This window comes from Podarcis gaigeae, assembly GCF_964106915.1.
Source record: "Podarcis gaigeae genome assembly, chromosome: 2".
Taxonomy (NCBI): Eukaryota; Metazoa; Chordata; class Lepidosauria; order Squamata; family Lacertidae; genus Podarcis; species Podarcis gaigeae.
In genome coordinates this window covers 52,093,859-52,238,037 of record NC_139679.1, presented here as the reverse complement: position 1 = coordinate 52,238,037, position 144,179 = coordinate 52,093,859, and the positions used below count along the sequence as shown (strand labels likewise).

The 144,179-nt window shown below is 43.2% G+C and overlaps 1 protein-coding gene and 1 long non-coding RNA gene across 4 annotated transcripts; one reads left to right on the top strand and one right to left on the bottom strand.

Moving 5' to 3' along the window:
* The first annotated feature begins 72,992 nt into the window (after nt 1-72,992).
* Nucleotides 72,993-131,799, top strand: ADRB2 (adrenoceptor beta 2). 3 transcript variants are annotated; one of them, XM_083726139.1, is made up of 2 exons: nt 72,993-74,627; nt 79,145-81,828. In XM_083726139.1, exons 1-2 carry the CDS (start codon nt 73,421-73,423, stop codon nt 79,345-79,347), a joined length of 1,410 nt encoding a protein of 469 aa, XP_083582265.1. In that variant the 5' UTR covers nt 72,993-73,420; the 3' UTR covers nt 79,348-81,828. The 3 variants fall into 3 exon arrangements, with proteins under 3 accessions (XP_083582265.1, XP_083582266.1, XP_083582267.1); XM_083726140.1 differs by lacking the exon at nt 79,145-81,828 and adding an exon at nt 112,123-112,199 and having other exon boundaries at nt 73,004-74,627; XM_083726141.1 differs by lacking the exon at nt 79,145-81,828 and adding an exon at nt 129,892-131,799 and having other exon boundaries at nt 73,010-74,627.
* On the bottom strand, nt 106,487-116,121 carry LOC310838609. The gene is made up of 3 exons (XR_014561079.1): nt 116,012-116,121; nt 115,328-115,574; nt 106,487-108,478 (listed from the first exon to the last, which is right to left on the bottom strand). It is a non-coding gene; the product is annotated as an uncharacterized lncRNA (long non-coding RNA).
* Nucleotides 131,800-144,179: the final 12,380 nt, after the last annotated feature.

Sequence of the window (144,179 nt, the reverse complement as noted above, 5' to 3'; positions counted from 1 at the left end):
CAGGTCTTGTTTTTGCTGACTGTATAGAGCTTCTCCATCTTTGGCTGCAGAGAATATAATCAATCTGATTTCGATGTTGCCCATCTGGTGATGTCCATGTGTAGAGTCGTCTCTAGTGTTTTTGGAAAAGCGTGTTTGTGATGACCAGCTTGTTCTCTTGACAGAACTCTATTAGCCTTTGCCCTGCTTTGTTTTGATCTCCAAGGCCAAACTTGCCAGTTGTTCCTTTTATCTCTTGATTCCCTACTTTAGCATTCCAATCCCCTATAATGAGAAGAACATCCTTCTTTGGTGTCACTTCTATAAGGTCTTGTAAGTCTTCATAGAAATGGTCAATTTAAGTTTCTTCAGCACCAGTAGTTGGTGCATAAACTTGGATTACTGTGATGTTAAAAGGTCTGCCTTGGATTCGTATCGAGATCATTCTATCATTTTTGAGATTGCATCCCAGTACAGCTTTCGCCACTCTTTTGTTGACTATGAGGGCCACTCCATTTCTTTTATGGGTTTCTTGCCCACAGTAGTAGATATCCGAACTGAATTCACCCATTCCCGTCCATTTTAGTTCACTGATGCCTAGGATGTCAATATTTATTCTTGCCATCTCATTTTTGACCACATCCAACTTACCCAGGTTCATGGTTCTTACATTCCAGGTTCCTATGCAATATTTTTCTTTACAGCATTGGACTTTCCTTTCGCTTCCATGCATATCCGCAACTGAGCGTCCTTTCGGCTTTGGCCCAGCCGCTTCATCAGCTCTGGATCTACTTGTACTTGTCCTCCGCTCTTCCCCAGTAGCATGTTGGACACCTTCCGACCTGAGGGGCTCATCTTCCAGTGTCATAACTTTTATATGCTTGTTGTCTTTGTCCATGGAGTTTTCTTGGCAGGGATACTGGAGTGGCTTGCCGGTTCCTCCTCCAGGTGGATCACGTTTGGTCAAAACTCTTCACTATGACCTGTTCATCTTGGGTGCCCTGCTCGGCATAGTTCATAGCTTCTCTGAGTTATTCAAGCCCCTTCGCCATGGCAAGGCAGTGATCCATGAAGGGGAGATACATATTAGGTCCATAAATTACCATATAGCACATATTCAACACAAAAACCAGCAACAATTTGTTGTTGACAAAGGACAGCTGGACATATAAAGGGCCCCATTACCTTCAGTAGCTTAGGGCCTCATCAAACCTAAATCCCGCCCTGAGATAATATATGAGCTGGTCTTGAAATTCAAGTCAGCTTTTTAAATATCTCTGTTTTAAAAACAAAATTAAATTGTTATTATTAATTCATTGAGTTACAAAGCCATAACATGCAAATAAATAATGCAACCAACATTAAAAAACCGTGTTTGTGTATGAGCAATAGACAAACTACCCCCCAAACTGCTCATTCATCAGGACATATGTTGCCCACTTCACTTACAAGATGAGCACTGTAAGAATAAGCCAAAAATCATACCTCAGTATAATCCAGTGCCTGTTGCATGCGGGTAGGTATATATATATAGTCCAATGGCCCTTTTAAAGATGGAAAGCAACTTCTAGAAGCCATTGAAGTTATTCTGATTCCTGCTGCTTCTAGCTTTCAGAGAAGACCCATTGCAAAGTTTCCTCACACAGTGAGTATCCTCCCACAAACCATAGGATACTACCCGGCCAATTTCCAATGCCTTGCTGCAAATTATCCCTCTTAGAGGGTGCATGTTTCAAATGCACATTTGTTTCTGTTTTCTGAGCAGGATCAGAGCAAAGCTTATAAATGAATCTTTATTGCAATTCACACCAAAAATGGATCTCTGTCAACATAAAGAATGTGACAGAGCAGGAAGGAGAATTTATGTGCTAAACTATGGATTCAGTCCAAGTATTTCCTCACACACTGTATCCCGGCGAATAGCTCCCTTGCTTCATATCATCAGTGAGAGGGAAAATGGTGTCTTTACATTGTTGCCTGGAAAAACAATTATGGTTATTAATTGCACTAAATGGGAAGGTGGGGTAAGAACTGGAAGTTAAGCACCTTTCTTTTTTCATAAACAGGAAGACTCAGCCTTTCCCGCCATTCTCCATGATTTGGGGATGGAAGCACCATGTGGAACTCTAGGTCTTCAAAAACAGAAGCCTCATGGGAAAACAAAGCAAGTTGACAAGCATAAAGGAAAAAGATCACTGATAATCCTAGGACAGTCAGGATCTTAATTCCATAATGTTGCAATTGTGTCATGCAAAACTTCAGTGGTTCCATTCAGCACTTTGGAATTTTCCTTGAACTCTTTATAACCTAGTGGCCTATGTTGAGACATGCATAAATATCCAGCTCCCTATTCTATTAGTAAATCACAAAGATCGCATACGTACAATCCCCCAAGTTCTTATGGGAGCATTCTGTCACACACAATTCCACAGCAACATATTGATGGAGAGCCTGACATAAAAAGATGTCAGAGATGTAGCATGGGCTGTTAACATACTCAAGAACCTTGCTGAAATTATACCAAGAAAGGAAGAGGGGAGGGTGTGACTACGAAACGGGACGTTGGTTCATGCTTCTATGTCTTTTTTTAATGCTTCAGGGAAACCAGGAACTGGAGCCAAAGCTCAAACATAAGGTATTTGGGGTTATTACTGCCAGGGCTTTCCATGAGCAAAGATGTGACGTTAGTTTTGCTCATAAAATTGTGTAGTCTGCATCACCTAGACAAGCCTGTTCCAGAACTTCAGTTCACTCTAACATTTTGAGACTTTAGCACCTATGTGTGTAATGGAACTAGCTGTTATAAAATAATTAAGTACCATCCTTAGAAAAATAAAGGTTATATGTGTTTGATCTTTTTCATAGTCTTTCATTTTAACTAAATGCAATTATGTTAATTTATAATATTCTAAGAAAAGATGTTGCCCTTTTATTATTAAATGTGATTTAATTTTGCCACTCAGCCTAACCCTTCTGAATCTCAAAATCATTTCTCAAACCGCATACATTTATGCTTTTATAAAAAAAATCCAGAATTAACCCCCTTCACAATGACTCAGTTTTTGCCTTTAGAATATCTCAGACTTAAAACACAGCAAAGTTGTTCATTTCTCCATTCAGATGAAAGCTGATTTGGGATGAAACACATCAAAATGCAGTATTTCATAAGAAATGACAAGATTTATACAATATAGATATGGATTAAGTACCTTTGAGGCTGATTCAGATGGGACAAAAGGTATAGAAGTCCCACAGCCCAGCATTCTGTTCCAGTTATGGCGTGACAATGGACATGCTTTGGTCAAGAACTCTGGTCTATATAAAGAACCTGAGTGCAATTGTGCCTCCTCACTTTGGATTCCTACTCACTGGTTCTCAGAGGCATACAATGAAGAAAGTGGAGGTACAACATAACCATTGTGAGTTGCAGCCATTGGTGGCCTTGTTTATTCAACAGGGTTTACCATATTTTTCCTTGTATAAGACTAGGTTTCCCCCCTAAAAAATAATGTCCAAAATTTGGGGGCGTCTTATACATGGCTAGATCTCCCCCCATTTTCTTAAATTGGAGTCCTCCCAAATAGGGGGCATTTTATATATAGGGGCTGCTTTTAGATGGAAAAATACGGTATATAGTACTTAATCATTAAAGCTTCTAAGACTTCTAAGCAGTTTACATAAAATATTAAAAATACATTTAAAAGCCATCTAAGTTAGTGGTCCTCACTGCATCTTGTGGTAGGGAATTTATATAACTAGGTACTGTGTGAAGAAGTACTGATCCCTGAGAGTCCTGAATCTCCCAGCATTCAGTTTCCTTGAATAAATAGGTAAATAGGTGTTCTCACATTTGAATTTCTCTGCAGGCAACCATGCCCAACACACAGTTGTTGCAGAAAGAAGATCAGATGCACCTTAGCAACAAAAGGAACTAGGGTGGACTGAGTAAATGAAAAATGGATAAAAAAACTTATATGCAGAAATGGTGAAACTTACTGGAAGAATAAGAAATCAAGACAACATACTTTTTATAAAACAATGGAAATGGTTTACTGAATATTTACAGATAAATTGTAAACAGATAAAAACATTAGCAGGATTATTGTAATAACCTACAGATTTATAAGAGTATATATTTACAGTAGATAATTAAATGAGCAAGTTAAATGAATTTGGATATGCAGAAGATATTATAAAATGAATTTAAGGAACTGCAGAAAGAGGGTGAAGGAAGTCAAATTTTGAAATGTTAAATTGATTGTAAAACTAATGAAAATGTATAAATTTGAAAAGTATAAATGGACTGAGTTATGTTTTTTTCTCCTGATTTCCAATTTATTATTCTGCTGGCTTGTGGACATTGATGGGCAATGGCTAAGGCAAGATTCTGTTTATGTGTGGGGTTTGCCAAGCCTGAAACTGCTTGTCTTGTCCAGATTCTATATGCCACCATAAGCCTGGCATGCTGCCATATGTGTTTCTTTTAATCAAGCTTCTATTAAACTTTTGCTGAAAGGGATTTCTCTCCCCAATGGAATAGCTGCCAGGCTTCTCCACCCCTTTGCCTTTTGAGCACTGGCACAAAAGCCAGCTGCCAGACAGAAACGGGACAGAAAGAGCCCTGGCACCCGGTAAACTGGCTGAATGGATGTTGTTTGTGCTTCCCTGGGAAGAAAAAGAGATCCGTTACTTTCCTGGGAGAGATGCCACTTGAGAGACAAGAGATTTTAAGCAATTAAACTGGGCATATAGCATTTCTCTGCCAGAGTTCATGTATTACCCTGAGCAGTTATAACATGGAAACCTGGAATTTCATACGTATCTAAAAAAACCAACCTGCTTTCTTTCTGGAATGATCTAGCAAATCTTTGGATACGGGTTCAATTGAGAGATTGGGTCTAACCCTTCGGTTTCAAATTTCGCCTCTGAGTGATGTGGCAACCTAACAGGGCAGGAATTTGAAGTGAATTCATCGCTTATGTGCAGAATCACACATTTTTAGTCTAGATTAATAGCTGCTTCTCTCTCTATGCTATATTAAAACCATTGCTATACAAACCCCACCCATGAATCCCTAACCATAGAATGGTTAGGTGGGCTCTTTAGCTGGGCCCAAAGTTAACATTTCTCCATGTGGTGAATATGTCTATATGAATGACAGATATAGGAAAGCCTGTCTCAAGGATGCTTATGGAAGAAGCACGGGTAGGAAGATGAATAAGGCCATTCTTGCCTCTGTGCCCAGCAACCATGACAGGAGTAGCCCTCTAGTGCAAACTGGTAATGAAAAGTGCTTGGGGAAGTGTGAGGGATGGAGGGAGAAGTTTCTGCAGGTAGTTTAATCTGCAATGTGAGAAGATTACCTTTCCATCTAATGGTAGCCCAATGGAGTCAATGGACTCTATCCTGGTCCCAGTTAATGACCAGTCCACCCATAAGCTACTGTCATCTTTCTGCTGGCTTGAATAGATGCACTAAACTCACTACCCACTCATTTGGAGATGGTGCAAGAGAGTGTTCAGTTGTTGTTTCTTCTCTCCCCCCCCCCCCCGCTGTTTGAATAAAATATCATCTTGGAAACTGACATGTTGTCCCGTTGTGGAGAAACTGGCACAATCACAGTGGTTTTAACCAAGTTTCAGCTGCATACTACTTGGACTATGAAAATAGGACTGTGCTGATGACACTTCAGACACCACTCCTTTGATAAAGCAAGGAGAATGCTACTACACTGTCTCTGTATCAGGATAGATGAAGATAACTACATGTGGTTTTTTTTTTATTCCAGCACATGATCCCTCTATATTCAATTTGAACTGCTACAGTCCAGGAACAGATTGTAAAAGTGAAGAAATGCAATGAATTGTGGGAAAATGACAGAAGTAACTATGGTGCTCTCCTCTCAGAGGCATCCCCAGTTACTGCCTTGTATTTGTGCTGTTACCACACTTCCTTCTTTACATTTCTATAGAACTGCACACATAAACCCTAAAGTTCTCTCTCATCCAGAGTCCCTGGATGCCACAAAGGAATTAAGATTCCCATAAGGAGGAATAAATAAGGAGAGAATAACCAGAAAATAGGGCACCCAAATACACTGTGGCAAAGGCACATAGGTAAAAAACGGATAATGATTGGGTTAGCACAATATTTCAAAGAGTGACAATCCAGACAGAAAAGTTTTTTTAAGGGAACTCACCATATGTCCTGATTTTCACAGACATTTAAGCCTACTAGAGGTGAGCGTTTTGGAAGATTGGGCTAGAGTAGAGTCTTGGAATTGTAGAGTTGGAAGGGATCCTGAGGAGCATCTAGTCCAACCCCCTGAAATGCTGGAATCTCAACACACAGTCCCCCATCCAATGTGAAACCATACCGGGCCCTGCTTTGCAAACGCACTAATAATTTTATTGCTACACCGCTAGGATGTGAGGAGCGCTGTGGAAGACCTGATACAGAGTTACAACCATCACTAAATAAGGAAAAGGGAGGAAAGATGTAAAGTAGACAGAAGATGAGATAGGTTAAGGAATGGATCCATAACCAGTGATACCTGACCCAATGTGACACAGCTTTTTTGCAAGTTAGGCAGACAAGAAGAGAAACAAGCAAAGAAGAGGGTGAGGAGAACACAGCTATTACTCACACTCACTTCATCTTGGAAGAGGTATGTTTTCCCTCAAAGGTTCACTGTAAAACAGGCACAGCTAAGCTGCTCGGCCCTTCTGAAGCCTGGTATGGTATGGAACTCTCTGGAATGAAAGGCGTGGGGGGGTATACAGGCAGGCAAAGCCATGGGTTCTCTTGGAGCCCTCATAAAACAGGTACTAAAATAGAATAAGATAGGAAAGAAAACGCCACCAAAGCTAGATGGAAACTCTTCTTAAAGGCTCAATTTCCCAAGGGAGGGGTTTCATGAAAGAAAAAAGGAAAAGGAAAGATATATATGGTGCTAGCGGAAATTGTCTACTCAGACCTGTCCCGCTTCTGGCCTCTCAATCGCTTTATCAATGGCTGCTAGTCATGACTGCTATGTGCCCTCTCCAGGATTATTCTCATGCCCAGCCTATGGGCTTCTAGAGGCATCTGGTTGGTCACTGCAAGGACCAGGATGCTGGACTAGATATGCATTTGGTCTAATCTAGCAGTGCATCACAAGAGTGATAATCTATGTTGGAAATGTAAAGAAAAAGAAGGTACCTTTTATCATTTGTGGTGGACCTGCCCCAAGGTGAAAGACTTCTGGGAGAAGATTTATAACGAATTGAAAAAAATGTTGAAATATACATTTATTAAGAAACCAGAGGCCTTTCTTCTTGGAATAATAGGTTTGGAATTGCCCAAGAAAGATGTTAGATTGTTTTTGTATGCCACAACTGCTGCTAGGATTTTGTTGGCTAAAAACTGGAAAACACAAGAACAAAAACACAAAAACAAAACAAAAACAAAAACAAAAACAAAAACACAACAGTGGAGGGATGACAGATGAAGATGATGGACTTTTGGGAGCTAGCCGACCTGACCGGAAGAGTCCGCGACCAGAAGGAGGAGGAGTACCAGGAGGAATGGATGAAATTTAAAGACTATTTAGCTAAATATGCTAAGATAACCTAAATAGATATACTTGCAAGTACCAGATTGGCTTAGGATTTAAATATCTGATGTTATAGAATAATACGTCTAAAGCTAAGAAAGAAAGAAAAGAAAAGATGTTAATTGACTAAGTAAATTTTATGAGAAATTAGTTTTTGAAAACTGTTACAATGATATACATTGAAACTCAGCCAGGGGGATTCGAGGAAGTCACCTAACAATGTTAACAAAAGTGGAACTATTATAGTTAGGATTTATGTTTGTTTGTTTATGTTTGTTATAAATTTGGAAAATCAATAATTTTTAATAATAATAATAATAATAATAATAATAATAATAATCCAGCAGTACATTTTTTTAAAGCAGATGCTTGCTTTGACCCAGCTTTTGGAGGCGCATCTCCTAAGATATGATTTCTTCTAATATCAGTAAAATAGCCACTGGCATGCATTAGATCCAGGTCGACTGCATATTGTCCCCCAACATCTGCCTGCCAGCCCCCATGTAGCAAATTGGCAGGGCTTGCATTGTGCAAGAGGGCTTTTGCATGTGTCCCCGCTGCACACACTGGAGATTGGCTCAGGGTGGGGTGGGCAAACCAAGGAGCAGCCGACATGGGAGGGAAGAACAAATATTCCATCTAGCAAGCCGAAACGCTGATACCAACAGAATGTTGGAAATGGTGTGATGTTGAATTCCACCCTTTGTGTCTGCCTCCCCTATTTCCTAACTGGGGGAGCTTCCATTTGAGGCCGATGTGACCAGCCTTGTCCTCCAGATGTTTGGGTCTACAATCTCATCTGCCCCAGCCATCAACTACCCTCTCCTTTTTTTTTTCTTGAGAAGTGCTGGCATGTTGAATTGAAGGATGGTATTGTTGGAATTCTGCCTGGGTCAGAGGAATGTGCCACAGCGTAGGCACCGGCAGATATTCCTTGTCGACCTCCCCGCTGCTACTCCCGGCAGATAAGCAGGCGAGGTCTCGGCGATTCTTCCCAGATGTGTGAGAAGAACACACCGTTCCTTCTCTCTCCCCTTTGGTGTCCCCCAGGGAGGGGAAAGAAGCAGACAGAAGTCTATTTACATCTTTTATTTCTGTCTCTTACATCAGTACAGAGAAAACATGTCTGCACTCAACAGCAGTGAGAATAAAACTCCTCCCAAGTACTTCCAGTACGGGTCACATGACACACACACTGAGCTAACATCCGGTGCTCAGTACAGAATGGACTGCCCCTTTGTTCCCATGGCAACAGTCACAAACATCCTGTTTGGCTTTCCAGCCACAAGCAGCTGACTGAGCTGCTACAGCCTTTGCTTGCTGCTGCATTGGTGCTTTATGGTAACAGGTATTTGGTTTTCCCCCCTATATTTGTTCTCTATGTGAACTATGTCTGGGAGACACCAACTAACTTCTCTGGAGGAAATGAGATTGGAAACACTGGTTTGAAGTGATCTGAAAACAATTACTTGATTCAGGTTGATGCCTCTTATCTTGTACAACACTGATAAAATCATACAACAACACCTATTTTCGTGTCTCCCCCTGGAGTACAGTGACTGCCTCTTTGGTTATATAACTTTGCACTTTTTTTCTTGGCTGGGCTAATTTAAGAATCCAAGTCCAGCATAGAAATTGTACACACTTTCTCTGATAGATAAATGTCACGCCTGCAGGAAGCAATTCCAATGCTATTTATAGGTTAAGTCCAGAAAGTGTGGACATCAAGAGGCTTGTAAAAGACAAACAACAAGTCTTTCTGATCTTTGGAGAAAGGACAACACACAAGAGATAGTATGTTAGGATGTTGATTTTAGAGGGTGCAGGTGGGAAACTCTTCCTTGCATAATTTTGTCAACTTCCTTTGCTGTCAGAAGTAAGGAAGTGAAAGAGTTTACAGCTTTCTAAAAACCAAAGAGTGAAAAAAGAGGAAGGGGAAGTCCACAGAATGGCTGGGAGCTGGTGTGAGCAAGGTAGTTTTGCTTGTGTTCACAATATTTTAAACCATAATTAGATAAATGATCTCATGCATCTGATACAGAACTTGGACCCTCTGCTTTTAAAGTCAATATCTATTTTTACATGGATTAAAGGCCCACACAATCATGCAGGTGTTGGGGAAAGATTTACACCACTCATAGGCAGGGATGCTGTGAGTGATTTCCAATAGGTTTCCCTACCAATTGTGTAAATGCTTTTCCAAACAGCATTTACAGTTCCAAATGAAGTGCTAGATAGAAAAGAATTGCAATTTTGCAGACGAAAAACACTGCTATTTCAGTGCTGTGGTGGAAATGTAATTTCCCTCCATTATTTATTTTATCTAAAGGAGAGATGTTCGGATCCCCTAGAATGGATCTCGGCTAAGCCTCATGTAATTGGAAGATTAAGTCCCAAACAGGCAGGCATCTTTCAAGGGACAGGAAAGACATAATAAATGGCAGCTGTTACAAGCATCTTAAGTCCATAGCAGAAGAATGGATGAGTCTCCAGAGACTTTCAGCCGGGATATAAAGGCAAAAACTCAATATACCCACAACATCATTTGAAAAGGCCAGTAACGTAGTCTAGATGGCTTATAATTTAAGAGGATAGAAAGGAAGAGGGACATAAGTAAAAGTAGGCACTAGCTCTTAAATGCTGCTGCTGCTTTCTCCACTCTGCATCTCTCCCCCCCCCCCATATTGATTTGAGTCTTCCTGTGCTCAGGTTTTTGTAGCCAAAGCCACAGGGCCTTGCAAAAGAGGCTGGGCCCCTAAATAACTCAGAGAAACTATGAGCTATGCCGTGCAGGGCCACACAAGATGGACAAGTCATAGTGGAGAGTTTTGACCAAACATGATCCACCTGGAGCAGGAACCGGCAAGCCACTTCAGTACCCCTGCCAAGAAAACTCCATGGACAAAGACAACAGGCATATAAAAGTTATGACACTGGAAGATGAGCCCCTCAGGTCAGAAGGCATCCAACATGCTACCGGGGAAGAGCGGAGGATAAGTACAACTAGATTCAGAGCTGATGAAGCAGCTGGGCCAAAACCGAAAGGTTGCTCAATTGCGGATATACCTGGAAAGATTTCTGAATGTTGGAGAGGGAGCAAAACCAGGGGGCAGAATGAAATGGACTGTCGAGAACCCTAATCATTGTTATACACATCACCAGGTAAATTGTCTGAGTGAAGGACAGTTCTTGGAAGGAAGAAATCACATGGCAGCTGGTTCTAGTTGAGTAGATCTGCTGTCTTTTGTACATTTCTAACTACATAGTCCTTCCTTGTACCCTTCCATCCTTGTTATAAGCCTGCTGTTCCTCCTTTATCTCCTTCATTTCCAGAAGAAGAAAAATCTTCGTGAAACATACTGTTGAGAAATCTTAGACCCCTGAGACAGATAAGGAGGCTCAAGCATGAAATAGTAACACAGCAGACAGCAAGCAAAGGCAGAGCAAAATGAAAGTGTGTATTGTTCGACTGACCTCCAAAATATTGGTTTTGGCGGAATCTGGGTGGCTGTTCCAGTTGAGCAAAGAAAAGCTTATACGGGACAAAGGTCTGGGAGACTACTAATCTTGACCTGGCTTTTTGACTTTGATGTTCAATTGGTGCTTTGTACACTGAGTGTGTGCAAGAGAGAGAAAACGGGATTCTCTTTCCTTCCAACCAGGGAGGATGGCAGAGGCTTTGCATGAATGTGCTCCAAATGTAGACTTTTGCAAATGAGGATTTTGGCAGTCCACACTCCAGGACCTGGCATATCTCCATGGAAAACCTTGCTGCACACAACGAGGGATGAGTGAATCTGTCAGTTTCGGTTTCTCTCATCTTTCTCCAGTCTTTAGTTCAGTTTTTCTGTCTTAAACTCAGTCTGCCACATTTCCACACCAGCTTGCAACTATTATTATTTTTACAAAACCCTCATGAAAATTCACCAACGTTTTAGTGTCAATTTCTTCTAATATGCACAGTTCTTCTATGCAATTTTGTATAATATATGCTTTCACTTTGCAGAGCAGTTTTCCCCAATAGAATGGACCTTAGCATGTTATTTTCACTAATGTATGCATTCTAATGTACACTTTACCCTAGAATACAGTGGTACCTCTGGTTAAGAACTTAATTCATTCTGGAGGTCCGTTCTTAACCTGAAACTGTTCTTAATCTGAAGCACCACTTTAGCTAATGGGGCCTCCTCCCACTGCTGCACGATTTCTGTTCTCATCCTGAAGCAAAGTTCTTAACCCGAGGTACTATTTCTGGGTGAGCGGAGTCTGTAACCTGGAGTGTCTGTAACCTGGAGCATCTGTAACTCGAGCTACCACTGTATGCATTTTTGTACACGTTACTTGGCTGGAGAACTGAACTGCCACATTTGGAGAAGTGCGAAAGGATGTCTGTGTTTCCATTTGTGTGTGGATTTGGAAAGTGTGAATTCAGTAGGTTTGCCTTGGAATGCAAACTGAGTCAGATTCCTTCTCCATCTCTGCACACAACTGACTGATCTTGGAGGTTTCCCAGATGACAAAAAGAACCATAGAACTGTAGAGCTGGAAGGGACCACACGGGTCATCTAGTCCAACCTCCTGCAATGCAGGAATCTTTTTGCCCAACGTTGCATTTGAACCCACAACCCTGAGATCAAGAGTCTCAAGCTCTATCAAGCAGGATAAACCACAGAATAAATCATAGGACAGGTTATTAGTAAAACATATATAGAAAGTAGAAAATGTTACAGAACCTGTGCCAAACTGGCCAAGGAGAAGATTTTCAGGAAAACTCTGGACAAGAACTAACATTAGCATTAACGTGGGATGCCGGAGTGAATTTGCTTTTTCACCCTTTGTTCCAGACTGCTGATGGGGATATCTCAGCTACGTGCCAAGATATGTAAGATTCAGATGTGTGAATAACTCACAATTCCCTCTTTCCCTTGAGTCATTCACACATTTTCTTTTGCCTTTACTTTCCAACATGCAAAGCAATTCTAAATATCCACTTGAACATGGGCTGACATAATCACCAGCCCTTGCACAGAAAAGTCCTTGATTCAGCTCTTATCGCACCATCTAATACGTATTTGTTTTTCCTGATCTGTGGCTTGATATTCTAATTCCCCTTGGCTGCTGGTGCTGCTTTATCTTTTAATAAGCAGAAATATTCTCTCTTGTGAGTGGGTGAGAAGAGCCTGAAGTGGTGCTAGCTAGTCATCCATCTCTGGCTTTTATGTCGGGCCAATTCTGCTGATACCGGGAGGAAGCCGAGTACTTCTGACACCACCACAAAGACTTACAAGATGATCTCATCTTCTAAGAGGTTCTGTATGTAATAATAAATACATGTTTATTTCCAAAACATGATGTGCCCATAGGCACTCCTTGCTTATAAATCTCCTTGCTGTGAGTAATCTGCTCTCACACTGCTTTTGAGAGGGAAATGTCATAACAGAATCTCCCATCTGGTAAGAGAGTCAATTTCCCCACTCCTAGTCAGCCAAAAGGCAAAAGAGATTAGATTGCAAGTTTACGCCAGTCAGGTGCTTCAAATGGTTGGATATTCAAATTGAGTAGCAAATTTGAATTGGAAATTGAGAGAAAGTTTTAATTGTTAAACCCATTCTTGTAATTTCTCTCCTGCTTCCTCAGTTGTGAATCCCAAGTGTCATGTCTGCCCATCCCCTTTGCATTTGGTTTGTTGCTTCCCCCTGACTCCTCCTCTGAAGCACTGAGGTGCCACCAGGGTGGGACTTATAGGGCAGAAGTCCAGGGTTCCACTCAGTAGTGCTGAAGGGCCATTGCTCAGTAGCAGAACATCTGCTTTGCATGCAGAAGGTTCCAGTTTCCAGCACCTATGGTTAGAGTGGAGGGTTGCAGTCATGTACTGGTTGGTTCTTTTTTCCTTGTGGTGTCCTTGCATAAACTCGGTTCATTTTGATTCACAACTCATAAAATGTGCGTCACTGCAGCCCGCTCTTGCATCTTGAGAAAATGATGTCATTGACTTTGATTTGCCCAGCTGCATTACAAGAACTCCCGGCACAATGGACTTCTGCTACTGGTTCTGCCACTATTAGTCATGGCCCACCAACACCAAGTACCCACTTGCATGCCCCGCCTAGGGTTTTGTAGTTTGTCTTGCAGTGTCTTTGTTCTCATCTTTGCACAATACCAACAGAGCAATTTCTGCTCCTGTCCCTTTTAAATTACACACACATTTTTTTAAAAAAAGTTTTCTCAATTTGGTCTCCAGATTAAACAATAAAATGGCAGGGAGGATCGGAGAGTAAAGATAGCTGAATTTTTCTGTGATATTTACTTAGTGGAAGTAAAAAAGCAACAAAGCAGCAAGGGTGGAATCCTAACCTGATTTACATCGGAGTAAGCACCATTGATTCAAATGGGACTTATTGTTGAGTAGATATGGTTAAGCTGGTTTGGTGTTACTATTCCAAATAGAAACAGAGGAAAGCATTGACAATGGAGTCTTCTGGCTTGTCTCTCATGGAAAACCTGGATCGCATACTAGGTGGAATAAATAAACAGATCCATTGTTTATTCTTGGTGCATAAAATGGAAATGAAGAAATATTTATTGCTACTCCACCGTAAATCATTTAAGACACTGTGCCTTTGTTTAGGCAGCACAGAAGCCTCATTTAGTGACATTCATTCTTTAAATCTTCATATAGAATTCTTAATCACTGCTTTCTTCATCAGATACAATGACTTAGAGCAAATAATCTGTTTCATGAAATATTTGTGTTGAAGTCTCAGTTTACAACTAGCACATCTACAGCAGACCTGCCCAATTTGTGACTGGCCAAGTTGAGCACACCACTTGAGGCATGTATTGTGGTTCACCAAGGACTTGATAAAGTACCTGGTACTCCTGTCTGCCTGGAACTGCAAAAACAAGTGGATCAGCAAGCAGGGGTGTTTTTAGGTACCCAAAAGACATACAAATGTACAATGGCATATGCTTATTTATATGTACAAATGCACATTTAGGTCTCTGAGCAAATTAAGATGGTGGCTGGTTGTGGTTTCTTTTTTGAAAAGTTTAAAAATAGAGGGCAAGTTGCAGGAGATCCCAGGGCCCAGCACCAAAGGTCTGCAGTTCATGCCCCTGGACCACTCTCATAACATTGCCCCTGTTGTCAAGCACTTGGTTGATGGACTGTCTGTGGCTTGATGTGGCAGGTCACTTGTTGAGGAGTCCTGATCCACTAGAAGGGAATTCATTTGCTCAGGGTGCTCTGAACCTTCTGATCAGGTGTGCACACTCTTCATTTAAACTGTAGATAATCACCCAAAGATACAATTCCCTGCACCCTTAATAAACTGGAGTTCCCAGGATTCCTTGGGGGAAGCCTTGTGTTTAAATGTGCTTTAAATGAGCGGTGGTGTGTGTGCATGACCTAAATCTGGTCTTAATTTAATCTTTAAGGCATGTAAATGCACAGCTGCTTGTGCAACTGCAAACTAGAAGTGCAAACAAACTGTTGTTTGTTTTGTACTGCATTCACAGAGCTTCATAGATCACAGCTTTTATCCCTTGTCTTTTATGGGTCTAACTCTCTTTGTTTATCCTGATGTCCACCCTTTCCATGCAAGTGGATTAATTAAGCTTTACATATCTGGTTAAACTTCATGTTTACATTTTTTTATTCTGAAGCAGAGCAACCAGTATTGGGAAACAGGGGACTAAGTACAAATTAAAGGCGATGTGTAGGTGTTGCTGACCACCATCGTACGCCTCATGCCAAGTAAGCTTTGATAAAAGAAGTGTGTGGTGTGACACATTGTCACATCCACATCTTGACTCCCTGCAGGTGACAGCAAACGAGTTGGAGTGAAAACATGGGAATGATGAGCAAGATGGCTGACGTCTCTACCAAACATTAATCAGAAGAAATACAGTAGAGGAGGGGCCTGGTCTGGAATGTATCCCCCCTTACCTTTATTTAGTTGCCAGACTAAACAGGTCTGACACACTCCTGCATGAGCATCAAAGGCAAAAAGCAGCAGCTTGCTTTTTCTTAAATATTTGAATATGTCTAAATGAATCTGCAGTTATGTTTCACTAAGTAAATTTGGCGTTTGTGTTTATGTCTGCCTTGGAGCTATGTATGTGATTACCAGCAAATGCCTTACACCCTTCTGTAATAACTGTGATGTGACAGTGACACTCTGTTTTTGTTTGTATAAGTTATCCTTTAGTGTTGTGGGTTGATATTTTTGTTCATTGGCTCACTTTATCTAGAGCAGAGCTTTCCAGACTTTTCATGTTGGTGACACACTTTTTAGACATGCGTCATTTTGTGACACAGTAATTCAGTTTTATTAGCAAACTAGAGGTTAAACTAACCCCTTTCCAGCCCCAGGAGGAGTGCAGGGAGTGTTTGCGCAACACACGTACACACCGCAGCCAACATATTAATATATCACAACACACACTTTGGAAAGCTCTGATCTAGAGGATGAAGGTTTTCCATGTTATATAACAGAAGTAGAGACTAATGAAATAATCATGATCCCCCCAATCCCATAATGAACTGTGAGTGGGCTTGTCAGCTACAGAACAGGCAGAAGGCTCACCTGTTGGTTTTCCATCTGTGAAGCAGCTGTTAAAGGCAAAAGAGCTGTTCCTGAAAAGAAAGGCGGGCAGAGGGAAAGAAGAAACAAACTCTAATAATGAGTCAGGGCAAAACACGGAAATTCTTTTGTAGACTTATATTTAAAAGGTTAACGGTTAACTTTAAAAGTCTTCAGACACCATCTGGCAAGAGCCTAGTTTGCTAGCTATGTGTCTTGATGGTGTTTACATTCAGCAGCATTGTGAACCCTCTTGAATTAGGGAAGGAAACCACAGAGAGAAAATTATGACATTTCCCAGGAGCAGTAACCTGAGTATTCAAAACCTGAGAAATTGCCTTGAGCCAGTCAAATGTTGTGTTATGTGACCTACCCTTTTGAACTCTCTCCCATGACATATCAGTCACATGCCACCTCTAGTTTGGTTTCATCACCAACTGAAGACCTTCTTTCTTCAACAATGCTGAACAGATGCCGGTTTGACAACAGCCACATTCACAGCTGCTCCCAGAGGTGCTAAAAACTATAGCAAGCTGTCTCCCTAGCTCAGGCATGACCAAACTTGGCCCTCCAGCTGTTTTGGGACTACAACTCCCATCATCCCTAGCTAACAGGACCAGTGGTCAGGGATGATGGGAATTGTAGTCCGAAAAACAGCTGGAGGTCCAAGTTTGGCCATGCCTGCCCTAGCTGGTTTGGGGGTTGCCCCAGGTTCTGATCCAGGTCAAATCAATGTGCCCCTGCCTCCCTTGTTCTCTTAGATTCAGGCAGGTGGCTAGGGCAGCTCTGAAGCGCCATTGTGCAAACGTGTGTGTGTGCAACAGTAGAGACCTGGCTTGAAAGCTTAAAGCCCACCACTGCTACACAGGAAAGATTGAAGAAAAGGAAATACGAATTGCCCACACCCTCTAGTATGACCAATCGTGGCTAGGAGCGGCTAAGAGCTAGGTCTAAAAAACAGTGTAGACTCACACATGCTGGCCAGCTTCCATTTTGACTTGAAATATTCATTTTTGGCTTCTCAGAAGTATGTAAAGACAAGCAAAAGCTGTTGGGGGGGCGGGGGAGAGGAGCACCAACCTGCAATGGCACCCACCAGAGAGCCCTCCAGCTAAAGAAAAGCTCTATCTCTGACTTGGGAATTATGGAGAATTAGCCCAGCATTCAAATAGCATAGATTTCCCATGTGCACCAGGCTCCCTCTCTTAGCGCGTTGCTTTATCCCATGACTAAAGTCCGTGTTTTCCATTGTAAAGCAGAAGAGGGCTGCGGAAGAGTTTGCCAAAGTGCAAAGGCCTCCATAAATGTCAGACTGCTGTGCTTGCTGGTCCTTGAACTCTTGCACTGTTGGAAATCTCTGAACTGTCCCATCTTGATAGCTAAAGTCAAAGCACTTGGAAATGCAAAGAATACAGTGAATTAGCAAGAAAATGGGGTGGGGTAGGGTAGGTTGTTGTTGTCATCATCATAGGGTAGGGTAGTTAAATGACCTTTTCAACCAGTTGGCTTTTTTGACATCATAATCTGGAAAGGAAATAGAAAGACGACAGGTTAGAAAAGTTATGCAGTATGCACAAGCTTTTGCCAACCTTGTGCCTTCCATGTGTTTTAGACTACAACTCCTATCAGTCCCAGGGCAGCAGTGCTGACTGGGGCTAATAGGAGTTGTAGTTCAAAACATTTGGAAGGCACCAAGTTTGCAATGGCTGGAAAAGATATGCTTTTGTAATATACTGAGCCCGGGATCGTAACGGAATTTCCATTGAAAACCTGTCTATTTGCAGATCTTGTTTTACTCAGTGATAAATGGGCACCAATCACAATTTTATCCATTTGCAAACTTGTTCTTCTAAATTGGATATCTCCCAATGTTTGTATCTTTTATTTGGAAAACAAAGACATTGGGGCATCAATCTCCCACAGAAGCACTTAAGATGGTTTAACAGCTGCTATCTGTTTTAATGGGAGATATTTCAGCATGTGCCTCTCTCTCTCTCTCTCTCTCTCTCTCTCTCTCTCTCTCTCTGTGTGTGTACTTTGCCTCCGCAGCTCTGTTCTTCTCTGCTATACTTCTGGGTAGATAAATTGTCAAATTCATTTATGAAATGATTTGACTTGGACCCACCTTCACAAAATACCGGATGAGTAGCAGTCGGCTCTTGGTCGTGTTTTAGACTTGTGTGGACATTCTCCTCCGTGACACAACATTCCATGTCAAGTTAACAAGAAACAATGCTGTGAACCATATGAGGCTTGCTATATAAGGTTTGCTCAGCTGTTCCACAGCATTTATTTTGTTTGAGTTGAGTGAGCAGCAAAGTCTAACATCTAGCCTGCCCTTGATTTGTGTTTCCTTTCCACCCAAAACTTCTTCTGTGTTCAGTTACACTTTCTATGCTATGTGGTGTGAAGCCCAGCACTTTACAAGCATTCTCTAATTGAAAATGAGAATCTCAGCAATGCAGTCTATATATGTTTACTCGGAAGTAAGTTACACTGTGTTCAGTGGGGTGAGTTGATCCCAGGTGAGTGTGTTTAAGATTCCCAGAGGCTCTACCAGGCTTTTTTGGGGGGTGGGGGTCACGGTGGAACAGGTGCCTTTCAGCATGCACACACCCAACCATTCTGCATTTTTCTTTTCTTTTTTTAAAAAAACAACTTTGAAATAGAAAGGAGCTCACATCCCTCACAGTGGTGTGAGCCTCTCTGGGCTCTACCCACTCCCTCTACTGGTGCCTACACATCCTAGGTCTTCAGAGTGATGCAACACAATACATGGTTATGTTGCTCCAGAGCCGCTCCAAAAAGCATGGCAAGAAAGCCTCAGCCACCTCATACACAGGGCCAGATTTAGATAAAGAGAGGCCCTAGGCTATTCCACTTGTGAGGCGCCTCCCCATTCCCCACCCTCACGAATAGAAGAATATGGAAGAGTGTTATAAACAAAATTGAGGGAAGCCAAGGATGATGACAGGAATTTAAAAATCTGCAGTTCACAATTTCTCCTCTAAAGGACATAAGATGTTAAATACATTGTGATTTTTAAAAAATGCATAAAATTAACACTCAAAAACTTTTGCAATAACTGAAATTGGAAACATTTTGTAGAATAAGCATTATTTCTTAGGAAAATGAAGCTGTAACGCTGGGCAGGCTGGTCTTCCTGTTATATACCTGCTGGGATTGACAAGGCATATGACCCTCACCTGAATCTCATAGCTCTCCTGACAGGTGATTTGGTCTGCAGCCACAGTGTGGAAATAAAGGAGGAGATTGCCCACCAGATACCAGGCACTCTATTATTCAAATTAGTCCCCAGTGTTTTTCTTACAATCTCCTTTTAGAAGGGTTACTTTTAATAAAGCCTAACATATTTTACTGTCCCCTCAGAAAAAGAGGCTACATGAGTCCCCCCCTCCCCCATGCTACATTGTATTTGCGGTGGTCAGTGCAATAACCTCAACTGCTGGCTGAAGTGAAGCAGTGTGTAAGAGGCATGATCTTTGCAGCCCCTTGACCTGCATACTTGGTGGAGGCCAACCTGACCAACCCCTAGGTATGTCCCTGGTCTCTATTTCCTTTCAACAAAGCAGTCAGTTGATTAAGCTTTCAGTCCTCAGCTTAATTTTTCTCATCAAAATCCAGAGTGAAGTGCTTAAATTTATTTATTTGAAGGTGTGTGTGTGTGTGTGTGTGAGAGAGAGAGAGAGAGAGAGAGAGAGAGGGAGAGAGGGAGAGAGAGAGAAATATATACTGTCTTTCATAAACATTTATTTCAGGGAAGTTTACAGTGCAGTATGAAATCCAAAGTGAACACTAAATTATGTGATAAAACTACCTTACAAAAAACTGTTTGCAAAAATGCATAGATCACACAAAATAATATGCAAAAAAAAAAGTGCATTAGATGAAATTGCACAAAAAGGTGCTTGAATTTGCATGCGGTCATCTTTTAAAAAGTAAAGCAAATTTCAAACAGATGTGGAAATGGGGCATTAATTTCACTGGTACAAGTGTTTTTGAGTACACCTTCCCCTTACTTCCTTTTAAAAATGTATTTTGGTTGGAGGACTGTATCACAACACTGAAGATAGCTGTGTTTCAATCACTATTTGTGTAAATTTAGTGGGTTCACATATGAATGAAACAAATCTCTCTCCCATCCCTTATAACAGAACCCTCCTGACCTCTGACGGCTGGGATACTCTTGGAGATCAATGCAGCTGCATAAAATATCCCCAAAAGAAGCTTCAGTGAAGCAGAGCCACAATAAAAAAAACCATGATATGGCTGAGAAGTCAGCTGGAGAGTATATAGAGTATATAGTTATCTATACAGAATAAATCTGTTTATTCTGCATAGTGTTTTAGGTTGAGCCAGAACGTCTTTTTGCCTTTTATCTTTATTGCTGAGGGGATTCTGTTTACATCATTAGACAAGCAAATTTAACAGGGCTTGGTCTCTACATATCAGGCTGAAAGACAGTCGGGGACATTCTAATGTTTGCTGTATGCGGTGTGGTCAGGGTTCAGCCCTGTCCAGACTTTGAACCTGAGACCTCTTGAGAAGAGGATTGAGGAGAACTGAACCCTCCAGCAGATCTCCACGTCACCACTGCCTTTAATGAGCTAATGGATCCAGATATCTTTGCTTCAAGACTCGAGGTCCTCAAATCAGCTGCCTAGGTTCCTGGCTGGCTCTCAGACACCCTCTTCTTCTCCCAAAGCACCACAACAACAAAGGAGACAGCAAGCCAGACAGATGTTTGAGAGAGCCACTTCCAAACTAGAGAGGAGGTGGGGTTGCGGGCTTCATGCCCCCTCCATCTGCGCAGGGTCTGGCTTTCAGCAGCATGATTGAGGGAAACCCTGACCGCGTCATCCCCAATCGGCTGGCCTAGGGGGTGTGGCCTGGGCTATTTAACACTGGCGTGGCTGGGGATCTTCCTCTTTTGCCGCCTCAGCTTCTCCGGTTTCCCACCCTCCCACCCTTTAAGGTTTTCTTTTGACCTTGCTATGGACTTTGGTTGGTCGCCATTAAGGGGCCTGGTAGGAATTTTTTCCACTTGGCAAATTGGCACCAGCCACTTGGTTTTTCGCCTACCTCGTAGCAAATCGCCACAACTTCCTCGGCATTGGCGGTTAGGCATTGGTATGGGTATTGTTATGTAGATGGAAGGGAGGGAAGAAGCGCCATCACCTCCCCCAAATATTGAAGGGTAGTCCGATAAAGGATTCCGGGGGGTGTGGCCCTGTCCGAAGCCTATGGAGGTGAGGGCCTAAGGCACACCCCTGAGCGGTGACCCCGGGGGAGTTCCTAGTTGATGTGCATCAGCAGGACTCCCCCTACTGGTGGTTAACCCTTCCCAGACTTCAAGCAAACAGGCTGACCTGGATAGTTGGTTAGGACCAATGCCTAAGCCAATACTGCTCATCACCTGTAACCAATAAAGTTGTGGCCAATTTTTGCCCATTAACCTAAATAATTGTGTCATGTGTCTTTATTTCCACCGGGGGGAGGCAGGAACTTGCCATGCAACTGCTGCCAAAGTGCCCAGCTGCCTACTCAGGAGGAGGGAGAATGCACAGAAGAACCTGCCTGGATTAATGCCTAGCTGAGAACCAAGAGGGATTGGTGCTTCCAGCTCCCATATAAGTTCTCAAACTCAGCTGCTTCCTTGCTGGAGCAACAATGAGCTCCAGCCTTCCTGATCTGGGAAAATTGACAAATCCACCCAACATTAAACTGTAGACTTTTCCTTATGAATGCCACTAGTCTCAAGAGTGGACTTTGGTAATATGGCACTCTGAGTGAGGCAAAGTTTGGTTCTTATTTTCACAATAATTCATTTTAGTAGAGTTGCTTTTTTATGGATCTTCTCAGTAGGTGCCTGTATGTTGATGATGTTTTGTGACTCCTTGGATTTAAGATCTCCATCTCAGCCAGATTCATGAGTCATCTATGCAGTTCCTTGTCTTGCAACTCAAGCATTTCTCCAGTCAGCCAAGAACATGGGGAGTCTAATGTAGACGGTCATTTTGTGGGCTACAGTACTTTCACTGTACCTCTCCTCCTCATCGCATCCCTTCCTGAGTCACCTCTTCCCAAATGTAAAACTTTATTAAAAAGTTATTTGTGTTATTTTAAAATAGCTCCAAAATGGTCTAGGAGCAGAATATCTTGACAAGCACCTACTCCATAGAGGCCTTCCCAGCAATTTCATCCTATTTTATGAATCGCCCTAGGAGAGTGATGTGGCCACCCTTAGAAGAGCTGTTTGTGCCATGCGACCTGTCCTTCAGCTGTGCTATCCTATTACCTGTGTTGAATATTCAACTGCCAGACCATTTGGCTTCTGTACAGTGGTACCTCAGGTTAAGTACTTAATTCGTTCCGGAGGTCCGTTCTTAACCTGAAACTGTTCTTAACCTGAAGCACCACTTTAGCTAATGGGGCCTCCTGCTGCTGCCACGCCGCCGGAGCCTGATTTCTGTTCTTATCCTGAAGCAAAGTTCTTAACCTGAAGCACTATTTCTGGGTTAGCGGAGTGTGTAACCTGAAGCGTATGTAACCTGAAGTGTATGTAACCTGAGATACCACTGTATATGGAAAGGTTGGGCACTATCTTGTCTTTTGCCTCAGGCAGCAAACATATGAGGCAGGACATATGGTAGAGCATATGCCTTGCATGCAGAAGCTATATGCCAGGTTCAGTCCCCAGCATCTCCAGGTAAAGTTGGGAATGAATCGGGTTTAAAACCCTGAAGAGCCACCAATAGTCAATATAGACAATATGGAGCTAGATGGTCCAATGGTCTGGCACAGTATATAGCATCCTCCATATTCCTTTCCATGTCTCAGGCACATCCTGAGTCTTATTCTGGAGGTCCTGCTTTGGGTCTGTCCATTCTCCTGTCAGAAATATAGTGGGTGCATATAGAAGATGGGACCTTTTCAGCTGTAGTCCCCAAGTCTCCCAAGGTCTACCTGGATCTATCACAATTTACTTTTAGGCAGGCATCAAATCTATGTTTCTTTGCCTTGGAGTCTTGGTTTTTTGAAAGAAAGGAGGGATAAAAATATGGATGTTGAATTATTATTTTTTAATAAATTAAAAGCCCCCTTTTGGAAAAGTCACTCAGATATTTTACTCCATGGGCGCAAGATAAATGAGCAGCCATCGTCTCAATTTCAGCCAATGAAGAAATGAAGACTTTGTATTATAATATGCTTAATCCCTAGAAATAAACTTTGCCTAGATATTGGTTTTTAATTATGCATCAGCATGCAACTATCTACATTTTGCCTTTACATGGAAAAATAATTTCTTCTTGGCTACACACAAGCTTCCTTATCTTAACACTCATATTGAGAATCTTTCTCTGGTTTATGTCCAATGTTGAGAGTATCATTCTTGCATAAACACACTCTCTAAAGAATTAGAAATAGTGTTTTGAGGATTTAGAAAAAAATATATTTCTTTTTCCTTTGAATGTATGCTCTCTACAGTGTGACTTACCATTTTAGTGTACATTTGATCTTCCCCAGCACTGGTTTGAAAATATATGTCATGTTTAAAGAAGTTGGCAGTGTACTTGTGTGACAGAACTTCCAGGACTGTGAATTCTCATAGGATATCCTACTTTATCAATATTGTTCTTCCCTAATAGCTGGTGTCAGAGTTCTCTTGCTGATAAAATGTTCTGCATTTGGGAACGAGCTTAAAAGTGGTTGCATAAATGCAGTCACTTGGAAATTTTATTTTTCTCTGCTGGAGGAAGAGGGGAATTTTGGAAGGAATGGGCATATTTTAAAGGTCTAACAGCCTGTATTTCTTTTTTTAAAAAAATAATTTTTATTCATTTTTCAAACACATAATAAAAGCAAACAAAACACAAGACAAAAACATACAAAACATTTAAACATGTATAATTTCATAATCTTATATTCATAGACCTTCTTTCCTCCGACTTCCCCATACCTCCCTTTCGCTGCATCCTTATTTTGGAATTCTTTAGCAACCCTTTAGTCAGTTTATCTATTAGTTCCCTTTCATTACGTTTCCATAAACTTGTTAGTTACAGCTGTAATTCTCTACTTCTTACCCCTTGACATCTTAACATTCCTCAATTTTACAACAATTTTTAAGATATATTTTGAATTTCTTCCAGTCCTCTTCCACTGTTTCTTTCCCCTGGTCGCGGATTCTGCCGGTCATCTCTGCCAGTCCCATAAAGTCCATCACCTTTGTCTGCCATTCTTCCAGAGTAGGTAGTTCTTGCATCTTCCAATACTTTGCCAGAAGAATTCTTGCTGCTGTGGTAGCGTACATAAAAAAGGTCCTATCCTTCTTTGGCACCAATTGGCCAACCATGCCCAGGAGAAAAGCCTCAGGTTTCTTAGGAAAGGTCCACTTAAGGACTTTCTTAATTTCATTATAGATCATTTCCCAAAAGGCTTTAACCCTCGGGCAGGTCCACCAAAGGTGATAAAAAGTACCTTCAGTCTCATTGCATTAACAGCCTGTATTTCCATGCTTTACTTTGATGCCTAATTTGTGCTGGGGCTTTCTCCCCAAAGAGTACTTGCCTCAAACCTGGATCTTGACATCCAGGAAATTCTTCATTTATATTTATATATATATTCCTTTCTACAGACAAGATGAACATGCAAACTGTGGGAATTTCACTTCCTTATGACATTTTGCTGAATGAGAAATACTTTTCTCACTAGAAGGGCATTTGGCTGACGGTAGGGATAGGAAACCTGTAGCCCTCTAAAGATTTATGGACTCCAACTCCCATCATGCCCGACTACTGACTGTGCTGGTTGGGACTGATGGGAGTAGAAGTCCAACAACATCTGGAGGGGCCCAGGTTAACCCTGCTTAACAGGCTTCTGATATTGCTTTATTCTTCTGGGATGAGGTGTTAATTGATGCTATTGTGAGTGTTTTTCTACAGCTATTTTTATAGGTTATGTTTTATCTCACTTTTTAATGCTATTTAGCACTGTAATAAAATGTTTAATGTTTTTATTGTTTTAGTAATGGGTTGGAAGGTGACACTCCTTACTTTGCTCAGGCAACATTAGACAAGTGTATTTGAGGGGATCCTGACCAACAGTTTGTCATAAGAAACACTTGATTTACAGTTGACAAACAGGAGCAAACTAGCTCACACAGATATGGCTATACAGTGGTATCTCGGGTTACATTCGCTTCAGGTTACATATGCTTCAGGTTACAGACTCCGCTAACCCAGAAATAGTACCTCGGGTTAAGAACTTTTCTTCAGGATGAGAACAGTAATTGTGCTCTGGCTGCACGGTGGCAGCGGGAGACCCCATTAGCTAAAGTGGTGCTTCAGGTTAAGAACAGTTTCAGGTTAAGAACAGACCTCCAGAACAAATGAAGTACTTAACCCTAGGTACCACTGTATTATATTCACATGCGCGTATATGCATATATGGAGGACTTCTGAGCACATATCCCCTCTAGTCATTGGTTTCCTTAATGGAAAGTGAATACATGCTAGACAACCATAGACATATGGTTGAACATGTCGTTCATAAATGGCAGGTGTGGACTCGGGATAGGTTATCTTCAAGCCCTGCATGTTCTAGTTTGGGCTGAGAGAAAACAATCCACAGGTTTACTATTTTTTCCCCAGCTGGTTATTTTCTTTCTCCCCACTCTCCATCACTGTCTGCCAGAATTTCACAATGTGTTGTAGACTTATCACAGGGTAAGTGATCCTAAATATTATGGGGAAGAGCTGATAGACCTGTCACATAGATGTCATTTTGAATGGCATGCATACTTTGTCACTTTGGTCTTTCTTCAGCATGCTCACAGTTCTTTAAAGCCATGCCTGCCTCGCTGATATTTACCAAAGGAAAGTCACTTCTCAACCAATCTGGTTTCCACAAAAATTTCTTTGTCAGTTAATTGAGCAATATGTGTTTTTAGCAAGGTGGAGGTCAAGGAGTTTTGAAAACAGAATTGTTGGACTAGAGGGGACACTCATTCAGCTCAATTTTTCCAGGCTCACTTTGGACCAGCTGCAGAAAACCAAAACAGAGAGTAGGGGGATGAGAGCAAAGGCTGGGGGAGGGGGAAACAGGCTTGTTTTTGTCTTATTCTAGAATGTAGCACTTAGCATTCTGAGCCACGTTCTTCTAATTTCAGCCTAAATGTATTAATAGCTAATTCAGAGCCATTGGTGTTACTCACAGCCCCCCCCCCTCTCTCTGCAAATAATTATTGCCTTCTTTGTATTGTTACTTCTTTTGATACATTTGTAGAGCCTAACTAGAAAAGGGTGTGATTGTGTGATAGAGTGTTGCCTCTTCCTTCCTCTGTGGGATATCAGTAGTCTAATCTTGTACAAGGAGCACAGGGTGATGTTCAGGAACCAACTTTATTATGAAAGTCACAAAGAATATTTTGAGTATTGAGTTCTCTTATAAGAGAGACCTATGAAAAAGCTGCTAAAGGATACTATAAATAAAGATCCAGTGGAAGTGCAGCAAGACAATCAACATGGCAGACTGGCTTGAGCGTTGAGCTCGGACTTCAAAAAACCAGATTCAAACCCTTCCTAGGCTGTGAAGGTCAGGTGTAAACTTCAGAAAGTTAGTGAAACTCTCCCAGCATAACTACTTCCTAACATTCTTGTGAGGCTAAATCTCTGCTCCAAATGTCTTCAGAGAAATGATAGGGTTCCGTTCTAGGTCAAAAAAGCTACTCCCCAAGGTCCCAAGACACTGCAGCAGTTATGCTGAGAGATAGTGATGTGCTGAAATTTGAGCTTCATAGCTGAGCAAGGATTTGAATCTGGGTACTTTAAGTCCTAGCTCAACAGTCTGGCCCAGGGACAGGGAACAATTTGCAGACCAAGGACTACATTGCTTTCTGGGCAACCTTCCTAAGGTCATGTGCCAGTGGTAGGCGGGGCCAGATGCAAACGTGGGTAGAGCAATGGATGCAAATGTTTGTCACTGTACACTAGGCTAGTTTCTACACTCACACACTCACTCCGTTCTAACTTCCACCTAAGCAAACAAGAGACATTATCAGAGTTCAAAGATACATTCCAGCTAGGCAAAAGCTCTGAGAGGTTAGCAGCCAAGCCTAACAAATGCATATTCTTGCTAGTTAGCATGACAAGGGGCTAATTCCATGGAGCAAGGTTTCCTGAACTTGGGTGTCCAGCTGTTTTTGAGCTACAACTCCCATCATCCTTGGCCATCCTTGGCTAGCTAGGAATGATGGGAGCTGTAGTCCAAAAAAGCATTTGGACACCCAAATTTGGCTAGCCCTGCCATAAAGCTGTTTTGCAGATAGGCAGATACTCAGACCATAGAAATAGAATTGACAGAGAGAGCTCTGTGTGATGTCATTTCCCCTCCTCTTCTGGAGAGGAAGGAGCAAATAGTATTTCCCTTCGCACCCCTCTCTCTCATCCTTTGGCAAGTGCTGGATGCAGACATATCTCTGCATGCTCCAGTTTTAGGCACATGCCCGAAGCTGGTTATACTGCATAGTTTTTACTGCTGCCACCAATGCATGATTATATAAGTAAATCTTATTTTTACTTACTTTACAAGTTCTTGCCTGATTCTTTGTTAAACAGGGTAAGAAGGGACAAGGTAGCTTACTTCAAAGCTGGACTTACTCAAAACTATGTTTCACAGCCTAATTACTATGCTGCCAAGGATGGGATTTTGAAATACTGTTCAACCCATAGATGTGGGCACCTAGAGGAATAAATGACAATTTATATATCCTCTCCTACCCATTAAAACCCATCCCACAAAAACAACTGGGATACAAAGCAGGAGCATTGGGGTGTGTGCCTTGGGGGAGTGGGGTGTGGGGCCTGGAGAGATCTCTAAGGGTCAAAGAGAAAGACCTGGAAGGATGCATTTGGCAACTGGGCCTGAAGTTCCCCACCTCAACTTTAGCTAGTACACAGCATTCCTTATCTTGCTGCCCTTCCAACAGATAATTATTTGCATTTATAGTATAGTATTGTGACCAAGATGTAGAAGACTAGGCCAGTGTTTCCCAACCTTTTTTGGGCAAAGGCACACTTGTTTCATGAAAAAAATCTCGAGGCACACCACCATTAGAAAATGTTTAAAAAATTAACTCTGTGCCTATATTGACTATATATAAAGTAACTCTCTTTAATAGGCATCAAATAAACACAAAGAAAGTACCGGTATTTTATAATTACTTTATTATGAAATAGTAAGTACCGTATTTTTAGGACGCTCCGTCCCATAGGACGCACCTACTTTTTTTTGGGGGGGGGAAATAAAGGAATTTTTTTTTTCCTTTATTTCCCCCCCCAAAACCAGGTCGGGGAACAGTGGGATGGCGGTGCTGCGCCTCCCCGCTGTCCCCCGAGCTTGTGGGGCTGGCCCATGTCTGCCTGGCGCGAGGGGCGCTCTGCTTCAGGGCGCCCCGCGCATCGGGCGGCAGGCTACAGTCCGCAGCATGGGGAACCCTCTGTTTCAGGGCGCCCCACGCGCCCCCACGGGTGCGCAAGGCTTGCCAACACGAGCGCGGAGCACGGGGCGTCCTCCGAAGGGCGCCCCGTGCTCTGCGCCGCCCGCAAGCCTTGCGCTCCTGGGGGGAGATCCCCCGGGTGCGCAAGGCTGGTCAACACCAGCGCGGAGCACGGGGCGTCCTCCGAAGGAACGCCGCCATCCCGCTGTCCCCCGACTTGGTTAGAAGGCTGGCGGGGGGGGGGGGGGAAGCCTGCTTTTCCCGTCGCCAGCCCCGCAAACTCGGGCGACAGCGGGAGAGGCGTAGCGCGCCCTTCCCGCTGTCCCCCGACTTGGCTAGAAGGCTGGCGGGGGGAGAAGCCTGCTCCTCCCCGTCGCCAGCCCCGCAAACTCGGGAGACAGCGGGAGAGGCGTAGCGCGCCCACCCGCTGTCTCCCGACATGGTTTGGAGGCTGGCGGAGGGCTTCCTCCTCCCCCAGCCCCGCAAGCTCCCAGAGCTCTGGGTCCCGTTCTGGGGGAGGGGGAAGCTCCGCGTCTCCAGCCGGGAGACGGTCGCGCTTTAGCCCCGTGCGTGCTCTCCCAGCTGGAGAGGTGACGCGCGCCTATGGAGGCTCCTGCCATAGGCGCGCGTCACCTCTCCAGCGGGGAGAGGGTCGCGGGGGGCTGCTTTAGCCCGGTGCGTGCTCTCCCAGCTGGAGAGGTGACGCGCGCCTATGGAGGCTCCTGCCATAGGCGCGCGTCACCTCTCCAGCGGGGAGAGGGTCGCGGGGGGCTGCTTTAGCCCCGTGCGTACTCTCCCAGCTGGAGAGGTGACGCGCGCCTATGGAGGCTCCTGCCATAGGCGCGCGTCACCTCTCCAGCGGGGAGAGGGTCGCGGGGGGCTGCTTTAGCCCCGTGCGTGCTCTCCCAGCTGGAGAGGTGACGCGCGCCTATGGAGGCTCCTGCCATAAGCGCGTGTCACCTCTCCAGCGGGGAGAGGGTCGCGGGGGGCTGCTTTAGCCCCCTGCGTGCTAAAGCAGCCCCCCGCGACCCTCTCCCCGCTGGAGAGGTGACGCGCGCCTATGGCAGGAGCCTCCATAGGCGCGCGTCACCTCTCCAGCTGGGAGAGCAGGCACGGGGCTAAAGCAGCCCGACTCGCCCGCCTCCCTCCCACGGCACACCCGGCAACTTCTCGCGGCACACTAGTGTGCCGCGGAACACCGGTTGGGAAACACTGGACTAGGCAGACAGGAGCCACCATATTGTTCTCAGTAAATACCAAAATATATACATAGGCCTTCTCTTCCCAGCATTCGTGGGTGCACACGCCACAGTAAATGTGGGTATTTTGCTGACACCAATGCTTCAGGAAATGCAAAGTTGATGACAAGGAAGGTGCCTGAGGTACCACAAGATCAGGGCCATGCATTTTTATGCGACACAAAATAGAAACACAGTTAATGATAAGTCATCCATGAAATGATTGCTAGAGTCATTTAAATTAAAGAGGAGGATAGGATGAGTATACGCCAGGTGAATTAATTTGTTGGTTCAGCTCTCTCACTAAGGCTGGTCAAAGCAAAGTTTGCAAATTGCTCAGCATTTTTGCAAAGTACAGCAGAGTTCAGCTGCCAGCAGGGCTTAAGGATCTGAGAAGGAAGAAGGCCCAAACTTTATGTGAGTTTTATCTTCACAGCAGCGTCATGTGAGAGTGATCTTCAAAGCAGTCCATTCCCAGAGAAGCATCAGTGACTCTTTCTTATTAAAAGTCTGCATCAGAGTCAATCTGCAACTGACCAGATAAGGAGAGAAGGAAAACCAAGAGCAAGCTGCATATATATTATTACCTATACTATTAGGAGCAGGATATATTAATTCTAACAGTACTGCGCTGTTAAAAAATGTACTAGGTTTTCAGCTTTCAGTTTGTTCGTTCCTCTGTCTCAGTGAATAAATCTGTGAAAGACAGGTGTAGAGGCATCTTTGATCATAAACCTCATCTCAGACTTAAAACACTAGTGGAGGCAAGCATCAGCAGGTGTGATTTTATTCTAAATTCAACATGTAAAATTGATTTTACTTTCACAGATTTGATGCAAATGGATACCTGGCTTGTTTTCTTTTGATTGGGCCTGAGTTTGTGCAATGTTAACAGTAGAGTATTTGGCTTATCTTGATATAAATGGTGCAAATACATTTTGTATTGATTCAGCCCTCTAATTTCTTTCCCATAGTTTGTGGTTAATAGATAATTAGCTGGAGGCAGCAAGAATCCAAAAGGCTTGGGTTATTTCCCTGCTTCTTGTTGACACGGCTCCCATTGAGTTTCACCTGATATTTGTAATTTTATTGATATATTAAAGACAACAAAACTGTTAGCAGAGCCATCTCATCATGATTTACAAAACTTTAGGCTCTGTGCCACTGATGTCAAACAAGGACCGAGGGCTCTATTATATATACACACCAAGATAAAGCAGGAGAACTCTTAATGGGATTACGGCGATGTAAATACAATAAGACTCCGGTTATGTAATGCATGTAGCCACCCACCCATTCCTTCCACCATTAGTTTTGTAAACACAGTCAACATTCCTAAGATATAGAAATAAGTCCTCATCTGAATCTCAACAAATACACCTTATATTGTATTGCCTGAGAGAAGCCAGGTTCTGACCCTGGCAAGCTTCCAAGGGAAGTGAGAGGGAGCCAAGGGTGGAGGCCCTTTGCTCAGCTAGCCTTGTTGCCAGCCCTGCACAGTTCACAGAAGTAGTGCAAGGGAAATGCTATGAGACATGACAGCATCAATAGCATTCTCCAAAGAGAAGTACACAGCAGCGTATGCATGATGGGTGGCTGGGAGTTGCTCTTAGCATGCCCCATTGCATATGACATTGGCAGACTCATGGGCTTAAAATCCAAAACATGTGCAAAGTAGGGCATGTGTGTGAGCAGGGATGCTGGTTCCTGACACCGCCCCTCTGCCCCACAACTACTTCTCTTTTTGCTATAGATTCATTTCTGGTATTGGAGCCAATATGTTATCGAAGCTGACTATTCAATTTGGTCCGGACAACTGGCGATGACTAGAATAAGAGATTTATCTTGTCCCTCCTTGCTGCTTTCTGCACGCAATCACATGTGCACACTCATGATCATAGCCTCAGAAGCTCTAATCTTTATCATTCTCTACTAGGCTATTTGTCAGATCTGTCCAGTCACTATCTCAGCCGCTTTTCAAGTTTTGAAAGATCAGCCTCGTTCAGACAACAAAAGGAATAATGTAAAGGCATGGAAAGAGAACAATGACATGGTGGTGGCAGGCCCCACCTCTGACCTCAGCACATTCTGCTAGAGATAATAATAGAGCCTACACATGAACATTATCTACGTAAAGCATCACCCATCAATTGCTTCAGATGTCTTGTAAAAACATTTTTTTTGCCCAGGCTTTCACTGACCTGTAAGACTTGTCCCTGTTATTGCTAAAGTTCTGTTTTTATAATACTGTTTGTGAAGGGTAGCTTCTGATCTCATAAGAGGAAGGGTCTCATCAGGAGTCTTTGAAAGCTGGGACACTGAAGGCACTTGGCATCCAAAAGACAGAGGGGGGAAAGTCACTGTTTTGTCACTGTATCTCAATTTTTATGATACTGTTTCATTATTTTTATTTTATATACCTGAAATGTTTTACAATAAATGCACAAAGTGTATTCCAACCTCCTGCTGAATGCATGACGACTGGGAATAGGGCTGTATGCACATTGCACAATACCATCCCCACCCCACAGGCACTGAATGTGTGAAGAGGACTAGAAGAAGTGTAGCCAAGCTCATTTGGAAAGGTCAAAATCCCTATTCAAATTCTGGGTTGCCTTCAAATAACTTTTGCCCAGAACAGAGCCATTGAAATGAATAGACCTAAATTAGTAATGGCCATTAATTTCAATGAGTTTATTCTGAGTAAAAATCTGTTGACTACCACTCCTTCTAAACAACAACATCAAGAACATGAATGCATCTCCCTGGTATGCACTAAGTATGCCGGACACCCTGTGGAAAGAAAGGAGAATAAGGGTAAACAGCCCAAAGCGGAGTCAGCTCCAACTTATTGCCAGCAGTAGAAAGATGGCTTTTAAAGAGAGAGCTGAGGGTGAAATGTGGTGAAAATGACTAATCCTTCTGCAAATTCTAATTTAAAGACATCCATATGCAGAGCATCTCTTAGGGCACACTTGGATCTGTACAGGTTGAGCCTCTAACCTCTGAGACAGGGTGACCCTTGCTCTGCAATGGACAGAACATTGCAGCACAATTCCATGCATGCTTACTTGGGGGGCCAGCGGAACTAAGTCCCCCTGTGTTCAGTGGGGCTCATTCACTCTTTAGTAAGGGAGTTTAGGACTGCAGTATTGGACTCAGGTTCTGATCTCTGCTCCCTGGGTGATCTTGGGCCAGTTACTATCTCTCAGCTGAACTGACCTCACAGAGTTGTTGTGAGAATAAATAAGGGAGTAATGTGCACACCCCAAGATCTTTTCCTTAGAGAATTAATATATAAATTACAGACCTCAACATGTAGAGCTGGTATATGCTGGAATTCAATCCTCAGCATCTTTAGGTAGGATTGGGAAAGGATTATCTGAAATCCTGGAGAACTGCTACCAGTTGGTGTACCAAGCAAGTGATATTCACCTAGATGGAGCAGTGGTCTGCTTTGCTATTGGGCAGCTTTCTAGACTCCTAATAAAGAAACAACTTCACAATCAAGCCCATCTTGAAAATATAGACTGGTCTGTCCCTTGACACCTTATTTCATTCCAGATCTGATTTCATAAGAGGCTGTTGCTGTTTTATCATGTCCTCTCCCACCACTGCTGAGATGGTTTTTTCCCTTTTCTCCCTGTCGCTGGGAACTCTTGTAAATCTCTAGGGTGGGTCCCATGCGGACATCTGGTGCAATCAGAAACACAAGGGAGTGGCCCAGATGATTTGCTGCAACAGATCAAAGTGGCATGGATCTTGATCTAGCATCATGCTTCTAGTGGTGTTTTGTAGCTGCTGCCTCAGGGCAAGGTTGAGCCCTTCTCAGTGTCAGGAACACGCCCTGTATAATTAAGGGAAAGCCTCTGGCAATCAACACTGGCATACTCAAGGTAGGCGATCTCGTGGTGCCCATGCTGTCGAGATGGATCAGAGCTTGGGTTAGCCAGCATATGAAGAAGAAAACGTTTTGTGGGAATCTTGACTGTTGGATTCCTGATGTGTACCTTAATTCTGATTCTGAGTTGCTGGTCAGAAAATGCTGAAAGGACCTACTTGTATGATTCTACCATCTTCTAGTTATACAATGTATTTTGTTCTCAGGTGATTGAATGTTCTGGTTGTTCTGGTTGCACACAAAAGCTCATAACAATAATAAACTTAGCTGGTCTCTAAGGTGCTACTGGAAGGAATGTTTTTATTTTGCTTTGACTGGTTGTGATCTGCCTGTCTCAGGAGACAATGGAAGAGTGCACCTTCAGGTGTGAAGTCAAAGCATTGAAGAGTTGTGGTGCCTGCTGTGGCTGTAGAGAATGATATGGGAGAGATATGTTTTGTTGCAGCCAGATATATTTATTTTAACAGAAACCTGTGGTAAATATTTGGTTGGTTATTTCCAATTAATATCTGAAATTCAACCTTCTGCTGGTCTGTTTCCCTAACCAATTGACAACATACAACCTTGCCCATTCCTTGGTCCTATGTGGCATTTCCTCTCATCTCCTTGTTTATAGTTCTCCAGGACTTGGTCCATACCGTCCAACATTTTTCTGATGAAAATAGAGATGTTTGATTCCATAATGAAAATTTCACTAGTTATACCCTATGCATCTTACTGGGTTGCCCCAGCCACTCTGGGCAGCTTCCAATATATATAAAAACATAAGAACATATTAAACATTTTTAAAAAATCCCTATCAGGATTGCCTTCAGACTACTCGGGGGTCAGATAACGCCATACTCTCCAATATTTACCCAATGAAAATAGGGACATCCTAAGGAAAAGAGGGACATTCTGGGATCAAATCAGAAACCAGAACAGCTTCTCTAAATCAGGGACATCCCTGGAAAATAGGGACACTTGGAGGGTGTGTTGGCCTATCTGCCTCCCAAGCTTCCAGTCTCATTGGCCCTCTTAAAGCATACAAATTTTCTTGTGGGAAGAGTGCTGTTGTGTTGATATTTTTCTTGTAGGTTCCCATATGTATCTGGTTGGCCACTGCAAGAACAGGAAGCTGGACTAACTATATGTGCCTTTGGTTTATCTACCAAGACCCTGCCCTGCTAATGTTTTAACCTATCCCCTCCTTCTCTGGTCTCTTGGCTCCTCAGTCCTCCACTGTCATCCATGCCTTCACAATTCCTCTGCCACATGTAGCTCCATCTAGGCCATGTGAGTTGTTTCTCTATAATGCCTCTACCTAGAGGCTGTATTGGTCATGGAATATAGAGGGATTTGTAGCAGGACTTGAAGGAAAGAGGCATGGAATGCTGGGAAGAAACAGCTAATAGTGGCTGGAGAAATTGAAAAGCAACAATGATGATGATGATGTTGCATGCCACTCCCATCTCCAAGTGGCACAAGGTTCCAGATGCTTATCCAGGGTTCAATTTCCTTGGAATGAGGGACAGTGGAGACTGTGGTGTCTTTATAACATATGGTTTATTTACACATACATACAACCTGAGCCTACGGGAGGGGCCCACAGGATTAACACTCCAGAAGGTTTGGCTTCTACCATAGTCACAGCCTTGGATTCAAGCAAAAACCAAGTGTGGCTCTTACTGTCTGGCTTCTAGCCCAGCTGATACACATTCCACTGCCCCAGCCTTTGTTTTTCTCACAACCAGCCAGGTGAGGAAGCAGGCACACCCATTTGCCCTCTGGAACAGAGCAACCACCTTTGTTATATTAATAACCATACTTGGGAGGTAAACTACAACCGTTGCCAACTCTTACTGGATACAGGACCCCAGGAACTGGAAGGGTCTCAAACATCATGCAGACTAACCCGGCCCCCTGCAGCTCACAACACTAGTAATATTACTACTGTTACTACTAATAATAATAATGCAGAAGTTGGCAAATGAGGTGATGGAATGCTGAAGTGGAAGTAGACTCACTATAGCAAGGCTTGCGGATAGCTTCCTGAAGCCTGGAAAGTGAGAGGGGCCGGTGCGCACCGACCCCTCTCACTCTCCAGGCTTCAGCGAAAGCCTGCATTCGCCCCATAGGACGCACACACATTTCCCCTTCATTTTTGGAGGGGAAAAAGTGCGTCCTATAGGGCGAAAAATACGGTACTTCTTTTTACATGGAGGAAGATTCAAGTGTGGGTTTTTCCACCTGCAACCTACAATCTATTGTAGGTTAGTTCTGTTGCAGGTGTAAATCACTTTGTAAAAGAAAACGGAGTACAGAATGAACTGAAACACTTTTATCTGTCCATTACAAATAGTTGATGGGTCATTTAGAATACCCCCCCCCCTTTTGGTAAAGATTTGCTGTTTGATCCTGGCACCAACTTCATAGTTCTCAGGGAACAGTAGAGGAAGCACCACACTTCCATTGAAAGATGTGATGGACCAGATTAATTGGATTGGCAGTAGATACACATAAACTATTTAAACTGGGATTAGCTGATAGCAAATTGTTTGTTTAATTACATATTTAACCTGAATGATTTTTCATGGCTTTTGTTTGAGATTGGATATAGTTAGTGTTTAAACCTTCCCCACAGCAAGGGGTGTGATTCATCTCCTCCTCCTCCTCCTCCTCCTCCTCCTCCTCCTCCTCCTCCTCCTCCTTATATTTAATTTAACCGAGAAATTTGAAGCTACTACAGCTCCTTCAACCAACCAGGACAACCTCCATCCATGACAGCAGCTCTACAATTTGTCAGCATTCCATCACTTATCCCTAGACCGTTCATGAATATTCTGTGATAATTGGTGTGAGGATTCTGTTAGTGACCTTTTGAACTATTTCATATGCAAGGTTTTCAATAGATGTGTCTGTTTTGCTGCTGGTAAAATCCCAAGGCACCCGCACATCACATCTGTCACTTTTGTGTTCAGTCCATGACTATGCAGATGCATCTGTCCTACTTATCTTCTCGACTATCCTATATCCCCTTTAAAAATGTAGCAATTCCAGACTCACTCCTGGGCATGGTGAATTTTGTCTGGACAAATGTGACTTTGAAAAGAAGAACAATACATAGTGAGAGTCTTTTAGTGGGACTTCTAAAATGTACAGTGCAGCTACCGAGGCCATAATTTGAAAAGAAAAAACTGAGTACAGGGGAAAGAGGAGCTCCTTATCTCTTATTCCTCATGCTGCTTTTTGCTGCTGAAAATTGCCCACACGTACTGCTTTTCTCCCCGTTTGGATAAAGGCAGGAGTAATCATTTCATTCTCTTGGTGGAGGTAACCATAAAAGCAGCTGTTTGGGTGCAATTTTCAATGGAAAAATAGCCCATGAGGAAAGGGATAAGTAGCCCCTTTCTCCCCAGACTGGTCTTCCACCTCAAGGTCTCCCCTCGAAAAGAACTGCAGAGCTATATATGTGTTGTTCCTCCTTTGTAAGAAATGCATGCTACCAATAAACAGTGACAAGATTCAAACCTTCAGGACAATAAAATTGCACATTATCACAAAATAACACATGTACTGGCTTACATTCTGTCAGACTTCTTTTCCACTTAGTTTTCACTTGGAAACAGATGCTTAAATGGAATTCCTAGGAAACCCTGGACACTCAGGAAACCTCATTCCTGGAAATCAGATTTGGAGAATTATTGGCATGTTCCTTGCTACCTTGCTGATTACCACCATGGCTTTCTATTTCTGTCTTAATTGCTGCCCCTCTTCCCTTTCCATTTCCCTGCTTTGGGTGTGAAAGCAAGAGTTCATTTTTAATTTGATGTCATCTCTGAATGCTGCAGCAGCAGGAAATGTGAGATACAATAGATGATCAGCAGTCAATCAAACCGGGTATCACATGCAGTCAAAAGTATAACGTTGAAAACTAGGCTTTTTCTGGAGAAGAGTTGGGTTTTATGATTTGACTGCACATTAAGTTGGTATAGAAAGTGGAGACAGTGCTTAACTTCTAAAAAAAACATGGGTGCTGGTCTCAGGCCTATGTAACAGTCATCAGGCCATATGCCATATAAAGGTTAGACTTCCATACTTAATTATAAGAGTTAATGTGTATGTGGACATCTAAGCAGTCATGAGGAAAATAAGTTCTCTAAATTTGCAGAGGCACTTCTCCTCATGTATTCCAGGACTCAGTGCTGGTTTCTGAAAAACGTATTCTATGGTATTATCTCTTGTGACAATGAAGTTCTGGACAGGATACCCTTTTCTCTGTGGTTTGGGCTGGAATGCTTACATTTTTTAAAAAACAAACAAACAAGTCTCTCTCCAAGGCCTTTGCTTCCTGAGAAACAGAGGCCTTAGGGGAGCATGTGGCTTGAAGGACAGAGGGCTACAGTAGGCAATAAGTCAATGGCCTACTGAGTCTTCAAGCCTTTCTCCTCAGCTAAGATATAGCAAGAGCTCTGAAGGAGCAGAAGCCTGGATTGGAGCTTGGTATTCCAACTTTGCTGGATGGCCTCCAGATGGGTGAGTGAAAGGGCCTTGGGCTCTTGGAAATGTAATGGATGTGTAAATTTGGGTTCTTTGAGGAGTCTAACCACCTGACTCAGGGTACAGTCAGATATTCCTCTGGGTGGCTTGCAAAGTGAATAGCCCTCTAGCTGGCTTGGGGTCTGTGGGAACCTGTGACAGTCCTGCTTACCCACAGCAGAGCTCTACTGTCCAAGTTATCTGGTTTCTGGGGCAACACAGATTCACAGACTGTTGACATTTCTATAATCCATCCTTCCTTGAGGAGAGCCATACCTTACTGAATACTTAGCAGAAAGTGAACAGTTCCTTTTACTGCTGTCTCGCCGGAGTCTGCCTGCCTGTCCACCTGCCTGATGCATTACTCTAGAGCCTCCTTCCATGTTCTTCCCACATGAAATTGTGTTGGGTGTGTCAAAATTACATAATGGAAGGAAAAGCTGTAGGAGGCGGATCATCTTGCAAAGCTCTTACATCCCCTCCCTTTCCCACCACATCTCTAATCATGATCTGTCATCAGCATTATACTTTTGTCCAGACTAGACAGAGTGAGGAATGCAGCCAAGCTCCCTTAATTCAATGGAAGCCCTGGGGTTGACCAATCTCCTGCTGAGTGCCAATAGTAATCAGCAGATTAGTTGGCAAGGGAGATGCCTTCTTGCAGCAGGTACAGCCAACCTTCCTTTTATCAAGCTGTGTTGATGTAGGTGAGCCCAACTATTCTTTCTATCATATAATTTACTTTTTATTTAAGTATTTACATAATGCATAGCTAAGCAGTCGGCCTCTGAAACCTTCATTTGTTAAGACTGAAGCCAGATCTAAACACTAGCTGTATTGTTGTTGTATAAATATTTCAATAAAAGTAGGTCAAGAAAAGGGGAAGTGAATGTTTTATAAAATGTGCAGAGCGTGCCTGCTCTGCTTGGGGAGATAATTCTCTCAAGTCACCCTGCAACAAATTATACTACTTAACCAGGCAGCCTACCTAAGGATATTGAAGGAGAAAGCACAATTGAAAACAATGTAGATAAGTAAACTTTGATCAGAGGGAGGATGATAGTTTAAGGAGCACATGCAAAAGTGTTAAAGAGTTACAAACTTTCTGGTGAAGACTGTGACTAGGCACAAACTATCTATGAAGACTCTTATATTTGTCCCTTCCTCTACAGTCGTACCTTGGATCCCGAACGCCTTGTGAGTCGAACATTTTGGCTCCCAAACACCACAAACCCAGAAGTGAGTGTTCCAGTTTGCAAATTTTCTTTGGAAACCGAACATCCAGTCCGGCCTCCGATTGGCTGCAGGAGCTTCCTGCAGCCAATCAGAAGCCACACCTTGTTTTCTGAATGTTGTGGAAGTCGAACACTTCCGGAACGGATTCTGTTCGACTTCCAAGGTACGACTGTACTCCCACCACTGTATTTATCAGTGTTTTCACTTAAAATTGGTGACAACTAATAGACAACATCTCACCTGGAGCAGATTAATGACCCATTTGGCCTTGCCTTCTTTTTAGGACAAAAGTTTGCATTGTGTATTAAATATTGTTGAGGAAATGCAAGTGGTTTGAGCTAGGAGAGAAAATATTATTTGGGGCAGTAATGTGCAGGAAGCAGCAGCTCTGGACTTGAGCAGTGAAGAGAAACACATAGCCAATGAGACAATGTTAGGCTTGTCTTGCAAGACTGATATCGGACAAATCAAAATGATTGTGGGAGAAGGACAGGAAAAGAAGTTTTAACTTCCTTTTCATCCTCCCACTTCACTCATCCTGTTGTTGTTGTTGTTTAGTCGTTTAGTCGTGTCCGACTCTTCGTGACCCCATGGACCAGAGAACGCCAGGCACCTCTGTCCTCCACTGCCTCCCGCAGTTTGGTCAAACTCATGCTGGTAACCTCGAAAACACTATCCAACCATCTCGTCCTCTGCCGTCCCCTTCTCCTTGTGCCCTCCATCTTTCCCAACATCAGGGTCTTCTCCAGGGAGTCTTCTCTTCTCATGAGGTGGCCAAAGTACTGGAGCCTCAGCTTCACAATCTGTCCTTCCAGTGAGCACTCAGGGTTGATTTCCTTCAGTATGGAGAGGTTTGATCTTCTTGCAGTCCATGGGACTCTCAAGAGTCTCCTCCAGCACCATAATTCAAAAGCATCAATTCTTCGGCGATCAGCCTTCTTTATGGTCCAGCTCTCACTTCCATACATCACTACTGGGAAAACCATAGCTTTAACTATACGAACCTTTGTTGGCAAGGTGATGTCTCTACTTCTCAAGATGCTGTCTAGGCCTGTCATTGCCCTTCTCCCAAGAAGCAGGCGTCTTTTAATTTCGTGGCTGCTGTCACCATCTGCAGTGATCATTGAGCCCAAGAAAGTAAAATCTCTCACTACCTCCATTCCTTCCCCTTCTATTTGCCAGGAGGTGATGGGACCAGTGGCCATGATCTTCGTTTTTTTGATGTTGAGCTTCAGACCATATTTTGCGCTCTCCTCTTTCACCCTCATTAAAAGGTTCTTTAATTCCTCCTCACTTTCTGCCATCAAGGTTGTGTCATCTGCATATCTGAGGTTGTTGATATTTCTTCCGGCAATCTTAATTCCGGCTAGGGATTCATCCAGCCCAGCCTTTCGCATGATGAATTCTGCATATAAGTTAAATAAGCAGGGAGACAAAATACAGCCTTGTCGTACTCCTTTCCCAATTTTGAACCAATCAGTTGTTCCATATCCAGTTCTAACTGTAGCTTCTTGTCCCACATAGAGATTTCTCAGGAGACAGATGAGGTGATCTGGCACTCCCATTTCTTTAAGAACTTGCCATAGTTTGCCGTGGTCGACACAGTCAAAGGCTTTTGCATAGTCAATGAAGCAGAAGTAGATGTCTTTCTGGAACTCTCTAGCTTTCTCCATAATCCAGCGCATGTTTGCAATTTGGTCTCTGGTTCCTCTGCCTCTTCTAAATCCAGCTTGCACTTCTGGGAGTTCTCGGTCCACATACTGCTTGAGCCTTCCTTGTAGAATTTTAAGCATAACCTTACTGGCGTGTGAAATGAGTGCAATTGTGCGGTAGTTGGAGCATTCTTTGGCACTGCCCTTCTTTGGGATTGGGATGTAGACTGATCTTCTCCAATCTTCTGGCCACTGCTGAGTTTTCCAAACTTGTTGGCATATTGAGTGTAGCACCTTAACAGCATCATCTTTTAAAATTTTAAATAGTTCAGCTGGAATACCATCACTTCCACTGGCCTTGTTATTTGCAGTGCTTTCTAAGGCCCATTTGACTTCACTCTCCAGGATGTCTGGCTCAAGGTCAGCAACCACACTACCTGGGGTGTACGAGACATCCATATCTTTCTGGTATAATTCCTCTGTGTATTCTTGCCACCTCTTCTTGATGTCTTCTGCTTCTGTTAGGTCCTTTCCACTTTTGTCCTTTATTGTGGAAATCTTTGTACGAAATGTTCCTTTCATATCTCCAATTTTCTTGAACAGATCTCTGGTTCTTCCCATTCTATTGCTTTCCTCTATTTCTTTGCATTGCTCGTTTAAGAAGGTCTTCTTGTCTCTCCTTGCTATTCTTTGGAAATCTGCATTCAATTTCCTGTATCTTTCACCATCTCCCTCGCATTTTGCTTGCCTTCTCTCCCCCGCTATTTGTAAGGCCTCATTGGACAGCCACTTTGCTTTCTTGCATTTCCTTTTCATTGGGATGATTTTCGTTGCTGCCTCCTGTATAATGTTACGAGCCTCCATCCATAGTTCTTCAGGCACTCTGTCCACCAAATCTAAATCCTTAAACCTGTTCCTCACTTCCACTGTGTATTCATAAGGGATTTGACTTAGATTGTATCTTACCGGCCCAGTGGTTTTTCCTACTTTCTTCATTTTAAGCTTGAATTTTGCTATAAGAAGCTGATGATCTGAGCCACAGTCAGCTCCAGGTCTTGTTTTTGCTGACTGTATAGAGCTTCTCCATCTTTGGCTGCAGAGAATATAATCAATCTGATTTCGATGCTGCCCATCTGGTGATGTCCATGTGTAGAGTCGTCTCTTGTGTTGCTGGAAAAGCGTGTTTGTGATGACCAGCTTGTTCTCTTGACAGAACTCTATTAGCCTTTGCCCTGCTTCGTTTTGATCTCCAAGGCCAAACTTGCCAGTTGTTCCTTTTATCTCTTGACTCCCTACTTTAGCATTCCAATCCCCTATAATGAGAAGAACATCCTTCTTTGGTGTCACTTCTATAAGGTCTTGTAAGTCTTCATAGAATTGGTCAATTTCAGTTTCTTCAGCACAAGTAGTTGGTGCATAAACTTGGATTACTGTAATGTTAAAAGGTCTGCCTTGGATTCGTATCGAGATCATTCTATCATTTTTGAGATTGCATCCCAGTACAGCTTTCACCACTCTTTTGTTGACTATGAGGGCCACTCCATTTCTTTTACGGGTTTCTTGCCCACAGTAGTAGATATGATGGTCATCCGAACTGAATTCACCCATTCCCGTCCATTTTAGTTCACTGATGCCCAGGATGTCAATATTTATTCTTGCCATCTCACTTTTGACCACATCCAACTTACCCAGGTTCATGGTTCTTACATTCCAGGTTCCTATGCAATATTTTTCTTTACAGCATTGGACTTTCCTTTCGCTTCCAGGCATATCCGCAACTGAGCGTCCTTTCGGCTTTGGCCCAGCCGCTTCATCAGCTCTGGATCTACTTGTACTTGCCCTCCGCTCTTCCCCAGTAGCATGTTGGACGCCTTCCGACCTGAGGGGCTCATCTTCCAGCGTCATATCTTTTATATGCCTGTTGTCTTTGTCCATGGAGTTTTCTTGGCAGGGATACTGGAGTGGCTTGCCGGTTCCTCCTCCAGGTGGATCACGTTTGGTCAAAACTCTCCACTATGACCTGTTCATCTTGGGTGCCCTGCTCGGCATAGTTCATAGCTTCTCTGAGTTCTTCAAGCCCCTTCGCCACGGCAAGGCAGTGATCCATGAAGGGGTCACTCATCCTACCTGGCCTTTATTAGTTGCTTTGGAAAGTAGGTTTCAGAACTGCTGTATTCCAATCTTTCACACCCACCACAATGCATTGTAAAAAATTGAATGAAGGAAGAGTTTCATATGATTTTGACTAATGGAAGAGGAGCCCTGGCTATTTTGAGATTGAACAGCTCAGCCAGAAATGCATCCAAACAGCCATGGTAACTGTCATAGGAACTGACATGTAAACAAAGAGAGATTCTGGCATTTAACCTATATTTATAGAATAATAGAACTGTAGGTATATCAAGGGCCATCAAGCCCGAGGTGCTGGAATCCACTTGGTGGTGATTTATTCACATAAGAGGTGTGCATATAGAGTCTGTGAAAAATCATAACTCATGTTGATGTTGCTGTAGATCAGTGGATGTCAGAGTTGTAAGCAGAATTGGGCTTGACATTTAATTACCAGAGGTAAGTGTTTTTGAGCTCTTTAATCATTCATTTGCGCAAGCCACTGACTCTTTAAAAGAAGTTTTATCAGCTCATATCCTTAAGACTCCTGAATGTAATTTGGTACAAATTTAGTATTCACAAATTTAAGAAACCAGGCAGACAGTTTTGTATACTAGGTGGGCAGGAGCTAGAAAATATTTTCATCCTACATACTTCTATACTTTAATCCAGACCCACAGTCTTCCTTGTTTTTCCAGTTTAGGGCCTTGGCACAGAACTGACAACATACTTCATGCTTATAAGCACCAACCTCTGGCATTCCACTCTTGGGAACCCCACCCACATGTGCACTCACACAGACACTCAGGCAAAGACCTGCCATGCTCAACTCTGTTTTAAATCATCAGCATTTCTTGCAAATGCCAAACTCTTGTCTTGCTTGGGATGAGCTTGTCAGTTACAACAAATATATGCAAAGCAGGTGAATATTATCCCATGTGCCCAAATTATAATCAGGTTGCTATTTGGTATATTGCAAAACAGATGAAGTAATATGGGATGAGTAACCCCTAAGTAAGTATCAGTCCTGAGTAACTCCTAAGTAAGTATCAGTACATTAGAGTATTGGCAGAACTCATGATCAGACTAAGAAACTGCACAACCTTCTTCCAAAATGCCTCTTTTTCAAAGTCCCTTGTACAGGATCACTGTCATGTTTCTAAGGATGCAATTTTATACCCACTTTCCTTGTTATTGAGTAGACACTTCTAGAACTGAACTGTAACCTTGTTCTGCTGCCATTAAATCCCATTTAAATAAATCACAATACACCTGCCTGCAGTTTCCAGTCCAGAATTTATATCCAGGATGGGGAACTTGTGACTCCTATCTGTTTCAGCCAGAAAGGCCAATGGTCAAGGATAGGAGGAGTTGTAGTCCAACGATTCAGCAGCAACAAAAATGTGAGCTGCAATCAGTGGATTTGCCAAAGATTCCTTTGCATCAACGTCATCATCAGCCTATCAATGTACATTGCACTAGAGTTTTGTAGATAAGAGAGAAGCTCCTGCCCCTAAGGAGTGCATAATCTAAATAAGACAGCAAGGAAGGTGACAGAGGAGAGGAAGACCAGGGTAGCAAGGGATGAAGGTGTACAACTGCAGTCTCATTTAAACTAGGCTACAGATGGGGATTAAGAGATGAAACCCAAAATCTTGCCAAAAACATGGGTTTTGACAAGGGATTTGAAGGAAGAGAGATGGTGCCAGGTCCAGGGAGGAAGTTCTTGGCATAGGAGGCAGTTGGCAGAAAGGATGAATGGTTAAGGAACATGAGCCTTTCAGACAGCTGAGAGTTGTAGAAGTGGAGAAGTTAAAAGTTGGCAGGGATACTAGTCATATATTGGGAAATAGTAGCAGACTGGGTTAAATTGTGCTTGTCATGGAAGGGGACAGAAAACCAGGGTCCAGATTTGACAAAGGTGCTACAAAATAACATACGAAGAGCCCTGATGGATTAGGCCAAGGATGTATCTAAGTCAGCATCCCATTTCCCAGAGCGGTCAACCAGAGAGAAGCCCCCAAGCAGGATATGAATGCAATAGCCATCTCTCATCATGGTTGTTTCCCAGTAACTGGAATGGTGCCTCTGATCTTGCAGGTAGCATATACATATAATGACAAGTAAACACTGATGACTCCACGTTTCATTGGTATCTAGGTAATAGCCAAACATACACATGAGGAGAACTTGGATCTACAGTAGCATTGCTATTGGTGTGTGGTTAGTTCCACAATCAGAAATTAAGCCACCCATCCTCAATATTTCACTTCACCTCTGAGCTCCAGAGACAACTTCTTGCAATTTTGAAAATACGTAATCAAATGGATCTACAGTTTCTAACAAGGTGTTGCTTTCCACCAAAGGGTTTCATGAAATATTGTATGAAAACAGCTTGTTTTCCCCCTGAAAGCCAGAACCTGGGAAAGAACCAATTCACAGAATACATATTTATGAGCACATGATATCTATCACATGTTCTTATTTTAATACTAGGCATGAGCCAGGAAGCCAGAACACACTGAACATTATTATTGCTATTGTTTTTATAGGGAATACTTTGCCTTTTGTTCTCTACATATCAGCTTCTACCTGGCTTGGAGGTTTCAGTGAAGCAATAAGGGAAGTGGCTCATCTATAAGGTAGTCTTCCCCACCCTGTTGCCTTCAAGATGTCCATAGAATCAGAGAATTGTTTAGAAGTTTAGAAGGGACCCTGAGGGTAATCTAGTCTAGCCCCCTGCAATGCAGAAATCTCAACTACATCATATTTGACATATTACCATGCAACCTTTGCTTAAAAACCTCTAAGGAAGAAGAGTCTACCACCTCTAGAGCGAGATTGTTCCACTGTCGAACAGCTCTTACTGTCACAAAGATCTTCCTGATGTTTATTCAGAATTTCCTCCTCCCTCCAGAGCAGGAGAAAACAAGCTTGCTCCATCTTCTATGTGGCAGCCCTTTAGATATTTGAAGATGGCTCTCATATCTCCTCTCTGTCTCCTCTTTTCCAGGCTAAACATAACCAACTCCCTCAACCATTCCTCATAAAGGGTCTGGAAACCAAGCCCTATCAGCTTGGTCGTCCTCCTCTGCACATGTTCCAGCTTGTTAATATCCTTCTTAAATTCATCCACAGCCAGTATGGTCAATGATCAGAGTAATGGTGGGAGTTATAGTATGACAACTGGAGGACAATTGTCATACTATAACCAATATGACAATTGGTTGGGGAAGACTACCGTAAGTACTTAAAATTGAAGAATGGAAACCATGTGGAGAGTGGGGACCAATGATGAGGTGAAATTATAAACTGAAGCATTCCAACAGGCACTCCAGATTGAATAAGAGCACCCAAGTGTTCCACAGTATACTGCAGCTGAGAGAGTGTTAGACTTGTGCCAGAAACACCTGGGTTCAAACTTCCATTGGATGCTCTGCCATGGATGTGCTGGTGATCCTGGCCAAGCCACTGTTGCTCAACCTAACCTCTCTTAGTGGGCTTTTGTAAAGGGTAACAAAGAGAGAGCAAACCATGTACACTTTCTGGAACTCCTTGGAAAAATAGGAGAATATTAAAGTGTCTGAAAGTGAAATGTGTGGCTCTCATTATAGGGCACTCACCTGGATTCCAAGTTGTGAAAAAACACAAGAGGGACTCGGTGCAGTAATTGCTGAAGACTGCAAAGCAGGATCCAAAGAAAAGAAGGAACAGAACTTCCAAAAATAGCAAGCAGGATTACTGGGTTTTGAAAGGTTTTGAACTAGTTCATTGGGAGGGAACGTTTTAGCAAGAATAACATCAACTCATAAACATATCAGATGGCTTTGTAAAAACACACACCAGTTCCTGATATAATCTGGCGCGGGCTATTGCCACCACAATTATAGGACGACACAGTACTTAAGACATATTCTAATGTTGATGGTTGCCACATTGAACAGGAAATCCCAGGCCGGTTGTCATTGTTTAAGGAGTTGTGCACAACCAGTTGTTTTGATGTGATACAATAGGTTTGGGCAGATAAGGGCACTGGGTCCAGTGGCATGGGGCCTTTCGCTCTCAGCAGTCAGCTGTTATATAAAGCAGGTTGCTAAAGGAAATGTCTGGTTTGATTCTTCTTGGGCTCTTTATCCCTTAACAAAACAGTGTTTTGCTAGAGCAGGGGTGGTTAACCACCATTTTGAGGTAGGGGTGGGGGCTGACCTGCAGCCCTAAGCAATTTTTCTGCCTTTGCAAGATCCCAGCAATTTTGTTGGCGGGGCAAAAATAACAGAAAAAATGAAGTAGACACAGCATTGAAGGGGCAGAGCAGAGCTCAGTAGTCTGGCAATCAGATTGATCATAGGGTAAGTGGTGAGGGAGTGATAATCCCCCCATCTCAGCTGATTTACATGGATCAGCTGACGGGGGTGGGCACTGTGTGCCTGTCTGTCTCCATGCAAGAATGTGCATGCAAGAGTGTGGAGAGGACACACCCACTGCTGTCAGCCCCCAGAGAGTTATCCAAAGATGAATATAACCCTCAGGCTAAGCATGGTTAGCTATTCCTGTGCTAGAAAATGCTATAGGCTACGTTGGAGTCATTCTGACCAGGGTGAAAGTGGAGCATTGGTTTTCCACTGGTAGACTGTGTTGGTAACTTCCGCTAGTGAAACCATTATCAGTTTTCGTTACAGAATTTTTATGAGACTCAGAAGGGAGAGAAGGAAAAAACAGGAGGCAAGTGGACATACAGGGTAAAAAAAAAAAAAGGTCCTCAAATTTGGGCTGAAGAGGACTATCCGTTGGTACAAAGTCTGAAACAGTTGGAAAGCACATAGTAGGGTGGTTCTTGGCATCATACTTTCACAGTGGCAGAGGCAACATCCTCAGGGTGAACAATGGCTCACTACAGAGGCAGTATTGTTCCATATGGTTGCAGTAGCTATACTGAAACATGCTTGCAAGTTTGGGCCATGTTCTCAACCACCCCTCTGCTATGACATGAATGTGAGTTGGAGTGTTAATCCGTGCCCCTTTCTTTCCCCATTCTCAAGGCAATCCTGAAGATGTGGCCAGGCAGGCAAAAATAAATAAACGTGTGCTTGGTTTTATTTTCTTCTATGTGTTATATTTTATGCATTTGGGAGATGTTTTCTGCACAGGCATGAATGTTGGCAGCCATCCACCACTATTATGTAAGCTACCCTGAGCTCCTGCATAACCTGAACTCGCTCAAAGTGCTGCAGTGCCCTGCCTCAGTAGCCAGGTGGGCACTCTTCCTTTCCCTAGTTCCATTTTTTAAAGGGTGGAGGTTGTTATTGGGACCAGTGAGAAATGGATATAAAGGAAAGGGAAGAGTTACAGCTGATTTTTAGAGAGGCGATACAGCCCAAAGAGAAGGAAATGGTTAGAGATATTTATCTAGGGCACAACTGGTCAGGGTAATTATTGAATGGCTCTCTGACAGGCCATCTAAACCTAGGGAAATGTTATCACTCTTCTATTGTATTTTTTTAAAAAATGATGGATTTTCTGTACTTTTAGGGTAGGGACAGATGCTGAACGTGGGGGAAGATGTTTTGATCACAATATTGCACCTCATAGAAAGCTAGTGAACAAAGGGTGGCTATATCACAATATATAACCAGTGTGGGAATTGCACTTTCAGGGAAAAATATATCCATAAAAAATAACAGCTGATTGGGATAATGGTGGTTGAGTTAAAAAATGTTACCATGAGGTGATTTTCCCCTTTAGTTTTACATACCGTATTAACATGGTTTTGTGAAAAGATCCCCCATGTAGTAAAACTGAAAAGTTTCCAAAAATGTTAGCAGTCTAGTAATTTATAGGACAAGAAAATTGGGGATCTGGGAATATTTTTGGAAGACAACTGTACCTTGTAAAAATGAAGGGGGAAAGATCATTTGGGGCAACGTTTTCAAAAATAATTGTGCAAATTGGCCATAAATGGAAAACAATCGGAGGCTGTTTTAAGAATCTCCAGTTTCCGGTCATTAGCAATGGAAAAATGCAAAATAAGACCAGATCACACCCAGTAGCTTGATCTCGCAATCAAAGAAAACAATATATCGTATTCCCATTCTACATGTCACAAATTTCTCTGTCTCCATTTCATCTACCCTCAGTGCTTTGGAGCAACCTCACAGAACAGAAAAAAACTCTATCTGACTAATAGCGACCACATAAGCTATTTTTGGTTTGATAGAAGATTTAATAAGAAAGCTCTCTGAGAATTAATTTTCTTTCAAAGAAGAATAGAGCACATAACGTTCCTTTTCCTATAACTCAATTAAACAAGTTGCTTTCCTAATATTAGGAAGGCCTCTTTCCCCACAGCTGTTTGACATCAGTGATTTGGCTTAGCACATTCTCAGGGCCAATCAATATCCAGCCATTTTGTCACCAGGGGCAAAATAAATTCACTTCCACTGAAGGGAAATGGGAGAGGAAAGGAATGTAGGCAACAGGCTGTGTAGGCAAACTGCAGGAATGGGCAGTGTTCTGTTCTGTTCTAGGCTTCTTTGTTTCTTAAAATTATACATGATAGGACATATCTGGGTTTAAACAAAAGGATGTGCTGGCATCAGACATACGTGTAGTTTGAGCCTAGGAATGTGTTGGTTTTTGCCTCCTTCAAATAAGGATCTCAGAGTGGTTTGTGAAGTGGATGAAACCATACCAGGATTTTACAGATGGGCAGTAGCAGACAGCGAGGTGGGGTGCCTGTGCTTACCTGACCTCCCAAGCAATGGAGTCGCTACTGAGTACTGGGATGGAGAGTGGGAGAGGTAAGGCAATGGGAAGGTCAGTGTTATGTAGATGCTTTGGCAGAAGGACCATTTTGGCTTTACCATCTTGTTACACCGTGCCAATCCCCTTGCCCCTCCCATTCTCTCTCCTGGTAATTAGCAGCAACCCCATGGCTGCGAGGTCAGACAAATACTGCTGCCTCATCTCTCCATTTGCTACTAAAGATGGAGTCAATGATGCATGCAGAAAAATTACTCTATTGAGGGTGACAAACTTACCGGATATTTCCATTGCTCTCTTTGCTTCTTAGCCCCAAAGGCAGTTGACCTTAAGTCATTCCCATGCTTGGTGTTGATTTTTCCTGTGATGCAGGAATCAGAGGTGTTGCTTTCAGGGGTTGAATTATGCTATGAGCATAATTCTTTGAAAAGAAACCTTTCCAAAGACCTAGTTTACTGAAATAGAGGTAAGGTAAAGGTAAAGGTACCCCTGCCTGTACGGGCCAGTCTTGACAGACTCTGGGGTTGTGCGCCCATCTCACTCAAGAGGCCAGGGGCCAGCGCTGTCCGGAGACACTTCCGGGTCACGTGGCCAGCGTGACATCGCTGCTCTGGCGAGCCAGAGCTGCACACGGAAACGCCGTTTACCTTCCCGCTAGTAAGCGGTCCCTATTTATCTACTTGCACCCGGGGGTGCTTTCAAACTGCTAGGTTGGCAGGCGCTGGGACCGCAACGGGAGCGCACCCCGCCACGGGGATTCAAACCGCCGACCTTTCGATTGGCAAGCCCTAGGCGCTGAGGCTTTTACCCACAGCGCCACCCGCGTCCCTCTGAAATAGAGGAGAAAAGGCCAATTATACAGTGGTATCTCAGGTTAAGAACTTAATTTGTTCTGGAGGTCTGTTCTTAACCTGAAACTGTTCTTAACCTGAAGCACCACTTTAGCTAATGGGGCCTCCCGCTCCCGCTGCCTTGCCACTGCTGTGCAATTTCTGTTCTTATCCTAAGCAAAGTTCTTAACCCGAGGCAACCTGAAGCATCTGTAACCGAAAGTGTCTGTAACCCGAGGTACCACTGTACAAGCCTTTGCTCAAGAAAAACAGAGGACATGTTGCATTAAAAATCATTGAGTGCTTCCAGGATAGCATCCTATTGAAATGTTGCTTTTTTTATGATGAGCCAGATGTGGCATTGTTACTGGAGGGTCACACTGCATGTAGACAAGAGCTTTATCTTCATTGCAGTCTCACAAGTTCTGTCCCTAAGATAAAGGGTAAAGTGGGCACAAAGTTTTATGTTTAGACTAGCCCCCATATAGCAAGATCTTAAGAATGTTTACCCAGAAGTAAAGAAAGTCTGCTTAGAGTTGCAGTCTTCCATCATAAAAGTGTTCTCATTTGAATTGATTTAAAGTTGCTCTTGGTTTGCCACAACATTGTCAAAACTGCTTTTTAGTTAATCATTTCCCAGCGTTAGATAGGTGGAACTATGCTAAGAGGAGGAGGAGCAGCTGGTGGCTTTCTTTCTTTAAATTGGAAGGACTATAGGGTAGTTATTCCAGTTCAAGCACATTTGCAAATTGCCATAAGTAATTGCCTTTCTTATTAAAATTGCTGCTGTATTTGAGCAATAGGTCTTAATCCCCATTGCCCCCCCGTACTTCTGATTTCACCTTCTTCAGTAAAGTAGCTAATTACACTTATTGGGCTGGCTATTAACCAGGAGGGACATTTAATCATGCACCATCTTGCATCTGCTCCCCTGAGTCCAGAGTTTCTATTTGCTCCTGCTTCCAGTGAACTATCAGGATACCAGAACATTTACTGAATGCTGGGAGTGAATGGAGAAGGGGGGGGGGTATTTTGCAAATGGTGACCAACTAGCAAGAGTGGGGAGAGGGAGAGAGAGTTGGTAAGGTGGAGAGCAGAAAAAGGCTGTAGCATCTTTCACCTGGAAGTTACCTTTTTCTTTTGTTCTTGGGAACAATCAGGCATTTGTGGGAGCTTTTTAGGTAAAGGCTGTGGGTTAAAGCCTCAGTGGCTAGGACTTGCCGATCGAAAGGTCGGCGGTTCGAATCCCTGCGGCAGGGTGCGCTCCCGTTGCTCGGTCCCAGCGCCTGCCAACCTAGCAGTTCGAAAGCACCCCCGGGTGCAAGTAGATAAATAGGGACCGCTTACCAGCGGGAAGGTAAACGGCGTTTCCGTGTGCGGCTCTGGCTCACCAGAGCAGCGATGTCACGCTGGCCACGTGACCCGGAAGTGTCTCCGGACAGCGCTGGCCCCTGGCCTCTTGAGTGAGATGGGCGCACAACCCCAGAGTCTGTCAAGGCTGGCCCGTACGGGCAGGGGTACCTTTACCTTTACCTTTAAAGGGATCCCTGACTGTTAGGTCCAGTTGTGGACGACTCTGGGGTTGCGGCGCTCATCTCGCTTTACTGGCTGAGGGAGCCGGCGTACAGCTTCCAGGTCATGTGGCCAGCATGACTAAGCCGCTTCTGGTGAACCAAAGCAGTGCACGGAAATGCCGTTTACCTTCCCGCCAGAGCGGCACCTATTTATCTACTTGCACTTTGACGTGCTTTTGAATTGCTAGATTGGCAGGAGCAGGACCAAGCAACAGGAGCTCACCCCGTCGTGGGGATTCGAACCGCCGACCTTCCGATCGGCAAGCCCTCGGTTCTGTGGTTTAGACCACAGCGCCACCCGCTTTTTAGAATACACTTAATTCAATCCTAATTAGAAGCAGGTCTGCTCTCTCCAGTGCATAATGGACCCAATGTCTGATGGCTTCCACTGTAGAAGTTCCTTGAGTGAAAGTTCCTAGCAGGGAAGCTTCATGCTAGGCATTTACTCTGGAATTGCCTTTCTTCATTCGCTCACTTTTTTATAGGGCTTCATCAGATTGCAAGCATCCTTTCCCACCCACTTGTAATTTATCTTTCTTCAGTCCATAAAAATAAAAATCCAGCTCTCATGAAAACAGCAGACCCCCCCCCCCGCCACAATCCCACAGGTTTAAAGCACTGTGTAGCACTACATTTATTTGCAGAAATCTGCAACTAGCATAATGTGTTGCCAACATCTGGAAAACCATAGGAGCAATCTCCAGGAGAGATTTACAGTGCAGCAATAAACATGTCTACTTTGACTGCAATTCTAGAGACACTTACCTGGAAGTAAACCCCACTGAACTCAGTCGGGATTATTTCTGAATAGACATTTATTGTCTTGCACTGTAAACCTTTAATATATAGATATATGTACATCTGCCCTTGATAACATCTGACATTGCTCTTGCTGGTTTTAGGGCTGGCCAGCCTATGATTCAGCACCATTCTGATTACATTATGAGCAAGTCTGAGATATAATCATATTGAAAGGATAACATATATTTGACTTGGAACAAGATAATGAGCTGGCAAAAATATCCCAGGGTTTCTCCATGATTGTGCATGTTCCCCTTAATGAGCAATTTGCCTCCAGAGGACTGGAGGGCAAGTGTTTGAGCAAATATATGTTTGACAACAGCAGTTTGGCAGTTTAGAATTTGGAAAGCCCTTAGGCCTGTTTGGGCATTCAAAAAAACCATGATGGCATAAAAGGTGGAGGCATCACAGGAGCACACATTCCCAGGTCCAACCCAAACAGTCCCTGTCTGTTCCACCCCTGACTTTGCTGTGTTGTGCAGGAAAGCATGTAGGAGCATGATTGTGCAGGGTTGTATTACAGGGTTCCTGATCACGGAGAGGCTTCTAACCAACATTCAGTTAAACAAACTTACAAGCCCCCTTTACACCTTTCTCATCAATGAGAGTGATGGAGCAGGTAGTCAGTCAGCGGCCCAGCCCTATCATTAGGTAGAGTGAAGCAGCCACTTTACTGCAGTAGATACTGAAAGGTGGCAACGAGCTGTTGGAGGACAGAGGTGTTTGTTTCATGTGGCCTGGCCTTTTCTGAAACTCTTAAGTTAGCCTGCTTCCTTCAGGAGCAAAAGGAAATGCTCTCCTGTCACAAGGATGGAAGTAAGAGTCAATTGCCAATCCAGCCAGCTTCTGGCACTATTTTGCTTTATGTCTTGGCTCAGCTGTGCAGATGGGGACATTGGATGGTGGGGTTGCATATGCCCCATGTCCCCTGCATATTTCATTGCCTCACACATTCTTTGAATGCCTGAACAAGGAGAGGGAGAGGGAGGGTGGGACGGAGGGTGCACTGGGAATTGGCTGGAAGTGAAGCATCTTGAGGTGTTGGGTGTCTCTTCCCATCTCTCTGGATATATGTGGGGCAACAGAGCTTCTGCCTTTCAGGAAAGTTGGTTTGCTCCCTTTACATATTCGTAAAGAATATAAACGGATGTTGGTGGTGCTGTGGGTTAAACCACAGAGCCTAGGGCTTGCCGATCAGAAGGTCGGCAGTTTGAATCCCTGTGATGGGGTGAGCTCCCATTGCTTGGTCCCTGCTCCTGTCAATCTAGCAGTTCAAAAGCACGTCAAAGTGCAAGTAGATAAATAGGTACCGCTCCAGCAGGAAGGTAAACGGCATTTCCGTGCGCTACTCTGGTTCGCCAGAAGCGGCTTAGTCGCGCTGGCCACATGACCTGGAAGCTGTACACTGGCTCCCTCGGCCAGTAAAGTGAGATGAGCGCCGCAACCCCAGAGTCGGCCACGACTGGACCTAATGGTCAGGGGCCCCTTTACCTTTACCTTTAAAGAATATAAATAATACAAAGACAGCACCAGTACTACCTCATCTATAGATGGGATTTCCTGAAAATCTTAGCATTGAGCTTATCTACACATTTATTTTCCTAATTCCTATCTCACTCTGTGATCTCAATGAGACGTGAGTTGTTGTTTTTTACCAGTTTCAATAAAAAACACGAACAAACAACACATATTCCTGAATTCGAGGGGTTGGACAAGATGATCTGCAATTCTACAATTCTATGATTCATTGTTCTTTCACATGCATGTACATTCTGGTTTCCTAAAGTAATCAGCACATAAGAAGATACAATAAATTGCATGTAACTCTCTTTCTCTGTGTGTATTTATATGTGCTTGGGTGCACACTGTTAAAACTGTGCTGCAGAAATATAACACTACATGGGTCTTAGAGGGTACTACATTGACTTCCTCTAATGCAAAGGGAAGTTACAACCCTGAACTCATTCCTTTAAGATTTCTGTGGAACTCTGCAGCTTAATTCTGAAGTTAGTAGGTTCTTGCTTGTAGCCTAAGAAGCAAAGCAAGCGAACAAACAAACAAACCCTCCCTCAAATATAAAATAATAATAGAAAGTTATCTTAAATCAAATAACCTCCCTAATCTTTTAAATCTGTAAATAATATTTTGAGCTGCCTTTGTTTTATCTGTTTGGCTCCTGTTTCTCCCATCATTTTCTAGCCTCTGTCAATCACATGCATAGATTTATGTAGGGAAATACAACATTTGGCTAAAAGTTGATAAGTTTCTAATATGTAGCAGTTATATTCAGCACTAGAACTAGAGGTTATATAAGGAGAATCAGCTACTGCGGGATGATTTATTTTATATTTTTTGTACTTGATTATGTTTTTACATTGTCCTGGAAAATAACGAATATCAGAGATTCCTAAGTCCCCAAGCCAACTGATACTATATCATATAGACAGTTAAGTGGCGGGGCTGGGGACCATTGGGCAGGGAGTCAGTATATAAAATACTGCTTGCAGTGTTGCCTATCCACTGGAGGCCAGAATCCAGAAATTGCATGCTGGATTCTCCCAGGATTCTTTGGGGGACGTTATGTGCTTAAAATGTTAAAAAAATTGATTCAGGATTTGTTATCATAAGCGGAGCTAGATTTAATCAGAGATAAACTGCACTTTAGAGATGTTTACTGATTGGTGGAGTAGCATGGGGGCTGCCACAGGGGCATTTGCCCTGGGTGCAAAGTTGTTAGGAGCGCAAAATTTCAGCACTAGGCACTGCCTCAGTACAGCTGTCTGCTTCTATTGCTGGGCCCTGTTGAAAGTGGCTTCTCCATGTGAAACAGGAAGTGACCTCTGCATCATCTCTGCGCTTGTGGTACATATGCATACTCCATCCATTTCCCTTCCTCCCACCCCACTTCTGTGCAGCCCCGGGCACTGGCAACCCATGCTACGGCACTGTTACTGAGGACTAGTATGATACAGAAAAGCTATTTGGAGATGCGTGAGATTTTACCCCCCCCCCCAAGTCATAGTTGTGTCTCTAGTGAGTCAGACCCAATAACATTTAATAATGTAGATCTCATCTAGCTACTGTTACAATTACACCTGCCCAATAACTGTTGCTGCTGGAAAAAACAATTCGGTGTGCTTTGACTGAATTCATTGTCAACTGAATCCATTACCTTTCATTACCTAGTTCATTTGCAGTTTTTGGCACCCTATTCATTAGAAGGCTTCCATTCAAAGCTTCCAAGTAAACAGATGTCCTTTGCTATAATGTAGAGCTAAGATGATTTCTCACGTTTCATTCCTTTATTGTTCCCCTTCTTCATTCTCTCCTGAGTTCTACTCCTCCTGAACTTTGGTTTAACTAGCAGAATTTCAAAGCTTTCAGTTCCATCAGCTCATTTACCTCTTCCTCTGTATTAGAGGTGGAAAACTAATGAAACTCTTGATGTTGGTGGACTACAAATCCTATCGTCCTTGACTACTAGCCCTGGTGGCTGAGGCTCTAGAGAGCTGGCATACAACAACATCCCAGAAACCACAGGTTTCCCCACCCCTGTTCTACATTGATGGTTGTTGTTAGCATCTGTCTGTCTTGGGAGGCAATGGAGGAGTGCACCTTTACAGGGGAGGTCAAACTCTTGGAAGGTTGCAGTACCTGCTGTGGCTGTAGAGACCAATGTAGGAGAGATATGTTTTGTTGCAGCTGGGGCAGGATCTAGAATACATCTAGTTGTGAGTGGCAGGATCTAGAATACATCTAGATCAGGTGTGGAGAGCCAGAGGTTGCTGAACTGGAACTCCCAATAGTCCCATCAAGCATGGCCCAATGGCCAGGGATTATGGGAGTTGTAGTTTGGCCACAGCTGGATTGCCAAAGGCTCCCCACACCTAATCTAGATGCAAAGCAGCATATTGAGCATGGCTATGAACAATTCTGCATTCAGATAAGCTACTTCTTTGCATTCTAAATGGTTGTGTGTGTAGCCTTGGTAACTCAGAACCACAAAACTGAGGACTTCTTCCTAATTATTCCTAGTTTCTTCCTGATTTGGGTCAAGTTTAACTCAACAATCTAGCACTCCTGTGCTCTGCTGAAGTCAATATCTAGGACAAGATGCAAAGCAACTCTGTAAATAAAATGGCATGTTTGGAAACTTCCAGAAGTCTGTTTTCTCCAGTGATGGCTGTGCTTTTGTGGCTAACCAGCTGACAGGCTGGATACCCACTAGCCATCAACTAGGATGACCCCCCCCCCCATGATCCCATCTGTTCAAATACATCAGTGATGCAAGACTAGCAACAGTAGCTACAGACAGGTATGTATTCTAAATTACATTCTCTTTTGTTTCTAGCTTTTCAAGAGATGATAACTGAGGAAGCCTGCACCTGTTTACAGAGTTTAGGAACTCCCATTACCCTTCCCTTGGCCTGTGCATTCACACTCTCTAGCAATTAGCAGAGAAACTTCTTGCATCATGTGAGCAGACTGTATGCTTCTTAACTGAGAAGATCTATTTTAGCATATCCTGTTTCCTACCAATGACCAACAATTTGCTGCGAGGGTATGCGTTGTATTCAGTGCAATGTCCCAGGATTGATTTTTTGCTCTTTCCCATGCATATTTTCTTTCTTCTTCCAGACGTATTTTCAGTAAAGACTTTTGGAAATAAATAAATTTACAGATTAGCTTGAACACACCTATATGCTCCCAGTGAATCTGCTGCAATATGCCTTGAAAAAAATGTTCCAGATTGGCTGTACGGTGGAATCTCGATTTATGTACAGCTCTACTTACATACGATTCCAGTTATGACCTTCAGTAAGTGCTTCAACTTATGAACTTTCCTCTAGATATGAACAGAGGCCTTTCTGGCAGCCTGGAGCTCACCCGGCCAGCTGCAGAGCAGCGCTGAGGACTCTGCTGCCAGGGAGAGGGCCCCCATCCCACCCCTGAAGCTGTGGAAGAGGTGCCGCCTACTAGAGGCACAGCAGGGTGCACTGCAGCCCCAAACCCTGCCTGACAAGAAAAAAAGTGACCCTGGTGGAAGTGAATCAGCTCTTTACTGACCCATGCCCCACTCCCAGCTTGTAGACAGGAAGAAGAAGAAATGTTAATTTTTTCATCTACAATACTATCTTAGGACGCGGGTGGCACTGTGGGTTAAACCACAGAGCCTAGTACTTGCCGATCAGAAGGTCGGCGGTTCGAATCCCCATGACGGGGTGAGCTCCCATTGCTCGGTACCTGCTCCTGCCAACCTAGCAGTTCGAAAGCACGTCAAAGTGCAAGTAGATAAATAGGTACCACTCTGGCGGGAAGGTAAACGGCGTTTCTGTGCGCTGCTCTGGTTCACCAGAAGTGGCTTAGTCATGCTGGCCACATGACCCAGAAGCTGTCTGTGGACAAACGCAGGCTCCCTCAGCCTATAGAGCGAGATGAGCGCGCAACCCCAGAGTCGGTCATGACTGGACCCAGTGGCGTAGCGTGGGTTGTCAGCACCCAGGGCAAGGCAAGTAATTTGTGCCCCCTAACCCATGGATTTGCACCCCCTAACCCGTGGATTTGCGCCCCCTAACCCTAACCCCCAGATGTTGTGCCCGGTGCGGCCAGCCCCCCCTGCACCCCCCACGCTACACCACTGACTCGACCTAATGGTCAGGGGTCCCTTTATCTTTTACATTGATTATTGTCTTCATTTTATGGATTTATGGTCTCATTGGACAGTAAAATCCGTGTTAAATTGCTGTTTCAGGGGGTGTTTTTCATCATCTAGAACAGATCAATTCAATTTTCCATTGCTTTCTATGGAGAAGTGCGCCTCTACTTATGTACGTTTCTAGTTATGACCAGATCTCCGGAAAGGATTATGGTTGTAAGTAGAGGTTCCACTGTATCCACTGCCTCATGCCATGGGATTTCTGCTTCCTTTCCGCTGCCCATGTCTTCCAACCCTCTGCAGTGGGCTGCAGGAATAAGAGAGGAAGGGGAGTTCTGCTGTGCAAGTGGAGTGGCACTGTTGGATGCAATCCATTATATTTGCTGCAATGGGCTAAAACAAAATATCATAAATGTGCAGGGGAGAGGGAGAACTTAGAACTGTGGGGTTAGTGGGCCCCGAGATTATATAGCAGCTTTATTCAGCTTTTGGTAATAGAAGTTAATAGGTGGCATTGCCAAGGTATGGAGGTGAGTGCAGTGTGGACTGGCCCATGTCTTTGTATGATTTGATTTGGGGTGGGTGGGGGGGGGTAGCAAATCACATTAAAAAATAGAGTTGGACACTCATTTGACATTTCTGCTAACCACGCAAGTGATAAAAAGAAATATTACAGTCTCTAATTGTAGGTGATATTTTAGAAAGGTCACTGTCTCTGTTGGTTGAATAAAAGATTAAAATGTCCAGATCTATCTCAAATACAAGCCAGTGAAGTAATAAATGTGTGCAAAAGCAATTGCATGTCTGTATTTCTTCTGCCCCCCCCCCCTTGCTCTTCAGCAGGCTTATTGCATGACACTACAAGCTAGTATTTCATTCACGGAGAGTGTAGTATAGATGGACCTGGATTGAGACACTGACTGACTCCAACTACAAAAGCTGAGGCTGCTCAACAGACTTGGGCTGGGATATTGTTTAGTGCGTTTTGTGGTGGCCGTGCTGTTGCTGTTATAGATTTTTTTTTGTATCTCTTTTGTATCTTATTACTGTATGGGGAAATGGTTCAATTTGGTTGTGTATTTTTGATGTTTTATTTATTATTATACTCTGGTTTCTCTTCAGATCGTATAAATCTTTCGCCTTTTATTTTTTCATATCCTAAGCCACCTTGAACATGGTTTGAACTACGGAAAGGCAGCATAAAAATAAAATTTTGTGTGTGTGTGTGTGTGTAAGTGTGTGTGTGTGTGTGTGTGTGTGGGTATGTATGTATGTATGTATGTATGTATAAAATATACTTAAGACTAAGAAAACATCAAGACACATACACAGTGGAATGTGAATGGTTTAATTTATTTTCCCCAATGATGATGATCTTTAAGCTTAAATGCCCAAGAACTAGAAATGGTCTAAAATTCTACCCCAAAGCAAACTTAATTCATGTTCAGTTCACCTGGCAATTATGGGGACTACTTTCAGGTACTGTTCAGGGATTTCTGAACTAATTCAGTGAACTTTGTTCATCTGAACTAGTTCATTAGAAGCACCGACAAAGACCAACATAACTGAAAAAGTTGTGGTGTAACTGAAAGCTTCAGTAAAATGAAAACTGCAGAAAGCCTGCGGCAATACGAGCCCCAAATAAATGACTCAGCAGAAGTTGCTGTCAAAGACCACTCTGAGTGTTTATGTTTCAGACATGAAACTTTTCAAGCAATGCCAATTTAGGGGAACTTGCAAAAATTTAATCAAGATTTGCATGTGCAGTTCTGCACAATGGAGACCTGTAACTCACGTTCCAGGAAGAAGCTACCATTATCTTTTTGTGCGGAAATGTGTCTGAGATAAGTGCTTTGAGACATGATGTGCCACACAGAGCTGTGGTCAAGATATAGATATATAGATGTATTTATAGTCAGTGTGGAACGGTATCTTTACATCTCATTCTGTTGAAAATGTCATGATATTTTATATGCCAACTGCTCATTCATACTATCAGTTGCAAAGAGCTAATTCAGCAGGGCTCCTGTAATGCTTCAGGAGCTCTGCGTTCAAGATGAGGAAGGGCAGACTGCAATCACGCTGGATAATGGAATATCTTGGAAAGAATATTAAAATACTTGTCTCATAAATCTAAAAACATGACCATTAAGCAACCAGTTTATAATGTCTGATGTACAATTAAAACATCTCCAAAATGACCCAATCCCAAACCACGGCATGCAAGCTGATAACAGTGAATTGCTTGAATAAATGAATCAACAGTGTTTGTTAGCTGTTTAATAATAATAATAATAATAATTAATAATAATTTTATTTATACCCCACCCTCCCCAGCCAAGGCCGGGCTCAGAGCAGCTTACAGGCAATAATAAAAACAAGTTGAATGATTACAACTTAAAAACAAAATTAAAATACAACATTAAAATATTGAAACATTAAAATATTAAAATGTAGCCTCCTCACAGGAGGAGAAGGAAAAGAAAAAAGGAGTAGTTTCAGACTTGGGGCTTTCAATGATCAGTGAACACTTTTCTTTTAGGGGTGCTTCCAGACTGTCTCAGTCCCTGCTCCTGCCAACCTAGCAGTTCGAAAGCACGTCAAAGTGCAAGTAGATAAATAGGTACCATTCCGGCAGGAAGGTAAACGGCATTTCTGTGCGCTGCTCTGGTTCTCCAGAAGTGGCTTAGTCATGCTGGCCACATGACCCAGAAGCTGTACACAGGCTCCCTTGGCCAATAAAGCGAGATGAGCACCGCAACCCCAGAGTCGGCTGCGACTGGACCTATGGTCAGGGGTCCCTTTACCTTTACCTTTACCAGACTGTCTCACCATTTGTGCCCCTCACATTGACTCAGCTTGTGTTCCAAGATCTATAGGAGCACGAGCATAAGAACTCTGGCTAAGAGATCATGCATATTTACTTACAGGCTTCTTGTTGATGATTATCTGTGTCTGTATGTCTCTTTTCATGGAGGATGAGCCCTAGGAGGTTTGGGTTAAGAGTGTAGAATTAGTGTTTGTCTAATTCTTAATTAGACTGATACACACTATACCTTTAAAGCACATTTGAGGCACGTTTTCCTCCTCAAAGAATTCTGGGTGCTGTAATTTATCCCTCACAGAGTTACAATTCCCAGCAATCCTTGACAAATTACAGTGCTCAGAATTCTTTGAGGAGGAAAAGGTGCTTTGAATGTCCTCTAAAGGTATAGTGTGTAGTCAGCATTAGGAAACAGTTGAAAACAAATAGAAATAGCGTTCCTTCTTCAATGATTCACAGCTTCGGGTAATCTCAAGTGGCCCCACCTAATATTTATGAAAAGGAGAAATGAGAGGACGAAACAGGTACACTTGGCAAGATTGTTATGTTACCGCAACAACCAGTCACAAGAAGGTACAGTTTCCTTGCCCAGCTCTTTTGTTTGGAGGTGAGACAAACTCACAATCAACAGTCAAGTCACCCATCGATTTAGAAGAAAACCATTTGTTTATGCTACACAGGGCTTATGGGTAGCTTCATTATGACTTTAATCCCTTCTCAGAATCTGGTGTGGGTTCCATAGCAGGTTGCACACAACAGAAATCTGAGCTTCCAGGAAATACAGAAAATGTCCCTTCTGGAAAAAGAGACTCCGATTCTGCTCTTGCTTACTCCAATCATTATCTCATATTACATTATCTGGAGAACATTTATTTATTTTGGGAACACAAAACTAGTCCATTTACAGAATATAACAACAACAACAACAACAACTTATTATTTATACCCCGCCCATCTGGCTGGGTTTCCCCAGCCACTCTGGGTGGCTTCCAACAAAATATTAAAATACAATAGTCTATTAAACATTAAAAGCTTCCTTAAACAGGGCTACCTTCAGATGTCTTCTAAAAGTCTGGTAGTTGTTTTTCTCTTTGACATCTGGTGGGAGGGTGTTCCATAGGGCGGGTGACACTACCGAGAAGGCCCTCTGCCTGGTTCCCTGTAACTTGGCTTCTCACAATGAGGGAACTGCCATAAGGCCCTTGGCGCTGGACCTCAGTGTCCGCGTAGAACGATGGGCAATGGGCTTCGCAATGAACAGTACAGAACAGTACTTCTGTCTTGCCAGGATTCAACCTCAATCTGTTAGCCACCATCCATCCTCCAACCGCCTCCAGACACTCACACAGGACCTTCACCGCCTTCACTGGTTCTGATTTGAAAGACAGTTAGAGTTGGGTATCATCCGCATATTGATGAACACACAGCCCAAACCCCCTGATGATCTCTCCCAGCAGCTGCATGTAGATGTTGAAAAGCATGGGGAAGAGGACAGAACTCTGAGGCACCCCACAAGTGAGAGCCCAGGGGTCTGAACACCCACCCCCCCACCAGTTTCTGAACATGGCCCTAGAGGAAGGAGCGGAACCACTGTATAACAGTGCCCCCAGCTCCCAGGCCTCTAGACGATCCAGAAGGATGTTATGGTCGATGGTGTCAAAAGCCCCTGAGAGATCCAGCAGAACTAGGAAACAGCTCTCACCTTTGTCCCTAGCCCACCGGAGATCATCAACCAGTGTGACCAAGGCAGCTTCAGTCCCATGATGAGGCCTGAATCCCGACTGGAAGGGATCCAAATGGTCTGCTTCTTCCAGGCATGCCTGGAGTTGTTCAGCAACCACTTGCTCAATCACCTTCTCCAAGAATGGAATATTTGAGACTGGGCGATAGTTGGCCATATTGGCCGCATCTAAAGATGGTTTTTTAAGAAGTGGTTTGATAACCGCCTCTTTTAGCAGGTCTGGGAAGGCTCCCTCACAGAGAGAAGCATTCACCACCCCGCGAAGCCCATTGCCCAGCCCTTCTTAGCTAGCTTTTATAAGCCAGGATGGGCAAGGATCAAGGAGACAAGTGGTTGGTTTCACTTGTCCCAGCATCCTGTCCACATCCTCAGAGGTAACAGATTGATCCCATGCAACTTGACTCGACAGGACTCTAGCACTCTCCTGCCCCGGCCCTTCTCCCATGGTGGAGTCTACCTCTTCCCGAATATTAGTGACTTTGTCTGCAAAAAAACTTTCCAAAATCATTGCAGGAGATCATGTGGCCCATACTGGGCCCCGATGGAGCAGGTGGTTCCACTAAATTGCAAAAAACCGAAAGAGTCTCCTGCTGCTGTTTTCTGCAGATGCAATAGAGGTGGTAAAGAAAGTCTTCTTCACCGTTGCTACCACCACCTGGATTTTACCTCAAGATTTTATGACACCCAAAATTTCTTGAAATTTTTGGACTTAGGAACTGAATGTTTCCACAAGCCCCTTAAATGCTGCATACTACAGTTGTGGGAAGAAGGACAGCAGAGGTGGGAGGTATCTCCTGGCCTTTATGTCTCAGCGGAGGCTACCAATTCCCAGCAGGGAAAGCAGTGCAAATGGAAATCTCCAGCCGTTTCATTTGTCTGACCCCACTCCCTTCCATGTCAAGCAGGAGCTGGACTTGATGTTCAAGTCTTGTGTTGCTGCCAAGAACTGAACATTCCAGGAATAGTTTCATGGCATCAGTTACTTTATAGCCACACATCAAGGCATGTGAAAAACCAGTTCCTGAAAATGAGGGATACTGGGTAAGTAGGTTTTAGCATCTAGAACAGGCATAGGCAAACTCTGGCCCTCCAGATGTTTGGGACTACAATTCCCATCATCACTGACCACTGGTCCTGTTAGCTAGGGATGATGGGAATTGTAGTCCCAAACATATGGAGGGCCGGAGTTTGCCTATGCCTGATCTAGAAAGATCAGAAGGTTCATTAATCCAAGACCTGTGCAACAACCCCACCCACCCTGGTCTATGCCAATCCATAACTTCATGAGACATGCAAGAAAGGAAAACTTTTTTTTTGTGTAGACTTATAAATCTGTCAAAATGATTGTATCCGGTTAAATCTTTTTGCTATGCAAACATACCAAACCTTATTGTCAAACATATAGCATTCTAAACCTCTTAGTATAATTCTCCCTCGTTCTCCCATTTTAATAGTTTCTGATTTGTTCATATATGCCTTTATAATGTGACTTGTGAAAGCAGATATGATACTGTGGCCTACCCAGTGCCTACACTGATACTGCAACTTCCTATATTGCTTTGAGATCATTCATCTGGTCTTACAAACTGGTTATGTTGCTAAGGAACTTCAGTGGTGAGGGGCCTTAAAAACAACAACACACAAACTCCTTGCACATGAAAACAGTTGGCCCATTTCAATTCAGCTGCAGATTCCTTCAGGTCCAAGGTGGTGGGGGAGATGTTTGACTCAGTTCACGTTTAAAGGTAAACCTACCAAATTTGCAAACCGAAACAGAGCCATCCTTCAGGGGTCCTTTACCTTTTAAGATCCAGAATATTAATCATCAAGTCACCCTGGCTCCGGATGGGAGCAAATTTGCATTTTCAGATGAGTGGCCAAGGCAATGAAGCCCAACAAACAGCAGGCAAAGGACACAAAGTACCATCTCAGCACTATCTCCAAAAACCACAAGATAACTTCCTGAAACATGTAACTACTGTATGAACGTCCTGGCTTGTTCCAATTCTTTAGGCTGTTGTAAACCAGTAAGCACTATGATTATGAGCAAAGTAGTTGTTTGATAACGGCAAGCAAGAGCTACCTCCCTGTGTTTTTATTAAGAGTGTTCAAACTAACATTAATTAGCAAAGAGACACAATCAACCCTAAAGTTAAATTACACAGCACCGCTTCATTCTCTCTCTTCAAATGACAGCAGGCCTGGATTCCTGAAATCCATCTTATGTGAAGACTAGTATTGCTCCATTTTGTTCTCTTGTGACTGAGTGTAAACAAAGTCATGCCAGAAGTTGCACCTTTGGACTTGCAAAACCTTGTGCAATACCTGTTTTATAGGACCTGGTTTTTTAAAATTGAAGTATTACATTGAGTGGTGGTGATGGTGGGTAGGGAAGTGTGCCTTTCGCAAAAACAAAAAAGTTGCCAGTATATTTTGTTTCTCTTCAATGTGTAAGTAAAGGTGTCTAGTGAAATTGTGGTCATGTTTGAATTTCCTGTATTTGTCATATCTTACTAACTCATTTTTGCTCGAAGTGAGGAAACTTCTATGTATAGCACAGGGATGGATGCACTGGTGACATTTCCAGGCTTATGATTTTATTATTTCATTTATTTATTGGTTTTATATACCATCTTTTCATTGAATGATTTTAAGGCAGTTCTCACTATATTTTATCCCCACAACAGCCCTGTGAGGTATGTTCAGCTGAGAGACAGTGACTGGCCCAAGGTAACTCAATGAGCTTCATGACTGAGTGGGGATTTGAACCCCAGTCTCCCAGATCCAACACTCTAACCACTATAGAAGATTATCATGAGGGTCTTCCTGCCTGCTTCTGAGGCATCTACTGTGTTACACCTGCACCAGGGGCTATTGCATGTATTCTACATATTCCCACAGTGTATCAGATAAGGCAGTGTTTCCCAACCTTGGGCCTCCAGCTGTTTTTGAACTACAATTCCCATCATCCCTGACCACTGGTCTTGCTAGCTAGGGATGATGGGAGTTGTAGTCCAAAAACAGCTGGAGGCCCAAGGTTGGGAAACACTGAGATAAGGCACTGCAGAGGCAGGCAAAATACAAGGGAGAGAGTTCCCCTTGGTGGGCTACTTCAGAACAAAGTTGTGGCTTGGAGAATTAATATGGCAGCGGTGGTTGGTGCACATTAGAGGTGGCAGATTGGAAGGCAAAGAGGTCAACAGTACGTGGAGCCAGAGCTAAGGACAGGAGGAGTCCACAAATTCTAGGCTTGTCACCATCCTCTCTGCTGAGTTCTACAAGAGCAACCCTGAGCTAAGGACTGGTTGTAATAAGGCAGGTGGATGGGGGCTGGGCTGAGGTTGGTGGAGCAATGTCCCATTCACCCTAATAGACCAGCCTCCACTGGAATAGGGATATGGCTGGATTTTGCTCCAGCAAAATCTGTGATAATAATGTAAGAAAAGGCTGATGGAAAAGACCAATAACCTGTTCTCTGCAGCCAACCAGATGCCTATGGGAAGTCCACAAGCAGGATCTGAGCACAACAGCTCTCTCCACTCCTGCAGTTTCTAGCAACTGGTATCCAGAAACAAGACTGTCCCCATCTATCTGCAGATACAGAGCATGTAAAGAACCCAAAGTGAATGCTGGAGCAAACAGCATGTTTGGAGTGGAATCACAATGTCCACGTGAAGCGGCAGGTCTAAGACCTTTCAGAAACAACCTGCCCAATTGGCAAGGTGAGTAGTTGATGAAAACACACCACCTCCTTGCTGTGCTGGATGATGATGCAGCTTTCTGAAGTAGACCTGTGGTACTGTGGACTTCTCCCTTTACATGCCATGGTTACATTTGTGATCCATTCTGCAATTTTAGGGAGCAGAACAGATTCATTTTGCTCTCTTATCCAAACTTTCTACAGCAAAACCACTTGCATGTGCTCACTGCTGCTGCTTAATCAGCTGAGGAGAGGAAGTTAAGGGAACTGTGGCAAGACATGTTCCTGGCTGTCCCTTGTGATGACATACAACAGACTCCAGCTATTAGACAGCAGTGACAACAAAGTACATGATTGTTCAACATGGGGCGTTTGGTGGTTTTGGATGTCACCATTCTTACAGTCAATGATACCAACCGGGTTAAGAAATGGAATAGCATCTAGTAGATTTTCCCAGAAGAATATGCCACCTTACCAGGACAGGATATATTTCCTTTTATGTTTAATTATTTGCTGCAAATAGCTGTGATAACTTCAGTCTTAATTATCCTTCAAGAAGCTTAAGATCCTTAACTAGATAAGGTGTTAAGCCCCAAACAGATACAAGAGGATTAAAAAAAATGCCTGCTCTTTCTCTCTGCTATTGGCTACATAGTTGACATTCTATAATACTCACATTACAGTGGTACCTCGAGTTACATATGCTTCAGGTTACACACTCCACTAACCCAGAAATAGTACCTCGGGTTAGGAACTTTGCTTCAGGATAAGAACAGAAATCGTGCTCCGGCGGCGCGGCGGCAGCTGGAGGCCCCATTAGCTAAAGTGGTTAAGAACAGTTTCAGGTTAAGAACGGACCTCTGGAACGAATTAAGTACTTAACCTGAGGTACCACTGTATAGCAGCTGGGAAGAATGACTGTTGCCCTCTCGCACAACTCCTACTCATGCAAGTAGCAGGGATGAAGGTGCTAAGCTTTGCCCCCTCTGTTGCTGCCCGTATTGTCCTCCATGAGTTGGAGGGTGAACCTCTGAGGTAGGGAGCCTTTTGTATTTGTGGAAGCTCCACACATGATTTAAAACTCTGAGTTCTAAATAGGCAACATATATGAAACTGGAGGTCCACATCCCAAATTCCACACCCAGCCCTCCAGAGGAGTGTCCTTTTTGAGTGGGCATATCACTGAGTCTGGCTCAGTGTCTAACTAGAGCACAAGGCGCAGTCCATGCCACTAACAGCCAATATGTATATATATAATAATAGGCTTGAGGTTTGACTAAATGGGGTTTTTGGGGAGGGAGGTGGAGGCTCCTACATACCTGTGATTTTATAGCTTTTAGGGTGGGATTTCTGCAGTGATGAGAAGTTCCAGTGGTGCAGCACTTACCGATGTTTCATTTCCTTTGGAAGGTTGCTGGAAACCTATGGTCTGCATTTATTTGCAAATACGCTGGTTGAGCACAGGTGGAGATGCGCAGCTGAAGCACTCCAGCAGGCAGCTGCAATCCACAGCTCCTACATCGGATCTCTTTTAGGGACAGCCAGTATCGTAAGATGCTTGCAGAGCCCAAACTCGACTGTCTCTGGGCTAATGGACACCACCTCTTTTTCATGGGTATGTAAAATGAGAGTCATAATAGTGATCTATAGTTAGAAGTCAGCAGGTGTGTGGGGGGTGTGTGATTGGGTTGTTGTTTTTATTTGATTATATATAGTGTGAACTGTCCTGAGACCTCCGGGTATGGGGCAGTATATAAATAATAATAATAATAATAATAATAATAATAATAATAATAATAATAATAATATGGCAACCCTATTTTCAGCTGCAGTTTCTCTTCTCATACAGATTATTATGAACCTTGGCTTAAGGAGTAGAAGGACAAGTATGCTCTTCTGCCAAAACAGCTCAGCCTTTCAGAGTAGTCTCCAACTATTTCCTAATCACTGTGTTCCAACTATTGAGAGAAATCAGCCACTCTAATGAAGGGAAGGTATTAGGCAGTCCGTGTTCAGTTAATCACCTCCTGCCCATCCTTACAATCTCTTTACAATTGGATAAAAAGGTTATTTGGGTCCTTAGCTGCATAACTGGTCTGTTAGAAAGCAAGCAAAAAAGTTCAAGTAATGTACTTTCACTTTAGGACATTTCTTCCTTCATGGTTCTTAACTTCCTCTGCATATTTCAGTCCAAGCACAAATGTCACTTCCTTCTGAGAATTTTGTTTTTGTTTTTTTAAAATATGAGTCTTGTATTTACTTTATATCAACACCAAAATACAGCAGTGACAACAAAGAGGAGCATACAGGCTAGCAGAGGGAGGAGAGGAGAGGGTGGTACTCAGAGTAGGCCCACTGAAATGGAAGAACATGACAAAGTTAGGTCCATTAATTTCAATGGGTCTACTCTGTGTTGAATTTAGTTAAATACCACACTATTCATTTACTTTTTGATATGATTATTTATCTCTCTCCTTAATGTGGAGGCAGCCAAACGGGTTCTACTTGTATTACTTAATTTAGCCCTAGAACACAGTGGAACAACAACATCCTTAAAATGTATCACATAACTTACAAAACTTGATTCCTTGCTCATTATTCTCACAAGAATTTTTTTAAAGAAAACCCTTCCTTCTATATACCCTAAAAATGTGAAAGACAGCATTATCCAAATGATGATAAAATCAATATGTTACTGTTAATGGGATATGCTTAACATATGGCAGAAAGGTTCTCTAAGGCCATAGCAGTATCACTGAAAGTAAGCAGAAGTTTGAGGAATGTGTCATCATTTTAGGATTGCTCCTCCTTCCTGCTTCTAAATATTGCCCCTTCCTCTGCATGTTTCAGTCCAAGTTGCAATGGCGCCTGACCTTTCATCCCAAGTTAATTCTATAAATAATCACCAGTGTTGCAGGTGAAAACCTTACTTGGCACTAGAATGGGGGCGAGGGGGGATATTTCCCAGCTGGACTATGTCTGTTTGCTGTGGGGAATTGCAGCTCCATATTATGAAGTCTCCCCTAGATTCTTTCTGGTGCTATGTTACTCCACATGTCTACAGCTAAGACATTCTCCCACTTCAATTTGTTATGCAACAGCATGCAAAGGTCTGCAAAGTGGCATGCAGAGCAGGTGACTTTTTGTTCCATGCCATTAATGTTAGACGTGCCTTGTTGAACCAGATCAAAGTCCATTTACTCCACCATTCTGTTTCCAATGGCAAGCATGCAGGCAACTGTGGCTGGGCATGGGGAACAACCATCCCTATGCAACAATGATTGCAGTGTTCACAAAAACCACCAGTGAACCAACTACAAACAGTGGCATCAGGTCTATTGATCATGGCTTGTTAGTGAGCAACAAACCATGACATAAGAGAAAGTCAAGGCTTTCTGGCTTATTTATCCTGTTCACGCCAAGGGAGGAGTAAAGTGGGAGTGATCAGGCAGCATCCTCCAGCCCGCTACTCATTCATAATACACCATTCCCACCCAGAAAGCCTGGCTTATTCATGTGTGAATGCAGCCATTGTGTGGCCTTCTACCCCCTGTAGTGTTTTCTTTACAGTTTCATTCACACACACACAACCAAGGAAAACACAGATTGGGGAGGAGCCATAACACAGGGGCAGGAGGAGGAGGAGGAGTTTGGATTTGATATCCCGCTTTATCACTACCCTAAGGAGTCTCAAAGCGGCTCACAATCTCCTTTCCCTTCCTCCCCCACAACAAACACTCTGTGAGGTGAGTGGGGCTGAGAGACTTCAGAAAAGTGTGACTGGCCCAAGGTCACCCAGCAGCTGCATGTGGAGGAGCAGAGACGCAAACCCGGTTCCCCAGATTACGAGACTACCGTTCTTAACCACTACACCACACTGGCTCTCAGAGAACATGCTTTGCAGGATCTCCATTATTGTGAATGTGGAAGATCTTTTCCACATGAGAGATCTTGGGAGAGCTCCTGCCAGTCAAAATAGCAGATGATAGTGGACTAGATAGACCAGTGTATGACACGGCCATACCCTCCTATGCTGGAAAATGTGCCCTCTTTAAGAGCATAAGTGTGTGCATATTTACCCAGAAGTAATTCCCACTGTGTTCAGTAAAGTTTACTCTCGGCAAAGTATGCATAGCAGCACTGCTGCGGCTGCCTAAATCAGTAGTTTTGTATGAAGTAACTGTGAGAACTATAGCAGCACCTCTCTCTGCCTAAAACAGAGTGGATATTATTTGGGGCTTTGTGAGGTGATTGTACATTACATGTACCTTTACAGCAGTTTGAATAGCCCTCTTTCGCTGTTCTTTCCTAGCAATTGGTATTCAGAAGCATATTGCCTCCGATCTTGGAAATGGCACAGAACCATTGTGACTCTTCTGTTAGCAAAAGGTAAAGGTAAAAGGGCCACTGACCGAGGGAGCCGGTGTACAGCCAGCATGACTAAGCCGCTTTTGGCAAGCATGACTAAGCTGCTTCTGGCAAACCAGAGCAGCACAACGGAAACGCCAATTACCTTCCCGCCGGAGCGGTACCTATTTATCTACTTGCACTTTGATGTGCTTTCGAACTGCTAGGTTGGCAGGAGCAGGGACCGAGCAACTGGACCAGCTCACCCCGTCACGGGGATTCGAACCGCCAACCTTCTGATCGGCATGCCCTAGGCTCTGTGGATTAGACCACAGCGCCATCCGCGTTAGCAACTGACTTTAATTGTTTAACCATTAGCAAACTGACCTTGTTTCCTCTCCTCTTCCCCCTTTTAAAAATGGTTTAAACTCACAGTGCATCTGATTGCACTTCTTATTCCTTAGCAGCAACTGGAACACGTTCAGTAATGTTTACTATCTGGGTAGTCCCACCCCATTCAAAGGGAAGGACTGGAATCTCAAACAATGCTTGGCTTTTGTAAACCACCAGATTGTGTAGTAGAGTAACATTTTAAGCCCTGCCTCATAGGAAAATTGCCTTTTAATGAGTCAGATCAGTGGTCCACCCAGCTCAGAATTTTTTTATTTTATTACTATGCTAGCGGTAGCTCGCTGGCAACCCAGACAAAGGTCCTCTCCAAGCCCTACTTGGAGATGCGGCAGACTGAACTTGGGACTCCCTGCATCAAAGCAATGCTCTAACACAGAACTCTCCCAGAAGTAAAAATAGGGTCATTATTTTAGTCGAGGCAAACACAAGAAAACGGGATGTGTTGGAAGAACTAGGGACAAGCCGACCATCGGCTTTAGAAGGGATGGCAAAACACTATTGTTGCGCAGTGCAAACGTTAAGGAATAGGGGTGTATTCCCCAAGCAGGGGTATGTATGGGGTCTGAATTCGGGTAGCGGTGGGCAGAGTGGCTGAGGACAGTACGCGCTGCAGAGTAAGAGATCGGGGTGTGCCTCTCTAGTCTCCCTTCCGCCACCACCCAAGAGTAGGCTCGTCGGCTCGTCCGGATCTTCTCTCTCCTTCCCAAGCGCCTTACTTCCCACCAGGCGTGGCGCACAATTCCGCACCCGGGCCCTTCTCCTGTTGCTCTTCCCAAAGCTCTCTGCTCTCGGGAGCCGACGCTGCTTGGGGAACAAGGCGCCCCAAACGAGGGGCAGCCACAGCAGCGAGCGGCATCAGCTGGTAGATCGCGGGACCGGGGAGTTTGCCGGCGGCGGCGGACCAAAGGGGAGCCTTCACTGCGTGCACCTGCAAGCGGCGGCCGCGGGGCAGCTCATCGGAAGGCGCCGCGACCCGCTGCCGCCCGTCGGTGCCCGCGCCGCGACTGTGCCGCTCCGTCTCGGTGTGTGGCTCCCTCCCTCCCGCCTATTGGCTGGGAGGTGCCCGACGTCACAATTGGGAGTTCCTATAACTCCCCCACACTCTCAACATAACGGGCTCCGGGCAAGTTCTAGGCAGTCGGGAGGTGACGAAAGGGAGGAGGGTCCGAGCAGACAAATGCCTCCGCGGCGGCAGGCTGCATGCGGCTCCCGGTCCCGCCAAGCCCCGCGTGCGCTCGCCAAGCCTGGATCTTCTCCAGCGCGCCCGTAGCGGCCACTGAGAGCAGAGAGCCTGCAAAGGGGTCAGCGGCCGGGCGCTTCGGAGCCTTGGTCATACCCGGCGGGACGGACAGACCCTCCGCGCGCGGACCTGCCGAGAGGCGCTCCAAGTAAGAGCGGCGCGCAAGAAGGGCTCGGACGCGGCTGCTTTCCCGGAGGGGCCGAGCGCGATGGAAGCGGTGAGCGCCGCCAGCGCCCTGCAAGCCACGCTGGGCGCCAACAGCAGCAGCAGCAGCAGCAGCAGCGGGCAGAGCGCGGGCAACTCGACCGGCTCGGAAGAGAGCTGGGTGGTGGGCATGGGCATCCTCATGTCCCTGATAGTGCTGGCCATCGTCTTCGGCAACGTGCTGGTGATCACCGCCATCGCCCGCTTCCAGAGGCTGCAGACGGTCACCAACTATTTCATCACATCGCTGGCTTGCGCGGACCTGCTGATGGGGCTGGCGGTGGTCCCTTTCGGAGCCAGCCACATCATCCAGCTCACGTGGAAGTTCGGGAACTTCTGGTGCGAGTTCTGGACGGCCATCGACGTGCTGTGCGTGACGGCCAGCATCGAAACTCTGTGCGTCATTGCCGTGGACAGGTACTTCGCCATCACCTCCCCCTTCAAGTACCAAAGCCTCCTGACCAAGAATAAAGCCAGGATGGTCATCCTGTTGGTTTGGGTCATTTCTATCCTAACCTCCTTCTTGCCCATCCAGATGCACTGGTACAGAGCCACGGACTCCAAGGCCAAAGAGTGCTATGCCGATGAGACTTGCTGCGACTTCTTCACCAACAAAGAGTATGCCATCACTTCTTCCATCATCTCCTTCTACTTGCCCTTGGTAGTCATGGTCTTTGTCTACGCCAGGGTCTTCCAGGTGGCCCAGAAGCAGCTGAAGAAGATAGGCAAATGCGAAGGGAGGTTCCACCAGCAAAGTTCACAGCAGGAGCAGCAGGCTGGAAGGGGAATCCACAGGAGGGCATCCAAGTTTTGCTTGAGGGAACACAAAGCGCTCAAAACCCTGGGCATTATCATGGGCACCTTCACGCTGTGCTGGCTCCCATTCTTCATCGTCAACATTGTGCATGTCGTCTCGGAGGACGTCATCCCCAAATTTGTGTACATCTTTTTGAACTGGGTGGGATATGTCAATTCGGCCTTCAACCCTTTGATTTACTGCCGAAGCCCAGACTTCAGGTATGCTTTCCAGGAGATCCTTTGCTTCCGGAGGTCTGCCCTGAAAATGTACGTCAATGGATATTCCAACAGCAATGGGAAAAACGATTTCAATGGGGATCACAATGGCTATCATATGGGACAAGAGAAGGCTAGCGAACTGCTGTGCGAAGAAGGAAGCCCCCATGCTGGGGAAGAGTTTTTGCACTGTAAAGGTACTGTCTTGCATGGTAGCATTAACTCCCAGGAGACCGAGCCTAGCACAGGGGACTCCCTCTTGTCGTGATTGTTGTCATTGCAAAGTGCAGAGAATAGAATGTAGTGGCTGTCTGGCAGCCGCACTCAAGCCAAGGTTTACCCAGAATGTGGGAGCTGCCCCATAGTTTAGCGGTCGATGGAAATGTTCAAGGATGGGCATATGTGGATTTGTATATGTGCATATTAGAGCCCCCTTCTTCCACCGAGGGTTAAAACACTGCGGGGTTAGCCTACAAAGGAGTTTATTCTTGTGATGTAGTGTTATCAAACTCATCTACCTCACAGGTGTAGGAATAATATTGAACTGAGCTGCTGTTCCTAAAACTGAAATCCCTACACGCAAGAAGGAATTTGGTGCTACTGATGGCTCACCCTCTCGTCGGAAAACAATAGCTTTAAAGACTGTTTTAAGGCAAGAAGTTAGGGTTGGCTGTAGAGTGCTTAGGAATCTGTAAAGTCAAGTGTTTACTTTTGTCTTCAGAATATTGTCCGTAGTAGTGACCAAGTTTCCTGAACATGTTCTTTGCTGCAGCAAGCATTACCTTTGAAATCCTCACTAATGTCAGCTGTTTGTTGATATTAGCACAAAAAACCCTTTCAATTCTCCTTCAATTTAGATTTGTATTTATTTTCTACCCACACAACCCTGATCTTATCTTATTTTCATTAGCCGGCACTATTCAAATGCCAGATACTTATGTAGTTGTGAAAGCAGTACCTGGTGTTGCTTTCCAGCGAAACCAGTCCTCCCTCACTGTTCATTTATGATAATTTCCCCAAGGCAATAATATGCTGGTGTCCTGCATTGGGGCTCACTGTTCCCTATTAGAGTCTTGACAAATGGACTGGGCGTCAGCTTAGATGACAAGGAACCTGTGTGCATTAAACCTTGTAAAATCATTAACCCAAACTTTTTGCTGCCGTTGCCATAACCCAGAAAGTGACAGCAAGAGACCTAGAAGAAATGAAATATGTTTAAGCCTAGTTTGCATTAGGGTATAAAGCAGCATTTCATTTCTAAGGGCAGAGGAGCTGAATCACCTGCTGTGCCAATGATTTCATTTGCCCTTCTCTGACTTCTAGCCCAGCAATGACAGGAAGGTAAAGGTATTTATTACTCAGAGCAGTGCTTTGCTGGTTTTGGATCAACAAGTAGCTAGCAAGCTGTTCTCATTTAGGACCCCCCCCCTAACTAGTTAAGTTTATGGAATGATTTTAAAGGTATTAAGCTATTAAACCTATAATTAAGGTAGTAATCACTCCCTTTCCACTAATTCCACTCTTTCTGTTTGACTAAAACACAGCCCACAAGAACCCACAGGCAATGAATTCTGGGATAGATCTGGGATTGACCTGGCCTATTATATTCCTCCTTCATTTGTTAAATTAGTACCCAGTGTGCTTGATGCTCTACCTCATCCCTGCCCTGGAGGTGTTTAGGTGAAGTAAAGGGTTTATGTGGCCATTTGTATTTTAGGTTCACTGAGCTGTATAGCCACTTCCCCTTGCACCATCAGGCATCTTGCCCCTTTTGGTTCTCTGTAAAGACTGCCTTCCTTTTCTGTTCTGGGCCTGCAAATCATTCTGTGCTCTTCTGCAAAACTAATCAGTGCTGCTGCTTTTGAACAAAAGCTGAAAGTGTGTCGTGACAAAGCTTGTTGCTGTGTCAATCAAACTCACCCTGTTTCCTGATCTGAGTAGGGTGTACAACTCTTGTCACTTTTTGATTCGAAAAAAATAAAAACATCTCAAACAATGACAACAAATGCCAAACTGTTAGGATTCTAGAAGCAGGAGATAATTCTTGAAATATTGTTCTTTCACATCTGAACTGAGCTTTACTAATAAGGCTGAAACTGTTGCTGGGGATGCACAATCATCTCCCTGAGGCTGTCCGACTGAGTTTAGTGGGTATCTATCTCTCTCTGTGTGGTGTACACACACATTATGAGTGGGCCAGCAAACATTGGCCACCTTGCATGTGAACTGCTGGATGTGAGCCTCTTTCGGTTGTAGTATATGACACAGTGACCTGTCATGCATAACCCATAGATGTAGTGAAATACAGAATAACGAAATGAAATAATGGAGAAAGGCAGCATCTGCAGAAGGTCCCAGGTTCAATCTCCAGGTAGGGCTGGTGAGGAATCCTGTCTGAAACCGTGGAGTGCCTTTGCCAGAGCTGAGCTAGATGGACCAATCTGACTCAATATAAGGCAGCTTCCTAAAAATCCATTTGTGTTTCTTCCATTGGCACACAGCTCCCTCACCTGGCAACTAAAGCCTAACTCCCATTAATTTCTAATGTACTTGGGAGAGGAGAAGACTCATAGAATCGTGGAGTTGGAAGGGACCAGACAGAAGGAAGTATGCATTGTTTTTTCCCAGATTAATTTGACTCATGGCAACAAAGATTGTGATTCATTGTATTTCAAAGGATTCAGTATTTTTAGACACACTTTTGAAACAGCCTATGGCTCCATAGGAGACTTTCTAAGGCTGCCAGTCCTATACTCAGTTTCCTAGGAGCTGGAGCATAGGATCCCTTTTTATGGAGAAACGCTGAGTCAGCTCAGCCTGGTTTTGATTTGCCTGCTTTCTGGTTTGCTAGATTTTCTGACAAGTTGCTTTCTTTTTCTTCTGAGTTTCCTGTATGTCAGCTCCAGGGCTGTCAGATGGGAACCTGACATGATGCATGAGTCAACAGGTGCAAGAAAGAGGGGGGGGGGGTAGGAAGTCTGAAGTGGGTGGAAGACAAGTGCCAAGCTATGTCGTCAGGGTCTTTGGTCCTGTCAGGATGCAGAACAAACTTGCAGATGATCCAACTATTGATGTTTTACATAAGTACAACCCTCCCCCATTCCATGCACAACTTTATTTTCAGGGCATGATTGACAAGGGGATGTGAAAGTGCCCGAGACTGACACAGCAGAGGATATAATGCAATCTGCTGCCTCTCTACAAGGCAGTGGCACATTTTCATTTCCTGTTTGTCTGCCTATCTGCTCATTATTATTCTAATTCCTCTACTTAGCATCTGGGTAGCTGAACTGAAGGCCTTCCCAATCTTTTAAGCTCCCCAGAACAACCAGAGATTCCCTCCCCCCCCCCACCCTCACTGTAAACATCAGGGAAATTGCAACGAGTAAAACATAATACTATATATATATTTCTTACGTTTGCAATGTTGAAACCCACCCCCAGCACTTTTAAGGACATTAGTTCACCATAGGTAAATTTATAAATCACAGTAAACCATGGTTTATGATGATGGGAATGAGCTGCCTTCGGTTTGTGCACCTCTCCTCCTCTGGCACATCCCTGAGAAGGAGATGAGAAGATTTCACATCCGTTTCTAGTTACTGCAGTTTAGCATTATGCCCCAATTCTAAACTCTGGTTAATCTTAGCTATGGTTTGTTGAAACAAGCCAACTTCAAAACTCAAGCAGCAGTGGTTTAGAAATCCCAGGCATCAGAGAATGCCTTGTCTTCCTTCAACGAGTTCTTGTCCCCTTTCTGCATTAACAACCTTGTGTGGTGTCAGGGCAGACCTCTTTGCCTCTTCCCTCTTCCTGCAGTCATATCTAAGGGGCCAAGGTAGTTGCCTGGATTTGATTCATGTCATGTGACATTCAAAGCGAAAGTTCTTCCATCTCTCTGAAATGATGCTCTGAGTGATAGGTCAACTTCTTGGAAGTTGAAGCCATTTTCCTTGACTCTCTTAATATCAGAGACTTCCTGTTAGCACAGAACTGTTGTTGTTTCAATATCTTTGAATGTGTTTGTCCATTATTATTATTATTTTAATTGCTTGAAATAGCTACTGGCCAATCATGGTGTCTTTCATGCTGCCGGCAGCCAATAAATACATTTGGATCAGACCCTGAGAATTCTAATAAGAAGTTTCCTAGAATAGTGTCTTGATGGGAAAAACATTGGGGAAGAGGGGGGAAACCTTGTTTTGTTCTTTTAGGCCTAGCCTCACTTTAAAAAAAAAAAGGGTGTTGGGACGCACTCAAAGCACTTTATATAAATATGTATGGACTTATATTTGTTTATTGTCTGACACAATGTAATTTCAAGCAAGGGGCTGCTAAAAGAATTGTAAAGTAATGAGAAGCATGTATGATGTATAGGGGGAGGGAACAATATTTGCATTGTGATATGAAACTGGCATTTGCAATCTTTTTGTGGTAAGGTAGTTCACGGTGTTGTCTGCAGGCCGGACATCGATCACTGTGACAAACAAACAAACAAACAAAGGCTGAAAGCCTTTCTCAAAACAAGAACGAAAGTCTGCAAACAACTCTTAATGAAAGTGAGAGCAAGTGGTATGAATTGTATAGTGTTGACCAGAATGTATGAGAGTTGTTTGTGCTCAAAACGTCTTTGGGATTGCCTCTCTTTGTTTTGTACATATTAAAGCACTGATGGACTTTCTGCTGTTTTACACTCCTTTTTTTTTTTGCTTAGCAAACACTACAGTGGGCATCACTCATTCATTAACGGCATGCCCTGGCTGGTGTGTCTTTATTCAACACATGCTTGATAGGGAAGTTCCTTTCTCTGGAAACACAGAAGAAGACTCCTGCCTGCCTGTCTCCCTTCTGGCTGAACCAGTGAAAGATTTGCTGAGTCTCATGAGAAATGCTGTTTCCAGAATGTGCAACATTTAATTTTCACAAAACTCTTCCATCTACATCTGCTTTCTGAGCACAGCCAATCTCCTTAGCTCTGCAGTTCACAACGCAGAGTACTAAGCACTATACGATCATGGCTCGCTTCATTTTTTAAAAAAGCTCTGCAGTTCAAAAGCATTTTTTGCCACATTCATATTTCCCGTCCCATAATGCACCTTCATAAACCTTTCAACTTGTGCCTCCGTCAGGCTTGAGGCTTGTTTTTACTCAGGTCAAGTTATTACGGGACTCAAAAGCCCGGCCCTTCCTGAACTTGGATGCAAGAGGAAGGACATGTTGCTGCAAGCTTTGGAGGGGAAATCCTACTGGCAGAACTCTGACAATTCTCCCTCCTGCTTGTCAAAGCGCACTTAAGGGATAGGCTCAGAGCAGCTCTCTTTCCAAACAGGATAGGAAAGCAATCATGGATTGTCTCCTGTATCTCTTCATTTACCCATAGGTTACAATCCTAAATGGATTTACAATGGAGTAAACACCAATGAACACAGTGGGACTTACTGCTGAGTAAACATGTGTTGTAATTATGAAACATGCTTCCTGTTCCTGTATACAGAAAGGTGCCTTTCCATCAAGATTCCATCAATCAGACCACTGGTCCATTGAGCTCAGACCAGGGTTTCTGGCCCAAGAATGAACAGAGCACTATGAAACAGAATGTAAGGAGAGGAACCTTCTAGGAGAACAAATCTGGGATACTGTAAAACTCAATGCTCTATGCTGTTCCCAACCTTTTGAAGCACATCTTTTGTTGGGGGGCTTATTTAACACTGAGGTCCCCATGAAGGAGGGAAATTGGTGGAGAATCAAGGTAATTTGGACAATCTGAAGGGTGAGGTACTTAGAACTTTCCAAACTGAATAAGTGTGGAAGGAGAAGTAAAGGTAAAGGGACCCCTGACCATTAGGTCCAGTTGTGACCGACTCTGGGGTTGTGCCGCTCATCTCGCTTTATTGGCTGAGGGAGCCGGCCTACAGCTTCCGGGTCATGTGGCCAGCATGACTAAGCCGCTTCTGGTGAACCAGAGCAGCGCACGGAAATGCTGTTTACCTTCCCGCTGGAGCGGTACCTATTTATCTACTTGCACTTTGTGCTTTCGAACTGCTAGGTTGGCAACACTACTATTACAGCCTTCTTGCAATGAAGTGCATCTTGGGTCTTGAAGTATGTTTTAAAGTAGATTCAAACTCAGTAGATGTTTCAGTGTTTAGAAAAATGAAGTTTAGATTGAGGGAGCTTCTCCTAGTAGTACTCCACATGACATGTTCTTGGGTGCCTTATGCTTGCTGGATACCAATCACCGTACTCAAACAGCAGGCAGATCATTGTGGTTTTTGTTTTGTTTTTTAGTGTTATTGATTGGTTCCTCCCCTCTTCCTGCTTATTATGAGGTCCTAAGCAGGCCCAGTGTGTTGCTTCATCTTGGTAAGAAGCCTGACCACATCTCAGGGCTGGACTGTATGTGGAATAATGGCACTAGAAGGGTACACAATTGAGAAAAGTCAACAAGTCAACAAAAACATTTTCTCTTCAGATAAACATTAACAGACTGTCCTAGCACTGTGAAACCTGACACAGGGGACTTGGCAAAATCAGATGATGTTTGCTAATGAAGTCTGTTTTACACAGCATATGGCTTTTAGGTCAGTGGTGTGGGGCAGAAAATATTCCAAAATGAAAAACGCTTTGGGAAAATTTCCAGGCGTTTTATTTTTCCACAGAAAATATTCCGTTTCATAAGCTCATTAATATCAATGAACGGATGACCACATCAGATGCAATATTAAGCAGGTCTAACAGTTTCAACTTTTTTAGATTTGCTTACTAAAAACATTGCAAATTACTCTATGGCACATACCTCTGATTTGAATAGGGCATTTTCCTGCAATCCCCCCCCCCCCGATTCAAAATTTTCCAGAGAGACCAAATCACTGGCTTAGGTACAGGAGACTAGTATGCAGTACAGCACATTCACTGGAATGCAAACATGTTTACTCTGCCAACAGTATTTCAGGGTTCCTTAAAGAAGACTCAGAATACAAAACTATACATGTCTACTCAGAGTAAGCCCTGCTGAGTTCAGTGGGACATACTTCCAGTTAAGTAAGTTTAGGACTGCAGCCTAATACACACCTGCAGACAAAGGTGTCAGAACCAGTCTTTATTATAGATAGAATTGTTTATTACATTTGTATCCTCTCTTAACTCCAAGTTGCTCAAGGCAACACCCATATTTCTCCACCGTGTTGCCTTTTATCTACACAACTTCATGAGCTGCAATTAGACTGAGGGAGAGCGACGGGCCTCAGCTCACCCAGTGACCTTCATGGCTGAGTGGGAATTTGATCTCAGGTCTTCCCAGGTTCAGTTTCACACACTAACCACTATGCCACATATATTTTTTTATTTGTTTAACAAGATGAACATACCACTTAATAAAAAACAATATTCTAAGTAGTTTACAGAAATTATATATTCATTAGAGGCGGCAATAAAAACAGGCTTCCTGGCTCCACCCACACACTATGCTCTTTTGGGTTGAGGTTGGACCAAGGCTATGCTTGACTCTGGCTACATTTGCACATTGTAAGCTGGACTTTCTGTCTTATAGTGATTTATCTAGAGTGAGCAGCATGCTGGTGCACTCACTTCATCTCCTCTGGTGTGAGCAGGATAAATAACCGAGGAAGCCTTAGCTTTGTGTTACGTCTGAATCAGAGTTTGTGGTTTATTTCTCTCTAACAAGCCACGATCACCGGCCAGCCTGTAACCATAGCTTGTTGGGGAGCAACAAACCATGATTTCTGGTTCAAACATAACAGGAAGCTGAAGCTTTCTGATTTGGTTATCATGCTCCTGCTGGGGAGGAGTGAAGCAGGAGCAAATTGGGCAGCGAGTAATGACATGTCAAAAAGTCTGGCTTATTGTTACGTACAAACACGGCCATTGGTTGCCGATCTGTGGTTGTTGCATGACTGGGTCTGTAAACTATGTGAAAATATTTCACATGACTTAATCTTTTTTATTGCTGAGTGAATTGCTGGTAAACGAAAATATTACATTAATATTGGTGGTGGCCTAGTATGCAGAATAAAAAACTTCCTGAAACATGCTTTGCTGCAGTTTACTGAAGTTATCACTCCAGGAGTGCCCCATTTTGATGACACAGGATCCTGAGCTGTTGCGCTCTGTGAGTTTTCTGCCCTCATGACAGTGCTTGCAAACATTCCAGAAGATATGGGAAACTGTAGAAATCTGTCCAGCTGACTCAGTAGCAAGAGGCAAGTTGGTGCTGTCAGCATATTACATGCTTACGCCCAATTTTCGCTTGCGCATGGAGCCTTTGTGCTATCTCAGCTACCCTAAATTCTGAGATTCAGTCCACAACTTCTGTCGCTTGAATCCTACGTGAACCTTGTATAATCTTGTGCCTGTAGTCCATACCAAATTGACGGGGACCTCAGGCTGGGGCGGGAGAGGAAATGCAGCTCTGCAGGCTTATCTGGTCCTTGGGTCTCATGCCATGTCACACTTGCTCTCCAGCCACACCCTCTCTCCCCAGGCCACACTCCTCACCTGCCCTGCTTTGCACACTCCTTGAGTGCTTACGCTTGCTTGCAATGTGTCTTTGAACTCTGCTAGTGCATCTTGCTTGTTTGAATGGAGCCTAGTGAAGGGTGTGTGAAGAAATTAGCCTGCTGTTCAAAGGTGAAATTTACATGTGTTGCTTTTCCTCCTTTTGCTCCTGACCCAGCCCACCACTGGCATGCAGCCCCTTGCCCAAAAGGGAGTGTGGCCCTCAGACTGAAAAGGTTTCTCTGCCCTCCTATAGAACTTCTTTCCTGGGTTTATGGAGTTTAATTCAGGCACATAGGAACCACCTGCTTTATGATCAATGTCAGGGTCCTGCTCTCTTTCCCATGTGGGAACAGGTAGGCAGGTATAAGAGATGTGGTCTACTGTGTGGTTCCGGCACCAGAGCCATGTCATGCCCTCCAAATGAAGACTTGTCAAGCTTCTTCCTTCTGCCTCTTTTAAGATCTCTGTTGAAGACATCTGCATGTCAGTGTTTTAAATACTTTTAATGTTTAGTTATTGCTATTCTTTAATGTTTAGTTTTGGGACGCGGGTGGCGCTGTGGGTAAATGCCTCAGTGCCTAGGGCTTGCCGATCAAAAGGTCGGCGGTTCGAATCCCCTCGGCGGGGTGTGCTCCCGTTGCTCAGTCCCAGCGCCTGCCAACCTAGCAGTTCGAAAGCACCCTCGGGTGCAAGTAGATAAATAGGGACCGCTTTCTAGCGGGAAGGTAAACGGTGTTTCCGTGTGCAGCTCTGGCTCGCCAGAGCAGCGATGTCACGCTGGCCACGTGACCCGGAAGTGTCTTCGGACAGCGCTGGCCCCTGGCCTCTTGAGTGAGATGGGCGCACAACCCCAGAGTCTGGCAAGACTGGCCCGTACGGGCAGGGGTACCTTTACCTTTACCTTTAATGTTTAGTTTTATCTTTGACCGGCATTTGGGTGACTGCTGCTCTTACAACAGTTGCCTTTTATTTAGTTTTCCCTTACTATTATTATTTTTACTATTTTGTGCATTGTGTTTATTTTGAATTGTGTATTTCATTATTTCTAAATTCCAGAACAGTAGGACAGGAAAAGAAAGGCGTTTCTCTTTGTCCTGCCACAACTGCCAGTCTGGGTTGGCCAGCTCTGCAAGGGGACACTTAGGAAGACTGCCACCATATTTCCCTTATGCTGTCTTCTAAGCTTGGGCAGAAGTGAGACCCAAGTGCTTATGAAAGGAGGCAGGGAGAACACTTTCAGCCATCTCTCATCAGCGCCCAAGATAGCTCATGGTTCTCTGTCAAATCCCACTGAGGCACACACATGTAGTGTGAGGTCAAATGGTCTAGGTATGTGACGGGCAAAAATGTCCTATTGAGTCTGACACAAGGGTCTCAACAACCAATTTATGTAATTGATTTAGGAGAGGACTGTGTATGCTGCCTTGAGCATACATTAAATAAACAAATAATACTCACTCAAGTTTGCTAACAACTGCTGACAACTAAAGCTGCTAACATAAGTTAAATGTAGCATAGTATGGATAGGCCTCCTACCAAAGTGTAGTGATGTGAGCTTCATCTTCTCTGGGAGCAGCATCCCTGCTGTTAGATAAGCCTTGCCTAAAGTCCACAGGTGTATCAGAAGCAGCCTGAATGCTGAGCGAAGAATTGCTGACAAAATTGGTACCCCAAAATACTTGATGCCAAGATTATTATTATTTAAAAAAATAATTAAAACAAAATACGAAAATGCCAGGATGACGACGACAATTAATAATAATAATAATAATACTCTACTCTTATCCAACACCTGATCTGTGTATTTATTTATGGGCTTCAATAATGAATAGACTTCTGCCATTGCATGAGAAGCAATGCTAATCCCATGCTTCCAGCCTCTAACTCCTGGTTTTGAAGATTACATAAGCGATTCGGAAATGTGGCATCAAGGAAAATCTTTTCTGAACTCTCCATTCCGCCGTTGTCCTTCCCTATCCGGGCTCCAGTCTTCTGTATCACATTCCCTTCACCATATCTTATTTCCTTCATCATATGTTCTATGTGATTCTATTTAACTTGTGTGTTTTATCCAGCCCTTATGACGAAAGTTAATTTGGGACAGATTGTTCATTGCCCCAAATTAGACTCACTCCTTTCCTGCCCCCAACAAAAAATTGTACACTGTACCTTTGCTAGGTTGCCAAGACACCATCACTTGCACTTTTCTCAAAATGAACAAAGTGTCCTAAGCAAACTTTCATGGGCTAACACATCTCCCTTGCAGAGTCTACTGAGCATGTAAGAAATGCAATGCTGGAGGAGCCCTGGTGTCTTGATGTCAGGGATAGTCTAAGTGGTGCCCTCCAGAGGTTTTTGAGCACCACTCCCATCCTCACTGACCATTGTCCATACTGTGCGGGGCTGATGGGAGTTGCTGCTCTAAACATCTGAAGGGCACCACATTGCTTATCCTCCTAAGTTCCTTAGAGCTGCTCTTACCTGAACAACCTCTCTTTAAAAAAGTATTTGAAAACTATTTTGTACTGAATCTGTGGCACTCAACTGATTTGGAGAGCCTATTTTAAAAAAACGGAAACGGTATTAACATGCCCTCAGATGTCCCTCAGTAGAAATCTTGGCCACTTGGATTTTGCCTTCTCCATCAAAGTCAACTTGAAGTGTTTCCGTTCATGCCAGCATCAGATTTCCAGCCCACTGAGAATCCAAAATGGTAGGTGTCCTGTTCCCAGATAGGAATGCTGACTGCTATTATGAGTTTGCCTCCCAAACAGGTAGATGCTAGAGTTATGCCCTTGCAACCAAGGATGAGGAAGAAATTCAATTCCGTTCACATTTAAAGGCGAACCTACCTAATTCTCCCTTTCCAACAACAATGTGGAAACCAAAACACAGCCATCTTAATGTAACTTTTAAATGTTTGCTGATAACTTTTTTATGCCACCAGGCTTATGCATACAAGTAAAATAATTGCTTTAACAGTCAGCTAGTGATTTTAATTGTTGTATGCCTTTTAGCGTATGGGTATGTTGATAACTGTTGCAAACCATGTTAGTTTTTAAAATAAAACTGCAGTATATAAATATTTTTATAAATAAAATAAATACATTATGCATTTGTGATGCTATTCTCCAGTCAAAAATGCACATATTGAAATGTGCATACAAATGTACATATTATTGAAAATAGCATACAGAAGTGCAGTATATTAGGAAACATTGCTTTGCAAAAATGTCTATATTAGACAAATATATACATATATATTAGGATAATTTTGAGCTGAAATGCTGATGAATTTTCATAAAGGCTTTTAGAAACAAATAAATCACAAACAGGTGTTGGAATGTGGAGAACCGAACTTAAGAGTGGAAAATAAGAAACTGTGGGAAACTGAAATTGACAGATTAGCCCATCCCTGTCTGAGGCCCAGACACCTTTAAGCCTCCCAATTCAGTGGGAGACAAGATAGCAGTGGCTCCTCCTGCCATATTGCTTTCCAGTCATCTGGTTTGTGGTTACCTCCTTTCCCCCCTGCTCTGTGATGCATCTTGGAGCCCTTCTCACTACTATAGATGATGATGCTGATGCTGATGGGGCAGTGTACAACAGTGTCAGGACAGGACAATCAGCCATTGCACTGAAATATTTAAAGCTCTGCTGATGAGATGGCAATCATAGTAGATGGTTGAAAGCTAGCAAGACAGAAAACAAGATGCCGGACAGTCTGCTGGGCAGATCGGATTGAGGTTTCATTGTTGCAAAGAAGGGAAACTGAATCCATGGATTTTAAGTGCCGCTTACCCTAGAATAGCTTTGGAGATAATGAGAACCAGTTGTTAGAGTAGAAAGCACAACTCGATTAGAGTCATAAGGGAAGGGGAACAGTGATTGACCATCCATTTTCTCAGTGTATGAGGTCTTTTTTTAAAACCCTATTAATAACTCAGCTGAATGAAAAGCCTTATTGTGGAATGGGAAGCTTACTTAAATTATACCCTCTCAATAGAAGAGAATTATAATTGAAAGGGTGTATAATATTGCTGGAAATCAGCAAGACTACACAGAGGAAACTCATCTTATTTACTCTTGTGTCTTTTGTACAATCATACATACTGCTGAGGGGAGGGGAATGCTAAGAAATTTAAATTCTGGCAGGTAATTGCTTATTATGTATGGTTGGGCCCAATTTGCTTCACACGTGTTCAAATAATGACTATTACTGGTATTTCTAGTGCTTGAATTGTATTCTTAAAGATTATGTTTCTATTATTGTGTCAGGTTGCCTTCCCATGCATTTTTTCTGTCTCTTCAAGGGCTGGCCCTGTTATTGGACAGAGGGAGACAGCTGCCTGAGGCAGCAGATGCTGGGACGTGGGTGGAAGTGTTGAACAAGCATAGGCGAACTTGGCCCTCCAGATGTTTTGGGACTACAACTCCCATCATCCCTAGCTAACAGGACCAGTGGTCAGGGATGATGGGAGTTGTAGTCCCAAAACATCTGGAGGGCCGAGTTTGCCTATGCCTCTTGTTGAAGGATAGATCTGTGAGTACTACTCAGCCTGCCCAGCATTCCCTCCTTCCCTCTGGTGCAGTGGGGGATGCTGTCCGGTTCGCCAGTGTTGACAGGCCTGATAAACGTCTGGGTTTTCCTGGATACGTCCAGGAATTGGAGGGTCAAAATGGCATCTGGGCAGATTTTCGCCCAATCAGCAAAATGTCTTGGAAAACCTGGATATATAGGAACTAGAGCAGTTTTTTTTAAAAAAAGACAAATGCTGTAAAAACACTTTTTTTGGTGGTGGTGGGGGGAGATGTTCCCCAAAATGCTGAACAACTTTGTCTGAAATTTCACTTTGGGGAATATGGCAACCCTAGTCAGATTCAACTGCCAGTCCAGGTCGGCTTCTATAAAATCGAAGGGACACTATATTGTCCATTTTCTGAAGCAGCAAAATGCTTTGGGCTCTTTTGACTATAAAGTGTCTGTACTGTAAACAGTAAATGTGCCAATTGCTGAAGTGTCCTAGAGTCTACAGAGGAGGCTGCAGTTCAGTGGAGGGGGATCTGTTCTGCATGCAGAAGCTCCCAGGTTCAATTCCTGGCACCTCCAAGTAGGGCTGGAAAAATCTCCCTGTCTGAAACCTTGGTGAGCCGCTGACAGTCAGTGCAGGCCATGCTGAGTTAGATAGAGTAAGGCTCTGACTCAGGCAGCTTCTTATACCCACAGCCTATTCCTTCAGGCGTTTGTAGAAAATCAGTTTCTAGTGCTTCACAACAAGCAGATAGCAGTTCTTCCTTTGTTGTAGGGGATTCCAGACAACCTTCCTTCTTGATGGCCAATAAACTTTATGTATCCTTTGGAAAGCACCAATAGTTTTGCCCATGTAAAAGCAAAGCTGCTGAGCGGTGTGTGTGTGTGTGTGTGTGTGCATGCATCTGTTTGCTCTAAGCATTAGTTGCTCACCAGAAACCCAGCCCTGAGTGTCACCGTGGAGCCATTTCACATTCTTCATGCCACTTGAAAGCAGTTTGAGGAGTGCAGCTGCAAAAGGCATGCCTTTGTCCTAGACACTCCTTGCCGACTTCAACTCTTACCCTTCTAAAGACACACACACAAACCCACAAGGGTTTTAATTAGGTGGTATGAAACCCACACAATTGGCAACTTTCTAATTACATCTCTCTTTTGGAAAGCACTTAGCTTTCTTTCCCATGACCAGTCCGTAAACATGAATCCAGTCTTAAAATCTTTAAACATAGCTCTAGGTAAATCATTCTAGAGTAATATAGACAGTAGAGGTTTGGAGTTGGTTATGAGAGAGCGGAATTCTATTCAGTACTCAGCCATAGGTTCTCGGGGACGGAGTGGGGGGTAGCCAGACTCAGATGCCCAAAGGTGTTGTTGTTTTGTTTTTTAAAAATAACTGCCTTCATGGGGCTATTTAAGGATTAAAGAGAGATTAATGTTATCATTGTAAACTATTTTGCATGCTAAAAGCATTATTGAAATCCCACTATTACCCCCTTATATTTCTAAACATGTCATTGAAAAGGTGGCAATGTGATTTGATTTTGGCATTATTTCTGTACTGCTTTTGGGCTTCTTAAAATACAACAGTGCTGGCATTTTGTTATGTATTCCTCTTATGGGCAGCGCTTTCTCCTTCCCCAGCATAATGAATCCTTTAGCCCAACATTCTGGTAGTATGAAGTCCTTCCCACTGAATCTTACCTGCACTTAAACCCACACTTTCTTGTCTGGGTGTTATTAACAATGAATATATTGCAGTCAAGTTTAGGATTAGGGAATTATATCAAAGCACATGGTTAGGGCTGCCAGATTGTAATTTGCCAATTCGCTCTGTCATTTTAAAACTAACAGTTTAGCAGCAGATGCTGCAATAACCTGCCTACTTAGCCTTTGTCTCCACCCACCCTACAGCTGTCACCTGGTTTCTGTGTCATGTTCTTGGAATTCAACTTGCCCCTGTAGGCAGCAGAGTATGGCAACAGAGGTGATGTGGTCCAGGGTGGGGTGGGGGAGTCAAAACCCATTACTATTTCTGAAGCACAGTCTCTGACTCCAGTCAATGGCAGACCTTGGCAATTCAAATTTCAGTGATGCTCTGCATAACACCAAACCCCAATGACCTAGAGCCACACAATCAGCATGAAAGGAAAGCATTTTAGCACCTGAGAAGAAGTCTTCTCATGCTGATTGGAGCCAAGCAGAGTGCAAGGAGATGAATCAGCCACTGAGGATTGACTCCTAGGGTCACTCTGGAGAAGGCGTGCAGGAAGAACACGGAGGAGGTTTTTGTATGTTCCAAAGCTCAGCAATTAGGAACAATCAAGACACAAGGTTCTTTGTTTTCAAGAGAATGGTGTGCAAGTTCTGATACATACAAATGAACTTCAAAGAAATCACAACGTAAGTCACTCCAGCAGAAGATATTGGAGCACTCAAAGTCATTTGTCCGTGTACATGCACAAAAAATAGTTTATCTAGCTGAAAGGCAACACACAGAGAGCTGCATTGATCATTGCAATACATCCCTAAAGATTTTTAATATATAACTATACTATAATTGTATAATCTTAGATGGTTGTCTTATCATAGAAGGGTATGTGGCTGTGAGGGGTCAAGGCTATGACTATAATGAAGGGACTCTGCACTTCTGAATGTGCCGCCACCACTGTATGGCAGGCAGAAGGACTGGGAAAGGAATGGGGTGAGGTGGGAGAAGCTGCAATGTGACTGCTTAACCGGTATTTTTAATGATACATCATGAATCTCCAGGTTACAGTCTGGTAACACTGAGTCTTGATGAACTCAGTGGATTTACTTTGCTCCATAAATGGGTTCTTCAGGAGGTGAGAGTGGCATGATTCCAATTGGTCCCTTCTGCTGTCCATCCTAAATATTTCGAGCACGTTGCTAACTGGGAAGGCTCAAACTTTTCTCAGGCCTTGCCCCCAGCTGAAATCTCTCCCCCCCCTAATGCAGCTCTCCCTTCAGAAACAGTCTGAGAACAGCAAAGAATCTCATTTTTTTGAAAGGCCACTTAGAGAGCAAAATAGCTTCGGCTCTGCCTCACTGATACTGAAATATGTCTTCACAGCAATGTTTTAGGTTGATAGGTTCTGGAATTATTCTCTTTCCCCAGTATGGTTTTCATTTCAAGAGTTATCTTTTGTTGTGCTGCGTAAATCAAGAATTAGTTTGTACTGAAGAAAATGCAACAAATGAGACTCATTAGATTGTGGACCTCAGAAAGTATGGGCTGTGTAGCACAACTGATAGCATGATCAATAGCTATTTATAACCCTTTATTTGATGGGCTTTTTATATAACTGAGCTGGGCAGGCAAACAATACTTCTTGGTAATTTATATTTCTAGGACTTATGAGATCTTCTCAAAGAGTATGAGGCTGAAATGCTGAAACCATTTGTCTGGGGCAGACCGATTTAAAGTCTTGTATTTGTATAACAGATTCTCAAAATGAGTGGCTGCTGTGGGAAGAGGATCAGCTCCCCATTTCACTTCCCTGTATAAAGAATTGCTGTTCTCACCTTGCAGACACCCAGCTGCACAATGCCCATATTTCTGTTCTCCATGCCATAAAATTTGTGCCACTACTATGCAACAAGAGTAAGGATGTGTGAGAAAGATACTTTGTCAGTTTTTCACGGTGGACTGACCTTGTCCAAGTGTCCCCAATCTGTATGTGGATCAGAATGCAGTTCCCCTTTGGATCACACACTTCTGTGGATTTTGTAATGTATTTTCAGTGCACAGAAAGTGCACCCCCCAAAAAAAACACCATTTTATGCAAAAGATACATGCAAAATGCATTTTTATGGGTGAACAAAAGCATTGAAAAGTGTGCATTTTACATTAAAAACTTCATTTTATCTAAAAAAAGTGCACACAAAATGCATGTAGTGGCTGAAATAGGTCCTGGGAGACCTTGGGGCAGCCACCGCCTCTCAGCCTAATCTACCTCACAGGGTTGTTGTGGGGATGAATGGAGGTGAGGCAGCCATGTACGCTACCTTGAACTCCTTGGAGAAACAGGTAGGACATAAAGGCAATTAATAAGTAAAATAAAATAATAAAAAGTACAAAAGGGAATGGAACTTGCACACAGCAGGATGGAACAGGCAAAGGGATGAGTGCCACGATGAGACCCAAAACAGGACAGAATTAGCTGCTCTCTCCATCCTTTTCTGGAAATGATTGAGGCAAAAGCCTCGGAGCACAACAATACGTTGGTTCTGGATGGGAAGATAAAGGAATGGATGCCAATGGTTGTGCAATGTCAAGATTCCTGGATAAGGAAACATTGCTTTAGGTCAGGGGTTGGCAAGGCTTACCTTGCCTGGGCCAGCTCACTGCCACGGAGCCCCCTCTGTGGGCCAGATTGCGGGCATGCGTGAGCATGGGCACCTGCGATTTCCGGCATCTGCATCTGCGCAGAAACAATTTCCAGTGTCTGCGTCGGCGAAGACACGATTTCTGGTGCCACGGAAGAAAGCCCCCGTGCTGTGCTGTGCCGGTTTAGTGCAGTGTGTGGGGACTCGCCAAGTGGCAGCTCAGTTCGGGGCCGGCTCGTGGGCCAGTAAAACAACCCCTGTGGGCCGCTTGTGGCCCATGGGCCTTAGGTTGCTGACTCCTGCTTTAGTTTTTATGGTTTGGTTTTGAGAGTAGCAAAAGTAGGTCTCTAGTACTAGAAATGCAACTGGGTGCTAAAAGAAGACTGACAGGTGACTGTAGCCAGTGTTGAGAAGAAGAAGAGTTTGGATTTGATATCCCGCTTTATCACTCCCCTTAAGGAGTCTCAAAGTGGCTAACAATCTCCTTTCCCTTCCTCCCCCACAACAAACACTCTGTGAGGTGAGTGGGGCTGAGAGACTTCAGAGAAGTGTGACTGGCCCAAGGTCACCCAGCAGCTGAATGTGGAGGAGCGGAGATGCGAACCCGGTTCACCAGATTACGAGTCCACCTCTCTTAACCACTACACCACACTGAGGACTAGCAGCTTAAACCTGTGTGCAGAGATAGCCCCTTAGCGTCACATCATGGGAAAAGTTAGAATTCATTTGCATGATGCTGGGATCATGGGTTACATGGGTTGCGTATCCAGAACCAGACTTTTCAACATCAGGATCCCCAATTGTCTCATAGAAAGCTGCCTTATTTTGGGCCAGCTCATTAGCTTATCCAGATCGTCTCAGTATTGTCTTCACTTACTGGCTCCCCAGGATATCAGACGGAATTATTCCCCAGGACATACCAAGGATTACACCTGGGGTCTTTTGCAAGCAAAACCTCTGCCCTATCACTGTGCCATAACGCATGTTGCTGTCAACTCTTTGTTGGAAGCCTTTGCAGTGGTAAAATGTATATCTGTGCCTAAAAATCTCAGTGTCTTGTCATGCACAACAGGACTGCATATGACGGAACTTCAATGGTTTGCAAACAGTTTGTACTTTCAGAATGGAAGCCCCGTATAAATGTGCTTCTGTGCCATCGAATACAATTAACTTATTTTAGATTGCCATTGGCAGAATAACATGTGAGCTGTTCCTCTTGGGCCCCTTCTCCCTTATGAGTCTGCAAGCTGACGAGTTAGCAGGTGTTAAGTGGCAGCTGTGGTCAGATCTCACTTGCAACGTTAGGTGATGACAAACTGTACAGTACCGTGCTGCGGCCGTGAAGGGCAGGGGAGGGGTGTGTGATTCCGCTGGGTTGAACAACAGAAAAAACGGCATAATTAAGGTCAGGAACTTTGCTCACGAGCTGACGCTTGACAGCCACAAACTTGAGAGCAGTAGCGGGTATCTCAGGAAGTGACACAGTTTCTCAGCACAGCTAAGTTTGCTTTGGCTTGGAGAGCCGAAAACGAAGAAAAGACAACATACACCCACCACGAGAAAATCCTGGCTTTTGTCAGTGTCAACTTCATAAACATCCAGCCTTGCAAACATCCCCCAGTTTGATATCACAGCCTAGCGTTGCCTCTGGAATCCTCAGGGAATGTGCCTTGATCCAAACAAGGGGATTTTTTGTGTGATATGTGCACTGTTTTCTGCACTGAGATCATCCACCAGAGGCATATGAAACTGCTGCAAAATTCTAGAGCAGGGATCTGCACACACAACAGCAGGCTACAACCAGTAGATCAGGTGTCCTTGGGGAATCCCTAAGCCCACCTGATCTACTGCTGGGGAAGGGGCCAAATTTTGTGCAGCAGCTATTAAAATACAACATATAATGATTAGCACCCAGGATTAGTAGAACATATTGACCAATGGACACTCCTAGGTCAGAAGGGTTTCCTTTTTGACAGATAAATGACCACACAAAACTGCACTTTCATGTATACATGATTTTATATTATTTTATACATGATTTTATATTATTTTACCTTGCCTTGAGTTTTTAAATTTTGTAGTTGGTGGTTTTTTGTTTTGATACTGGTGATTGACCACAATGAAAGGACTTGACTACTGCTGAGGAACAAGAATCCAGCCTGGTCATTCCTTCTAGTCATTATTTAATATCTGAGCTGCACGTACTTCTAGGAAAAGTTATTTGGCAGAGGAGAGGTGTGTGGAGCAAGATGACAGAATCTTTTGGCATATTTCTAAATTCCATTTTTTTCTGAACACCAAAAAGACTTGCATAGATCACACCCACACCATACATTTAAAGCACTCTTTCTCTCCCAAAGAATCATGGGAACTATAGTTTACCCGTCACAGAGCTACACTTCCCAGCACCCTAAAGAAACTGCAGTTTCCAGAATTCTTTGAAGGAAGCCATGACTATCAAAGTGGATTCCGGAATTTGAACTTGGCAATCTATGCAGATGGCTTTGTATCACTCTCTCCCACGTAAACCCGAAATTGAGGTATGCGGAGCTGCTAGAGGACACCTAGAGATGGGAAGGTAAAAATTGGTGTTTGATTTCTGCGTAGCCCATTAGGCTCTTTCTCAAGGGACCAGGGTTATCGTACCATATGCAATGATCTTTGGCAGGCAAGCAAGCCCCAGTAAGAAGTAATGACTCTCCAGCAGTTCTATGTACATTTATTTACAAAAAGACACACCCAGAGCCCAGCATCTCACCTGCTCACATTTACGCTTGTTGCTCAGTCTGACGTTTCTCCCCTCCCACACCAGGAAGGACGCCAGACTCCCACCTTTCCCCTCTTGCCCTTCCATTGCTGTCTGATTTCATCCAGACGCCTGGATCAGGGACTGAGAGGCTGACCTTCCCCCTCCTCCCCCCCTCAACACAGACTCAGACCTCTGCTTATCTGCTGATTGCCTAGCAACACTCTGGCTGCCTTTCAACTCTTCCTCTCCTTGAGAGCTAACAGAGTCTTCCCCGTGGAGGGGAGGGTCAAACTGCCCTTTCTCGACTGTCAGCCAGCTCTCATCTGCAGAATCAATCCCTCATTCACTTAGCTCAATTTCTGAGTCTGACTCTTCCCCTGCACTCGGGTGTGTGTGTGTGTGTCACGTTCCTGCTAACATACTTAGGTACATACATACATACATACATAGCTGTCATCCTTAGTGTCCTCCTGGACTCAGATGTGCTCCTAGAGGTACAGGTGGCAGCTCTAGGTAGGAGCACTTGCTAGCCATTGCATCTGGTTCACCAACTGCACCCGCTTCTTAGAAAACAGGGATCTTGCCATAATTATTCACAGATTGGTAATCTCGTGGATAGACTGCGGTGATGTTCTTTACATGGGGTTCCATGAGCAAGATAATTGAATCCCCAGGTGGTGCAGATTGCTTAAGTCAGATACCAGTGGATTGGTGGATGTTTGTGCTAGGTGTACACAAAGAGTGTTTTTAAAACTAATCCAGAGAACCTACTGCAGGTGTAGCCAATGTGATGCCTTCCAGATGTTGCTGAACCACACCTCCCATCATCCCTGACTCTTGGAACATTGACTAGAGCTGATGGCACCACATACCTATTGAAAACCAATAAATATACAATGTGTTACATAGGAAATGCTGCTTCACGCTGAATGCTAATGACATTATTACTCCTGGAAGAGAAGTCTCCTTATTCTATGCCTCCCAGCATTTATGTATTATAAGTCTTTTCTGTAGAATTTGTACCAGACTGAATAATGTTCAGCAGTTTGCAATGAAAAGCATTTGCCCTGTTAGCAAAAGCTTATTAAACTGTCTTTAAGTTTTGTTTTAAGAAGGCATTATTATAGTGAAAAATATAAGTGTTCCTACCTACTGAAGGGAGGGGGTAGCGTTGGACTCAAGGATGCAAGGGTTAAAATGACAAGATGAACAAAGCAATTGTATCATACCTGCCTCCAATATTATTCCTGAATGAGACAAATCATTAAGTAGCATGGTCCATCAATATAAAAATAAATTCCATCTCCATTTTGATAGCAATGTACTTACTCCTTGATTTCTAAATGGTCTTATTCCTCAGTAACTACCATAGACATCTCTTGAGAGTTCCAGTGTGGTTAAACCTGTAGTAAAGGTAAAGGTACCCCTGCCCGTAGGGGCCAGTCGTGTCCGACTCTAGGGTTGTACGCTCATGTCACTTAAGAGGCCGGGGGCCAGCGCTGTCCGGAGATACTTCCGGGTCACGTGGCCAGCGTGACGAAGCTGCTCTGGCGAGCCAGCACCAGCGCAGCACACGGAAATGCCGTTTACCTTCCCGCTATAAAGCGGTACCTATTTATCTACTTGCACTTAGGGGTGCTTTCGAACTGCTAGGTGGGCAGGAGCTGGGACCAAAAGACAGGAGCTCACCCCGCTGCGGGGATTCAAACCGCCGACCATACGATCAGCAAGTCCTAGGCACTGAGGTTTTACCCACAGCGCCACCCGTGTCCCAAAAAACCTGTAGTACATATGGCTATTATCCAACTTCATGGAATCCTCTGGGGTCAATTGTGATTTTGGCATGATGTTTTGACTACAAAAGTTTCATTAATCTGTGCTTAAGAGATGGTTGAACACAAAGTCCATAGGACAATATAGGCTGGTCCAGAGAATTCTAATAATGCCATATCATACGCCTGTTTTGAGTTGGACCTTGAAAGCAATAAGAAAATGCTGAAGGAAATTACTGACAAAGAGTTGGAGATATTCGGGGAGGCTAACTGCATCTTTGTTAGGATCTTACTTGGCCATGTAATCATAAAATTTGGGTGGTGGCAGGGGTTATTTAGGTCTGCCACGATGGGCCTTCCTCTTAGGAAGTTTCTTTCAAACTTTGGTCATGTGCCCATCTTTTCAGCTATCTGCCACATACTCTGGATCATTCTAAGATTCCAGACTGATTAGTCTTTGCTGTTTCTGCCACTGAATCTTTTCAATACCTTCTTTCCTTACACTCTGTATAAGGCTGTGACATGCCTCAATGATAAGTTAATCTTCCAAGAGCCACCACTGGCTGGGAGGCAGAGTCAAGCTGGACCTTGCCTTGACTTCATTCCGGGAATGGTCATAAACAGCAGCCTTGTTCATAATTGACTCTCCTCCAGGTAGGCCTTTCCGAGCTTGTCAGCCTCAGGCTTCATTTCACACTCGTTCAAGTGATAAACATTGAAGTTTGCATTTTTTTCCTGGAGAATTTTACAGAACGTTTTTGCCTGGCACATGTTGGTCATAATAACAGTGATCTCACAGAGACAAACTTGGCAACAGTTCTGCCTTATTTTGCCAATGTGTTGTGTGCATGGGCACCTATGCGACAGAGTTACAAGTAAGCATTATCCCCAATACTCATTAGGACGTCCCAGTTTGACCTGGCTGTGTTTGCTCCATGCAGAAATGAAAGAGAGCACAGACCATTATTAATTATGGCAAATTAATGGTGTTTCCCTCCACCCACCCGCCCCTGGAGTCTCCTGGCCATTTTCTCTTAGAACAGCCAATCCTTTGCTGCTTTTAATGGGGTGTTTCCACAGTTGTTAATAACTGCAAGCCATGCAAATGGAGATCTTTTATTGGCCTTCGTATTCTGCCCTAGCTTTGCAAAGCCAGAAAGGTGGAAGAGCAGAATAGGGGCCCCGTTTTCTGTGACAAGCAAATGCAGTTTATGGAAGCGGGAGGCATGAGAAATAAAAGGCAGAAGGAAGTAACTAGGTTTTGAAATCAGGAAAGCAAAAGGTTTCACAAGGGTGCCATTTTATTAGTAATATGTCCTCAGGCAAAGGAGGTGCTTGGGCGGTTTCCTTGCTGCCTTGTTTCTTCTTTATCTAAACTCAAGGGTGGATGGATCTGTTGATTCTGATCTCTCTCGTTTTCTCATTCTCCCAGTCTTAATTTCTGCAATGTGGAATTTAAGAGGGATTTTAAGAAATCCTCATGAAAATGCACCAGCAGTTTGGTTTCTCTTAATATGCACCTTTCTCTGTGCAATTTTGCCTAGTATGCAACATGTTTCTGCACATGTTTTAGTTGGAGAATTGCATTGCAAAATTCAGAGAAGTGCGAAATTTGAAGGATAGGTGCATTTCTGTTCACAAATCGGTTTGGGAAGTTCAAATGAGGGAAATTCACATTGAAATGTGGACCAAATTGAACTGATCTCCCACCCCACTACTAGCCAATTCACAATATTATATGTTAATTTGTTTCGGTTATATAAAGACAACAGTATCATAAATGCATAGAAAACAAGCAACCAGGATGTTGAGGCATCATTAGCAGTGAGAGAACTTTCCACTGGACACAAACTCTAAGGCCATTGGGAAGGCCTTTTCCAGAGAAACAGGTCTCTCCTGTTTGAATACAACAAAAAAAGGAAACCACGTCTGTATCAAATTATCTTGTGATGCTGAGCCTGGAAGGTTGCAGTGGCTCATTTGTGCTGGTTGCACTATTTGCTATAGCTTGTCGAACCAGCACTGTATGGTGTGGCTTGCTCTCGATCTTCAGCATCTGGCTACCTCCATATGGACTGCTGCCAGCATTAGGCTCCCCCTCAAATACCATCACATTTACATTCAGCCTTTTCTCCAAGGTGGCATACAAGGTCTCCCAGATTATTTTTTAAAACCCAAGTTTTTCAGGGGCTTGTTGGGACAATTGATTCTGCTTGACTTACCTCCAAAGCAGCAGCAAAGAGATGCTTTGCTAGTATTGCAGGAGAGTATTCCAGTAACTGGATGTGAATGTTTTCGTTCAAAATTACAGCTGCTGAAGCGCTCTGTGGTTTTCTCATTACATGGAACTAAGTACATATCCTGTTTCTAGGATCGCTCTCTCTCTCTCTCTCTCTCTCTCACACACACACACTGCTTCAACTGCCTCTTATTTTTCTTATGAATATTTTTGCCTCACTATTTGCTTTGGGCTAGGAAATTTGTATTTTCCTGTGAACATAAACAGTGAACTGTACAAACTCTGCTCCTTGGAAAAGTGGGCCGCTGTTTGTTTAGAGGACATCTGGGATCCCAAATGTAGAACATATTTTGTGCAGCTACAATCTGCTCTTCAGGAGGACCGGCCAGCAGGAACCAGCTACTGGCTGAAACAGTCCATAGAAACTCGCACAACATATACAGTATCTGAGGTAATGCAGTTGTTCTGAATGTCTCTACTGTTGTATGGAGTTTAGCTGCAAGGCAAACATTTAGCTCAGGAGGAAGCCAAGAGGGTGCCTCCAGATGCTGTTGGACTCCAACTCCCACCAGCTCCAGCTAACATGGCCAGTGCTGAGGGATGATGGGGATTGTAGTCCACTAACATTTAAAGGGGACCCAATTGGATACCACTGGTTTAATCTATTTAGTTCTTCATACAGTTGTGAGCAGCGGCTTTTTCATAGACTAACCATGAGCCTGGATGTTCTTCATGCACACAGAAGGCTATGGCCATCTTTCAATGAACAGTAAATTTGTCTTTATTTGTACTTTTTCCTTGGACCTCTATGCATCAACAGATAGTGGAGCCAATTTTCCTATAGCAGCATCACTGCCATTTATCTGGAGGCTGTAAGGGGGGAGTCGTTTGGCTCTGAGGTTGGGTCTGCGGGGGCACACCAGCAGCATCCACAGCGCTGCCAGTTTGCCCTCCCAGCCGCAGCCTCACCACCACCTAGCCCCACCCCATCCAGGTAAATGACTCCTGAATTATGCTTACACCACTGTGGTTGTGTGTCCTAAGTGCTGGCCATCCTAGCCCTCTGTCTATTGCTTCATTTGAGGTTGGGAGCTTTTCCTGTACTCAGAAGGACTTATATTTAAATGTTTTCCAGGAATATAGTTGTTTTAGGTTTAAGGTTATCATCTTCACTGCTCAGTTCTTATATCTACCTGGATATTTAGGTCCGTCCCCCTCCCCACATCGCTTCAGTCTGCAAGTTATTACAAAGGCATTATTTCCTTCATTTTGCTTCTGCGGGACATGCATTTCTGTGGGGATACCTGCTGTCACTAGGACTGTGCTGAACTGCTTCCCTGCCCTCTTGAAAATGCCCGCTGCTTGCAAAACAAGCACTCTTTCTTCCTGCTTCTTTGCAGAAGCTGCGTTTGGAACATTTCAATGGGCTGTGATTGCTTGTGCTTCCTTTTGAATGCAACAAAGTTACTGAGGGATTCCCTTTAAAACAGGTTTATAATGCTCCGTTTGAACTTGCAGTGGCATGAGGCTTTTCATTTTTTTTTTAAAAAACCCCAGCATTCTTTGATTCCAAGCTTTGGTTTGTGATTTGATTACTCATTTCCCCTGGTGCAAAAGAAAGTTTCCCTATGGCACTGTGATTCTGAGCTAAAGGCATGTTTATATCCCCGCTTCACATGCAAACACAGGTATACTAGCATGTGTAGACGTAAGCACATGATGACAACAGGTGAGGCATCACAGTGCATGACCGTCTTAGCAAACCACCCAGTGTTGGCAAGATGACTAGCACCCAGGTTGTTGCTGACTGCCCAATTCTCTGCTCAAAAGATGATCCTGTAGGAGGAGTGGCTGGGGTGGGGGAGAAAAGCCTGTTGTGTTTGCTGTGGCCATAGCATCCCCTTGAGTCTACCTGGTCATCGTCCGCACCCTCTTTGCTACCTCCAGTTTTAAGAAATTGTCATGGCCCTAGAGCGCAACTGACCTACTGTCATCATTTCAGATGTGCTCATACAGTGGTACCTCAGGTTTCAGATGCTCCATGTTACAGACGCTTCAGGTTACAGACTCCGCTAACCCAGAAATAGTACCTCGGGTTAAGAAATTTGCTTCAGGATGAGAACAGAAATCGTGCAACGGAGGTGTGGCGGCAGCAGGAGGCCCCATTAGCTAAAGTGGTACCTCAGGTTAAGAACAGTTTCGGGTTAAGAACGGACCTCCAGAACGAATTAAGTTCTTAACCCGAGGTACCACTGTACTTGCTGCAATGACTGCCACAGGTACCCACCTCCATCCTCCAAAAGGAGTGATCTGCAGAATCATCCTGGGCCAGCCCTGATCCCATCCACCTTCCCCCTAAAGATCTGCATAAACTGGAACTGTGTCAGAGACAGCTTGTTCCCATGAATAAACAGTGGGCACTGCAGATGGTGCTGGATGGATAGGGAGTCCCACAAGGCTGCCAGCAGGTATAGCTGCCAGCCGAGTCACCTCCACCTCCCTTTCCCATTGGTCCATGAAGCGTACCAAAACTAACAGTTCCCTTAGTGTGATACCACAGCCACTGAGCGTTCACTGTCTCAGACTGAACTACAGTGCTGTATGGTCTAGGAGTTGACTCCTCTGTAAGGGTCGCTAAATGTACAGTTTGTTGCTAAGTGCCTTGGGCATATGCATCATTTCTCTGTTGTCTCTGTAGCTTGCCAGTTTGCTTGCTTAAACTGAGGCTCAGGCTATGAGCTGCACTCAACAGAATGAATGCTTCCCCTTATTTTGCCCCCTGTGATGGAAAGCAGCTGCAGAAAGCTGCCACCTGCAGTGGAAGGTTGGGGTGGGGGATATAGCCACTGAAGAGTTAAGCACCCCTCTCCCAGTGTATTGTTAGGATCTACATTGCAAATTTCAGTGGCTGCTTTGGTGTGTGTGTGTGTGTGTGTGTGTGTGTGAATGTGAAACATTTGCAGGACTCAACGTCACATGTATTTTGCCTTGGCATAATTCAAAGTCACTGCTTGTTTTAGGGTAAACTAATTGATGAACCATTTTAGGGCTTTTTGAAAACCGTATTTCACTCCTGTGTCTGGGGTTTGTGTCAAATACACCATAGCCTTCTTCTCCTTCTTAGCATAAAAACAAAGTTCTGATGCTACCAGTAACAGAATGGCCAGAAATATGTTACTCAGTTTGAGCCCCTCCTCCTTCCTTGTGCTGACTGAACCATCTGAAGGTACTTCGAACTCTGGCAACAAGGGGCAGTCATTTTAACTCCATTTTGCTGGAGGGCAAAAGGTTTAACACTACAAGGTTTAGCAGCTTGTATTTCTTGACTTCTGGTATATGAACCAAAGTGGTCTTTTTACTTTTATAAGCTTGTTTGTTTGCTTTTCTTGTCTGTCCCTGGGTGTCTGTTTTTCATCACAGTGACAGATAGGCTGTTGCTCATGAATACATACGAAGACACCTTTCATTACTTCACATTGCACAGTTATGAATCCCAACATGCAGCTCTCTGTCCCCTCCCCACTTTTCCTAATCCTGACTCCTTGCATGTGAAAGCTGCAGACTGTCATCCTCTTATACCACTTACCCAGGAATAAATCCCTGTGCATTCAATGGGTGTTCACTTCTGAGCAGACATGTATAGGATTGTGCTGTCATTTACTTAAGTCACAAGTTTCTCAAAGTCTTGGAACTATCAAACAGAATGGTGGCATGTACAGATTGCAACAAATAAAGAAAAGATGGTGATGGTGATATATCTCTGCCTAGGACACTGTAATAATCAAATAGTTCGGTGTGAATCAAATAGGAGGGATGGCCAAATCTGTCAGTTTTCATTTCTCTCCATTTTCATTTCTCCAATCTTCAGTTCACTTCTCCACATTTCTACATTAGTTTGTCACACACACACACACACACACACACACACACACACACACCCCTCTTGAAAATTCACTAGCATTTAAGTGTGAATTTCGCCTAATATAGACGTTTGCAAAGCAAATTCATCCAAGTGCAATTTTTGATGGATGTCTGTGTTTCAATTAATGTATTGTTTCAGAAAATGCAGATTGGGTAAATTTGCCTTTAAATGGGATCTGAATAGAATTTCTCCCCCATCCCTACTGGTCACAAAGTGACTATGTACCTATGTGCAAGCATGCCAGTGTGCAAAGGCTCTGAATACACAATCTGTATCCTTCCTGTTAGCTGGGTGTAGAGTGTACATTTAGAGCCTATGCACATTGTTTGATACTTGCATAGCCCCATGAATAAGTTCCAGTTAGCCCAAGGAAGCCAAAGTGGAACCAACAGGCATGATACTATTCCACATTTGTACCCACTTTGACTGTCTGCACAGTTCTTTATGGAGCTGCTTTCTCATACTTCAGAGCCATGTTGCGCTTTGCTATTTTAATCGACAAAGAAGGTTGTTTTCTAAACCCTTTCTTCCTCTCCCTGCTTTTTTTCTGAAGGAGTGGTGGTGAGTGTAAAGGCAGACTCTGTGTCTCTGGAAAGCAATTTTTTAGCCAGTTCCTCTATCAGGGTCAGTTATCTGCAGCAATACACAACTGTTCCATTGTTTCCCCAGTTCCCTAGCTGCATCCAGTCCTTTTTTTTGTTATTGTACATGGTTTTGTCCCTTTAAGACGAATAGCAAATCACTTTCTTCCACCCAGGCTTCTCCTTGTTCTCTGCAAGTCCATGCTCACCATGGGTGTGGAACAGACATGTCACTGTCTGTCGGTATTACAGTCAGTGTTCAGTGGTGAAAAGAAAATTATTCTGACTCTCATAATGAAAAATGGGCAAATGACCACCTCACTGACAGACAGCAATGCAGCTAACATGTTTCTGAGGAAACCACTTGTTGATAAAGAATAAATAGGAGCCATGTTGCTGGTGGCATAGGTGGAGGAGCCAGAGGGAGGGTGGTGCACCAGTTAAGTAATTTAGATCTGCCTTGGGAGGAGATGCCTAAGTGTGCCAAGTTTTACAGATAATTATTATTGCTACTATTTCCCACATGGCTTTTCCACACTCCACTTTGATATCACAAGGTAAGCTTGGCCAAGAGCCAGTGGCTGGCCTAAGGTCACCCAGTGAGCTTCATGGCTGAGTGAGGAATTGAACCCTGTTCCAGCTGCCTACACAATACATTTCACTGTTCAACCTAGACATCTATGAAGTTGATTTTAAATTATGTAGTTGCTACACTTTCCACACAGGCATAAACTTCAGGTGAAGAACGATCTTCTTTCAAATGGAAACACTTATTGGTGAATTCACGTTCTCAGATTATGGGAAAGCCAATCTCTGATGGATTTATCACCTCCAGATTGAATGTCAGGTAGCTGCCTGAGGCACCAAGAAGTAATCATGTAGGAAAACTGACTGTGAGATAATTGATGAAAGTGACTGCAAACATTCAGTTTTGTGTGGCATGGTTGCAGCTATCATGTGAACTTCATTGTCGCCTGTGATTTTGTGCTAGACCATTTGAACTGGTCCTGTCATCCAGAAATCTTCCAGAAGCTATGTCAATACTTAACCAATCTCAATATCAAAAGCTGTAACTTTTCTTCCCCACCAGCTGCTCATTTGCCTTTTCTCTAGCCCCTTCCATTGGTTGATTGCCAAGAGCTTTCTGTGTTTATGTGACTTCTCCCTTCACACCCATCTTTCCGATAGTTCTTTTAATGAAGCAATGGCATGTTCTTTGTTATATGAAAGCCTGGCCTCAAGGAAAGCAGTGTTACGTGAGCGAAAGTGGAAATAGGAAAAAAAATTGGCTAGACTATGCATGAGAAACACAGCATACAAAACCCAAAGGGCTGCACCCTAGCTGCCCAACCCTAGGGGTTTTACATGACAAATGATGAGCAATAGAAATGAGGTGTGGAACAGACTACTTGTGATACTTTAACTATTCCCCCCAAATCCTCTGTTTGATTCACTGTGGATCAGCACATGCCCAAAGAATCAGTAAGCTGTTCAGCACTGCTACTGCAAGTTGCAACAATGGAAAATATCCCTTGCACATTCCTAGGCATTCATTTCTGCCATGTGCCGGTATCCTGTGTATTTGCCTCAGTAATTCAATTTAAATAGTTTAAACCTGCGTAATTCTAATGCATTAGCAAAAGCTGATTCATAAATGCTATCTCACTGCCATGCCTTAAACTCTGCCCTTTCTCACCTGAGAGGTATATTTTTAGAACCTACCCTCTCTTTGTAATTCTAAGTTGCTTTTAATTGTTTTTAATGTATTTTAAATGGTTTCAACCCATCTTGGAACCTTAGGAAGAAGGGTGTCTAATAAATTAAAACAATAATCATAATAATCACAACCACCACCCTCATTTAAGCAGTGGTGCTGAGAGTTGTTAAGGGACCCCTATTCCCTTCAGAAAGCTACAGTTCCCAGAGTTTCCTGTGAAGAAGGATTGGTTGTTTGAACACTCTGGGTATTGTAGTTTTGTGAGCTGAATAACAACTCTCAGCACCCTTAACAAGCCACAGTTCCCAGAAGCCATGACTGATGTATGATATTGCTTTAAATGCATATGTGGCCATTGTGGCATGCCCCAAGGAACAGCAATATTTTATGGAACAGCGTGATCTCTCTTTTTTTAACTGAAAACTCTCGGTGGTGTGTTTTTTCTTGCACTGGAAGCTGAACTGGAAGACAATGCAAAACTGGCTCTTCCACTTTCTGAACTCCTAAACCTTTATCTATAATTACGTTTTGCAATGTTTTAGCTAAGATAAACCAACTCTTCAAAAGCAGGAAAGCTGCATTAGAAAATCAAGAGTCTTATGTTTATATAAGATTTGGGGAAATGGTAGCTTCATAGAAGAGTAGAGCAGTCAAGGGATGAGAACACAGAAGGTGCTAGAATGGGTATGTTCCAAGCAAATACCCAGTTGCCATGGATGCAAAGTTGCATTATGATGCCCTGCTGAAGTATTCCAAGTATTCCTTTGCCCCTGGGGAAGGTGTGCAATGTGTCATGTGTTTCATACTTTCCATTAAAGTTTTCCTCTCATCCCAGCGCTGCTCTGAGGCTTCGCCTTCTTATATCTCTCACTGGAAACCATTGTGTCATCAGCGAGCCAAGCTGCCTCCCAAGCTCCCTTTGTTTTATATCAACAGACTAAAAGATGGCCTGGATCAAACTGGTGATTATTAAATAGTCCTGGGTTGAATATTTGCCTATTTCAGTTTTATTCTGGAGGGTAAATATTTCTTTTTTAAAACAGCAACTAGAACCCTTAATCACTAAGTATTCTGCCCTTTCCCAGTCAGGTACAGTGCCATTTCTGTCTTTCAACATCATTTTTCATTTCCCTTCTCAAAGTGATTCCAATAAGGGAATCATGTAATAAACATGACACCATGCAACAGACAAAGGATATTCACCCCCTTTTAGAATGAACCCCCACAACACACCAAAACAATTTGGTGATTTTTGAATCTGTAAGAAAAAGGGGGGCGGAGTTCTGCTATTGGTTCAGCCCTATTATTCCATGTCTCTGCCAAAAAACCAGCGACCTAGAAATAACGTGGTGCAATTATAGCCCCAAAGAAGCCTAAATCTGGGTGTTACACATGCTCCACCCAGGAATTTCAGGCCATTACTTGCCTTGTGTTTATATTTAAGACTCTGAGCAGGCTCTGTTATGTCAGGCTGCTTTCAGTTTGTTATATAACAGGTGCTGCCTGCCACTTGAAAGTCAGCTCAGTAACTTGGCTTACTGGGATGACAGCAGAATGGATGGAGAGGCAAGCTTAGCGTACTGTAGCCAAGTTCCTTGTGAGCATGACCTTCTCATGCAGCCTTGGCAAAACCCTCATGGAAGATCGAAACCCTATTTGTCCCACAATTGACAGAGCTGAAACTATTTTTAAGATTGAACAACACCCTCTCCTTCCCACAAACACTAACAGTGCATTTGAAAAATATTTATTGTAGCTACTTTCTTAATGCTTCTGCCAGTCCAGAAGTGGAGAAATGATTTCAGCCTAGGATCTACATTATCTTCTTGACAACCTTCCAGGGACCACATAGTGGACATAGTGAGGTCATAGAATAGCACTGGATGTAAATTTCTCCTTCATCCAATAAGCTAGTTTCCTCTACCCAGGCAAGGCAGAGGAATTATTGCAGTTTAAGGACACATTTCAGCCAGGCAAAAACACCCAAGGTTCAAAGTAGGTACAATGGGGGGGTATCACTGAGACTGTAGCGAGGGGGTCTGTGACCTGTGATTTCCAGGAGTTAGGAGGAGCCCAATGACCAGCCCAAGTTCTGGAAATGATAAGAACAGTTTTGGTTTCTTATTCCCAAAGCCCAGTGGATGCAGATCTTAACAAAACCTTGTGAAATAATCTTAGAACGGAAGGGTCGTAGGTTAATCATGCAGCCTTAACCACATGGGGAAGATTCTAGTGAGAAATTCCAGAAAATTGCCTGTTAAAACCAAGGAAGCAAAATGTCAAGATATAAATAATTTTATTAGAGAAGGGAAAGAAAAGGGAAGTCAACAACCACACACACACTCATGGGGGGGGGGGTCGGTTTGGCTTGCAAATAAAATCAATACAGTCCATTTAACTGAACTAGCTACTTGTGAGCTACTTGAGCAGTCAGGTTTCGGAGTTCTTTGCAGAAGAGCGGTTCTGGACTTCTGGTTAGATGTTTCCAGGAGGACCAACTCTCACATATTTTTAGGAATCTGAGACCTGTTTAAGCCAACCCCTTTATGGAGACTGATTGTTCTTTTCTCCATTTGTGTGCTATGCTCCATTTCTAATGTCATGAATAATGGAGGCATTGAGAAATTTATTTAGAAAGTAGTTCCACCTTCTTAATCACGCTATGTGTGTCATTCAACAGAGCTGGCTAGTTCTAACTGGATGCAGCATTATAAAAAAAGAGCTTAACTCCAAATGTTTATTCAGAGATTAAGCTCAGATACTCGTTTATTCATACTTGATGTTCAGGATCCAAAATCCCAAACACCCACAAGACAAGATGGCAGCATTGAGCTACGTTGGAATATAGGGGTTCCAGAGAGGCAGGTACAGTCAAACCTTGGTTCCCTAATGGATAGGTTTTGGAATGTTTTGGCTCCCGAATGCCAAAAACCTGGAAGCAAATGCTCCATTTTAAAAACGTTTTTCGGAAGCCAAACATCTGACGCAGCTTCCGCTGGAGTGCAAGAAGCTCTTGCAACCAATCGGAAGCTGGACCTCGGTTGTAGAACGTTTTGGAAGCCAAACAGGTTTCTGGAATGGATTACATTCGACAACCGAGTTTGGCTGTATTTGGATTTGGGAAGATGATCACATGAGGGTCAAGGACAAAAATAAGTTTCTCTTACTGAATAGTAAGATGGTTTGGCATTTTGATATTGAAGAGGTGATGTAGCCAGGACCTCAAGACACAAATTAGTGGAGAAGGGTGAGTGTATTCAGGAGTATTTTCTGCTATATCTTGGCTGCAGTCCATCCATGCCATTGCTCAGATCATTTTTCTTCTTGTCCTCGTTACACATAAAACTATGAATCTTTTTTTTTTAATCTGCAAAAAATGACATTTATGTATTTCTAAACAGATTGTCAAAAGAAGGAGTTAAACATATATTTCAGAGAATTTTTTTGAGCAAACGGCTGTGTCAGAATATTCAGTAAGTGTGAAAGTGGAAGCAGAATGATCTTCATAGTAGGTGTGGATCAGGCCAGTCCACATCAGAGTTTTCAAAGATTGGATTCCTCTGATATCCCTAGTAACAGCATCTTCAAAGCCCTTCAAAATGCAATCTTACTCATAAGGCAGCAAGCATCTTTCCCGCCATCAATTTGCAGGAGTCAATCATTTGCTTGACGTCTGGAAAAAAAATGTTTCTGGTCTTACTTGTTGACCCTAATGACAGATTTAACTGCAGCTGAAATGTAAACATTATGATAGGAATTCTTTCTGCACCCAAATGGAAGGGAAATATAAATCTGCCTTTAACTGGAGTTTGAGTGCATTCAAATATCAATGCTTAACAAACTGTGTTCCCTCCTCCCACCACCAGTAGTATCTCACCCCTGATGGTATATAGAGGCAGGCAAAAGATCTTTCCAGACTAGGACTTTCCCTCATCTTAGAAAGCTACTGCAACCAGCAGATTTTTCTTTGGTCAGCCAAGATTTAGAAAAAGGGGCAGGGAGAGAGGCTGTTTGCCAGCAAGTAGAAAAAGCAAATTAAATTAGAGGAGCAGGTCAGGGGGGGCAGCTACTCCAGCGCAGTCACACAACAGCAGTTGCTCTTTTTTAACTCTGATAAGAAGAACATATTTAGAAACAGGAGGTCACAGGCCATGGTTTGCTTTCTGAATTTGTTGGTGCAGTGGTCATAGAGCATGGGCGTTGAGAAGGCAGATTCGTACACAGAAGGGAAACCCTGTGATCTTAGCAGCAAGCAGAATTGTTTCACAAGTCAGCCGACAGCGGCAGAGACCAAAGCTGAAAGCTCAGACTTTTGAATCCTTGAGAAGAGTAGAACTAAACTGAGCATGCAAAGAAATTTGAGGCTCCCCGGGACCTCTGTTGTTTTTGTTGTTGTTGTTGTTGTCGTCAGATGTAATATTAGCCAAGAGCAACAATTCCACCTAAAGTACTGCTATTCACACTACAACGCACAGTGTGAGCGGGAGAGGCTGGCCTTGTACATCCCACAGAAAATTTAACTGGAGGAGGTGTGATTGTAAGTAAGATTGTGGTTGTTTGTTTGTTTCTCACCCATAATCAGTGCATGGGTGTGTAAGAGAAGGAATGTTTAGGTGGAACAGACTGCTGCAAAGCTAAATAAATAAGTGCTTAATAATAGCTACCAGTTGGCTTTAACAGTCCCTGGAGACTGGGGAGTCGTATTTCATCCTCAGTTAAAAATCATTTATGTATAATTCCTAGTGTATAAAATGCTTCATAATTATGTTGACAACAGGTCCCTGAGGTTGGATTCCCGGCATTCTGCAGCTATGAAGGTAGAGTTCTGAGACATTATTTTGGGAAACGTGTGGCCCTCACCCTGCATTTGCAAATATAATGGGATTAAGGGTATTTAACCCCCCCGCCCTCTTATGCCCACTGATTTGTTTGGTTTTTTGACCCCCAAATGTCCATCTTTCTTCTGGGGACCCACATTTCTACTATTTATTTTGGCATTTGCAGGGGCAAATGGGCAGGTATGGTAAGGAGTTAAGCACCCCATCCTGTCAGCTGGTTCTTCCCTCAAGTCCCACATCAGTCTTTAAATAGTGTGATGCAGTGTGTATAAAAATGATGCAAAAGAATAAGAGGTTGTAACAACAACATCATCAACAACAATCCAACTCCTTTAAACTAAAGCTATTTATGCACGTTCACTTTGAAATAAGTTACACTGGGACTTTACATCTAAGGACTTTACATCCTTTACGTTGCGTAGGGTAGTTGGGTTCTGAACAATGTAATCCATCGTAGATCTACCGAGCAGTCTGTCCCACTGCGTCCAATGTGTCCTGCTCCCTAGTGTGTTTAGGGTGGCAACCTTAGCTTTCCGTAAGTGAGTGTTCTCAGTATCCTTGCATGTGGAAGCAGAGCTGAGCCACTGGGAGCAGTGCAGGGCTTTTCATAAACTTAAGAAAACCAGGGAAAAATTGAAATCTCTTGGTCACCTCATAAAGTCAGTGGCAATCCTCTAACAAAATTTGAGAAGGAATCCAACCCCTCTCTCAGGGATTTCTCAAGAAAGGTTCGTTTCACTCCCCACCCATTTTTTCCAAAATGTTTGGCATAGCTCTGCTTCCTGATGCATCTGTAGGGTATGATTCTGCAAGCACTCCAGTGTACTTCATGCAAGTCAAGGAACTTAAGCACATGTACATGACTGCAGGATTGCAGCCACTGAATTTGTGTTTTGCTCCTCTGCCCTGCAAATGACTGGCTTGACTTTTCTAGAGTGCCAGTTCCCTGGAAGCGTCGGTTCTAGCATAGGAAATCTCCCTTTGTTCTCCTTGGAGCCTTTTGAGATTCCCTTTCCAACATACTCATAGGAAATTACTTCTTTTGAATCTATTGTGAGAAGGCAAGTCTTGATTAATTCAGAGTCAGTGATTTCCTTTTCCCCAGTTGTCCTTAAAATGGCCTTTTATGTGGCATAGATCCCTATTGATAGCCCCCAAGCAAGTTACAAGAAGGATTTATATCTGTACGTTCTACACACATCCTGTTTGCAGATATGCTGGAGAGAGTTTTCAGGTCTGCAAACAGTTCTTCGTAACGTTTGCAAACACAAGCAACAGTGACAGTAGATGTGAGAGACTGCATCTTACTGTACTCGTTCAGGCTAAACAGTGATGTTTCTGAGTTTGATTCCATTGAAGAGAGATGACAAGAGATGTGAAGGGTTCATTAAGCTGGCCTCTCCAGAGACCTACCCTTGTGGATGAGGGCTACCCCTCAAGACATGCCCCCCACCTTGCAGAGCTTTGTTCCTGTCTTCCTTTGCATATGGGAACCTTCAAATGATAAGGAAGATCCGCCCTTTAAGGGATTAGGGGTTTAGTACAAATGTGTGATGTTACATTATGGTTTGTTTATATTCCACTTCCTGAACAAAGGCCCCCCCTGAGGTATACAGCATATTTATACAAATATATATATATATATATACAAATGGATCAAAACAACAAAAAATGCCACAATCACAAAATGCCAATCAATCACACTTGAGATGTGTTTTGAACTCGGCCTAGTATACCAGAAGGAGTGTCCCCACCCCCATCATTCAGCCCGGACACTGAGATCCAGCTCCAAGGGTCTTCTGGTGGTTCCCTCCCTGCGAGAAGTCAGGTTGCAGAGAACCAAGCAGGGGGCCTTCTCAGTAGTGGTGCCCACCCTATGGAATGCCCTCCCATCAGATGTCAAGGAAATAAACAACTAACTTTTAGAAGACATCTGAAGGCAGCCCTGTTTAGGGAGGTTTTTAATGTTTGATGTTTTATTGTGCTTTTAATTCTGTTGAGCGGCTGGGGAAACCCAACCAGATTGGTGGGGTATAAATAAATAAATAAATAAATAAATAAATAAATAAATAAATAATAAACCCTGTGGCAAACAGGAAGGGGGGAATCAAACAAACCACCCCTATCTTTCACCTAGGATGCACAAACCCCTATCTTTCCCTCATAGCCATGGTTTCATCTCTCACCCAGGGGGAATGGGGAAGGGGAGCAAGGGAGACAACAATAACTGGCTTTCTTTTGGGACCACTGATGTAACATTCAAATACAACATTGTAACAAGGGTATTACTAAAGAATGATGCTTTCCTCCCACAATTTTCCTGCAGTCCAGATCCTGGGGATCTGTTTGTAAAAGGGAAGGAAGCAATAATATACTAATAGAGATTAGCATGAGCGAGACTTTAGAACCTCTTTTGTGGTGGAATGGTTGTTCAGCTCGGCAATGTTTAACTTATGTATCCTTTCATCGGCAAGAAAAGAAGATTTGTGGGATGCAAATTGTATAAAATCACCAACTGTGGCTCTGCGGAGAGCAAGCTGACTGGATGAAGAGAGGGCAAATGTATCTGGTTTCATTGCTTTCAAGAAGTGGCAGGACAGGGGAATGTGAGCTTTGTTAGCTGAGTGTTTTTATCCCATGACACAATTTAAAATATTCCCCACCCAGTCCCAGGTCACTGTAATCTTATGTGTCCCTTTCTTCCAAATGTCTCTATTCCATTAGCATAACACTGTTCTTTTTTAAAAAAAGTGCTTCAAACAGTTAGATTTAGGGCTCAAATGTTTTCCCAGCAGGAGTCCACATCCACCCATGCAGCTGCCATTTTCCAAACAGCAATCCCTCTGGACTTGATCTTGAATGGATCGTGCAAGGGTACCCATTTCAGGCTGCAATCCTATATGCACTCACCTGGAAGTAAGCACCACAACATATGAGTAGACATATGTAGGATTGCGCTGTTGAGCAGTGAAAGGTCCAGCTAGATCAGTGTTTCTGAAACTTGGGTCTCCAGCTGTTTTTGGACAACAACTCCCATCATCCCTAGCTAGCAAGTCCAGTGGTCAGGGATGATGGGAACTGTAGTCCAAAAACAGCTGGAGACCCAAGTTTCAGAAACACTGAGCTAGATCAATTGCAGGTGGGGTCTCCAACAAAATGCTTCCAATAACTCCAGAGTTGATCTATAGTGAATGCTTTAATAATCCCAATATATCTGGTTACCCAAATCCATTCAGATCAATGAGTTGCTAACATTCAGGATGATGGGTAAAGGAAAGGACTCAGCCATTCAAATGTGGGCAAACAGGTTCCAGCTGGCAAATGTTAGATTCATGTGGTTTGTGTGCTTCAAGTTTCCTGCATCCTAGGTTGGCTTTGGCAACAGTATATTATTTGGTGACTGTAAAAGAGAAGTTGTCTTATGTAAATGCACATGCCTTGTTCATAGATATCAAGGTTTAGAAAAGGCTTAAGCATTCCGGTTGCTTGTTTTCATGGTGCATCTGCATTTTTGCATGATACGCAAATGATATTTATGCAGAGGAGAGGGACATGCCACATCGCATGTCAAGAGCTCTCCACTATTTATGCTCCGCATGTCATTATATTTTCCATGCAAAACCCCGTTCCTCATTAAAGAGTAACAAGCTTCTCTGGGAAGGTTCTGGACACAAGTCTCTCACTGGCCAGTATCTTGCCCTGTTCCTCTCGGCCAAGATCTGTCATCTATTTATGCTCTGCCTCCTGTGGAATCTTGTTCCTTCTTCAAGAGAAATTAGCTTCTCTGGGAAGGTCCTGGGCACAAGTCTCTCATTGGGCAGGAACCTCGCCCCTCCTGCCCGCTATAATAATGTAGCTTCTTGTTTCACACCTTGTAAATGTCACTTGGGAGAGGGGAGCAGCAGCTGAAATTTGCAATGTACGTGACCAGCCTCCTTTTCAATCTCATCTCATGATCCCCACATCCCTTGCTTGACTAACCTGCTCAGATTTATCAAGGTGTATATATGGGTGAAATTGCACAAGTCCAGTTTTATTATGACCAGTCAAACTTTGGAGTCTAAAATGCTGAGAGGAAGATGCACCATCATAGAATTGGAAACACTGTAAGGGTTCAAAGATTTCAGGGTTATCTTCGTTCTCCGAATCCTATTGAGTCAAGCCCTCCTTCCCACTCCCAGGAAAACTGGAACTCAGTACATCTGCCAGGGCAAATGCTTGCAACTCACATGCCTGAGATATTTTTTGAAAACCCAAACTCCAAATCCTTATAGTCATATCCTTAAAAAAATCAACAAGGGGGAAATGTCTATTCATGTGATGTTTATTTTATCTATATGTGTCGGTTGTTTTTTACTGTATTTTTGGTTTTTATGGAAGCCGCCCAGAGTGGCTGGGGAGGCCCAGCCAGATGGGCGGGGTATAAATAATAAATAATAATAATAATAATAATAATAATAATTATTATTATTATTATTATTATTATTATTTCTATCCCATCTACTAACTGAATTTCTGAAAGCAGCATGCAGTTTATTTCAAGTACAATGAACTAGAAGGGCAATGCCATAGAGCTGAGCTCCTGACTGGGGCATTACTACTGCTTCCTGGGCAGGGCAGAGCAGGGCAGGGCTGCCTTAAGAGCCAATCCACAACCCCTACAACCCTGACCTGGCTCCTGCCCCATCCCAGTAAGCAGCAGCAAATGCTGATGTTGCAAAGGGAGCTCAGCACTCTCATCTCATCCCCCTGGCTGCTGACCATTGAGATTAGAGTGAGTACAGTAGGCAGTTTCTTCCACTGATAGCTGACATGCAACCGAAAGTGTCACAGACTTCTATCAGCTTACTTTGCCCTACGTGCTTTACGAAAGCTGAATTTTTGCAACTAATTATACAAATAAGTCCCACCCAGTTATGCCTATTAAATCCCATGGTGGCATCTGTTTGGCACATTGGTTTTGTTTTCCAGTAGTAGTAGACTATAATTCTGTGCATTACTGTTTCCTGAAGGTTTTATATGTGTTTGTTCAAAGTCAGAGCAGGCCAACCCTGAAACAAAGTGTAATGTGCTGAATCCTGGTGTGTACACATTTTCAGACAGAAGGCATCTGTCAGCTGAGCAGGTGAAGGAGGCAGCATTCAGCAAATTCCCTTCTACCTGCTGTCGTCCTCCAAATCAGCTCGGGGGGGGGGGGGGACCAAAAATCTGCCTCCTATCAGCACAGCAACACCAACTGGATTCCACCCTGTGTGTGTTGCTCTAAATGCTCTTTTGATATTATAATGGCCTTTGTTTATCATGGCAGTGTTGTCACTCAAAATGCAACAATCTGCTTTAATAATACAGTATCCTTGCTGGGACACATATTTGCTTTAAAACAAAGTTCCACTTTAAAAGCACCAGTTTTAAAAGTGTAATTTTGTTGCATGTTCTTTGCCCCCAGGCTCTTCTGAAAATATATTGGTGCATAAAGAGGAGGGTATGCTATGTCTCATGTCATCCCTGTAACAACAGACTTGAGATTCAAAATTGTTGGCAGTAGATTGTCACCCTTTCACAGCTTTAAACACACACAAACCACTTCATTCCTCCCCTTAGTGCCACCATGTAGAGAATCCATGATTTCCCAAGTGGTAGAAAGAGAGTTAGTAAAATGGGCTATAAGTAGATGGTGCACTGACCTTGTGTGTCGACAGATCTGTCAATCAATACTGAAATTTCATAAAGTAAGGCTCACTGCTGGCTCCATCCTGCTGTTTCCATCCTACATAATAAGCACTGAGCATTGCTTCTCATTTTCAAGCAATGGGCTCTGAGACCCCTCAGGTGAGACCTTCAAGTGGTCATTGGAAAGCTTGTGGCACCCTGCCAAAGAAGGGGAGTGGGTTTCCAAAGCATGCGCCCCCAGCACTCAGCTGTGTGGGCCATCTGCAACATCAGAGCAGATAAGTAAACGACCACCAAAAGGGTCAGGACAGAATTAAATGTTGCACTAAGGCAATATCCACAAAATCATTTCTGCTTGCCAGACAGAACCATTTCCCCAATCCATGCCTTGTTCTGGGGGGTTTTTCTGACTCTCCCAATAAGATTTGGGGGAAGGCACAGGAGTTGTGTGGTGAGGGAGAAGAAGGGGGAGAGTCCTGTCATGATAGGTTGCCTATTCCCGTTCCACTGCAACAGGTCCCACTAAGGCCCATGGGCCACAAGCAACACATGGGGGTCGTTTAACCAGCCCACAAGCCACCCCCAAACCAAGCTGCCCGCTCGGCGAGTCTCTGCATGCCGTGGCGCGGGGACTTGCTTCTGTGGCACTGGAAATGGTGTCTGCGCAGACACCAGAAATCATGGGTGCGCGCGCTTACGCATGCGTGCAATCCAGCCCATGGCAGGATCTCCACTGGAGTGAACTGGCCCAGGCCAGGTAAACCTTGCCGACCCCTGCACTGGAATCTGCTAGTGCAACAACTTACTTGGATCCAGCTCATAGTTTCCTGCCAACAATGGTTCATTGTGACATTAGAGTCAATCAGCCAATAGCATTAATAATGTGAGCCTATTGGAGAGGCAGCGAAGGTGAAAGTGAAAGTGAAAGTAAGATGGGAGAAAGGGATTGGAGGGCCACATCCATAGCCTCACTTAATGAGGGCATTGTTTGCTAATTGTAACATAGTGGGGTAAGCCAGTAAGAAGTTTTGTAGAGATTGCATTCAAATAGTAGTTTATGGCAATGCAGAGGTAAATTGTCTTGTAATACTCCCATGATGCTTTCTGCTTATTTGCAGTTGTCAAAATACCCTTTCACTATGCTCTTGGTGGTTTATACCTGCATGCATATGCCTGAGAGATGATGCCTTAGAATTCACTCTCCCTTCTTCTGGAGAAAAGTTAAGAAACTGGGTATGCATCTCAGCAAGTCTATAAATATTTCTAGTAGAGCAACCTGGGGAATTGGAAAAGGAGGGTCCTGGTACAAGACCATGCAAACAGGTATGCACAAATGGTTATCAAGAGCCTGGAATACATACCATAGTGCTATCAGAACAGTATCGTGTTGCCAGCATTTCATAAACATGTCATCTGAAAGAAACTGAGGGGTTTGATCATGAGGAAGTAACATTTCCCAGAACGGGTTAGAGGAGCTAGTCAGCCGGTGGGAATCACAGCTCTTTCAGATTCCACAAACAATTGCCTTACATCTGGAGAAACATTTCCATCACATGGAGCCAAGAGTCTACAAAGGTTTCCTCACTAAGAGTCTGAATCCATTTTAATCTGAAGGATTTGAAAGCAATTTATTGCAAGCGTTTAAATTGTCGTATGCCAGGCAAGGAAGGATACCCTGTTTCATATCCTTTAATCTCTCGTCTCATCCCTCTTCATTACCACTACTCTTTGGATCATGTCCAAAACGATCTGGTCTAGATACTCAAAAAGAAGTATTGATTGTAGCAGTGTGAATTTCTTATTTTAAATTAAGCAAAGCTATTCATTCAAAATGTCTCCCTTCAATGTGCTTCCAAATTTGCCATGCACCAAATAGACACTCAAGGTCTAGTACTTATTATTTTATTTATTACCTATTATACACTGCCTTTCAGAGCTATGCAGCTTATGCCAGGCAGTTGCTATGAAGCAAATTAAAATACAAAATTCACCAGGATATAATAAATTTAAAAAACCAGCAGTAATATAGTAAATAGATGCTGTAGTAAATAAATAAAGCTGTGTACACGCTCTCATTTATTCTGCATACAGTGCTCTCCCATCATTGGTTTGGGAAGCAGTGTACACACTTTAGCCAAATCCATATCTATCCTGTTATGTATGAAATACTGTGCTTTGAGAAAAAGTCTTAGCTGTGTTTTTAAGCTGGTAACATGAACACAGATCAAGTGTTAAGAGTTTAATCAAAGGATGGTAATTATGTAATATTGCATAGGTGATCACACTCCATTCTGAGTGGCACTAGCTAAGGGTTTGTGCTGATACAGTTTGCAAAAAACAGCAGGAGCCTGTGGCTGAAATTGCAATTCAGGTGTTTCTCTGGGTTCTGCTCCAGAATGATCATTCCCAGCCAGCTTCAAAAGCATTGTGATGTTTTATTAGCATGGAGGTGGAGGTGAATGCTTGCCTGGAGGTGAGATGGCAAAGGGTGGCAAGCAGTAATCAAAGAGGAGGCTTTTTGCAAGAATATTAAATGTGACAATTGGCACTTAATGACTCGCTGTGTAACCATGGCAGGAGGAGATGAAAGCAATTAGCCTCTCATATATGAGCCACAACAATATTCCGAGCTAATAATCAGCTATTGAAAGTACTGTATTTAATCCCCTGACATTCCTGGTTCAATCAACTGCTTTTCAGCCCCCTCGCCCCCTCAGTTTCAGATCTCATTTGAATGGTGGATAGAACAAAGATGGGAGGTGAACTAATATTTTCAAAGAGGCAGGTAAAAAATCTGGATGGACAAAGAACATGTCTCTACTTCCCTTTCCGGGCAAAGTTAATAAGCAGTTTGGGTGAAAATTATTGTTGTTATTTTTCCCTCCTGCAGTAGCACAACAAGAGATTTTCATATATGAGAATGGCTGATTAATAATACACTGACATTGACATGCATGTGTGAGCTCTCAAATGATCAAAGGTACGGTGATGTTGTGTTGTAACATTTCCCAACTAGTCACTCAAATTATGATATAGATTTTTTGTATCTTGGAAACAATTGATTGTTTTTCTTTTAACCCCTGTCTTTTTAAACCATCTGCTCCTCCACCACCACCATATTATGATCTATTAGCTTTATTTAAGAACATAAGAACCACCTTGCAGGATGAGGGCAGTGGTCCATCTAGTCCTGCATCCTGTTCTCACTGTGGCCAGCTACAGGAAGCCCCCAAAGTAAGACCTGAGCACAACAGCACTCTCCCTCCTGTGGTTCCCAGCAACTGATGTTCAGAGACATATTGCCTCCCACTGTGGAGACAGAGCATAACCATTGTGGGTAGTAGGCAATGATGGCACCCTAAGGGCTAACAGCTTTATTGTGACATAAGCTGTTGAAGCTGGCATTAGTTCACAAGAAACTGTTAGGCTCTGTTCAGTGGTGTTGCTCAGCTGATGCTGGCAAGGCTTCATGTAGTCATTCTACGTGCTCTCCCTCTCTCCAGCTAGGAAGTAGACACCCCCCCCCCATTTTGTTTCCATTTTTAAGAAAAAGAATGCAAATACAAGGCAAAGACTGGCCTTGTCCCAAATCAATGTGAAACAATCACTTTAGGCAGCAAATTCTAGAGGGGCTACCAATCATCTGGTGCTGATTTACAGAGGATGAGGGGCTGTAGAGAAGAGAGGGGCTCCTCAAAAATTGCTGTCATCCTAATTCCACTGATAGAAATCTTACAGGAATCAGCTGAGCAACCCCATTGGATAGAGTCCTAACCGTTTTTGTGTGTGGAGCGGAGCCCACTTCAACAGCTTATGCCACAATGAAACTGTTAACCTTCCAGGTGCCGTAAGACTCCCTTTTTGTTTCTACAAGGTGGGGGGGTATATGGGGACTCTGTTTTCCAAGCCCCTGCTGTGTGGCATCTGTTCCACATTCTGAATAAACCGCAGAGTTGTTTATTGTCGATGGGGGAGAGAGAAGATCCCTTAACTCTAAATTCTAAGGTACATGTTGTTGTTTTTAAATTCCTCCCCCGCCCTCTTCTATTTGTCTGCAGGGTTTTTCTATCTCCCTGGCATATTGGCACCACCAAGTGGTGATGTTCTAATCTGCCATGGAATTAGTGCTAAATGCTTGGAAGAGGATAAAGAAACGACTTCTCAAAATATGAGGAGCGCAAACTGAATGGCGCACAAACTGGTCTTGTTTTCTTCTGCAGAGCCATGGAAGTTACTGTAAATAAATAAGAATTTTATGGCAAGCCAACGTCTCCTGCCTCAAACTGAGAAATGGGGACTTCCCTAAACCTTTCTTAACAGACAGTATTGATATACTGCACAAGACAAATGTCATCTGTGTACTGTGAGGTTCAATTTTATTCTAATGATGCTCTGGCCATTTTCACACCTGCATGTGGATGAGGGCTGGCCATGATCACTATTTCCCTGTATGCAAAAAAGATTGCATGAACTCACCCTCTGCCTCATTATAAATGTGGAGGCTTAAACTTTCCCCCTTTCCTCATTGAGCATTATTGACATGAGAATTGCTGAAACTTGAGTCCAAAACAATATTGATCAGGATGTCTTTACTGGGCATTTCCAGCATGCCACAGAGTGAGTGCAGAGTAGACCACACAGATGGAAACACTGAAGAGATGCAAAGAGATCTTACATAGTTTCTATAATCATCACCCATCCACCAGGGGGGTAAGATACAGAGTAAAGCACATTATATACCATTCACAGTTGCTGACACAGCTAATTACAGTGACTTATCTGCACCTGCTACACTGCTACACAGCTGAAAAACTAGGTGAGGAGTTGTACTCTGGCTTTTAAAGTGGTATACACCCTATGGAGAAATAATGAACCCTAACATTTAAGCAAACTATTCAACAGTCTTGGGACTCTGGATCTCCTTGTTATTATCATTTGTGCTTATGGTGGTATCAGGGCAGTTATACATGACCCTGCTTTCAGTAATGTTTGTGCCTCCAAAGATTTTGAGGCAGGCATGTAGCTTCATTTCCAATTGGTGCATATGCCATACCACCCTACTAAAATCCTTTAACTTTTTATTTTTTACTGTAGCTACTTTGCTTTAATTTTATCTTTTTGCCCCACTTTTGTTACACCAAGAATGTCCTGCCAGAGGACATTAATAAAACAACATTGGGGGAACATCACAGAACAATGAATAAATGATTGAGCTTGTATATATAAAAGTGCTTGTATATATGCTTGCATATATGAAAGTGCTTGTGTATAAAGTTTTATATGACTTGAGACCCAAGCTGTTGGGTTTCCATATGCTCCAACCCATAGCTTATGGTCTGTGGTAAAGGCCTTTCTAAGAGCACCACTGCTACAAATGACAAGGAGGGTGGGCTTTCTCTGTGGCAGCATCTTGTCTTTGAAACTCCCGCCCAGAGGAAATTAGGCAGTCCCCATCCCTGACCATATGCAGGGGGAACTTAGACCTTTTTAGTTGTAGCTTGTTAAGGCTACTGGGAACTGTAGCTCTGTGAGGGATAAACTGCAGTTCGCAGGATTCTTTGGGAGAAGTCAAGTGCATATTGGATGTGCTTTGAATTTATAGTGTGGCTATTCCTCTGCAACTTCAGCAGGCCCAAAGGCCATCTGGGCACTGTCTTCCCCATTATGGTGAGATTGTTTTTGAATTTCTATTTCAATTATAGTAATTATTTCTAAATTTGCATCTGTACACATATAAAATTGGCATATGCAAATCTTCATCTTCTTTTTTTAGTGAGGCATTTCCTCTCCTTTGGGAATGCAGAAGTGGTCACACTACTTTGGATGCAATCCCGCTGGAACGGAGCATGTTCAAGTCCCATTCATGCACTTCAGTGGGAGCATTTGGCCCAAGCTTAATTTTCAGCTTAATTACATTTTTGGAACAGTGCTGTATGATTAATGAGATCCCATTTTTGTTTGGGAATGGTTTTCCTTAAGTTCCCTGGACAGTTTTGCATGCATATACTTTATTCTAAGTTCTCTTCATTCATTGCCCTATCATCTGTTCACTTAATCACAACTGAACGGGAGAGTTTCTTCCACTGAACTTCTTTTCTTTACATCTTGTATATGCAGCAGTAGGATTATAACAGTTTGGTGTCCTCTGCACCATTGGCCAGATTGAACTATGCCATTATGGTAGCCTTTCTCAAGCTTGGGTCCCCAGACATTGTTGCAATACAACTCCCATCATCCTGCTAACTAGGGATAATGGAAGTTGTAGTCAAGCAACAACTGGGGACCCAAGCTTGAGAAAGGTTGTGTTATTGTATACTTGCTTATGTTTGGGTTCAGGGGGCATACAGTAGCTCAGCTCTCAGAAAGTGTCTGTAATCAGGTGGATGCGCCAAAATCTTGACTGAATAGCAGTGTGTATTCCAACTGCATCCTGAAACATAACTGAATGGAGAGAGTCAAATAATGAGAGGTATATATATATATATACCCTGAGATATTCAGGAGGGACAGGAAGTAATATTCTTAAATATATTGACAATATATCACAGTCACATAATGTCCAAATTCCAGAGGGGTAGCCACGTTAGTTTGTTGCAGCAAGAACAACAAAAAGTCTTTTGACACCTTAAACGCGAACATTTTTTTAATGGCATAAGCTTCTTTGAACTAGAGTCCACCTCACCAGATGCACAATGTGTAATTCTTGCTGGTCAGTTATATATCTACATAAGGGTGTAAAGAGAAATGTTAAAGTTGGAGTTAAATGACAATGAATTCAAAAAATTCCATCTGTGACCATTCCGTTAAATATATGCAAACTGATCCTTCACAGCATCAGCAATTGGCAACAGCACACTCATCTTAGACAATACAACTGGAGTTTAAATTATTAAAAGTGAGTGCAGATACCCTTCACAACAGCAGTGGTGGTGATGGGGATAACAACATCATCTCAGCACTGCTGAGTACATTTAACAGCAGCAGCAGAGCAGAATACCACTGTCTCTATTCAGACCCAAATGAACAGAATTGAACTTTTTGACAATTCAGCAATTTCATGCCGGAGTTTCCATTGGACGTTCCTTTGGTCCTGCCCTAACTACTCAGGGTGATATTTGAGCAATAGAATGTTCGTTAATAATGCAGTTTATGTGAGGGAAGTGAAACTTAAGAATGGATAGAGGAAAAGAGACTTGGAGGAGCTATGTACTGTTGCCATAAAGAGTAGAAAAGGCAAGATAGGGGATAGGTGAGCTCTAGGATAGATCTAGGTAGGGCTGGAGGAGAACTTCGTCTGAAACCCTGGAGAGCCACTGCCAGTAGACCATACTGATCTAGATGAATCAGTAGCGGGCTGAAAAAGGAACCTAAAGGAATGGTGAGTAAAGAAGGCAGGGAGTGGTGGTGGTGGTTTTTTTTTTAATAAGCTGTAGGAAGCAATTGTCCTAAAGGCAGAAAGGATTGCATGCTGTCAGCAGAAGTATACAGGCAAAGAACAGGACCAAGCATCAAGAAGAGCAAAAATGTATTGAGAGATGTACTTATGAGTCAGTCTTTATGGCTGTTCTGAATGAATCATAGAATCATAGAGTTGGAAGAGACCACAAGGGCCATCAAGTCCAACCCCCTGCCAAGCAGGAAACACCATCAGAGCACTCCTGACATATGGTTGTCAAGCCTCTGCTTAAAGACCTCCAAAGAAGGAGACTCCACCACACTCCTTGTGTGCATGAATGAATGAATGGTTTCATGCATGCTCTTGGATGCTGCTCAGTTCTTTAGATTGCCCTCCATGCTGTTGGGAGGGATTATTTGGCCCTAGAGCAAAGGCATGTTTGCATTAGGAGCGATCAGTGGTCACCTATAGGCAAGCTTTTGTTTTTGGGTCTGACTTAGTGAATGAATTTGGCCAAGTGTCATTCATGGGTCAGGAAGCATGGCCATGGGAGGTCATGGAACCTAAATCTCTCACTGGCTTACCCAGAGCAGCAGATAGCTAGAATTCCAGCTCAACATCTGATTTTTTGCTTCATGAGACAGATGTTTAGGGCAAAAGCATCTGTTGTGTTTTTGCTCTCTCACTCTGCATCTCTTCTTCTTATTCCTCGTTCATGCACAACAGTAAAAAGAAAAAGAAAAAAAAAGAATTAGGTTGTCAAACACTTATTCGTTTCCATCACAATCCGATGAATGGAATTTTTACATCATTTGCTGTAGTTTTACGGGATAATAGTGTTCACTGAGGAGGAGAAGGTGATAGTTTATTTACCCTTTATACAGTGAAGAAAAGGCGAAACCAGAGAAAGAATGTATGGTTGTGAGGGGTTCACCTGCATAGAGAACTAGGCACATCTGCTACAAAATTTGGTTGATTTTTATACCAGTTTAACACTCATGACTTGCATAAATAATCCTAGGACCTGCAGCTTGCTGAGGCTGCTAATTATGTCATATTTATTAAAGTATTTTCAACGCCACTCTTCAGCCAAAGAAAGCTTCCAGGGTGGTTTGCAGAAGTCAACGGCAGGACAAATCTTAACATCAGATTTATAATCTGAAAGTGGCGCAAAGGGGAAAAAGAGAATAGGAGATAGGAGCAGGGAAAGCCAACCCAAACACTAGTTCTTATTTATAAAGCTTTAACAACAAGCTGGAATGGAAACAGTTCAAAGAGAGCATGAGCCAAATGTGGCTGGTATCTCAGTTGAGCCAATGGAGTGGCCCTTCCTCCCCCTTGACTGCAGTCTGATGGAAGAGCTGCTGTCAGGTGACAGCTGAGGGAAAAGGAAAGCTGATGATGCCTTCAAAGATCTATAAAGAGAAATTTTATAGCCCCTTGCATTTCCCTGGAGGGTGAGAGAATAGCAATTAAACTATTTTAGATGTAGATGGGCCTTAAGCATTTAGTTTTCAGCAAAGTCTTCATGCTTTGGGGAACAGAACAGCCCTTCACAAAATATTAGCGGTCATTCTCTGTGTCATAAAGGGATTGTGATCTTCTGAAAATCTGATTTGAAAGCTCTATGGTTACAAAAATAAAACAAAGCAAGTTAACAATGGATTTTTTTTAAAAAAAGCTTTCATATATTAATGTAAATCCTTTCAAACGAGATAGCTGAAAAATTTAAAAGTAAACTTACCCCAGTATTTGAAGATAAGGCAAATCATAACCAGTTTATTGAAAAGATTTGGTACACTGAGAGAAAACACAAGGTTTGAAATATTAATTTCAAAAAGCAAACACTCAAAAGGAATCATAGGAGATATATCTAAAATAACTGCAGAACTGGAATCATCCCAGCCAAGATGTCAATCAAAATGGGATGCAGATATGCCTCGCAATACATCTCAAGAGAAATGGGCCTGGTTCTGGGAGAAACATTTCCAAATTTACACTTTGTAGGAGTTTAACATCTATAAAATCATGACTCATTGGTATCTGTCTCCAGATAGACTGCATAAAATATATCCACCAATAAATAATCGGTGTTGCAGATGCTCCAAATGTGACTATTTGTCATGTACTTGGAGGAATGTCCAATTATTAAATTATTTTTGGAGTCAGTATTAACAAAAAGTGATAATGTCCTTGGCTAAGTCCACCCCATGAATCCTATTCTAACAATATTTGAATATCTCAACATCATCATTCCAGAGTCAAAAACTGGTAGCCTATTTATTAACTGCAGCAAAAATTTGGGAAATGACCTTTATGACTAAAGTTACAACTCTTAATAAGAGTAAGAGAAGACATACAAATAGAATATAATTCTACCAGAAAATAGAGTTTGTTTCTACTATATGCAAGGTGCAAGAGCAAATAAATCATTATTCCCTGTTAAGGGGCATATAGGCATTAGAGAAAACTTTATACATTTAGTACAGATTAAGCATTTTATTGTGTTTTTAAGAAGCTTGAAATGTCTGATATAATAATTTTTGTACTTATATGCATTATATTTACTAAGTTATCCACCTAACTTATGAATTAAGCTGTCTATGTAATATTGTCTTCTTCTTATTCTCCCTTTTGTAATCTACCTTGCAAACTCAGTGATCTGTAACAAATAAACTTCTTTTAAAAAAGAATATCAAAAAGCTGTTGCAGAAAAAAGGGGGGGGGGGGGGTGACAAACTGAAAATATATGAGGAAAGTGCCAAAAGTTGAATATTTAAAGAAAAAAACATTTGAGTTGGAGAAATGCCACACATCATTCTGACCTCTTTTGCTTTTAAATGAACATTCTCATTTTCTGTGAACACATTATGTCAGGCACGTCAAACAGGTAGATCGTGATGTACGGGTAGATGACCGGACATCTTTGGTAGATCACTGGTAGATCACTGGCTCACCCCAAAGAAGCTGAACAAGTTTTGTTCCCCTAAAAAAAAGGTCAACATTTTTGCCCTGCACCCCAAAAAACCAGGGCTTTCCTCCTCCCTAATAAGCCCAATAACTTTGACCTGAACCCCCCAAGAGGGGATAGATCACTGCCAGTCTTTAACTCTGTGAGTAGATCGCAGTCTCTTGGGAGTTGGCCACCCCTGCAGTATGTCATTGGCATATACAGAATGTGCCTAATCCACCTTTTTTAAAGATCTAAAACAAATTTCATTCATATACAGCAACAAGGCACAACAGTTTATCATTTTAGTTATTGGACTATTGCCTTAAACACATGCACACACACAATTCCACTAATGCCCATGTAGGGAAGACTAGTTTCAAATAATTTAGAATACTAAAAGCTTGATCCTATTCGTTGTTATCATCATCATTTTTTTTTTATAAAAAAAACTGTCTTGATTGCTTCACAAGTTTCATGGTGTGGGAAACTTTAATATGATGGAATTCATACAAATAGACATGGCATCAAAGTGTCTGACGTTATGCCTCCTTTGGGAGGAAAGGCAGGTTCAAAATTTAATAAATAAAATGGCACCCTGGGACACAAAGGCATTTAACTAGGAATGAATGAATCATGTTGCTTCTGCGTCAAAACTCATTAGCACACTGTATTTTTGTTTTTTTCCTGAATTTGGATATCTACCTTTTAAATCTGGATTCTGGAGGGTGGGGTAGTCAATTGATCTTCCTCTTCCTTCATTAAGAACAGATTTATTGTACCAACATAGGTTGATGCAGCTATCTGTTTATGCCAGCATGCTGCTGCGCCTTGGTTAAAGCATAAGTCAGGCCTAACAGAGGGCATTGATGAGAACATTTCTAGACACATGAATGACTATGAAGGCCTCCCCAAATATTTTTGAGTGGACCTCAGGATTTACAATCAGAAATATGCGTATTTCCTGAATTTGATGCATAGTTTGGAAATGGTATTATATTTCCTGCATCTGATGTATATTTTGTGAAATTTATACATTAAATTTATGTATATTTCCTGAATTTGATTATATACTGTGTCAACTATATAAAGGACTGTGTATATGTATGACTTCATTTCCACGGGGGCTAGAGAAACTTATCTTAGGACCCCACAGGTTGAAAACATGTAATGTAAAACTAAGGAGTACAAAGGCTTAAACCTAGATCTTAAGGGGAACTTGCTTTGCTAAGTTCACACAGCAAGCATTCAATTTTTGGCCACTCCAGCTGTTACCTTATCCCAACCTTTCATGCTATTTGACTACACTAGCATCCATTTATTCCAAGTTCACAAAGGACCTATCTCAAATCTATTACCTATCATTGGAGTGATGCCCCAGCATGGTTGCAAGATCAGTGTTGCTGTTCCAAAATAACATCTGAACGCTATCCTCCTATTCTCTTAGTCTGCAGTGGAGGTTGCAATTGTTACCATTAAGTAGATTAAAATAACCAAATGTGTATTTGTTTTAAAACTTTTCTGAATTGCCCTTTCATTTAAAAATAAATAAATCCAGGGTGGTTTACAATAGTTCATACAACACAATAAAAGAGCAATAATCAATAACGTGGTTAGGGGGAGTAAAGGCAGCGCTAAAAACAGTTGCAACAGAAGTGAAACACCAGAGGTTTAAAGTATGAGAAAAGGGGAAAACATAGTACTTAAAAAAGATTATGATAGCCGTCAGGTGAGCTTCTCTAAGGTGAGAATTTCAGAAGTTGGGTACCACAGGCAGGAGCACCTCAATGCATGTTGTTTGTCATTGCGTTCCTCAGTACTATATATATTTTTTATGAATCAAAGGCTGCCATTCTAGGCATGCTTAGCTGGGAGTAGGTCTCACTGACTTACTTTCAATGGCAGCCTGTAGGGTGATTCGCTAAACAAAACCGGCACCATTCCTACCCATATGTTTACATGCTGCAAATGGCCTCCACTCTAACTCCCCCCCCCCAAGTTAGTATGTTTGGACCCAATGCACATTGGTTTCAGCTTACCTACTTTTGCCACTTAATTGTTCCAATTATCACCCAGTTTGGAGAGCTTCTTCTGGAGCTCTTTGCTTTTATGCTTTTTGCCAGCCTAAATAATTTGGCGTCATCAGCCCACGGTGAGGCATTCTTTGCCATGGACACACCAGCTAGAAAATAAGTGAGCAAACTACATGCTCAACATGCTTTGCAGGGCGTGAATGTACATGGGATATTCCTACACTGAGAGAAGAAAACCTCAATGAGAGACTGTCTTTGAGAACTTTGGAAGAAAGGTTGTATTGGTCTAAGACATGCTTAGACAACACTGGGAAACCTGCAGCCCTCCAGAAATTGTTGGACTCCAACTCCCATCAGCCCTAGCCAGCATGATCAATGGTCAGGGAAGATGGAAGCTGTAGTCCGGCAACATCTAGAGAACCATAGATTCCCCAACTCTGGTCTAACATATATGGAAATTGGAAGAGAACAATGATTAACTCGTTTCCACCCCTCTCTTCCATAAGTATGAAATGCTTTCACAGATGTGGACCACTGTTACAGTTGTAATAACTGAAAATCAATCCTTAGAAAGATTAATAAAGGAAGGCAGAGTATTGAGACAAGAATTTATTAGAACTGAATATGAGACTGGGTCCAATTATTAAGAAGCAAAAAAGAGAGAGAAAGAGATAAAAAGAGAAAGTAATATACTGAGAAATTACAGATAGCAGTTGCATTACGTGACTCAAGCTATTGCTTGAACGTATTAAAGCAGAAACGTGTTTAATTAAAATGCACAAAAAGATACAAGCATGCCAATGTAGTGCTGCAGGGGAATACAAAAAGGTTGTCTTAATTATCTCCGTAAACTTGACAAGCGTATGTCCTAATTTGCATCAATATTGTAGCAACCTTAACATCATAGTGGTGCTTCTCTTCTGGGTGACCTATGGAACCCAGCTGCAGCAGAGAGGTCATGGCCTTGGAACTCCTATACTTTTGAGCTCCTGTCTGCATAATATCAGCCAGTTTGGGGGGCAAATAGTCTAACATTTCTCCAATGAAAATAGGGACACCCTAAGGAAAAGGAGGGGACGCGGGTGGCGCTGTGGGTAAAAGCCTCAGCGCCTAGGGCTTGCCGATCGAAAGGTCGGCGGTTCGAATCCCCGCGGCGGGGTGCGCTCCCGTTGCTCGGTCCCAGCGCCTGCCAACCTAGCAGTTCGAAAGCACCCTCGGGTGCAAGTAGATAAATAGGGACCGCTTTCTAGCGGGAAGGTAAACGGCGTTTCCGTGTGCAGCTCTGGCTTGCCAGAGCAGCGATGTCACGCTGGTCACGTGACCCGGAAGTGTCTTCGGACAGCGCTGGCCCCTGGCCTCTTGAGTGAGATGGGCGCACAACCCCAGAGTCTGTCAAGACTGGCCCGTACGGGCAGGGGTACCTTTACCTTTACCTTTAAGGAAAAGGAAGACATTCTGGGATCAAATTAATCAAAAAATGGGATGGCTTCTGTAAATCTGAGGCTGTCCCTGGAAAATAGGGACACTTGGAGGTTTTATTGTCCTGCTATTCAATACAATTTTACCAAACATCATAGCTACAGCAGGAACAGCAAACCTACAGAGGAACTTCCCATTCCCTCTTGCACAGAGCATTCATTGATGATATAGAAGTGCTTTGAATCCCGAGACATTGATTGCCATTAGGTAAGCCATTAGGTCTGTTCACAGTTTTTAAATTTAACCTGCTATTGATACTCCTGTGCTATATCATTCTCCTACCATTGATTATCCAACCCAGTTCAACCCAGTTGTTTTTCCTCTCTCAGAAAGTTCCTTCATAATCTTAGTCAGTGTCTTTTTGTGCAGGAGCAGCCCCATAACGCAGCTAGGGCTGATGACAGTTGCGGTTCAAAGCATCCAGAGAGGACCAAGCTGGGAAATGCTGAGTTGAGGCAATGCATTAGATATGGCAGACCAAACAAACCCTGTATGTGAGGTCTTGCTTTTGTTGAATTTGGATTCTCATTTTGTTGAATGTTGGTTTCTCATTACAGACCCACTTTGGGGTTTGAAAGAAACATTAGAAGTTGTTATGTGATGCCACCAAAATCAGTGTCGTGAATGTGGGCAGAAGTACAAATGTTAACTGCGACACATCACCCTTTGGGTGCTTCCATACTCCAAGCTGACCAGATTGTGTTTCTCTTTCCTCTGCAGAGATCCCTGGGTGCCCTGGAATGGTTGAAAGTTGAGCGGGTTAAGCTTTCGCCCTCCTAACCATTTGCAACTTTCAGAAGCTCATGAAAAGACAAGTCTAAGCTCTGCTTTACTTTTGTTGGCACAGAGGAACTTCGCATTCCTTTGCACAGGGATGAAAGGAAGGACAGCTAGCAAACCAAGTTTCCAGGCTGTGAAGCATAAGAAAACTGCAGTGAATGAACCATTTCAGGGATTCAGCTGTGAGAAGCCAAATTAGTTCTGTGTAACTACTGCTTGAGATAGGATTGGTGGAGTCTTCGCAGTGCAATAATGAAAGAGCTGAAGAACATGAGTTTCCAGAAGTAGGGGAAGAGTTAATGATTTTATTAACTCACCCACACTGTCTCCGCTGGAAATATCCTCAAGGAGCTGAAAAGCTTTGGGAAGACATTTCCCCATCTTGTTGTTAGTCTACTTGCAGAAGGGACATCAAATATCGGGCTTCCTGGTGAAGCCAGCAGATTGTTGGATTGGGACGGGATCATTATGCAGCCGAAATGTGAAAAGAATTTGGGAAGTAATACACCGAGGAGCACTCTTGTAAAACCAAATTGGTTTGCAGTGCACATTCAAAGCTGGTTTCTGCTCCTGGAAGTATTTCGCCAACTTTTCCCCAAGCCAGCACCTGTCCCCATAGCCAAGTGCTTTCACAAAGACAGAAGTGAATAATCACATTGTGGTAGGATTTCACAAAAAATGACTCAACGTTTACCAAGGCCCATATTCAGAGGCAGTTCTCAGTAATATTGACTTCTGTGCAATTTCAAGAGACCCCAAGAGACCAAAATTGAAAGGCAGCTTCTCTCAAATTTTTTTTTTTAAAAAAACTTGTAAGCAACCAAACACCCCTCATATACTGTTCTTGAAGCTAAGCTTTCTGCATCAACCTCCTGGTATCATAGGATGCCTGCATTCTTCTTTTGGAGTCTTGAGATGTCTGGCCTTGACTACTCAGCTCGCTCCAAGTGCTGATGATGTTTAACCCCTTCTGCCAGAAGACACTTCCAAGGCTTTGTAGGAAGGGGAAAGAAGCCTTGTTGAATACTTGGGAGAGACAGACCACTGCCAGAGAAGCTTATGCGAGGAGTCTGGAGTCGAAGTTGGATGGCCAAGGGTGGTTTCAGAAAAGGGGAGAATCTTTCAAGTTGTGGTTTTATAACAAAACTCAATTCGCTGTATATTACATTAACAACTCTGAGGTGTAAAAAAAAAAAAGCTTTCAAATGTAATCTGTTTCAGCCTGGAAGGCAACAGTCAGCTTAAAAATGCAGAAGGAAAGGTTCTTCATTTTGATGATTATGTTAAGGGCTTTGTCCCGTAAGATTTAAAAGATGCCTGGAGCCAAACCATGAATTATTGAGGCTTCTGTGTGTGTAGTGTCCTGTCCCTTTGACGCAGTGTGCAATATTGCTAAGGATCAAAAGACCTTCTACTGTCTGCAGCAAAAGAGAAGGAGAAACCCATGCTATCAACTGCAAGGGGGAATGAAGCTATCCATCAGCAGAGAAGCTGGTGTTCTTGCCATTGTGCATGACAAGTGATTGTACTGCCGTTTGCTCTCATGGACTTTGTGCAAGCATGAGCCTCTTATTCATTGAACCGCTTTGAACCCATTGGATTCTTAAATACCATGTGCGGGGGGCGGGGAGAAGGGTTTTGGGGCTCTGCAGGGCATGTTGCCTGTGAAATTAAGACACACTGGGCTTCCATGTGTGCTGCTCTAAAGTTGTGGTGTCTATTTATTTATTTATTTATTGGGTAAGGATGAGTTCTGGTTTCCTCATCTTCCTTGCTATGAGGGAAGATGGTGCAAAATCTCACAGAGCAATGGGTCACTGGCTGCTCCAAAATAAAAAAAACTGAATCCATTGTGTGATGGTGTCCAATATCTGTCATTTTCTTCTTACTTTGCTGGTCCAGAAGAGACCATGTCAGTATGCTGGTTCCTCTGCAGTGCATTCTGTATCCATTTCTGCTTTCTTAGGTACACCATGTGTAGCATAAAAAAACCAAATTTGATTTAATGCTTAGAGATTTTTTTCATGCTCTCTTTGCGTACAGTCAGCTGGCCTAGAGCCTCAGTGGATATAAACCAGGCCAGCTTCACTACAGTCTCTCTGTTTATCTATGCATATTTCTCCAGTGGAGCCGCTCAACTATAGCTTCCTTTCATGCAAGCTAGTTGTGCATTTGCTGCGTAAGCAAACATTTTCATTGGCCACACTGGCATTTAACCATTATCTACTACTACTACTTATTATTATTATTATTAATTATTTATTTATACCCCGCCCATCTGGCTGGGTTTCCCCAGCCACTCTGGGCAGCTCCCAACAGAATATTAAAAACACGATAAAACATCATACATTAAAAACTGCCCTAAACAGAACCAAACTAGGCAAGACACAGAAGACCAGTGAACAGGATCTCCTGCTTAAATAAATACATAAAAGCAGGCACAGGGCGATCTTAATTGGGACTATGGTGCTGAAGAGACAGGCTAACCTTTTCACCCCGTGCCATTTCCTCCATGTCAACTTCATTTTTAGAAGCTGCCACTACTATATCGGTAACATGTTTTCCCCCACAAGGTAAGTGGGAGCTTCAGGGGTGCATGGGTTCCTGCAAATTATGCAGGGAGGTAACCCTGCAACCAGTAGTGATCTGTGGCTGGCTGTACCTATTTCCTCTGATGCCCCATCTCCTCCAAGTATGCCTGACTGGGCTCTGGCCTTGGCCAAATCAAGTACACAGTCCTAATAAAAACCCTACCAGAATGTATCAGCTCAACACTTTCTGGCCTCTAACAATCTGCCTGTATGATGACTCAGGAATGGTGCCATCCCTATTTAGAGATTATTGATGTGGGTTACCAATAATTCTCTACACTTGTCAACACTTGTTGGGACGCAGGTGGCGCTGTGGGTTAAAGCCTCAGCGCCTAGGACTTGCTGATCGAAAGGTTGGCGGTTCGAATCCCTGCGGCGGGGTGCGCTCCCGCTGCTTGGTCCCAGCGCCTGCCAACCTAGCAGTTCGAAAGCACCTCCGGGTGCAAGTAGATAAATAGGGACCGCTTACCAGCGGGAAGGTAAACGGCATTTCCGTGTGCGGCTCTGGCTCGCCAGATGCAGCTTTGTCACGCTGGCCACGTGACCCGGAAGTGTCTCCGGACAGCGCTGGCCCCTGGCCTCTTAAGTGAGATGGCCGCACAACCCCAGAGTCTGTCAAGACTGGCCCGTACGGGCAGGGGTACCTTTACCTTTACCTTTACCAATAATTCTCTACACTTGTCAACACTTGTTGCCATAGGCTAAGATGCTGTTGTATCTATCCCTGCCATTCCCTAGTCCTTGGGGTGCCTAATGTAGCCGCACCTATTTTAGAGCTGCATCCCTTCATCAGGAACATTAATGGAGGTGGCATCAAAACAGCTGCTCAGCATGCAAAGACCACCAACAAAAACCCATGGCATGGAAGTTACATGTGTGGTTATGATGCTCTCCAACATGTGTATAAGAAAGTGTCCAGGAGCAGCTCACATTTGGGTAGTACAACCCCATCGGTCTGCTGTGCTATTCGCCACTAACACCAGCACAACATTGGTGTAGCTTCATCATTTCATCTTATTGATTTCAAACAGCAAAGCAGACAGCCAGATGATACCATTTAAAAGGAGATATAACATAGCAGCAACCTGTTACAGTTTTCATTACAGCTCTATTAACCTTCAGTTTTGGTGGTGTACATCAATAATGCTCTCATGTTAGCCATGCACAGAAGGGACTGATCGATGCAGAGTGACCCCAGGTTGCCACCTTTCTAGGACTCATACAAAAGGGCAACCACAGAGATACTACACCATCCAAAGAAGCATAGACCTCTGTAGCAAAACAGTCGCAGTTGTCCAACAGCTGCTGTCAATAGTCCTGGGCTCCAGGGTTCTCTGCAGGAAGATCTTGGACCTCTTTGTAGCATAGACATATCCAGACAGCTCACACAACCATGCCAAGCTTACACATGGAAATAACACAGCAAAAGACAGAGTTGGGCCTTCAGATCATGCTTCGCCTACCACATGGGTCCATTGGGAAGAAGCATGCATGGAGAACCCATGAGTGTCTCAGGGAAAGGATTCGAGACCCATGAATATCCATTCAAATGATCCATGCAGTGTAGCCAAGGAGAGAGTCTCATGCACAAGGAAGAAAGGGAACTAGAACTGGTAGCTCATGGGGACCAGGATCAGGAGCTACCTGCTAGCTCAGCAGGATTGAAAAGCACTGGTAGGGTTGAGTCTCACACCAGGGAGAAACATTGGATGAACACCGTAGCCACCAAGGCAAAACTCATCTTTTGATTTCCTGGCCAGAAACAATGTTGTCAGATGCAAAGAAGTTAGAAGCAACATGACTAAAAACCCACACTTCCCATGACATACAGAACAGTTTTGTTTTTTGTTTTTTTCTACAAAGCCACAAAAAGAAAGATGCATGATGCAAAACTTTTGTAAAGTTTTGGGCTCAAGCCACAGACCCAAACATATGACATAGGAGGTTTCCTTATACCAAGTCAAACCATCTGTCGATTTGGCTCAGCACTGCAAACACTGGCTGGCAGTGGCTCTCCAGGTTTTCAGACAGGATAAAAAGCACCCCAACATTCTTGGTGGTTGCATGTGTCTGGACATAGATTCATGCAGCATTTGTTTACCATCATACTGACTCCTGCAGACGACTTTGGTTTTTGAGTCTGAAAAGCTTTGAAGATGCTGCTAGGTTTTGGAAAAATTAGACAAAGGAGCAAATGCCTAAGCTTCATTTTCCAAAACAGAAAGTATCTAAGTTCCCCTGATGCTTTGCGCGCGCTCTCTCTCTCGCTTTTCTTCTGAAGTCCCAAGTCTCTTCTTTCTCCACTCACCCTGGAAATTGACGTAGCCCTTGATCTTACTTAAGCATTTGTCTGCCATAAAGCACCCCAGCTTCATCCTTTCATGGCTAGATGCACAAACATGAATGATTGGAGTTTAAACAGTCTTGATGGGAGCATGTAAAATTACTTTATGTGGCTTTGGTTAAACAGCCTTGTTAAGCTGACAGCACTTGCAAACAAGGCTGCCCAAATGGGGCTCTTTTATTAATATATTTAATCTTCTCAAAAGGAAAGAAAAATGCTGCAATTCATGTATGAACTGCACAAAGAAATGTGTTTGCTATCAGTCACCACACTAGCTTCTAGCTTTTTCATTCTTTTTGCCAGTTTCCCAGTTGCATAGGACTTTTTCCCCCCCAGATGTCCATTTTCTGCACACACACACACACACACACATCCCAACTAGGGATGAAGGAGAAATTTGATTCTGTTTGCACTTAAAGGCAAACCTACCTGATCCTCCCTTTCTGAAACAATACACAAACCAGAACACAGCCATCAATCATAATCCATTCCTCTCTGACCATTGCAAATGCAGTTCTCCAGCCAAGTGGTGCATGTAAAAATGCACCAACTATGGTAAAGTGTGCATTAAAATGCACATAGAGTAGTAGTGAACATAATGTAATAAAATGCATTATATCAGGAGAAATTCATAGTAAAGTGCTAATGAATTTTCATAAGGATTTTTTTCTTTAATCGCAAATTGATTTGGAGATGTGAGAACTGAATTTAAGACTGGGTCTTAAAATAAAAATTAACAGCTCCTCCCATTCCTTCCCTCAACTCTTGTTCTAGTTCTAAAAGCATTATGACAGAGTGGGGGAACCTGTGGCCCTCCTATTGTTGGCAGATTTCAGCTTTCATTAGCCCAGCCTGGAGGGCCAAAGGTCAGGCATGATGGAAGCTGTAGTTCAGCAACATCTGGAGGACCATAATTTCACCACCCCTGTGTTATGAAAACAGCAAAAACATAATTAGTTGATGTTATGAAAGTTCACTGATATATTCAGCACAGCGGGGGAAATGGTCACCTTGAATCTCCAGCTGCATCACATCATTTCATTTCTCTTCCTCTGAAATAACCCAAGTTTTACGTTAGTTTATCATTTTGGATTTGAGGCATCCATTTGCCACTTCTCTCAGAGGAGGAAGGTGTGGGAGTGCCTCCTTATTTGCATAGGACAACCATTTCAATGAGTACAAATTTGATTGAGCAATTCTTGGATTCAAACTGGTTCCATATGCCCCACTCATCCGGTAACAATGACTAATATAGACAGCCCATTCCACCAAGGAGGAAATATCAGAAAATGTATAAGCCCCAAACTTTACCAAACATAAGAACCTGGAGCAAAATTATTTATGCCACGCTTCTAGCAATGCAGACGCAGGGATAATAGGCAAAGGGAGGCAACTGTCTCAAGTGGCAAATGATGGGGGTAAGCAGGATCATTCCTCCAACTGTTCTTCCTAAGCCTCACAGCCATTCCTATTGGAGAACAGAGCTGTGTATGCTACAGGTCCTCTCCCTCCATGCCCCTTCCCCACAAAAAAAACTAGCCCGTTGCCTCAGATATGGTGGAAGAGGCTATCCTAGCATCAGTGCTGAAGTAAGATTCATCTGCCAATCCAATCAGCTTCTGTGCCTGGAATGGGAAATGGACACCATCTTGTCTGCTTTGTGCAGCAAAATGTTTTGCTCCTGCCCTGTAGAGATGATCCAGCAACAACTTGGTGCACTGAAGAACTCTCTGGAGCTCAAGATATCTATATGAGGTGACCCGAGCTGAATATATGTGTGTATGCCCATCAAGGTCCTATGCTGTGCTGTACATTATAGTGCTGACCTCTTGCCTTTGGACCTGAATAAGTATAAAGCAGATTCGTACAGTAATTGTTCTGCTAATGGAGTAGAACATCAGAGCAGCGCTCAGAAACTGTTATCATCAAGACAAATAGAAGAAATATGCAACTGTCATTCTGATCTATATTCTCCACTTTTACTAACTGGTAGAACTCAAAATTGTTGGTTTTGTGGGTTCTTTGATGCTTTTGTCTTATGCTTGGAAAAAAGGCAATAAAGCTTTAATCTCTACAGCAATCAGCAGCTGGAGAGATATAGTGAGTGACAAGCATAGATGGGGCAGTAGCAATACCCAGCTGCGGAGCTTGGCTTGCGGAGCTCCATCCCAGGCTAATTACTCCAATTAATCTTCCTATTTGCAGCTAAAGGGGTTATCTAAAAAGGAAAAGTGAGAAATGGAAGGCTAAAAAAGACAAGCTGGGAGAGTTAATGGTGTAGTGGATGTTGTGCTTTTATCTGGGAGATCCGGCTTCAGAGAGCCAGTGTGGAGGAGGGATTAGAGTATTGGACTAAGTCTGGGGGGGACCTGTGTTCAAATCCACACTTGGACATGAAGGTCACTGGATGACCTTGGGCTAGTCACCACTTACTTTTAAGGATGGGAAAGAAACTTCACTCAATTCTTACTTAAAGGCAAACTTAAGCAAATTTGCAATTTTCCAAAACAATATGCAAACCCAAATGCAGCCGTCCTTTGAAATTTGCACTTCTTTGAATTTTGCAGTGCAATTCTTCAGTCAAGGAATGTGTGCAAAATTGTAGATTGTAGGCTTAAGTGCACATAAAAATGCATATGTTAGTGAACAAAGAATACAAAAAAGGCAATACATAAAGGAGAAAATGTTTTGCAAAAATGTGTCTATTAGGCAAAAATTGCATTTGAACATGTGTGTAGTAGGGAAAACACTGACGGATTTTCACAAAGGCAATTTTTTTTAAAGGAAGCTGATGTGGAAATGTGGAGAACCAAACTTAAGATTGGAAAAATGAGGACCTAGCCAAAATTGACATATCCACCCATCCATACCTGCTTCACAGATTTGCTGTGATGATAAAATTGAGTGGGAAAGAACAATGTATGCAAGAAAAGACTGCATATAAATGTAGTGAATAAGTAAAATAAATAAATTATTGTTTGTCCATGAAACTCACTGGGTGACTTGGGCCACTTACTATATCTCAGATTACCTGCTTTGTTGTTTTAAGGAATATTTCACACCCACCCCATAAAGGCTTCCTTCGGCTCCTTGGAGGTAGGACGGGCTACATTCACAACAGTTCTTGGCCAATCCAGGGGATGAAACTCCTGTGCCAGCAGCATTAAGTGCAGGCTGTAGACAATGATGCTGATGACATTTCTGTAATCAATGCTGTGGTGACACCTTCATTCCTGACAAAGGCTGCTATGCCTTTGTTAGCTGCATGATAGTGAGAAATGAAAAGAGGTGTTGCTTTCTCTTCACATTTTCCCATCACAAGAAAAGCAGTACCTGCTGAATACATCTTTGTCATGTCCCTGTTAAATCCTCTGTATCTGTCAGGAATGGAGGCAACAACCATATCACTTCTCCTTTTGCATGGCAGACAATATTGCAACTTTTTTTTCTCTCTGTGCCTTTTGCAGTAGTCCCAAACATAGAACTGCTGGTGCTTTCACCATCAACTTGCTTTTTTCCACGTCAGGAAAACTTTCATCTAATAAATTTATATATCAGGCTGCTGGAAGAGATACAGGAGCAGCAGCAGCAGTAGACAGCACCACTAAGGCAGACTAACAAGCCCTTTTATCATTTATCATATTTATCGTCCAGCAGGTTTGTTCAGTAATTTGTCCTGGGATAGTTAGATGATTCATAAATAATCTGGAATCAAGGCAACATGAGTAGAATCCTCTGCACAACCGGGAATCCTGATAAAGCTGGTTCCCCAATCATGCAAGGTCTCTGCAGAAATTCCCTGCAGGGGAAGTCTGAGGACTGAGTAGGCAGGGCTATTTGCACAGGGATGTTCAGGTGAGGAAGCCAAATGTTTGCACGTCAGATTATGAAATCCTAATAGGCTGTAAAAAGCTCTAAGGCTGCAATCCTATGCACACTTATGTGGGCCTAAATCCAACTAAAATAAAAGGGGTTTACTTCTAAGTAAACATAGATTGGTAAAAGGATTTTCCAGGCAGGATGATTGGGCTGAATAATGGCAATATGATTAAGAGTTTTTTAAAAAACAACAACAACAACCTAGCAGCTTTACATATATGCTAATGAAGTCTAAAATGGCTGCAAGCTCCCAAGAAAGAAATCTTTTAGAACACAGTAGGAAGCTTATGGAAAATGTGAGCTCAGCTTGCCATAACAGCGAAAAAGGCAAATTCACTGTCAATGCGTATTAGAGAGGGGAATGAAAATAAAACAGAAAACACAGTAATGCCATTGTACATATCTGTGGTGTTCCATTTCCAATACTTAGAATTATTGTATGTGGTTCCCGTTACCTGAGTTTCTGGAAGGCATTGTGAAATGGGAGAAGGTACCGAAAAGGGCAACAAGAATGACCTACACACACACACACGCGCACACACACACACACACACACGCACACGCACACACACCCTATACACTGTGCTATTTTAGTGTGATCCCCAACTTGTATATACTAATAGTCAACTCAATTGGCCAAGTGCCAGTTCTTACATAGCCAAAACAGCACCATCCATATGCCACAGTGAGGTATCACCCAGCTTGAAGGAACATGGTGGGACCCCAAAGCAGCCCAGTGAAGATGGAACATGCTCTGTGGCCACATAATGACCACTGGTTGCTGAAGGAGGGGGAACAGAAAGACAGGAGCAGGAGGGATGTAATGGAATGGAAGTGTCCTGGAGGAGAGCATGCCGGACTGGAACTTGTGAACAGGAGCACTCCATAACTGCAACATGTGTCTGCACTTCTCAATAGCCATGATCCTGTGAACCACCATGTTCACAGAAGTATGCTAGGTCATATTGAACTAATAGTGTTACCAATATAAATTGCTTTCCATTAACAACTCTCTATAATTTTATTTCTATCCAATGTAATTAGTAAGCCTGATATATGGCCTTTCACAGAGGTGTTCTGCATAGATTAATGATGCTGCCGTGCAAGCTGGCACCATGATGTCATCAATCTACATAAAATGATGGAAGGAGACCCTTTGGCATTTTTGAAGCAAGGAATAGGCCATTCTGAGATGCTTGGGTTTGCAGCCATCAAGGGATCTGAAGTTCATTCTCTAACCAATTATGACAGGTCTGAACAAAAAGTCATTTCTGCTTAAAGTAGTTCAGCTCCATAGCTTTACGCATGGCAGCTTCCACCTCTTTCAGTGCCAACTCTTTCTCTTCCTTTTAAACATGGGAAGTAAATATTTTGTTCTTTAAACTACTGTTTGAGGTTTGATTGTTTGTTTTTTACTTTTATCACTCTAAAACAGGTGAGAGACTCAGCAGCTGCACATACTTAAAATTATTATTTTTAAGTATGTTAATGCCGATTATGCAGCAGACACATGATTTGATTATCCGTGGAAACTGACCGAAAAAAAGCCTTATCTCTTTAAAATAGTAGCATCGTGCCAGAGGAGGCATTGTTAAGAGCCATTTCCCCTCTTTCATTTATTCTGCAGAGTAACTTTGCTCATTTTCCTACTGGAGAAACGAATAGAATTAAGTTGGCCATGTGCCATCTGCACTTCTGACAGTGGCAGGGAAGAGGAGGGAGAAAAGGTGTAGCAAAAGTGGAAATTATAGTAATTAAACCCTGGGAAACAAGAGCAAAACATATCAAGGTGTGACAAAAGCAGTTGTGCATTGATGCTGTTGAGCAAACTGTTATATAAGAGCAGGATAGAGAAACTGGATAGAGCAGGATAGAGAAGCCAGAGAAAGTTAACTACTAGGGGACATTTCTTAACTACTTCATTGCTGGCCTCTGATACATCTCTGCTCTTCCAGTGAAGGAACATGTAAAATGGACACAGGTCTTGAATAACATCAGATCCTAGTTCAGCATCAATTTTTGAAGGCAATGGACATCTTAATGTAGGGGAACTAGTTGCACATCACCAAAAATGAACATGATTTGTGTAAAATTTGCCTATGCTTATTTTGGTTGACTTGTAGAAATAGTTCCCGTCATTCAAATAGTTGTAGGATATGTCTTGCCATAGTGGGAGAGGTTTTGGGTGCTTCAGATTGCTGTTATTTTCAGCGGGGATTGCCAGCAGATTCAAGCGGCTTAATCACAGTTGATCGGGAGGCTTCACATAACAAACCTGGCTCCTGAAAGTATTAGATGTTTCGTGATGTGGAAAGTGACAGGACAATGCCTTGGAAGCTGTGGGACAACAACCCCTGCTTTGATGCAAATTCATCTAGCCTCCCTACAAACAAATCAGAGTGACTGCTTATTTAAGAGCCAAAATTGTCTAATCTCTCTGAAAACAAATCAGGACGAATACTAATTTAGGAGTGCGGGGAACACTTCCAGCAATCATCGTCATTATCTTCTTCTTCTTCTTCTTCTTCTTCTTCTTCTTCTTCTTCTTCTTCTTCTTCTTCTTCTTCTTCACATTTTTCAGTTATATACATTTGCAGAAAATATGTTAACTCAAATGATCACAAATACAAAAGTCATCTCTCATAACACTCAAACTAGACATGATGCTGGAAGTCCACTTTTGGACCGACACTATTTTTCCTTTCTCTTAAGCATGTACATTTTCCTCTCTAAGACCAGTAGCTCTGTACGTTTGTGTAGTGATTTGGACCAGGGCTATGACATGGAGGGCAAAGAGTTAGAACCCCTCTTCCCTGCAGGGCCCTAATCCAAATCATTCCCCACTTCTTTGTCGGTTCTTTTAGAGAAAAAACAAAATAGCAAAGGTTCCCAATTCAGAGCTAGCACACCTTGTCTACTTTGAGTTTTGAAACTGAAATTGAAATATTTTATTGTCACTTGTACAACTTGTGTACAATGAAATTACACGAGAACCCCCCACTCAGCTCTCTTAGTCTTAATTACCCTTGTTTACTGATGCACACCCACCAAACCCCAAAGTCAGTTGCCCTGTTGTTATCTTTTCATTCAGCAGCCTAACAGCCCACGGATAGAAGCTGTTCTTTACCCTGTTGGTGTGACTAATCATGCTTCTATACCTTCTGCCTGAGGGCAAGAGATCAGGAAAGTGCTGGCCAGGGTGTGAATCATCCCTAAGAATTTTCCTCACTCTCCTGAGGCAACGTTCTTCCGCTAATTCATCCAGCGGATTCACGGGACAGCCCATAATATCTTGTGCTGTATTCACCACCCTCTGGAGGCACTTTCTATCAGTTGATGTCAAACCAGCGTACCACACTGTGATGCAGTATGAAAGGACACTTTCTATTGTTGACCGGTAGAAGGAGATCATCAAATGTTGATTGACATCATTCTTTCGCAATACTCTGAGGAGATGGAGTCTCTGTTGGGCTTTCTTGACCACCTGGGTTGTATTTATTTTTACATTGTTTTGTGCTTAAAACACCCTCATTTATTATTTATTTTTAAATTGCCCTCCATGGACGTCTCAGGGTGTTGCCCAAAGTGCATCACAGAGACGCAAAACAGGTGGCAACCCTATTTCAGCACTTATAAGAGAAGCTTTTGATTTCGATTCTGCTTGGTGGAGCAAAGAGCTGTGTTCTGCCTTGGACAACAATCTATGAAGACCCTGATGTTTACCTTTCTTTAATAAAGCTTTTTTTTATCAATGTAAGATCAAAGATAAAAAGAAAATAAAACACAAAGTTACAAAACATAGGAGCAGTACAAAGGTTGCATGTTCCAAATAAACAGAGAGCAGATAATGTAGAAAAATAAAAGCAGCAAAATACATCATGAAAGCCAAATTTCAAAGTGTGAGTTTTGTATATCTTAATTTGACCGGTAATAATTGACATCACCTACCCACTCAAGGCATTAAAATGTTTTGGGTCTTCTTTATCCTTAGAAATGTGAGATTTGTGAGTTATTTCTCTGCAATAGCCAAAGTCCACATATTCTTGTACCACAATGAGGGGTCTGCATGCTTCTGTGTCTTCTGGGACTTAAAAGTTCTGGGACTTAACTTTTTTATGAGAGATCTGTCTTACAATAGCTCTCTTTACACACACACACACACACACACACACACACACACACACCTGTGATATTCATACATCCTACAAATACAGCTCATGTTGTTTTAACCTGCCTGTTGACATGCTGAAGAATACTAAACTCAACACTTGTGATATTTGATAGTATAATATTGCTGCATAGTTAATTCTATTTAATTGTCTCACAAATCTTTGCTTGGAAGCATTAGGCAAACTGACAGATCATGAGGCAACAAATGCCACAAAGAGTGAAATATCAAGCACACATATTTGGGGCTTTTCTAAATGATAAACCTCATCTTTCCTGTCAAAGGTTAGAGTCCAATTTTGTTTGATAAAAACTTTGCTGGTGTTTTGAAGACAGAAAACCAAGGAAAACGGTCTTCCCTTCTGTGTGCAGGGAATATTTTGTATGGTGGAACATTCCATTGTGTGAGTTTTCACCTGCAGTCAGAGAAAGTGGTTTAGCTGAGAAAGAAGTTCATCATTAAAGATGATCATGTGCCCATGGATCACACTGAACTTGCTCAGAAATAAGATGACCTCTTTCCCCCCCAAAGTGAAAAGGGGTTTGGTTCATTTTTCAACCAATCTGAGTTTGTGGATATTTCATGGGGACACTCCCTCAAAGCAGCAAAGACCCTTACCTGTTGATTGCCTGGGGAGTTGTTTTGTTTAAGGTTGCCCTGGGAAAGATTCTTTTGGATGCAAAACCTATCTCCCACTGGGAACTCTCTTGTCCTTAAAGGACTAGTTTCTCTGCTTGAGCCAGGTATGTCCAAAATCCGGCCCACGGGCCAAATCTGGCCCGCTGGTCGATTTAATCCGGCCCCACAGGCAGTTTCTTCCCAGGGTGTGGGCATGGGTGGTGATTCCACTGGGCGGTTATTCGCTGTGGCTTGCTAACCCACCTGCTGGTCAGCTCTCACAGCCACTCACCATGTGGCTCCTGGAGCTGCCCACTCATCAGCTTGTGCATGCGCCTTGCTCTTTACCCTGGTCATTTGCTGGTTCGTGCATGCACCCTCCACGTGGCTTGAGGACCCATCCACCCATCGTCTTGCACATGCACCCTCCTCTCTATCCTGGTTGGTGGCTGGCTTGCGCAGGTGCCCTGAGTGTGGCTCTAGGTGCCGTCCACCTCTTGGTTCTCGCATGCACCCTCTTCTCCTGGCAGTCTGCTGGCTCGAGCAGGCAGCTGGCATTCAGCCTTCTCTCCCACCCACCATTTGGCTCGCAATGCCTTCCACCAGTCATCTCTCACTCCCACCTGCC

What these genes read in the sequence shown, in the direction of transcription:
- ADRB2 (XM_083726139.1), top strand. Translation starts at nt 73,421, where the DNA reads ATGGAAGCGGTGAGCGCCGCCAGCGCCCTGCAAGCCACGCTGGGCGCC. An exon ending in AGAGTTTTTGCACTGTAAAG is followed by an intron (nt 74,628 to 79,144) that starts GTACTGTCTTGC and finishes TTTTTTGCTTAG; the next exon opens with CAAACACTACAGTGGGCATC.